The sequence below is a fragment of the Muscardinus avellanarius genome (assembly GCF_963383645.1).
Source record: "Muscardinus avellanarius genome assembly, chromosome: 6".
NCBI lineage: Eukaryota > Metazoa > Chordata > Mammalia > Rodentia > Gliridae > Muscardinus > Muscardinus avellanarius.
Window position 1 is genome coordinate 13,760,315 of NC_137791.1, and position 131,629 is coordinate 13,891,943.

Consider the following 131,629-nt stretch of genomic DNA (forward strand, 5'->3'; position numbering starts at 1 on the left):
GGAGATTATGAAGATCTATAGGCCCACATCTGACCCCTAGGTTGCAAGGTTCCAGGCTCATGGGATTTCAAGGTTAGGAGGACCATGCCACCCAACTCCCAGGACCTGAAATCACTCTCATTAGAAGTGTGGACCTGATGCAGCCACGCATGTCAACTGTGGCATTACATTAGTTTTCATTCTGCTGATATGGACATAGCTAGAAGTAACTATTAGTCCATTTCCATTTTCTGGCTCTTATAACTACTTGTTATCGAAGGTTTGATGTCCAAATGTTTATAGGCCCTGTGACTGGAAGGCTTACACACTGTCATTATCATAATAAAGTTGACATAAAATCCCATCCTAACTTCCTCTAGAGATTTCACATACTTCCACCTCACCATGCAATCAGCTGACATCGGCTTAGGAAATATCAGCTGCACACCAGTAAAAACAAGGCACAGTTAGGAAGCATATCTCCTGTCAAGGAACCATGCAATTAATTTCAAAGTGAAAAATAATTGGATTATCTATGCCCTGGCGTTCTTCATTAGTGCAGATAATTGGGCGATTTTAGTAGTATGTTTCCTTCATTCTTGAAGAAAATACTTACAAGGTAATGATGGGCATCCCTCCTCTTTAGGTTTGGACTGGGTATGAGCTCATGTCTGGTATCTTCAGTTGGTAGGTAAGGGGAAAAGTATTAGAGAAAAGTAATTATAGTTTCCTGGACCAGGAAAATAAATCTCACTAATGCCCCATTGACCACGACCCCAGGCAAACACAACATCTGCCACTCCTGGCCTTCTGGGGAGGTGACCACAAAGAGTCATGCTCCCTAGAAGGAGCCAGTGGTCAACATTGGGCTGGCCAAGTGGAATCTGATGGTGGAGTTACAGAAGAAATCTAGGCACAGGAGGGCAAAGAGCAAGAGTTGGTAAGAATGGCAAGGACAGGAGGGAGACCAGCGATCAGAAGAGAGGTGGCTCGGTCCTCCTGGCTTCCCACCTGCAAACTGTGCAGGGCTGGGAAATTGGTTTCTCATGGCATGGTTCCAGCCTGCATGAAAATCACCTGAGTCGTGAAAATGCAAATTCCTGGGTCCCTGCCACAGATCGATTTCATCAGTATCTTTGGGAAAGTGTCCCTGGAATCTGTAGCTCAACATGTTCCCTGGGTGAATGTTACGAGAATGAAAATTTTGGATGCATCGCTCAAAGCACACTGATGCGAACTCTGGGTACCTTTTTGTGGGGCTGTTCCACACGGCTAGGTGTGAACCGGTATGTGGTTGTGGCAGGTGCATCACAAGGAAGGGGTTCTGTGACCCCCATTGGCACCAATATTCACAAGATCGAGTCCAAAATGGATTTAATGAGCACGTTCTTTTTGAGAAACGCGGTTTGGAAATCCCAAACCAACTCCAGGCAATCTCTTAAGGCAGAAAAGGCTGCAAATAAGCAACAATTCATTTTCTCAGAACCTGTAAGGGCGGAGCGGCTGTCTTTTCTAGCTGGATGTGCTGAATTAAAGCCATGCACAACAAATACCATTGCCCCAGGGCCCTGCACATGATTTATTTCTAGATTTAATGAATGGCCATGTGCCTAGATTAGTGGAAAATAACCCGCACATGGACTCATTTCTGAATGGTGTTGGAAAATCTCTCTCGATGATGCCACAGGAGGACACTGACCCGTTTCCACATCCTACTGTCCCCACAGAGCAGGTGATACGGCGGTAGACAGGGTACACAGGCTGCCTGTTTTGCCTCTAAGGACACAGTTTCTTTACATCCTCTGGAATGTCTATTGATCTGAACATGTGGCCCATCTCAACACTGATTGTCTGAAGGGAAGCTACTCAATATCACAAGGTCACGACGAGAGAGGAAAAAAACCCCTAATAATTCACTATCCTTGTACACAAAGGACGGGACAGTGTTTTCTTCCTTAATAGCATCTTTCTTTGGCTGCCCTCCCTGTCACTACCCTTGCGGTGGGATTTAGGTCTTACACTTGCTTTTTATTTACCTGTTTCTCCCCTGGCTTAACTTTTCAGATTCATGTCACAGCGAACACCTGTTTTTTTTTTTTTTTTTTTTTTTTTTTTTTTTGTTTTTATGTTCCGGCGGTGGCGGCGGCAGCTTCATCTCTCAAAAGGCTGATTTAACTCCCCCAGAGAAAGTCAGCATCTCTCCAGCCCGGGGACTTTTCCAGAAGCATATTTTCTGTCCGTGAGGAGCAGTGTCTCTAGGCTGAAATCATGTTGATCCGTGCTTAATTGATTTAATAGGCACCTGCCTCGCAGGTGTACTGTTGGGGTGTAATGAGTTCATTACTGTTTGAGAGGCTTTTTGTGATTTGCAGAGGTGATGTGTGAGAGCGGGGAGAGGTCCGCCCAGAATTCCTGGGCGCCGTTGTTGGTATCTGTTGTGCTGCCCACAGCACCCTGAGAGATAAGCTGAATAACCTGCAGCCACCCCTACCCCCGGAAGGGCAGCCGCTTCAGGAGAAGCAGAACAACCTTTAATAACACGGGGTTATCTCTACCGGATGGCTGCATCCAGTCAAAGTTAGCAGGTAGGCAGAGTCTGCGTTCATGGGTACCTCTCACCTCTTCCTGTTTGTTTCTCTGTACTGTGATTCATTCATTCTCTCCTGCCCTCCCAGTCCCCTCATTCATCTCCATCCCCCATCCTGCTTCTTTGTCTCTTTTATGTACAAATCATTCCTTGATTATGCTCTACAATAAAAACGCAGGATGAAACAATTCATATCAAGCAATAAGTGGCTAAGAAGGTGAATATCCCTGAATAGCATCTGTATTATAAGGAAAATCTTAAAGGAAAAAGACACATTGTGAGGGGTGAACTTCACAGGAAGGTGCAAAGGTAAGGGAGGGAGTGGGAGAGGGAGGCTTTTTGTCATTCCCGAAATCCCAATGCTAGTTCAGTCCCTCTCCTTCTTGCCTTTTCTTTGATGTTGGTAGAAATCCCTGTCTCCTGGACCACATGTCGCAGGCATCAATCTCATTCCACACGTTCAGATGTGTCGGAAATTTGATTTTTGTTTCTTCTTTTTCTATCTTCGCCAGCCCCTGTTCCTCTGGAGTTGTAGAAATCTAATCGCAATGAATTTGGCCTCTCCCCTCCCCCTTCCCCGGGGATTGCATCCACGTCTTGGAGGCTCGGGCAGTGCCAGGTATTGGGAGGGGACATGTGGCCCTCAGGATCATTCGCCAGCCATGTTGGTGTCCCCACAGGCGTCCACCTTGCCATCTGGCCTTATGTTATTGGTTCACTAAGTGGCTCCTGAGTCAACCTTGCCTCTGACCATGGCTGTGTGTTCGTGCTCTCTGTCTCTGTCTCTGTCTCTCTCTGTCTCTCCTTCTCCCTCTCTCTTACCTACTTTCAGAACCCTCTTGGGCACAAAGCCATTGTCCCTGCCACACAACTCTGGCCTTCAGATCTCCATGAAACCATCCCAAAGCCCTTCCTATGTCTCTACCACTGACTTGAAACATTCTCTCTCTCTTTTTTTTTTGGTGGTACTGGGGTTCCTGGAAACCCTTCTACCTTCAGGCAACACTCCCAGACCTATTTTTATGCTTCTTTTTAAATTTGGAAACAGGGTCTCTTAAGCCAGTGCGGCTGGCTTCGAACCTGCACGATCCTCCTGTCTCTGCCTCCCAAGCGCGGGGATTACAAGTGTGCGCCACCACGCCCCGCCCCACCTGACTTGAAACATTCTAATGCCCCGCACCCTGTCAGTGCCTGAGACCACCATTATTTTGTGGGATCACGTCCCTTCTCTGGGTGCTAGCAGGGAGCCTGTATGCAGAACCAGCTCAGATAGGTTGAGAGGGCCTCTCTTCCTTCCCAGCTCTTTCACCTGAAAGGGGCGTGGACACACTTCTCAGAAACCCAGCAGCCTCCAGGGTCTTGGAGGTATTTTTCTAAACCCTTTTCTCCTCGTGGCAACCAGCAATTCTCTCTTTTTTTTTTCTCTCTAACTTTTTCTTTGTTACCTTATTCTTCAGGTCCAAAATGCAAAGTGACAAAATAAAAGGATAGCCCAGGGATGCAAGAGAAAATGCACCTGCCTCACATATGGATATTGCTTTTGTTTTAAAATACTTAGCAAACTGTAGAGCACTGTGCTAGTATGAGGAGTAGAGAGAAAAGGCCCTGCCCGCAAGAAACTTAAGCACAGAAGTGTGATGCTAAATACCAACTCAAGCTACAGGAATTCCTAAGGAAAAAAAGTCAGTTCAAAATTGTCCCTGCATGTCTTCATATTTTTCTTTTTTCATTTTTAAATTTCCGTCCAAATTTCTTAAAGGTATAAGCTATAAAGAAGACTGGGCAGAGTCTATATCAACAAATATTACTATAGCACAGATCTGTGATTAAATCAGAACATCAAAGCTTTACCATGGGATTTACCTACTTTGAGTGGAACTGAATACAAATGAATTCTAAGATGACTAAAGGATCTGTATACCCCTCAGAACTGCTATGTCATTTGCTTTTTTTATATAAACAATGAGCCTTTATTTCTAATATAAGAAATTTAGAGTATCAGCCCCACAATTCAGGGGCTGATGTGGAAGAAATGGTTGTGTTAGTCAGGGTAAGTAAGGCTAGCTGTTACGACAACCACAAAGTCTTAGTGCCTTAACACATAACACAGGATGGCTATTAGTTTATTTATGGCACTGTGGATTGAACCCAGGGGTGTTCTGTCACTGAGCTACATCCCAGCCCTTTTTATTTTTTGAAACAGGGTCTCACTAAGTTGCTGGGGTGGTTTTGAACCTGTGATATTCCTTGTCTCAGTCTCCCAAGTACTGGGATTACTGGCACACCCAGGTAAGTATGGTTAATTAAATATTGTTATACATTTATATTTTGTGGTGTTGGAGATTGAACCAAAGGTCTCACGCATGCTAGGCAGGTGCTTTACCACTGAGCCCGATACTACATTCCTTTGTTTCTCACAGTCATCTAGGAAACTAGCCTCTACTTTTAACAAACATCTCCCCCTCCCAAGTTCACACTGGGTATCAACACTGAGCCCACTAAAGGTGGTAGAGATCCTGCAGAATCACACACAAAGTCCTATGGGCCTGGCTTAAAGGCAATAACCCTAGCTACTTCTTTCTTTTCTTAAAATATTTTTTATGGTCCTGGGGATTGAACCCAGAGTTGTTCTACCTCTGAGTTATACACCCAGCTCTATTTTATTTTAAATTTAAAACAAGGTCTCACTAGGTTCCTGAGCGTCTAAGTTGCTGAGGCTGGCCTCAAACCTGCGATCCTCCTGTCTCAGCCTCCCAAGCCCTGGGATTACATGGGTGTGCCATCACACCCGGTTTCTTTCATTTTTATGACCCAAATGCCATCACTTACCCTATCTAACTGAAAGGGGCTGGGAAGTGTCATTAGCTCAGAATCCAGGACACAAAGGCGACAGCTGTGATGAGCACATTGCTGCTGCCTGCAGCGTTTGTCTGCAAAATTCTCTAACTACACGGGGCTCCTGGTGACTGATGTTCGGCTAGCAAAGACCCACTATGGCTTCATCTTGTGCAGGGAGTTGGAGCGTCAGAGGGTGCTGAGCACCCTCCGGCCTCTTTCCGTCCTGTCCCTACACACTCTCTGGCAGACTCACAGTATTCTTCCAAAGGTAGAGACAGCGGCAGTCAGAGCTGGGCTTGTCCTCCAGGTGCTCTGGGTGCCTGCAAGCTCAGAAAGCGCAGCTTTTGGTACGGAAGGTCTTTTGGTCTCCCTAGTATTGTTGCAGCCAAGCACAGATCCTGTAAAGCACTCACTTTGTTGATGGAAAGGGAGCTGTCTGAGTTGGGAAATGTCAACAGCGCTAGTGGGAATTCTGCTTTACCTCTTTAGTGTCTACGTGGCTTTAAGAGAATGGATTAACCTGGTAGTTCCAGATGAAATATTCTTCACTTCCAGTCTTCAGATATGTCGCGTGTACGCGTAAGGCAGGCTTCTTTTGGAATGAGCCGCCACCTCAGGACTAGGGCTGGCATCTCCTTGGTGGTGACGACATTTATATCAATGGTTCAAGCCGGGGACCTGGCTGGTGTAGGCAGGCATCTTGTTAGGTTACACATAGCCATAAAGTATGGGCTCTGAGGAAGGGAACTTTACCTTTACAGTGAGCCAGGATTGTAGGACAGCAGGAAGAGTATTTAGGTCCCCGTGCAGGGTCAAAGGCAGTGTTACCTGAGAGCTGGACCTTTGGATAGAAAAGGACAGAGAAAAGCCGGGTGTGGTGGCGCACGCTTGTAATCCCAGCATTTGGGAGGCTGAGACAGGAGGATCGCAGTTTGCGGGCAGTTTGTGGGCAGCCTCAGCTACTTAGTGAGGCCCTTTGCAACTCAGTAAGACCCTGTTTTAAAATAAAGAGTTAGCCGGGCGTGGTGGCGCACGCTTGTAATCCCCGCGCTTGGGAGGCAGAGACAGGAGGATCGCGCAGGTTCGAAGCCAGCTGCGTGCGCTGGCTTAGGAGACCCTGTTTCCAAATAAAAATGTAAAAAATAGGTCTGGGAGTGTAGCCCGGAGGTAGAAGGGCTTCCAGGAACCCCAGTACCACCAAAAATAAATAAGTGAAATAAAATAAAGAGCAAAATAAATAGGGCTGGGGGTGTAGCTCGGAGGTAAAATGCCCCTGGGTTCCATTCCCTAGTACTGCAAAAACAAAAAGAAAGAAACAAAGAAAGAAACAAAGAAAGAAAGAAAGAAAGAGAAAGAGAGAGAAAGAAAGAAACAAAGAAAGAAAGAGAGAGAGAGAGAGAGAGAGAGAGAGAGAAAGATGGAGAATTAACCTAGGGATTCATTGAGGAATGTATAGGAGAAAGAATATTATAGATATAGATATATACACACACTCCTAGTAAGTTTTAAAACAGCAAGGCATTTGGGTTTTCTATCCTAGGGTCTTTCAGCTAAAGAAAAAAAAAAAATCTCACCATCAATTCCACTCTGCGGAGCCAGGAAGATGGAGCATTTGAAATCTGAAGGTCTCTTCTCTCTGACACTTCTGTGCTCATAAGCTTTAGGAATTTTCCATCCAACACACTCTTTCCTGCTACAGAGTCTCGTCTCCCTTTTATTCCCCGCAGAAGGTCGAGTGCCTTATTGTAGTTTTTACCTGGGAGACATCATTGTACTCAGCGCCGGCTGCAGAGAGACTCATGCCGAGGTGCCCCCCAGATCTCTGTCACTGGCCACTTCTGTCGAGCGAGGTTGAGGTCCTAGGAACTTTCTGCTGGCGGGATCCTTGCCTGATTCGGGGCTAACATAGAAAATCAAGTGAAGGACCGGGTCTCAGTTGCGAAGTTACAGTGATCCTTGAACTTTGGTACAAAGAGTGCTTATTTCTGTACACTGTCTCCCCACCATGGAATTATGTTACTTTTCTTTAGGTCTGTTTCTAAGAAATAAGCCTACAGGCCAAAAGCACATGAAACCTGCTTTTGATTTCTCAAGTAACGGTTTGGACCAGGTTTATTTTTTTTTTAATTACAAAACTGTGGGAAAGGTCACTGCATCTTCTAACACAGAAGGTCAAGGGGATCTTTGTTATTTCCCTTTTTTTCATTCTTTCATGACCCCAACAATCAGCTATTATCTTAGACCTATTTTGGACCCAGGGGCACATTATACAGAAATTAAACTATAACTTTGCTTCCAAAGAAAAATCTATCAAGGAAATGTTGCTTTGAGCTTCTTGCCCTCAAAGAAAAGTTGGAGGAAATGGAAGGAAATGACAAAGAATTATGAATTTGATTTTTGGCCTGGGCACAGAGCCAACATAAGGCTGTGTAGAGCCTTACGTTTTACATTTATTAAAATAAGCAAGACTCTCTTGCTAGTCTTGAAGTCATCCTGAACAGTACCTCTAGTATGGAGATGGCTTTCAATAATCATCAAGTGATTTGCTAAGACTAGAAGATAAATAAACCAGCAGAGTGATGCTTATGTCATTCACAGGGGACCAAAGTGAACGGGGAGAATGTCGTCCACGTAGGTGTTCCTATCCATGCAGTGCCAAAAGCCAGGAAGGAACGTAGATGGTAGATGCAGTAATGTGGTTAGCCATTCAATATTCAACTGTGTCCGTATTTGACTGTGCAATCACACACCCAAATATATTCAAGGGCAGTTTCCTTTATAAGAAGAAAGGGAGAGGGGGGAAAGGCAATGAAATGTTCAATGATGACATTAGCTCAATTTTATGTTTGAAAACTTAATGGTACCCAAGTGAGAAAATGCAAAATTAAAGTTCTCACCGCAACAACGATTGAGCCTAGTAACAAGGAGAGATTTGCCATGGGTGTTGGAACTGAATGCTGTGTGGGTTCTGAGACCTCTATTTCTGCCCCTCTCCTGAGTCTTAAGGACAGCTTTTCTTGGAGGTCACGATCAGAGCCTTCATCTGAGTTACACCCAGGAGTGTGTCTGAGATGTCAACCAATGAAGGGTTGACAGAAAGAAATGACTATTTACCGAGTGCCCCACAACTGGCTGGGCGCTTGGAATTTTATCTAAAAATAATTTTGTCTTTCATTGTCCCCTACCCCTTGGTCTGCCAAGACAACCCCATCACTTCAGAAAGATGAGACAAAGCCCAGCTGAGCTTGTGGAGGCGGAGCGTCAGGCCTGTGGCTTCGCTGCCAACCTCGTGTGCCGGCTGACCCCTGTGAGTGACGATCACAGCCCTGACCCATGCACTCAGCCCTTCTCAATGCCGGTCAAAAGGATCCGGCTGTTTTCTTCCTTTCCTGCCTCTGGGGCGTCAAGCTCTCTAGCAGGGCTTTCCCACAGGAGCACCAGCCTTGAAGAACCAAGGTTCTGTTTTCCTTTCTACAGGAATATTCTTGAATTCCACTGGCGCTTCATCAGGAACAATACCAGGAGCTCCTATATATATTTTTTTCAGCACGGGAATGGAACCCAGGGGCGTTCTACCTCCAAGCTACATCCCCGGATCTATTTTATTTTTTATTCTTTATTTGCAAAGAGGGTCTCACTACATTGCAGAGGGCCTCACTAAGTAGCTGAGGCTGGCCATGAACCTGTGATCCTCTTGTCTCAGCCTCCCAAGTACTGGGACTACAAGTGTGCGCGATCACACCTGGCTCTAAGAGCTCCTATTACTTGCGGAAAATCTGCTAAGAATTCAAGAAAAGAAACACGGAGCTCAGACAAGTGAAACCGATTTTGGGACTGTTCATCTCGAGCTGCTCTGATGTGGCCAGGTCCCTTGGCACTTGTTCCTGTTGTACACATCAGGGTGTCTAAGTGACAAACGCAGTGAGCATTGATGGTGTCACTGCCGATGTCTGCACGTAGGTCTATTCATCCAATCGCGTGTTCAACAAACCCTGAGGGCAATCCTCTTGGTGCCGGGCTAGCCTCTTTGGGGCATCTAAAGAGGATTAGTACACACCAGGCAGAGTGGCACATGTCTACACTCCCAGTGCTTGGGAGGCTGAGACAGGAGGGTTGCAGGTTTGAAGATAGCCTCAGCAATACAATGAGACACTCGGCAACTTAGCAAGACTCTATTTCAAGAAAAAGGTATGGGGGTCTAACTTAGAAGGCAGAATGTTCCTGGGTTCAATCCCCAGTACAAAAAAGGATTAAGACATGGTCCATACCCCAAAGGGGCTCATGGTGTCATTTGAGATGATGCATGAAGAATTACCCACACCTCTGGCTAGAAGGTAAAGGGAATAGGGGAAACCCAGGACCTCAGGGCTCAGATTTCAAGGGGAGTAGCATTCCCAGCTTGAGCTTGAAAAGGCAGAGTATGGCAGCTAGGCAGGGATCACCAAAAAATGTTGGTGGCAGAATAACAGATCAAGAGGGGAAGCAGCATTTTAGTTTTTCTGCGGGGTGGAGAGAAGTGTGAGGTGGTGGGTAGGAGGCAGAGGTAGGGAGAAATGTGGAGAGAATGGCGCTGATTCTAGGCATATGGACTTTGAAACTCCTGGTGGGAATCCCAGTGGAGCTTTTAGAAGGCAAAGAGAGCAGAGCCTGAGAAAGTTTAAAGTTGGGACCATGCATCTGCACCATGAGGCCTGTTGAGATATTGGACGTTGCCTAGAAACTGGAGCTAAGCACTACAGCGAAGCAATTAACACTCTAAGCAACAGATACTAATGTCTTCATTACTTGCAGGCTGGCCATACACGAACACATGGAAAATTTCGGCTTTTTCTCTGCAGAGCTTCTGGGGATAGAAACACAGGAGACTGTTAGGTCTGAGCATTAAGGTTGGTCTTCCGTAAGTTGATAGTGTGGGGAAATTTTAGTGCAGCGTTTCTCATGATTTAAAACTGATTTTTCCCCTTAAATTTAAAAAGTAGAAGAACGCTGTATTTTTCTTCCCTCCCCTTGGGCTTTTTTGAGGTTGATATCATGAGCGCCCCATTTTTCCTGGCTATCTGGTAGACCCCATCTTCTTAGAATGACGTAGACACGTGTTCTTGCCCTTCTGTGATCTGTCCACTGCTGGGCTATTATAAGCATTATTGATCACACAGTCCATTAGGACACCATTCACTATAAATAATTTATCTTTTCAGGCATGAGCTGTCTCTGCCACAGATGCCATCAGCAAGAATCTCCTTCAGGAGGTTTGTGCTGGAGGAAAAACAACTGCATTGCAGATGTAGATTAGACACATGAGGCCCAGGGAGGAGCGAAAGTAATGCCTGGACAAATCCTGTGCCTGGAGACTGCATTCTACAGGGGTCTTCTGTCAAACAGAGGACAGGTCTGAGGGCTTTCAGACCAGCACAGTTCCCCTAGCAAGCTCGCTGTCCCAGCAAATAGCTATAAGCTTAGTTTACCCAGATGAGAGAGTTGGTATAGGCAGCATATCAATATTTGCTGAATATACTCGTCTAGATGTTGTAATTTGAGGGGACTGGAGGGACAGAAGGCAGCGAAAGAAACAATATACGCGGAGCCAGTGTATCTTGTGATGCTGTGACACAGGTCTATAATCCCAGTACTTGGGAGGCTGAGGCAGGAGGATAGCAGGTTGCAAGCCAACCTCAGTAACTTAGCAAGACCCTATTAAAAATATGTATATATATATATACACACATACATACACACACATAGGTATTGTGGTACTGGGATTCCTGGAAGCCCTTCTACCTCTGGGCTACACTCCCAGACCTATTTTTATTTGGAAACAGGGTCTCTTAAGCCAGAGTGTTGGCTTTGAACCTGCGCGATCCTCCTGTCTCTGCCTCCCAAGCATGGGGATCACAAGCGTGCGCCACCACGCCCGGCCAAAAAAAAATATTTTTTTTTTTTAAGAAAGGGCTGGGTGCATAGCTTGGAGTTAGTATGACCCTGGTTCAATCCCCAATACCAAAAAGGCAAAGAAATTAAAAAAGAAAAATAGGGCAGAGTCTCATATCTATATATAGACTTTGAAATCCTATTGGCCTAGTAGGAAGGGCCATAAAATTAAAACTACAAGATCTGCAGTAAAACAAACAAACAAACAAACAAACAAACAAACTGAAAACAAAGAAACAAAAGAGTATGGGCAGGGTAGACTGCATCTATCATGTGCAATCACAGGCTTTGGGTCACAGGCTCTAAGAAGGTTGGTAAAGAAGAGAGAGTTGAGAAGGGGAGGCTGTGCTGCAGAGCCGCAGGGTGGGTGTGTGAAAGCCTGCGGTTGGGAGGTCGTGATTCCCGGGTGCCAGCGAACAGATGTCAGCTGGGGCAGAGATTCTGTGGCATAAGGCCAGGGAGAAACAGGTCAGCGTGGACAAGAGGGGCTGTATGGTCATTGCCTTCTCATGCAGACCAGGGTCAGCAGGGCCTTCAACAGGGTAGAGAAAACCTAGGAAAAATTCATCTTCTCTTCCTTTTGAGACCTTCTTGCTTGAGCTTCCTTGTGATTGCAGATCTTTCAGAGAAAAGAACGATTGTTAACACATTATCATCTGTCTCCATGCTAACCCTATGAATAAGTCAGACAAGAAAACAGAGCCCAAGTAAGGGAGTTTAATAAAGGCGCTGAATATGGGTGCAGTGGCACACACTTGTAATCCCAGCATTAGGGAGGCTGAGACAGGAGGATCGTGGTTCGTAGCCAGCCTCAGCTACTTAGTGAGGCCCTTTGCAACTCAATGAGACCCTGTTTTGAAATAAAGAATAGAAAGTGGGGCCGGGGGTGTAGCCTGGAGGTAGAATGCCCTTGGGTTCCATCCCTAGTACTGCAAAAAATTAGATTAAATCTAAAATAAAGGCACTAAATAGAGGAAGCAGCTACAGATAGGCTGAAGAGCCACAGAGCCAACAGGAGATGGTGAGGCATAGATGCGCCACAACTAGAGTGGGAGGTGTAGAGATGAGCCGGGATCACCCAGGGGACACTGGAGCCACAGTGAGACCGTGCGAGACAGGGTATCTCCAGAGACACCACCCACAGCAGAGAGAGGAGTTGGACTTCCCCTACTTTTCCCCTTACCAGCTAGGACTAACCACCTGCTAGGACTTCCCTTAGGCCTGACCCAACTGGAATTCAGTTAGTAAAGGTATCTAGGAAATGCAGTTTGTAGGTCTGAGCAGAGGAAGGAATGTTAACATTTCCTCATACAGTCTTTGCAGAGAATTCCTAAGGGGAGGGTGTAAGCAATCTTGCCTCTAGCAAGTAGATTTATACTGGTGAAATTAAGGCATCAAAGAGGCAGTAGTTTTTGGAGGAAAGATTTTAGTGACTGCTATGGTCTGAATGTTTGCATCCTCTCACCTTTTATAGGTTGAAAGTTAGTCCCCAGTATGATGGTATTAAGAGGTCGTGGAAGGTGGTTAGGTCATGAGGATGCCACCTTGATGAAAAGGATTAGTGCACTTATGAAAGAGGTCTGAGGGAACTTGTTCATCTCCTCTGCCATCTATGAAGCGGGATGCAAGAAATCACCAGACACTCAATCTGCTGGTGCTTTTAGATTGTGGACTTCCAGCCTGTAAAACTGTGAGCAATACATTTCTCTTATTTATTTAGTCCAAGGTATTTTGTTATAGCAGCCCAAACAGTCTAAGACTGACTCTGAAAATGACACTCCTCAGGGTGCTGCAGACCCTCTGGATACACTATTGTAATCTTAAGAGTTATGTAGGTAGGAGCAGTTTCCTGTGTCTTCCTTAAAGAGTCTGAGATTCCTTCCATCCTAGCTACACTCAGGTTGGCCCTGGCGGTGAATTAGTAAGTATCTGGCTTGAACCAGGAAGGTAATAGCTGCAGGGTCGGTGAGAACTGAGCAGGAGTTGATCAAAGCCTGTGGTTTCTGCTTCTCTGATTCAATCCTAACTACAAGTCTGTGGTCCAAGAACACCAACCATTGCTTTCCTTGCAAAGTTCCCCATTGTCTTTTAGAGATTTTTTCTTTTGTCTTTTCTTTTTGGATCTTTTTAGATCTCTTCTTTTTGTCCTGGGGGTCGAACCCAGGACACTGCAATTGCACAGTAAGTGCTTTGCCACTGAGTTACATCCCAGCCCCAGAGACCGTGATTGATCCAGAAGAGCACTCGTGACCTTTCTAAGTCTTGTGGGTTTAACTGAGTCAACCATATACAAGTTCTAAGACGGGGACGCTGTTAAAGCATCCCCAGGGCCTGATAAATACTCATGAAGATACTCTCTCCAGGAATCCTGTTCCCAAGGAGATATTACCTCCTAGTAACCTTTAGGAATTACAGGTCTTTGTCTGAAAGAGTTCAAAATCATTTTAAAGGATGGTGATAGAGAGGGATTAAAATAAGAGGTTAGAGCAATTCTGTTTAGTTGTATCTCAAGAATGTAATGTTGATCTTTCACGTTGGTTTACTATAGTTCACTTAATATAGATTGATCAGCCTAAGGGCAAATGGCCTTCTAGAGATATGATTCCTATCCTCATGCCAATTTAGTCAGGGCCAAAGACGATGTCAGGTATTAGCTGGTGACAAGGGCTGCTAAGTCCAGGACCGTGCAGGCAGAATGGGGTATGATGATTGCACTGTTCATCTGTTTGCTGCTCTTGCTGCAGTCCACTGGTTCTTAAACAGAGCTTGACAAAATAGACTTGTTGTTAAGCCAGGCTGCTAATTGTGCTGGTAATTAAAAATTGGCAGTGCGGAGTTTGGCCCGCATTCCCTGCCTTGAAAGCTTCCAAATCAGCATTTGCCTTTCATGATGAGCAAAATACCTGCTCTGTTTCCCCTACTCTTTTTCTAGGACCTTCAAATGCCACTTAACGGAGGCTTTCACAGAGCTGGGAAGGATTTCTGGTATTTCATTCAGAAAGATGGCGTGTACACTGGAGAAAGCAGGGCTATAGATAGCTCGGGCCAGCTGGAGGGCGACCTCTGAGAAGACTCGCTGAGCCAAGGGCACGACAGTGCTCGCCGCCCCACATCATCCAGCTGCCAGGCTTCTTTGATGACGCCTCGTTCCACTCCGATTTTCTGGCTCGGGGAGCTCGCGTGTCAGTTCCTGGAGGGGGAGAGCCACGTGGTCGACTGCAGCTCCCAGGCTCGGTTGCGCGTACACACACACACACACACACACACACACACACACACACACACACACTGGATGCGTCATCCTCCTATATTTATCCCGTTGCTGTTTCAGTGGCTCTGAGAAGTGTCTGGAGAAAAACAAAGCTGCCTCCTGCTATGCAAGCTGTCTGAGCTCCAGAGACAGGCACTACTGCTCATTCTGCGGGCGTGTGCAAGTGCGCATGCGCGCGATAGGCCGGGGACAGACCCGGGTTCCTGCTAATGAGACGCCCTCCCCCTCCCCCAGCCAGCCGCAGGCTTACAATTCAGGACCAGGCAGCACTAGAGCTCCAGCTATGGCCTCAGTGTCCTCGCTCACTCCCAGGTAGGCCTTGGGAAGGATAGGATGTGGGTAGAAATCCTACCCTTCTGTCTGGGGAACTGGAGCTGGCCAGGCCCCTGGGGCAAGACACAGAGGCAGCAATGGCAGCACTAAGGAAGGAGTACCTGGTAAGGTCTCTTGCATATAAAAGCTGAAAGGGATTGTGCATGTCATCTTCCCAAGGCTGCTGTTGCACAGGTGAGGAGTCAGCCAGGACCCAGGCTGGTCCTGAAGCCATGCGCTTCTGAATCCCAGTATAGGAATTTCACCTGTGCCCAGCAGCTGGTACCCTAAACCACCTAGCTCACCTGCAGGTCACTCGCCATCAGAACACAAGACCCAAAGGCAGTGTGCTGAAGTCTTAGCCAGGTCAGCCCATTGATGGGCGACAGATGTGTTGGTGAAGGATGCAAGTGGGAAGGCAGCTACGCCTGAGGCCTCTGGCTTATTCCAAGGCCCACCTCTAGCATGTCCTCATCACCACTGCATCTCTGAGCCATTGTCACATCCCACAGCGCATTCCAGTCGCCTCCTGATCACCACTTTTTATTTTTCCTTTTCCGATCACCACTTTATATTTTGTGGACAAGCACAGTGCCCACAGGATGAGTTCCTCCAGAAAGAACCGAAGAGACATATTGAAATAAAGGTGGACATCTTTACCATTCCTGAAAAGTCTATCACCTCATGATAAGGACCCCCAAAATAATAAGTACCATTCCCAAATCTTGGTGAAAGATGAAGGTCTCTGCGAAAGCTTCCCTCAAGTGTGGGTCAAGTGGGTGAAGGAGAGTTACTCAGATGTGTGCATGGGAAACTTGCTACGAGGCCCCTTCCCTCCCTTCTCCCCCAAATCCCACAGCTCATGGAAGCCACTCAAATTTCTCTCCTCTCTTTTGAACCCTCTAGCATGGGCGGCCTCCCTCCTAAGTCCCTCTTTCTCTCTTTTGCTATCCTTTTGAATATTTTCTAGATGTTTTCTTTGCTTCCATAGGTGACTCTATCCCCAGTCTTATGTAGATCATATTTCCTTTCTATACTTCACCCCAATTTTCTTTTCTACCCATTTTCTCCGACCAGCACACCAAATACCTCCAACGGTATCGGAACTGAGCAATGAGACAACAGCCTCCTTTAGAAAATGCAAGAAGGAATGTAAGTTGCTGTACATTAATTTTAAAAAATTTTGCTCTGTGAAAAATCAGATCCAATTGATCTCCAATTCGCTGCACTTGGTTGGGTTGTTCCATGATTGGAGTTCTACGGGGCTAGAAGTAACTCGGTATTAATTAAAGGCTCCTAGAATATAATGCTCAGATAGGCTGCTGCTGCCACCGCCATGCAGACATGGGAAACAGACGTGTGATGAAAACTCTCATCCTTTTGAAAGCACTGAGAAATATAGCCCCGGCTCCTCTCCATCCCGATTACTTGCCCCTGAAGGACAAGAAGTGACCTTCCTGTTTGGTGAAGGCCAAGGGCAGAGCAAGAGAAACGTAGCCTTTTCTTCCTCTTTCTCTTTGGGCCCTCCCAGCTAAGGATGGATGTGTTTTGCTTGCCTCCCACCTGTGGGTCGCTATCATGAGGGGTCAGGGCTCAGGCCTGCTCCAAGGCCAGGTCTACAAACATAGCTCTCACTTTGTTCCACTGTAGACACCCAGGCGACAGATGAGGCAGCTATATTCCTCTATCCTGTGTGTATGTTCTCTAGAACAGCCTGTCCTGGGTCATCAGGTGTACCAAGTTTTAGACTTGGGGAAGAACATGAGAGAGTTGAACTGTGGTCACAAAGTTAAGCCCTACATCTCATTCCAGCTTGTTCTTTTTTTTTTTTTTTTTTTTTTTTGAGTGTGTGGGTCTGGGGATGGAACCCAGGGGTATTCAGTCTCCAAGCTACACCCCCTGCCCCATTCTTTATTCTATTTATTTATTTATTTATTTATTTATTTTTTGTGGTACTGGGGTTCCTGGAAACCCTTCTACCTCCGGGCTACACTCCCAGACACCTATTTTTTTATATTTTTATTTTGAAACAGGGTCTCTTAAGCCAGCGAGGTGGGCTTCGAACCTGCGCGATCCTCCTGTCTCTGCCTCCCAAACGCGGGGATTACAAGCGTGCGCCACCACGCCCGGCTATTCTTTATTGTTGAAACAGAGTCTCACTAAGTTGTGAAGGGCCTCACTAAGTAGCTGAAGCTGTCCGCGAACCACAATCCTCCAGTCTCAGCCTCCGGAATACTGGTATTACAAGTGTGCGCCACCATGTCCTCCTTCCAGCTTCATTCTTAATAAAACCGATTTTTAGAAATCTTCATTTGTCTGATTTCAACTCTTTCTCAGTCACATTTGTGGAGCCATAATATCAGCATCAAATTCACTTAAACCAAGAACCAACTACCAATTTGGTAAGTACCCCTATGGAGGGAGCATTTTAACTTACAACCCCTTATAATAAGTGAATCTGTGTCATACAGTGAACACTGCCTGATCACCCACCATGAGCAGGTCTGAAGCAATAATGACGATGATGATGTAGTTAGATACAGAACATCCCTTGAAGAAAATCGCACATTGTAATAGATTTATCCAGTTGGTGGCCTAAGCTGGTAGGGTGTGGCTGGGAAGGTGGGTCCCTGGGAGTACGGCCTTGGGGATTCTATGTGGCTTCTCTTCCCCTCACTCTCTCTCTCTCTTGTTTATGGCCTCCATGATATGAAGAGCAAAGCCTGTGCTTTCCCTTTCTGTTTCCACCACCACCATGCCTGAGATCCATGGCTCCAGGTCTCACATGGACTGAACCCCAATATCTCCAAGGAAAACCATGAGCTTATAAATCTTCCTTCTTCTAAGTTATGTGGTCAGTCTTTTAGATGATAGCTATGGAAATGATAATACAACGATGATTGATGATGATGATGATGGCGATGATGATGGTGGTGGTGATGATGATGGTGGTGGTGATGATGATGGTGGTGGTGATGATGATGGTGGTGGTGGTGGTATTAGGCTCATCCCAGATAAGTTCCTAAGATAATATCAAGGGTGAAGATAGAGACCCCAAACACCACAATCTAACTTACAGTGGATTTTTATTTCAATGCTGGATAGACTAGGAAACCGTTCCTTACCTCCTAGTGTGAACCTCAACGTGTGGGTAGCAGCACAGTGTCATGGCTAAGGGAGGCTTAGGGTCAGACCACTTGAATTTGTCTTTTCTCCACTCCAACCATAAGACCGTGAGACTCCTTTTTCCTTCAGTTTCTTACATGACAAACGATACCTCCTAGGATCATTGAGGGGTATGAAGTGAGAGAATTATGCAAAGATCTTTTGACAATGCCTGGCAGGGGGTGAGAGCTCAATAAATGTTAGTGATTAGTAGGAAGAAAATACTTTTCTGTCACCCGATGTGTCCCATGCGGATGCAACTTTAGAATGTGTGAACAGGAAAGTATATTTTGCTTTTTAAATCATCTCACTTTGCAAACATTGTAAGAAGAATGCTTCTGCATAGCTTTCTAGCTGATATGAATTCATATTTACTTGTTAAAAAACAGAAATACCATTTCTTGCTTTCCCCACTCATACCAGCTCAGGGAACATTTCTTGACTGATTTTTACCAAAACACACATGTCAGACATAAGATCTACTGACAACTGCCTTCTGAAAATCTTGCAGTGGGCCCCAAGTGGGGGCATTTCTAATTTTGAAGCAAACTATGTGGTTCAAAAGCTCCATGCTTTCCAACAAGTACATGATTGATAAGACTTTCTCGTTCACTGATCAAGCTTGGTAAAAAGAAGCAACAGCAACTAAAAATACCCTCTGTTTTTGAACTCGGGGCACTGAAAGTAAAAAGGAACACAGATACATATGTGACTGTGTAATTCCACACTTAACTGGCAGTTCATATTGAAACTTATCCTTAAATCTAAGGAATTTTTTTTTTTGGGGGGAGGCTCATTTCATAAACTTGTGTTAGTATAAAAGAATAGAGAACATTTTTGCTAATTTTTTTTAAAAAGTTCAATATACTGGTCATTATACCAGCTAGGAATTTTGCAACCTGTACAGCTACCAAGAAGAAATTCATTTGAAGGTCACATTGGACTTTACATGAATTTTCTATAAAATTGAGATGACATTTTACATGTTAACTAAGTAAAAGTGACATGATAAATGATAGTCATTAGGTTCTATTCCTACCCTCCAGTTGGAATGCCCAGGCGAGAAGCTCCTCTTGGTATGTCTTCCAGTATCAATTTCTACCTTTTTATTCCAGGGGATTCTCACGCCACTGAATCCATTTGTCATAAACCATTGTATCAAACAACACAGTCACTAACCTGAAGTTTATCCTGCAAAAAAAAAAACAACAACAGTTATTAGACCAAAACTCTAGATTATTTTTAAACTTAGCATAAGAATTTTTTGCATCTTTTTATTGCAAAATAAAAATGCATCTTTTTATTGCAAATCTTCCACCTGCACCTAAAAGATAGGGATCTTAGGCCCAGGAGCATAAGCCAGTGTCCAATTAGAGGCAACCATTAAATTCAGGACTTTCTTGTGAATTTACAAGCCCAAAGGCAGTGCAGTCATCATTTCATGAAAGAACCAGGTCTCATTCTTTATATCCTGTTGAGATTGTAGTGATTTCCATGATTGAGAACCCAGCCCTGTCTCAGAAGCCCTATGTATTAGAAGTTAACAAAATATCCCAGGCAGATCATCTACCTTGTTTCTGAATCTCAAAAAGATGGGGATTTAAGAGCAGCTGATAGAAAATGAGATGAGGTGTTTTTGTGGTGACATTTATTTTTTTTATTTTTTATTTTTTATTTTGCTGGTCTGGGGATGGAATCCAGGGGCATTCGATCTCCAAGCTACACCCCCTGCCCTATATTTTTATTCTTTATTTTGAAACCGGGTCTCACTGAGTTGCAGAGGGCCTCACTAAGAAGCTGAGCCTCTCCACGAACCGCGATCCCCCGGTCTCAGCCTCTCGAATGCATAGATTACAAGTGTGCACCACCATGGCCAGCGCTGACATTTGCTTTTGAAGAGATGAGATTTTTGCTGCAGAGGCCCATGAGAAAACCAGAGTGAAGGGCTTACTGGGTGTGTGGCAGCTGTTTCTCATCTTATTTTCTTACCTTCTTGTGTATTCTGATCATTACTTCTTTTTTTTTTTTTTTTTTTTTTTTGGTGGTACTGTGGGTGGAACCCAGAGGCTTTCTACCTCCGGGCTATGCTCCCAGACCTATTTTATATTTTATTTGGAAACAGGGTCTCACTAAGTTGCTTGAGAGCCTCACTCGGTAGCTGAGGCTGGCTTCAAACCTGTACGATCCTCCTGTCTCAGCCTCCCAAGCGCGGGGATTACAAGCGTGCGCCACCACGCCCGGCTTGATCACTACTTCTTAGCACCAAATGGCTCCAAGTCTCTGGAACTCAAGAGAGTTTTAATACTGGATCACATTTTCTTTCTTTTTTTTTTATTTTTTGGTGGTGGTACTGGGGTTCCTGGAAACCCTTCTACCTCCAGGCTACACTCCCAGACCTATTTTATATTTTTTTTTATTTGGAAATAGGGTCTCTTAAGCCAGCTTGGCTGGCTCTGAACCAGCGTGATCCTCCTGTCTCCGCCTCCCAAGCGAGGGGATTACAAGCCTGCGTCACCACGCCCGGCTGGATCACATTTTCTATAAAAAATCTGGGGGCTAGGTGGTAATTCAGTGTTCCCATCACAAGCTGGGGCTCCCCCTTAGAGATCCTGGTTGATCAGCTCCCAACAAGTACTCTTTCTGAAAGTGGATTTATATCTTCTGTCTTCAGTGAGTGAAATGAAAATACAAATCCTTACTCCCCCTACCCCTGGATGTCGTTCATTTATTTCCAAAGGGGTATCCTCTGAACAGCCCTACAAAGCAGTGGGCCCCACGGATTCAATATTTTTCAAGGGAAGTGCGTGGCTAATTAGAGCTACTATCTTTTGCATTGTTCTGTAGGCTTGGAAGAGAACACACAAGACTTCATCTAATCTTCCCAGGTTCTAATCTTCACAAGAGCCCTTTGCCTAGGAATGACTCTTGATTCTCTTTTTAGATGTGAGCATCTAACTTCAGGTCACACAGCAAGGAAGGGGTTAAAATTGGGGACTCCCACTCAGTTTTAACTCCAGAGCTTGAGCTTCTGACCAGTGTGCGCTATCGGAAGCAAATACCCAAAGACACATTGCATCCAATTTCTGCCTGGGATGCTCTCTGTTCCCAGTAACATCTTCTGTTAGCAAGTTCCGGTGGTCGCCCACACTGACCCTTGGGCAGCTGCCAGGCCATTACAAGGGGTACATTTTCTCTCTCAGCACACTCTTTGCACACCTTGATTTTAATGTTTATTTATTTATTGTGGTACTAGGGATTGAGTCTAGGGCATTCTGCCTCTGGGCTATACTCCCAACTATATTTTAAGTTTAATTTTTATGTTTTTTGGTGGCACTGGGGTTCCTGGAAACCCTTCTACCTCCGGGATACACTCCCAAACCTATTTTTTTATATTTTTATTTGGAAACAGGGTCTCCTAAGCCAGCATGGCTGGCTTCAAACCTGCGCGATCCTCCTGTCTCTGCCTCCCAAGCGCGGGTATTACAAGTGTGCGCCACCACGCCCGGCTTTTAATTTTTATTTTGAAACAGGGTCTCATTATGTTTCTGAGAGCCTTGTTAAATTACTGAGGCTGTCCCTGAACCTGTGATCCTCCTGTCTCAGCCTCCCAAGTACTGGGGCTATAGGCATGTACCACCACATCTGACTGTGACCCAGATTTTTAGACGTCTCTATTTACCTGGTTCTGATTTTCTTGCTTCAATTTCCAAGAGATCCCTGGCTTTGGGCCCCCAGAAGAGAAAGGATGAGCTATAATATGATTTTATTAGATGAGAGCAACACACCTGACGCGCGCAGCAGCTGTAAGACATCTGGCTGCTGTGGCCTTTTGGGGGTGGTGAAACATTTCCAAAAATAAGAGACCAACTCCCATAAGCAGGTCTCTGTGTCTCTCCACAACGGTGTCAGACAGAAGCTCTGGGAAATGCGAGACATAAGGTGCCATCCCCCAAAGTTCCCTGTGTGATGGCAGCATCAATATCCCTTCATCAAGACCCCGGCACCAGGCCTCAGCCAACAGAACTGACTGGGACAAAGGGGGTTCTACTCCCAATTTGTGTTCAGATACTTGATCCTTCCTTACAGCCTTTGCGGGAGGCCGGGTCAGAAGGAGGATACATTCCTCAGTCCATAACCTCTTCCCAAGAAGGAAACTCCAGGTTGTTTTTCCTTTTCTTTTTTTTCTTCCACAGATTCACAAATACACCTACTCTCTAGCTGCCTGTAATGCAAATAGCAGTAATTATTTCAACCTATGTGCGCGGAATGCTTTCACACAGATACGTTCCCTTTACAGACACCTTTGTAAGAACACACCTCCTGCTCACAAGAGTCAAACCGTGTCTTTGTTTTAGCATCCTGATTGAAACAAGCAGGCACACACACCTAGAGAGGAGAAGACGGATTCTCAGGGAATTAAGTCGTGGGAGGAATAGTTTTCCTATCACCTGGGAGAGGTATTTAAAGTGAAATTCTCTTGTTGTCTCTGCCATCTACTTCACCCCAGGAGAAATTATTACAGTAGGGGGCACGCTGCCTCCCCAATTATGTTGGGCTGGAAAAAGTCTTGAGTAACTACAATCTAAAACATTTTCGATGTAATGATGGTAACTAGTCCATAGGAGTGGACGCTTCTGTAACACGTATCTCAGTCCACAATGAAGGAGTGAAACCATCTTAAATCTTTTTATTTTCTAGAAATTGATGCTCTATGAGTTCAAGCCCGGGTTTCTCCTGGATCATGAGAAAAATATAAGGTTGGTCATTGTTGGGAACTGCTGTCCTCACCGGTGTCACGACAGCATCAAGCACACTTTGCAATGTGAGGGTGTCGGTGCAGGCGGAAGACTTGGTATTGTCATCTGTCCCATAGATTTCCACCAAGATGGCCACTGTCCTTGGTCCTGAGGGGTTTTAAGGACTGTTGGCATTTCCATGCTTCTAAGCCATACCCGAGACGGAGGAATCTTTGTAAGGGTGCTTAGGGGACTCCATCTGCATAGAAAGCACCAGCAGCCTTTTCTCTGTAAGTTCGTGTAGCCTCTTTCTTGCTCAATCCATGCCCTCTCTGAACACCAGTCCTGCTGCAGGAACTTTGCTCTGGGGAGGCTGTTTCTTCCCGTTGTCTTTATACACTGTTGGTGGGATCCCACAGTACTACAGCCACTATAGAGGTCAATGTGGAGTTTCCTCAAAACACTGGGAATGGAACCATGCATGACCCCACTATACTACTTCTGGGTATCTTCTGAAAGAAACTAAAGTCTGAATATGATAGGGATACATGAATAACCATGTTTATATCAGCACAATTCATAATAGCCAAACTGTAAAATCAGCTTAGGTGTCCATTGACAAGTGAATGAATTAAGAAACCATGGCCTAGACACACAATGGACTTTTACTCAGCCATAAAGAACAAAATTATGCCATAATGATGGAACGAGAGAATATTAGACCAAGTGAGATGAGCTGGTCTTACAAAGTGAAATGCTGTATGTTTTTGCTCGTATGAAGAAATTTGAGAGAAATTGGGAAACGTAAAGAACTTCAGATAAGCAAGAGGGGATGCTAGTAGGGTCGTGGAGGGGCATGGGAAGAGGGAGGCAGGGAGGCGAAAGGGGAGAGTTGATGAAGAAAGTGTTTAAATAATCCTGGGCTCATATATGATGTTATCAAAGTCAATTAGAATATTATGTATGGAGAAAGGGAGGGACCAGGGTGGGACCTGGAGGGAATCACGCGCGTGCTGTGCGCATGTGCATGTCTGTGGCCCTGACCTCACGCGCGTGCTGTGCGCATGTGCATGTCTGTGGCCCTGACCTCACTCTGACGCACACACGCGATGCACCAACAGAAACCTCAGCAACAACAAAAGCAACAAACCCCCCATGCTTTGGCCTCAGCAGATCCTTTAAGTTCAACCATGGTCTCCGGCATCTAGAAACATAACTCAAGTATTCTTGGAGGCTATTTATTCTTTCTGTCCTACCACCGACCTCCCTTGCGGCACTGAAACACAGACTCAGCTCCAAGTTTGAGTGAAAGAAAAATACAGAAATGAAAAAAAAAAAAAAACCGGTTAGTGAGCCTAAATATTATTTTTCCACATTTTTATACTCTTTTCATTTGTAACTCCTAGTTGCAGTTTCCAAATTTGGTGAGAGAGATGTTTTGGGAATGTTGCAAAAAAAAAAAAAAATCCTCCCAAACTTTCAAAATCAAGTAAATGTTAGTGAAATTTAAACTTTAAAACATAAATAATGGTTTTGGTTAAAGCTTGGAGATAAAAGAGCTGAAAAGAGTATTTTCTCTCACAATAAGAAAAAAGCTAAATAAACTACAAAATTAGCAACCTTTCTTGAACCTATCAGAGAACTGATGTTACACATAACTAACTTAAAACCAAGAGCTAGGCAAAAGCCTGCAGGGAGACTCGGGATTCAAACATTTGCTTACCTACGACAGATGCTGACAAATGCTCAAAGAGCTGGTAAGAAGCTGGTAAGAAGATTAAGCTAGACTTGTTTAAAGAATTGCTAAAGGCCAGGTGTGGGCTAGCAGGAGCCTGTGAAGTCCCAGGGGCTGCAGACCCAGGAGAGCTCAGACCCTCTTACAGCCTTTTTCTCCAAGAATGCCAGGTACGCACCTCCCCATCTCTCCCATCCAGCAAAGCCCTAGTCTGTAGAGGGAAGGCGATCACAATGGACCCTGAGGTGCTGGTGGAAACTGACTGCAACTAGCCAAGGAGGCTAGAGGGGCAGGGAGTTCCACCACTAGGGGAGGGTCAGGGGTTCTTAGGTTTTGTTTCCTGAAGCCCAACACCATGGTAGAATTGAAAGGATCTGCTGAGGCCGAGGCATAGGGGTTTGTTGTTTCTGCTGTTAGCTGCTGTTTCTGTTGGTGCATCTCGTGTGGGTATCGTAGTGAGGTTCAGAGCCACAGAAGCGCACGTGCGCACGGCACGCGCGTGATTCCCTGCAGGGCCCACCCTGGCCCCTCCCTTCCCCATACATAATATTCAAATTGACTTTGGTAACTTCATAGATGAACCAGGATTATTTAAACGCTTTCTTCATCAACTCTCCCCTTGCGCTTCCCCACCTCCCTCCTCAAATGCCCTTCCACTTTTCTCCTAGTATCTCCTCTTATTTCTCTGAAGTCCTTTTTTATTTTCCAATTTCTCTCAAGTTTCTTTTTTTTCATGTGGTGTTGGGGGTGGAACCCAGGGGCATTCTACCTCCGAGCTACACCCCCAGCCCTACTTATTTAGTTATTTTTTGGTGGTACTGGGGTTCCTGGAAGCCCTTCTACCTCCGGGCTACACTCCCAGACCTATTTTTTTAAAAATATTTTTATTTGGAAACAGGGTCTCTTAAGCCAGCATGGCTAGCTTCTAACCGGCGCGATCCTCCTGTCTCCGCCTCCCAAGCGCGGGGATTACAAGCGCACCACCACCTCTGGCTCATCCCCAGCCCTATATTTAATTCTTTATTTGGAAACAAGGACTCACTGTCTTGCAGAGAGTCTCACTAAGTACCTGAGGCTGGCCATGAACCCGGATCCTCGTGTCTCAGCCTCCCGGGTACTAGGATTACAAGTGTACGCCACCACACCCAGCCCAAGTTTCTTCATAGGAGTGAAAACATGTGGCTCTTCACTTTCTGGGAATGGCTAATCTCACTTAGCCTCATGTTCCCTGGTTCCATTCATTTTCTCACAAATAACATGATTTTGTTCTTTATGGCTGAGTACAGTTCTACCATTCTTTGTGGCTGAGTACAATCCTACTGTGTGTATAGACCGCAATTTCTTTATTCATGCAGTGTTGGCCCTACCTACTTTCTGGAGAAGGGCAAGAACTCTTGAGACCCAGGTCCCTCGGTGTCTGCTCAGGATGGAGGCTTCAGATGCACATAAAATGTCACCTAGCTCCCCTCCCCTGCCACCATGTGAGCAGAGTTACAGTGGAATACAATTTGGGCACCTATATGACACAAGCTCTCACTGGGGGTTAGTCCAACAGGGAGACTCCAAACAAAGAGGGAGATAAAAAACATAAATTATTAGACGAATTTGAAGCCTCTGTAGCATTGAGGGTCACCATAGTAACTGCAAAACTCTCGGTCCAACTCTGGACTAGATTTACACAAACATCCACATCAAAGGTCTAACAAAGGGAAAGGTACGCTCATTTACAAGCATTAAAAATACGTAGCATCTACTGCCCTATTTAACATATTTACCTTTCAACAAAAAAATTATATGGTACCCCAAAAGGCAATAAAAAGCAGAGTCTGGAAAGACAAGGGAATCATTACAACCAGCCTCAGACATGTGTTGGGTTTACTAGACAGGAAATTAAAAATACCTATAATTAATATGGTAAGTACTGGTGGCAAAGGCAGACAACCTGCAATAGCAGATAGGTAATTTTAGCAGAGAGACAGTAATAAAGAGTCAAATGAGCCAGGTGTGATGGTGCACTCTTGGAATCCCAGCATTTGGGAGGCTGAGACAAGAGGATCATGGTTCGCGGACAGCCTCAGCTACTTAGTGAGGCCCTTTGGAACTCAGTGAGACCCTGTTTCAAAATAAAGAATGAAAATAGGGCTGGGGATGTAGATCAGAGGTAGAATGTCCCTGGGTTCCATCATCAGTACCATAAAAATTATCTTCTATTCACTCTCTCTTCTCCTTCAGCCTCTGAGCTACACCTGGGAGCCTGAGACAGGAGGATCTAGGTTCACGGCCAGCTTCAGCTATTTAGTGAGACTCTCTGAAACTTAGTGAGACCATGTTTCAAAAGAAAGAATAAAAAATAGGGCTGGAGGTATAGCTCAGAGGTTGTGGAGAAGAAGGAGAAGTTGTGGAGGGCCTCACTATAAATAGCCGAGGCTGGCTGTGGACTGAGATCCTCCTGTCTCAGCCTCCTGAGTACTGGAATTACATGCCTGCACCACCACGCCTGGCTCAGAAGAAATATTTTAGCCAGGCATGGTGGTGCATGCAAAGGCTGAGACAGGCGGATTGTGTAAGTTCGAAGCCAGAGAGAGAGAGAGAGAGAGAGAGAGAGAGAGAGAGAGAGAGAGAGAAGAGATTTTTTAAATAATTGTTGAAATTCTTCCAAATTAGTTACAGCCACTGCCATGGTTTGAGTGTGCCCCACCTCCATTCATGTTTTGGAAACTGGATTCCCAGTGTGACTGTGTTAGGAAATGGGGTCTACCAGAAAGTGTATTAATGCAGCTATAAGAAGAGTTAACACAAGTGAGTTTGTTCCCTTCTACCTTCTGCTTTGCAGAGGGGCAGCTAAGGAAGCTCTCATCAGATGCTAGCAACTTGACCTAAAACTTGCCAGCCTTCCCAACTGCAAGAAACTAACTTCTGTTCTTCATAAGTTACCTAGTCTGTTATTTTGTTTTAGCAGTGAAAATGAACTAGCACAGAAACTGGCATCAGTTCTGCACGACTATATCAAATACCTCAAAACGAGGAAGCAGCTTTGGAACTGGATAGTGGGTGGAGGCTAGAAGCAGACGCTGGCTGAAGCCGGTTTTGCTATAAATACAGGAGCATGAAGGGCGATTTTGGGGGCAGCTTAGAAGAGCTGAAGGGAAAGCCCTGGTCTTTTCAGCAGTCACTTAAGTGGTCGTAATCAGAATGTTACAGCTATACATTCAATGCAATCCCAATAAAAACGTCAGTAAGTCTTTCATAGATGATAACAAACTGGTTTAAAAATTGGCATGGAAAGGCAAAGGAGCTAGCATAGCAAAAACAATTCTGAAAAAGAAAACAAGGAGGGTAGAGGACCACATCGTAGGATTTCAAGGTGAACTGAAAGCTGTAGTGATCAAGGCAGTGCTGTTGGCTAAAGGGTAGATATGTGGCGCAATGGAATGAATGGGATTTTCACAGATCTACAGATATATTGTCAACCCATTTTTGACAAAAATGCAAAGGCAATACAATAGGCATAGAAGAGTGATGATTAAACAATGATGATAGAACTGGACAACTTCACATCCTGGAGACACGTTAACTCAGAACGGACTGTAGACCTACAGGTAAGACGTAAAACTACAGAATGTCTCTAATAAAACAGAAAATTTGCATGACCTTTGGTTTAGCGATGAGTTCTCAAAGATGGTGATGAAAGTAAAAAATGAAAGGAAAAAATTGACAAGAGAAAATTAATGGTGAATTGGACTTTATCAAAACTTAAAAATCTTTCTCTCGCCAAAAATTCAGTTAAGAAAATAAAAAGGAAACGTACAGGCCAGGGAAATAATTGGCAAATCACATATCTGCAAGAATTTTTACCCAGAGCATATAATGCCATCTTAAAACTCATCAAGAAGAAAAGAAGCAACCCAATCTAAAAACTAGGCAAGATGTCTCAACAAACATTTAAATAAAGAATATATTACTTATAAACATATAAAAGATGTTCAATAACATTTATTATCAGGACACTGCAAATGAAAAGCATGTGATAGTACAATTAAAATATAAAATCCTAGTGGTATCAAATTCTGGTAGGCCTGTCAAGCAATAGGAAACAGTATTTATTGCTACTGAGCATGCAGAATTGTACAACCATGTTGAAAAACAATTTGATGATGTCTTATAAAGTTAAAAATATACCTACCACATGACCGAGAAACTGTATTTCACTGCATTTATTCAATGTTTAAAGGTTATACAAAATCCTTATAAGACTATTTATAACAATTTTTTCTTAGTCATCCCGAACTGAAAATAAGCAAGATATCCTTCAACAGAGTAAGAGATGAATGAACTGTGATATATTCATACAACAGGCTATTTATTACTCAGCAATAAAAAGAAATGTGCTATTGATTCACAGAATGGCATAGATCTTAAATGCATTCTGTAAATGAAAGAAACCAGACCCCAAAGGCTACATATTGTGTGATTGCATATTTATTCTATTATGGAAAGGGCACATTAGGACACAAAAAAATAGATCAGTGTCTTGGGTGAAGGGAAAGTTTTTCTAGAAAGGGGCTAAATGGAGTAACTATTTTTAGTATCATTGAACTCTGTGATGTGGTACTGAATGGTGGGCATATGAATCTGTGCATTTACCATACCTCATAGAACTGCGAACTACAAAGGATGAACTTTACCAGATGCACATTGAAGAACACACACACACACACACACACACACACACACACACACACACACACACACACCTACGTTGTTAAGCAGCATCTCATCAGAGAGCACAGAAAAGAATTATTTTCTGGGCAGCAACTTGTAAGGAGTGTCAATGAGTAGAAAAAAATAGTAATAAATGTGATGTCATGGCTTCAAAAAAGTTTGATTGCAATAAATATCTTCACTTTTGTCTACTGCGGTGAATTTTGCGTCAACTTGAGAAGCAAGGCCTGTGTTTGTCTCCCTCTGTAGGCCTGTGGCTACAGTACAGCAAGCATTCCTCAAATGAGCAGACCCTTATAAGCCGAATGCCTTCTCAGGAACACGTAATGCTGCTACCTTTTATCATCTTGTTTTAATAATATGTTTATACAAATATATACATTTTTATGCTTATACAAATTTGTTGTGCACAATTTTATGCTTACTACTTGTGAGCAGCTATGAAAGTATGACAAAATTATAAATCAGACACAAAAACTAATCTCAGCAAAGCTCAATCTAATAACGGAGAATTAGTGAAATTCTGACATTGCTCCCGTGACTGCACCCGATGCATGGGGTCTGGTCTTTGAGGTGGTCAGGAGTGATTACTGTTGACACTGGATGTTCCAGCCATAATTCATTCACCCTTCCATCCACTACAAGAAACTCCTTTTACATTTTACAGTATACCCTAATGTCATATAGGACGACTAGAAGAAGTTGAGGTTCACTTTCCATTTTATAACCACCATAAACTCGAGGCCCAATTATAATGTTTCTATTTCCATCTGAATCAATCCGTGGCAGGCAAAATTTCATTTAAGTGAAGTTTGGTCCTTGTCCTCTGAAGCACCTCAGTGTGACAACATCCCATGATGCAGACGGACATAATTTGTCTTGGCTGGAGGAACGAAGACCCTGTTTATGATTAAGAGGAAAGGCCCTTTCTTCATTCTGAATGTTTGCCTGTTTAGAGAATTCTGACAGGAGAGAGATGCAAAAACCACCCCCAGGTGGGATTTCAAAATCTTGCACCATGACACTGATCTGTTTTGAACTATTTGGAACTCCCTAAGGTTACAGTAATGCTTTCTACTGTGCTTTTAAAACTTAAAAAAAAAAAAAAAGTGACTTCTTAGTGGGCAGTTCAGCGAGCAAATTAAAGAAATTCTCTCTAAGAAGATGCTTCACACCTCATTTTGTGGATGGTGCGATTCGGAGAAATGCATGACCTAGCAATAGTCAAATGCTCACACTGGACTCATCTAACACTTTGCGATATGACTTGCAAAGCGTACCTTTGTATTATTACCATGGTAGAGCTAGCCTTTGCTTGAGTCTGTGGGATGGCAAGTTAGGAGATGGCCCAGGACTGTGCCAGAAGGGGACACTGGCTGGCCCATAGATGTCTGTGGTGTTGAGAGTTGGTGGTCGTTGGGAAACTCAACAGACAAGATCCTCAGAGATCTTTCTGCTCTTTCTGTGTCCCTGCAGGGCCCAGTCACCGTTGAGTAGGGAATACACGTGAGCCAACACCAGTGTTCATATTCACCACCTCTAGACCTTGGGTCCATCACCAGCATCTCTGTATCATCATTTTTTTTTCATCCATAATGTAAAAATAATGGTGATGAATCTCAAATGAGAAGAAGCAGGTACAGGAACTCAGAAAAGGCCACCTCAAAATATGCGGATGCTTTTGAACCGAGGACACTTGGGGACAAGGGTGCAGGTGGAGGCTTCTCCAGAGCTCCCCTCACCTACCTAATGACAGATCCTCCATGAATCCCTTCCCCTGGCATCTTACCAAACCAAGGGAGAGTCACTGGGATCATGGGAGAAGAGACTGGAGGTTGATACCATGCCCAGACTGTCACCTATTCTTCTGAGGGATGCTCCAGACATTAATACCTGAGGGACTTTCTCTGCACTACCAGACAGTCTTGTCACCATAGTCCCCTTCCCTCACCCTATGATAACTCCTGCTACCCTCTCCCTGCCCAGCAGCCCCAAGCCCCTACCTTTCTGAAACTCAGGATGCTATATGAACGTCAATCATCTTACACTTTTTTGGGTCTCAAATTTTGTGGGACTTGGTACGTGTGTACACATGGATCAAGTTAGTTTGTAGCCCAGCCAGAGAACCCAGAAGGGTGGAAAAAAGACCCCCCCCATACAGGTAACGTGTGGAGAGAAAAGATTAGCATGTAGGACATGGTGCATACAGTTCACTCTTGTTACTATCATAGTTAACGCGTGGGGTTAAGTTGCTCGTTTCCTCCTGCTGCTTTTAACTGATGTGTGAGTTTTAGGAAGGCAGGGACCATCACTCACTCTTTTCTGCATTCACAGTCTCGAGCACACAAAGTCCAATCGATGCATTTTGAACTGCCAAGAAGGAACGGAATTGGAAAATCGTTCAGGGGAGAGCAAAGTGTCGAAGGCAACCAAGCACAGGGATAAAAATGAGTAATTTTCACTTTGGAATGGAGGATAGGAGTATCTGTAGAACCTTAGACTCAACCCCTGTACCCGGTATGTTTTCATCTCAATGCATTTAGCAAATGATTCTTCACAGTCCCTTTGGGTAGACTCCTGGCATCAATTCTGTAGCTACAGGTTGTTTGCTTTGCTGCAAAATGAGACAAGAGTGCTCTAAAACAAACCGATTGTTTTTAAGACATCTTACCCTGAGCTGCTAGACATGTTTTTGATCTGGGTGTTGAATGTATATCATGTGTCTGTAATCCTATAATTTGCAAACTTTGATTTACATATGCTATACTTTGATAAAAAAAAATTTTAAAGAACCTTCCCTCATTGGTAGTGATTCCACCTGACGAGTGTGTTCAGTTTTACTTCTACCCTGACATTTCTTTCATAGTACCTCCCAACCCACTGCACCTGAAGGCAGCCCAAACCTCCGTAACATATGATCACAGGAAGCCCCTGGCACTCACTTGGAATGGGCAAAGCCCTCCAGGCTTTGAAACACTGGAGCTTTTTGTTAAATGGACCCCCAAATTAATGTTCACATAATCTATCCACCAGAGGGAGCTAACAAAACCAGAATAAGAGGTAATAGGAGAATACTGAACTTAGTCAGCTTTGAATCAGATTTTCAGACCAGGACTGAAGACACAAACAAGAATCAGTTTCTGGCTTCTAAGGAAGGCATGCGAAATGTTATCAAAGTCAGATTTAATGCATGGCGTTGTTTCTTTCAACAGTAGATATGTTTCAATGGTTTCCAGGGAGTTAACAACACTCATAAATGAAGGTAAAGAAACAGGCATTGAATTAAGGAGGACTCACCCCCTTATTTTATAGATTGTATTTTAGAGATTTTATAGATTACAGAGAATTCTCAATGGGAGAGGGGAGCACCAACAATTTTTTTCTCTCTTAATGCAGGGGTATAATTGATAAATACAGCTCATGACTGTTAGAAATAATCATAAACAAAGTTTCCATTGCATTCCTGCAGGGCATCATTAGCATATGTGTCGATTAGAGAAAGGTCTGGGTACTGCTTGGTGAGCAAAGCACAGGATGGATCTCACATCCCACTTTGCAGCTCTATGCAAGGACAGCACCCCTGGGCAGCCGCCCTGGCTTGGCTTGGGTTGCTAGGGAATGCATCCTTTGGGAAGGATGGTACCTTTTCTTAATCTCACATGGAATGTTTCAAGACAAGTTGTCTAATAGTCCTCTTCCAGTCAGATTGCTGATCTCAAATTCTTCCTAGAGAGAAATTTTGGATCCATCCCCGAGCTATGGATGTGAACACTTACCATCCTTGTTCTCTGCTTCCAAACTGCCCTGCTGGAAAGGTGTTGATCATTAACACCTTTTTCATGATCATTTCCAGTTTCTGATAATTTCTCAGTTCTTTATTATTATTATTATTATTATTATTATTATTATTATTAGGCAATTACTATCTTCATCAACTTTTCTCACTGGTTAGAGATTTTTCTGGGAGGAAACCAGAGCCGGACATTCATTTAAACCTCTTCCGTGCGATGGTTTCTCATTCTTTACCTTATTTGATCTGACAACAGCACTTGACACCGCTCATCACTCTGTTTACTTTTGGCTTTTTGCACTTCCTTTCCTGCTGGCTGCTGCTCTCAGTCTCTGCCATTGATTCCTCCTCAGCTTACTAAGAGGGAACCGTCAGGGGCCTCCCTCTGATCCCTCCAGACAGACTCATCTAGTCTATGGCTTTGTACACCATCTAGCAAAGACCGCTCCTGCCAGCCTCTGCCTTGAACTCCAGATCTATATTCAACTGCCTACATCCGAATGTTTAAAGAGATCTCAAACTTCACATGTGTAAAACCAAACTTGTGGACTCCCCTCCTATGAGTCCTTCTCACCTGAGCCCATGATGCCCCCTTTTCACTTATGCTCAAAATGTTGGAAGCATTCTTGGCCCGTCTCTTCCTCATCCTTTACATCAGCAAATGCTCCTGGTTCCAGAAATATGTCCAAAATTTGAGTATTTCATATCACAGCCACAGCCACCAACCAGGTCTCAACCACAGCACCATCACTTGCCTGCTTTGTTGCAAGAGTCTCGCAGTTAATATCTCCGATTCTGCCCTCCGCTACCTTCTAGCCCTCGACTAGAGGTGAGTTTCTTCATCCCTGTTACAAGTCAGACCACATCTCTCCTCTCTAGAACGTGTCTCTGCTCACAGAGTGAAGCCCAAGAAACTCGAAAGTGTTGGAGGGTAGCTGAGGCTCCGCACGGTCACTCTGCTGCTCTGGTTCTGGATATCTCCTGGGCTTTCCTGTCTTTCTCCTTCTTTGGGCGTGCCAAGCCTGCTCCGACCTCAGGGTGTCTGCACCTGCAGATCTCTCTGCCTGAAGTTGTCCTTGGGCTTTCTCTTGAAACTCCTTTATCTCTTCCTGTCCTGCCAGGCGTTCCTTGAGGTGGTATACTAAATAACGCTCACACTCTTTTCCCTCTCTGCCTATCTTGCCCTCCTCTAATGTTCTTGATAGCATTTCTTTCCATTGTATGTGAGTGTATTAGGGATATGCACATGAATAGACCTATCTATGTCTACTGTCTATCTCTATCTACTATCTATCTACCATCTGTCTATCTATCATCTATCACTATCATCTATCTGTCTTTCTGTGTATTTATTTGCTCATCTACCTTCTCACCAAGGATGTAAGTTCTGTGATGGAACGCGTTTTATTTCATTCATGCTATATCCCCAGTGTCTAGAACAATGCCTGGCACATAGAAGACATTTGAGAAACATTTGTCAAGTGAATCCCAACCATTTATATACTGACTACAAGTTACATGTTACATAGAATGTGTAGAGTACAACATGTTAAACTTTGCCTTAAAGTTTCCCCTGTTGCCCAAGCAGAATTGGACATCTTGGAAAGCATTTAAAGAAATACAGTGTTTACCCTTGGAGCACAGCGGATGCCACATGCATATTTGATGAGTGGTGGAATGCAATCTGCCATCTTCCTGCCGAGTAGATTGCCGCAAGGTAACTGGGCCAGAGAGGAAGCTACAAATCAGCTTTCTTTAACCCCTTGTCATTGTGTTGAATCACAAAACAGTCCATCTACTGCATTTGGCCCTTACTAATTGCTACCAATTTTTATTGTTAAGCTGGATTTGCATACATGTTATATGCCCATATAAATGGGAATGGGTGTCATTTTTAAAAAAAAATTGCTGATGCCAAAGAATTCAGCCTGATATTGTATAAGGGAATTTCTATCAATGAAGTCAGAAATTGTGTTTCTTTTTCTTTTTCTTTCCTTTTTTTTTTTTTTTCAGCACTGGGGATGGAACCTACATCCTCAGCCTTATTTATTTATTTAGTGGGACTGGGAATGGAACTTAGGGGCATTCTACCTCTGAGTTGCACCCCCAGCCCTATTTTTTATTATTTTGTTTTGAAAAAGGGTCTTACTGAGTTACAAAGGGCCTCACTAAGTAGCTGAGGCTGGCTGGGAACCGCGATCCTCCGGTCTCAGCCTCCCAAATGCTGTGATTATAAGCGTTATGCACCACCACGCCCGGCTTGATCTTTATTTTAAAGAACATGTAAAAGTAAAAAATACAATATGCCTGTAGTTAACAAGCCTATATTGTCACTTAAAGATACTGAACTTATGCAGGTTGTTTATGTATGTATGTATGGTACTAGGGATGGAACCCAGGGGCATTCTATCTCTGAGCTACACCCCCAGCACTATTTTATTTTATTCTTTATTTTAAAACAGGGTCTCACTGAGTTGCAAAGGACCTCACTAAGTAGCTGAGGCTGTCCTCGAATCGTGATCCTCCTATTTTCCCTCCTAAAGGCTGGAATTATGTAAACCTGGCTCAGGTTGTATATTTTAATGATAGTGCATGATAGAGACCATGCACCCAGCTGGTCCCCTTGCACTTCAGCTCTGGCCAGCCTGAGTAGAAATTCAGCTCACCATCTCCTGGCTGTGGGTCTTGAGCAAACCATTTCACCCTGGTGTCTGTATCCTTATCGGCTTGTTGAGAGGAATAACAAGGGGGTAGAGATACAGCCCTATAAACAGTGCTGGGCCAAGAGTAATCACTCAGTAAATACTAGTTCTTGTTACTCGCTGCAAATAATGAAAATAAAGTTTCACCATCACAGTCTCTCTTTGGAGCTAATGGGCTGAATTAATCCAATTTGCACTAATTTGTCAAAAATATCCAAATAGTTTCATATGAAATTACTCCTAAAGAAAGAGGAGCTTTTATAGTAAAGCAGAGTGCTTAGCACCATCTTTCGAGATGCCAGTGTCTCTCCAGGAGTCTGCTGATTGCCTGTACTTCAGATGTCATAATTGGTACTCAGCACTCTTAGAGATACCGCCCGAGTTACCGCTCAGAAACAGATCTGAGAAAGCCTGTAGCAAACACTGGCTTCCAGTGTGCTTTGCTATCAATATTGGTGTTTAAGATCACTACAAAGGGAGCGTTTGAAAGCTGATTCATTTACTAATTCTCCTCATTTTAGGCTTTCTTCATTTTCAACACTCATTAACAGGCAAACACCCATGCAATGTGCAAATCTACATCTCACACTCCCAGACTTTTATTTATTTGTATTTTTTATTTATCTATTTATTGTGGTACTAGGGATTGAACTCAGGGATGCTGCCTCTGAGCTACATCCCCAGCCCCATATTTTTTTTCTTTATTTTGAAACAGGGTCTCACTATGTTATGGAGGGCCTTATTAAGTACCTGAGGTTGCCCACAAACCTGTAATCTTCCTGTCTTAGCCTCCCAAGTACTGGGATTACAAGCTTGTGCCATCATACCTGTCTTCCCCACTTTTAAAATGAGAGAAGATGGTCGGGCGTGGTGGCGCACGCTTGTAATCCCCGCGCTTGGGAGGTGGAGACAGGGACCCAGGGACTCAGTGTTGTAGCAATGCCACGGGAGGCCATTTCTGGGGACGAGGGGCTTATCTTATGCTTGACAGCCTTTGTTAAGTTTCTTGACTCTTAATGGCTGGATCCTCCATTGCACTTTGTTTTCATTGTAGGTCAAACTTACACCTTGGTTTAATGGCTCTCCAACCTTCTCCCCTACCCTTTGTATTTTCTCTCTCTCTCCCTTTTAATCCGATCCTTATAGGATTTGAACTCAGGACAATCTAACATTCAAAGCTTTCTTAGATATAAGCTTATTCTATTTTCCCTTATCTCCTGCCTCTTAGACCTTTCACTCTTAGTTTCCAAAGGTAATGATGCTTTCCTGTCTCTGAGCTCTTGCCCGGGCCCCTTTCACTGAGAAAGTTCTTACTACCTCGTCCTTCCTGCCTTTTGTGTTTCGTTTCTCCATGATTGTTCCTCTCATGTCCTCCTCTCTCAGCTTTTCAAGATCCTATTGGCCAGATAAACTCCTCTAAATCCCCAGAACTCCTGTTTTTGAATTCTTTTACAGAGTTAGTAATAGCAATAAATAAATCTCTGGCTATGAACTCTCCAAAGAACCTAGCTTGTATAGAATAGGCACTCGATATTTGTAGAATATAATTGAAAAATTAGGGGGAATTCTAGTGAATTTAATTTTGAACAGTCAGAATTTCCAACAGCTCGCATTCATTCAGCTTGATATAGCAACAATGTACTTAAGTGAATAGAAAAATTCCATGTATCAAGGCATTTGGGGCAGGGCTGGTGGCAGACAGTAACTCACTTTTAATATCTGCTTAAAATGCTTCATTCAATTTGGCTGATTTTTTCCCTAAAGGAGTGATGATTTGATATTCTAAAGAAGTTTTGGACTTTTTTATGAATGTGGACAGAGGATGGGGGGCAAGAAAAAAATAGTTGTAAAGGAATGCTTCATCCTCCGTCAAAGGGTCCCTGGCTGGCCCTTTGACTGGCAAGGACAATGTGCCTCTCTTTAGGCTTAACTCCAGAGATGAAGAAGGGGTGATTCTGTCATTTTAATAAATGTTTATAGGTGAGGTGGGTACTGATGAGCTCAACATGCAGAAAATCTACTTTAGTCCTGTACGCCTGATCACGTGTGATCACTATACCAGTTGATATTTATCAATTTCATGTTATATACCAGGAACTAACTTCCTTCCTTCCTTCCTTCCTTCCTTCCTTCCTTCCTTCCTTCCCTCTGAAGAAGACTTAGGCAGAACAGAACAAAATCCTTTTCTTTTCTCTGTCTCTAAAGCTATCAGCCAGGATTGACCTTGGTCAGCTAAGAATTGGTTGTTAGCCCAGCTGAATACTGACTGTTAAAACCCAAAATCCTGCTCTTGCTTAAAAAGCTTAAGCTGATGTGGTCAGTATGAACCAATCCCCTTGCGCCAGACCAACCTTGCTCAGATGTAGCTAGTTCCTCCACCCCTACCCTAACCACCATAAAAGCTTCGTCTCAACTGCTAAAGGGACTCTCAGTACGGATCTGCTGTGTGGGTAAAGTCTGAGAGTCCGAGCATAAGCCTGAATAAAGGCTCTTTGGTTTTGCATAAGGTGTCGGTCTCCTGGTGGTCTTTGGGGACTTCTCGAACTGTGCATAACACTTCCTTCCTTCCTTTCCTCCTCCTCCTCTTCCTCCTTTTCCTCCTTCTCTGTTTTGTTTTTGAGTGGTTTTTTTTTCTTCTTGGTGCTAGAGACTGAACCCAGAAGCATCCTATCTCCAAGCAACTCTTCTTATCTTTTTAAATTTTGAAACAAAGTCTCACTAAGTTTCTCAGGCTAGTCTTGAACCTACAGTCCTCCTGTCTCAACCTCCCAAGTACTGAGACTACAGATACCTGGTACATGTTCCAGGTCCTTACAATAGACTTATCTTCATATAACACTTCAGTGAGGTGACCTGTCCCCAGGTTGTGCTATGCCCTTGAACAAATACTTGAAAAGCTTATTGCAGGTCTCCACAAGCCATATTTATCATATAAAATTGATTTCTTCTCTCCAACCACATCCTAATGCTTTTTGGGCAATTTCCTCAGGCAACCCAGCTCAAGGAAACTATCACTGCCACATTGGAGGTGAGGTTTGGCGTAGAGCCAGGGCACCGCAGCCCTGCCAGCCTGGCCCCAAGGAAAGGTCTGTAACTTTTTAACTCAAATCTCTAATCATTTCCAGTTGAGAGTACAGCTCTCAGGTAGGCCTCTCAGGTGGACAGCAGGAAGAGGGTGACTAGCACAGGGATCAGGTAGCACCTGCTTGGACTCCGACTTATTAATGATTTAACAAGGGTGATCACATGGGACAACGGCTGCTCTTCTCAGCCCTGGCTTTGCCCAGTCACAGGTCTGCAGATTGAACAAGATGGACGGGTCCAGCCAGGAGGAGGACGACGACGGCTCCTTCACCAACATTTCCTTAGCAGATGATACAGGTAAGAAAATAATAAATGCATGGATTCTCCAATGCACAATCCAGAAACTGTGAGGCAGCTTTAGGAAAAAAAAATATAACCTTTATTATGTTTATTACAGTAGCAAAAACATACTCATTGCAGACAACTTTGAAAGATAGATCCACCAAAGCAGCTTTTAATCAAGAGCTTTTTTTCTCTCCTTTTAAATTAAGTGATAATGTTTAAGGTTCCTGTGGTTATGTTACACGGGCTTTTAAAAAATAAACCAACAAATAAATATAAAATATTCGCTTTCTAAAAGTTCAGGAAACATGATCTCTAAGTTGTTACTAGACTTATCTATTTTGACCATGCTTTTGTTCACTTAAGAGACGGTTCCTCCTCTCCTTGATCCGGTCATTTTCTCATGTCTGATAAATGACCTAAAATATGCTAAAGTTACATTTAAGAATAATTTCAGAAGATGTCTGGGTTTTAAGCAAGGACAAAGTTTGCTGGATTTAACATGAGAGGAAATTAAGGTGGCAGAGGAGCAGCTCTAAAATGCTGACTGTGACTCATTCTACATCTTGGAGAAAATAGACAGTGCTGAATTGCACGATGTTAACCAGAAACACACTCGCAGTCCTGGTGCGCGTGTGTCTGGGTGTGTGTTGTGTATTGCTGGTGGTGGTGGTTTTCTACACAACTGATTTTAGCACAATCTTCAGAAGCCAGCAAGACTGCAGCTAAGCCATGGGGGTGACTGATTTTGATTAACAGAGAGCATAGCATGAATATTTAACATCAATTGTGCTTTCAAGCCGCCACGCTTCCCCACTTTCTCCCTAAATACTCAGATTCAAAAAGCGTCTTTCTAAAGTGCAGCCAGACAATGAACACAAACCGCCAGCCGGGGCTAAGCTTCCCTCCCGGCACTGCAGAAGGTGCCGGAGCCTTTGAAAATCAAAGAGGAACATTTTCAGTCTTTACAAGGGGAGGAAAGGTACGAGGCATCGGGCTGCTAAAGAAACGGGATACTGCTGTCTTTAACCGGCTCCCACCAGGATGTTTTAGAAAACAACGCGCTGCAGAAGGCAGGGAAGGAAACAAAGAGAGGGAAACCTTAAGTTTCTTAGCTGCTGGGAGGCAGGGCCAGCCGGGATCCTGTGCTGGGGTATCCTATATGCTGTGGGTGGTGGCAGTTCATACAGAGTACTTACTTGCTGGGAATGCAGCTCGGTGCACTTTTTTATTATTATTATTTTTTATGCTTGCCTGGGCTGAGCCTGGAAGCAGGGCCCTCTGGTAGTGTGGAGCCTTTTGGAAATTACTCTCTTATCCACCCCATTCACATCCCCTCATCCTCTTCTGTGTTTTGTTTGGAGGGCAGGGAATTTAAACTCAGGTGCTCAGGTGTTTAGTCCACTGTCAACAATGGTTCCCCCCTCCTCGGTACTGGGGATGGAACCCAGGGCCATTTACCTCTGAGCTTTACACCTCCAGCCCTATTTTTAATTCTTTAATTTGAAACAGGGTCTCACTGAGTTGCAAAGGGCCTAAGTAGTAGCTGCGGCTGTCCTCGAACCACGATCCTCCTGTCTCAGCCTCCCAAATGCTGGGATTACAAGCGTGCGCCACCACGCCCAGCCTCAACAATGACTTCGAGAAGGGGTTCGTTGGAGCTGTTTGCTAACTGAGTTGGAATAAACTGGGAAAGGGTAATCCTGTGCCTACACCATAGTGAGGGTAATCTCAGCCAGGGGAGAGGCTCAGAGTCTTCATGCTCTGAACAGAAGCCTCCTCTTTCTTGGTTAGACCAATCATAGCATCTTACGGTACACAGGGCCTCCGGGCCTGGTTCAGGACCGCCACCAGGGGCAGGCTCCGGAAGTCGTTTGTGCTATTTCAAAATGGTGAATGGAAATTGTTCATAGGTTTGTGACAAAAATGCTCCAGTTCACTAGAGCACTGTGCTGCTTTGGCTTTGGGGGTCTGCCTTATCCATCTGATGTGGTAGCACTGGCTCGTTCCTGTTAATAAGAGGATCTGGGCCTTTGATAAATACACACTGGGAAGCGAATCAGGAAATAGATGGCACTCATCCCGCAGACCTCATTCAATTTGTGAAGTCCACGCTAAAGTAAAAGAGATAGCTTATATCTTTAAACAAAAACTTTAGTCCAACTTTTTACCTTTCTTTCTATAATACGCACACTGTGTGTATAATGTATATCTATTTCATTATATATTGCATACATTATATAAATCTCATATATATGTATATATTTTTCATAAGTATATGAAAAAGAAGCCCAAATAGGGGACATGCCTCACCCAAGATCTCAGTGCCAATTAGAGGCAAGTCCAAACTGGACTGGAAGGTGCGGCATTTATTAAGCTCCTAAGCTCTGTAAGTTTGCTGGATTCCAGATACAACGTGAAGTTCTTTTTGCATTTTCTTTTTTTCTTTTTGTAGTGCTGGTGATTGAACCCAGGGGCATTCTACCTCTGGGCTACATCCCAGCCCAATTTTATTTTTTTTGTCTGGAAATAGAGCTTCACTAAACTGCTGTGAGCGGCCTCAAACCTGCGATCCTCCTATCTCAGGCTCCCAAGTACTGGGATCGCAGGCGTGCACCGCCGTGTCTATCTTTTATATCTTCTTCGAACTTTACAGCATCATTGTAAAGTTGTTTGACAAATGATAAAACTTCGGCTACAAAAAACTAGAGTGACTTGAGGGGTCACTCCCAGGAACAGTGACGCTCAGCCTGAATCCTGCATGGCTGTAGATACTTACTTCGACTGGCCCGTCTCACTGTACTTTTTCTATGTGGACATTGAGTACGACTGGTTGTGCTGATTCAGTCTTAGCTCTTTCATAGTTTGTGGTGGCTGGGTACCAGAGAAAGCCTTGCCTCCTTTATTAAACACTACAGACTGTGACCAGAGGCCTAATTGGACTGCGCCAATGATTGCCCATAAAGAACACAGGTCCAGATACTAGCCAAGTGTGCTCTACAAAGCTTCCAGCTATGGAGACTGACGTAGGAGGCTATGTCTGGACCGTCACTGCCTCCCTTGCACCCTCACCTGTACACCATCCCTGTTCTTACTGGGAGAATGATAGCAAGGTGTGGTGGTGCACGACTAGAATCCCAGTCCTTGGGAGGCCGATACCAGAGGATCAGTGGTTTGAGGTCAGCCTCAGCAATATTTTATTTTTTAAATTTTTTATTGGTGCACTGTAGTCATACATCTTAATGGGGTACAAGACGGTGGAGGCATACATGCACACATCACCCAATTTGGCCTTACCCGATTCCTACCCCATTCCCTCCCCCTCCCTCCTTCTCATGTTTGGCTCAGTGATTGACTTTGATATGTCTGTTAATGGACATCATGTGCATTAGAGCGTCTCCCTCGGAAATTTAAACAAGACTAACCTCAGCAACTTAGTGAGACCCTGTTTCAAAATAAAAATAAATAGATAAATAAAAAGGACTGGTGGTGTAGCCTAGAGGTAGAATGCTCCCGCCTTCAGTCTTCAGGAGAGAAGAGAGAATGAGAATATGACCATTGCTTCCTTTCTCGGGGAAGGAACTTTTTGCTAACTCTGGGAAAAGGATTGTTTGGGAAGAGAGCTGAAGGCATTCATTAACTGTGTTTCATGGTTGGCGTTCTCTTAAGTAACCCTTATTCTCATCAGTGTGGAGCCATGAGAACTGGCTATAACTACGGTTATTTAAGTCACAAACCAGTCATGCTCTATAAATTTATGTGTAGATTAGTTGTGTGGATTTTAGGGGGAAAATGCCATGTCGAAACATGGTTCTAAATGATAGAATTCCAGATCAGCCTACGCTGTCTAACCTCTGGGTCCCCAAACTGGAAGACAAAGTCCCAGAGTCCCGCAGTAAGCTTCCGGCACTCCAGGGGGCGCCACCATCTCTGTCAGACACTGACTGCTATTGACCTCCTAGGACTTCACCTTAGACCGAGCTACGGTTTTTTCAATGGCGTCATCTCCTTCAGTGCTGGGCTCTTTGCAGTCACTGTAATTAAAAGCAACTCCTGTGTGAAAATCAGTGTACAACAGGTAGTGAGTGTAGCAGCTTGAGAAGGTCGGAGACGCTACGAATGCCCAACAGGTACACAGATCCCATAAGCATAGACGCTCCGTGACTCATGATGGGGGTCCATCCTCATAAACCCAGCAGAAGTTGAAAATGTCATGAGTAAAAAATGCATTTAATATACCTAATCTACCAAGCATCCAAGCCTAGCCACACAGCACTCTGTGGAGTGTCTGTTATCTCTCCCCATGATGACGTGGCTGGTTGCTGCCGCCCCGTATCACTACAGGGAATATTACCCAGCCAAGTCCAAATCCAGTGGCCCGTGCCTGTAATTCCAGTACTTTGGAGGCTGAGACAGGAAGACTGTGGGTTTAAGGCTAAGCCTAAGTTTTTGTTTCAAAATAAAAAATAAAAAAGGTTGGGTACTGTTCAGAGGTAGTGCCTCTGGGGGGGGGGGAGAGAGAATAGAGAATATGAATATTATTGCATATCGCCAACCCAGGAAAAGATCAAAATTCAAAGTTCAATTTCTACTGAACACATAGTTTTGACACGATAGTCAAGTTATAAAAACATAAGTCAAACTCTTGTAATTCAGGACTTGACTGTAATTGTGTTGATTTAAGAATGACCCCCCCCCCCAAAATGATTTCTTTCAACTGAGGAGTAGATTTTTTTTATTATCCTTAATGGCTACTAAGTTTTAGGACATAAAGATGTTATTAAGCTGCTTGGACCACACAGCACGTGGGACTGCGTGGCGTTTCTCTTGTCCTTGGAGCACTGTGGTAGAATTACTGAGACACTAAAAGCAACATAAACCAAAGAGTTTGGGAGTCCCTGCTCTGGGCTACCCCAGAGCTGAGCCGGCCGCACCCCTGAGATGTCCAGCAGTACAGGACAGAAGACACTGGACAGTGCTGCTCTTTCTTCCCTCTGGCTGTGATGCCACCGTCTTTCTTGGGTTCCCCTTTAATCTTTCTCATCCTTCTCTGGCTCCTCCAGTGTTCCCCAAGATTCTATCCTTGGCCACTGTATTTGTCTCTGTAGACACACTCGCTGGACGATCTCGCCTACATTCCTAGTTCCAGTCTCACCACCCATGCCACGTCCCAATGACTCTAAGGCACAGAGCAAATTCAGACATCCTCAGGGCCAGCCAGCGTGTGCGTGCTCAGAGGCAGCGGCGACCATTGCTCTGCGCATGCAAATTCTAAAGCTGACAACGTCAGTGTCAACTCTGCCCTCTCATTGGGTTTCCATCATGGGCCCTTTAAAAACACTAGGCATTGCTCTTACTGTGGTTTATTTCACATGGCATCTCAGGTTTAATTCTTTCTTTCACGGGCATGCTTTGTTTGCATATTAAATATATGGGAGCCGGGCGTGGTGGCGCACGCTTGTAATCCCAGCACTTGGGAGGCTGAGACAGGGGATCATGGTTCGCGAGCAGCCTCAGCTACTTAGTGAAGCCTTTTGAAACTCAGTGAGATCCTGTTTCCAAATAAAGAAGAAAAAAATAGGGCTGGGGGTGTAGCTTGGAGGTAGAATGGCCCTGTGTTCCATCCCCAATACCTCAAAAAAATTATATATATATATATATATATATATATATATCTCCATTCTTCATTTCAAACCCCCATTTTCCTTAAAACACACAGTCCTCCTGGGCAAGATTTAATTTTCTATATTTTTCTTATTTACTTATTCATTTGTTTGCTTTTTAAGTTAACAAATAAAAATTACATATATCGCTGGTATACAGCATGTTTTGATATATGTGTACATTGTGGAGTAGCTAAATCAAGCTAATTGGCATGTGTAAATATATAATATAAAATGTATATAAAACCTTAACATACTATTTTTATGAGAACACTTAAAAGTCTATCATCATCAATTTTAAGTAGAGAATATATTATTACTAACTACAGTCATCATGGTATCTGATAGAGTTCTTGAGCTTACTCCTTCTAATTGAATTTTGTATCTTTTAAGCAACATTTGCCCAGTCTCTGAATCTCTGAAGTTCCTAAATTCTGTCAATCCCCATTTTATTGTTTCTTTTTCTTTTTTTTCTTTTCTTTTCTTTTTTTTTCTTCTTTTCCTTTTTCTTTTTCTTTTTCTTTCTTTTTTTTTTTTTGGTGGTACTGGGGTTCCTGGAAGCCCTTCTACCTCCGGGCTACACTCCCAGACCTATTTTTTTAAAATATATTTTTATTTGGGAACAGGGTCTCTTAAGCCAGCACAGCTGGCTTCGAACCTGCGCGATCCTCCTGTCTCCGCCTCCCAAGCGCGGGGATTGCAAGCGTGTGCCACCACGCCTGGCCCCATTTTATTGTTTCTAAATTTGGCTTTTTGAGAGTCTGCCTATAGATGAGATCATGTAGTTTTTATCTTTTCATGCCAGGCTTATCTTATGTAAATGTAATGACCTTCAGGTTCATTCATATTGTTGCAACTGACAGAATTCCCTTCCTTTTTACTAACACATACCACATTTAGCTGTCAACAGGCATGTAGGTCGCTACTGTTGCAGTGGACATGGGTGTGCAGATGTCAAATGACATTCTGATCTGAATCCCTTTGGATGGAGAGTGGTAGTGGGATGGCCTGAATTTCTGAAGAACCTTCACACTATTTTCCCTGCACGTTGTACACTCTCCATCCCTACCCACGGTGTGCAAGGCTTCCGTTTCCTCCACAACTTCACCAACGCTTGTTTTGGTCATCTCTTGGTAACAGACATTTTAGTAGGTGAGATGTGGTACCGCTTTGTGGTTTAAATTTGCACTGTTGCGGTGATTGGAGATGTCGAACATTTGTATATCTGCTTTTGGGAATTGCCTAGGTCCTTTGCCCATTTGTAGGTGGGATTATTTGTTTTCTTGGATTTTCCGCTTTTGATTGAGGTAAGAGAATATAAATAATTTGCTTTCCTTTTAATTCTACTGTAAGAAAAAAACAGGGTAACAACAAATTTTTGATAGGCTTTAAATGTGATTTTTTTGTGCTATTTCCTGGTTTTTCTATGAAAAAGAAGTCATTTTTGCATGATTATCTGTGACCTTCCTGTTTATCACTTAATCTTAAATTGTTTGTTTTTGTGGGACTGGGGATGGAACCCTGGGGCGTTATACCTCTGAACTACTCCCCCAACCCTACTTTTTATTCTTTGTTTTGAAACGGGGTCTCACTTTATTTCAAAATAAAGTTGTGGAGGGTCTCACTAAGTAGCTGAGGCTGGCTGTGAACTTGTGATCCTCCTATCTCAGCCTCCCAAGTACTGGGATTACAAGCATGAACCACCATGCCCGGCACTAAGTCACATTTAAAAACAACCAGACAGAGGTCCCAACAAAATACACCTGCAGCACAGATGTGACTGCAGAAGGAACCGTCCTCAGATTTCTGTTCTTCGATCCTTGTCACCTGTCTTTATGTCCACCCTGAACTTCTGATTTATAATTCAATTGCTTGTAGGATTCCTAGATATTACCCAGGTTTCAAAGGAACTTCCTTCCTGCCTTCCAAAAAGCTCTTCCCGTCCTCCACTCGTAGCTCTAACAAATGACCCACCAGCCACCCGGTTATGTAAGCTAGAAACCCACTGCTGACTCCTATTGACCCCAAAACACTTCCCAGGTAACTTTGGCTTCTTTTTTATACCTACCACCACTCCTTTCCGCAGGCCCCATTGTCTCCCAGTAAACCACAGTACCACCCTCTCAGTGGCCCTACTTCAATTCTTACCCACCCTCCTCATTGACCACGCACTTCCTCTCCCTGCACAAAACAATCAAGGCCTCTGACCCTGCTGGATGAAGTCAGGAGCCTCGGCGTGGCCCTGCAGGCCTCCCGCCTCCTGCTCTGCCATCTCCTTAGTGTCACCCGCTGCCCCCCAGTGCGGCTTCAGTAGGAGACAGTGTTCCATGAGCTCACAGCCTACCTCAGGCCTCTGGGCTTGGCATGCTACTTTTGTGTGTGTGTGTGTATGTGTGTGGGGGGGGTGGGCGGGGGTACTGGGGATGGAACCCAGGGGCATTCTACCACCTAGCTACACCTCCAGCCCTATTTTTTTTTTTTTTTTTAGTCTTTTTAATTTTGAAACAGGCCTCACTGAGTTGTGAAGGCCCATTTTCCCATCCCCCTCAGGCAGGTCACCTTATTAGCTCATCTATACTTTCTCCTTCTTGTTCTGGAGTTCCTCCTATGACCCATTTTCTCCCTAGTTTCCACATATTAGGAAGAACATTTGATTTCCTGTTTTTTTGTGACTGACTAATCTCACCTGGCATAATGTTCTCCAGGACCTGGTTATTTAAAGAGTTGGTAGAAGAATCGAGAGTGGTGGCACATGCTTATAATCCCAGTACCGAGGAGGCCAAGAGAGGGTCACAGGTTCAAAGCCAGCCTCAGCTTTAACAAGACTCTCAGAAACGTAGCAAGACCCTGTTTCAAAATTAAAAAATAGCCGGGTGTGGTGGTGCACGCTTGTAATCCTCGCACTTGGGAGGCGGAGACAGGAGGATCGCGCTGGTTTGGAGACAGCTTCGCTGGCTTAAGAGACCCTGTTTCCACATAAAAAAGTAAATAATAGGTCTGGGAGTGTAGCCCATGGGAGTGTAGCCCGGAGGTAGAAGGGCTTCCAGGAACCCCAGTACCACCAAAATAAATAAATAAATAAATAAAATTGGGCTGACTGTGTATCTTAGAGGTAGAATGCCTCTGGTTCAATCCCTAGTTCACCCCAAACACCCACACAGTAGCGTGGAGCTGGGTTGGACGGCACTTGTCTGTAATCCCAGCAAGTCAGAAGGCAGAGGCAGGTGGATTGCAATTTCAGGTCAACCTGGGAAATTTAGCAAGACCCTGTCTCAGTGGTAGAACTCTCCCGGGGTTCAATCCCCAGTACCCACACCTCACACAGGAAATAAAAATAACTAACTAAATAAAAGAGTCGGCCCTCAGTAGTGTGACTTGAAGGGCTTGGACTTTGGAGTCAGAAATGCCAGGATTTGAATCTTTTAGTCTTTGGGCAAGTTATCTGAAGACCCTGAACCTTGCTCCTCTCAGCTGCAAAATGATCACAAGAATACGTCTCAGAATCCTTTTGAAGACTAAAATCATGGAGGAGGCTTCTGGAAGTAGCCTGGCGTCGGGTGTGTACTCAGTTCATCTGAGTCCCTGCACGGCCCTCTCTGAGGTGCTCACACAAAAGTTGCTTAAAAGGCTTCAAGATCTGTCCACAGCGTTTCTTGTGGCAACATCAGTGTCCTGCAGACATTGTCCTGTGAGCCTGGGCTGGCTGTTGCCCTCCTCTTGATAAGGAGCTTGGGGGAGCCTGGGGAGGATGCGAGCAAACTCTTCACACAAGAGCACGTTCTTTTCTGGTAAATATAATAAAGCCGCTCTCTCCCTGCCGGCCTCCCCGCCTCCCCATCGATGTCCTTCCCGCCGCCCTCCTTTGTGCCCAGCCTGCTGCCTGACTTTGCTTTCTGAAACCGCTCCTGAATAATATTCAAAGCTGCGGCTGCTTTTGCCATCAGCCAATTAGCTCCCATTGTCAGGTTGTACTATGCTTCCCAGGCAAGTGGGACAATTGTTATACGCTTTCATCCAGGGCCGCTTTCTGCCACTCCACGGAAAATGTAGCAATCTCCCCTCGCGCCCGCTGAAAGCAGCTCGGGCTTGAATAGCTTTCAGAGGGCCATCTGCCATCGCTGGTGCCACGCGGAGGATCACAGCGAGGCCCTACATTAGTTAGCACTCCGAGGAAAAGGTTCCAAGGGCCTACGCTCCTTCTGATCTCATCTGCCATTCGAATATGGGCTCAAGGAGGAAAGAGACACGGGGCTCCCCAGCCGAGAGAAACCCCCGAGCTATGGCAGGAGTCTGTCCGTGAAGAAAGCAGGTCTTTCTTGTCTTGGAGGTGAATGAAGCCAGTGTTTGCAGCCAGCACCACGCTTCCAAGTGTCTGCTGTGGGCCTGTTAACCGTTTTGCTGGGTTAGTGGACATCTTGGGAGACAGCTGTATGGGATGGGCATCCCAGAGTGGGTGCATCACTGAACAAGTGTACAAGGATGCAGTGAGTGTGACGTGTGTGTGCGCGCACACACCTGAGCACTGGGATCAGAAAAAACTGCACCCCCATCACTTCTATTTACACCCCAATGAATTTGGCCATTAGTATTATTAGTACTGGGGATTAACCCAGAGGCATTCTACCTCCATGCTCCACCTCCAGCCCTTTAAATTTTTTTTTTATTTTGAATAAAGCTCTTGCTAAATTGCTAAGTGGCTGAGGCTGGCCTCTAACCTGTAATCCTCCTGTCTCAATTCTCAAGTACTGGGATTATGGGTGTGTGCTACCCCACCTGGCTGTGAATATTTATTTAAAAGAGTATTCAGACATCTTTAAGGGTATCCAAGAAAAGATCATCTCTGGCGGGGAGCAATGCGTATCTGTAGTGGAATCCAACAAGCACATCCGTTGCACCAGTAATGGCAGAAAGTCTCAGCAAATCTTAATTGGCGTTTGGGATCCATCTGAGCATAGATAATGATATCCGCAGAGTGAAATATCTATCCCTGTAAGCTGAAGATAATATGGACGGTGGCATTAGGAATACCTCCCCTGACCCAGCAAAATGCCTTAGAGACTTAGCATAAGAGATTCAGTAAGATGAAGGAGATTAAGTCTGCTGCTTAGTAGCTACTGAGAGTTCTATGGTTCTGAGGTCACTAAAGTATTGCTGAAAATTATAAGTGCTCTTTCTGCGGGAAAAATCTCTTCAGTTGGAAGAAATCCACTTAACTGAAATAAATGATTCTATGAGCATAATGAAAAAAATTAGTTTTAATAAACAAGCTTAAGAAATGAAGTGTTTGGGCCATATCTAAATGTTTTCAGTAATCTAGAGTGGCCTCTAATTTTCTCATCAAAGGAAAAGTGTTAATATTTTGACTCTTCCTTTAAAAGATAAAATATCCATCAATCGCCTCACATCGGCAATTTGCTTTTTTGCTTCATTAGATTGGTAATAAACAAAAATGAAAGTTAGATTTTTTTTAGGTTAAATTTATGCAAAACCCTTCACAAGCGTGCTCCCTTTTTCTCCCTAGAGAAGACCCTTCAAATCAGGGATGAATTTCCTTTACCTGAATTCACAGTATAAGGGAGGTGCTGACCTTTCTCAGGTTTGCTTCCTGTGGAACCTGAGGCCTGGTGGCTGCTTTCTGACCTGCTTCACAAAAGCCCCAGTTGGACAGGATCTTTGCACACACTTGCCCTCGCAGGCTCCTGTCTCCCTGACTTGTCCAGGATTTGAGGGTTGGAGACTAGTTTCCTTAGAAACCCTTCACGTAGTCTGAGATGCAGAGAGGAAGAGGACATCAGCCCCTTAAGAACAGGACAATGAAGATGTACCAACTTCTGCTGGGCTCCCCAGTCCTAGAAATAAAAGTTTTGTTTTGTTTTGTTCTTTTTGAGATACTGGGGTTGGAACCCATGGGAATTCTACCTCCGAGCTACACCCCCAGCCCTATTTGTTATTCTCTATTTTGAAAAAGGGTCTCACTAAGTTGCAAAGGGCCTCACTAAGGAGCTGAGGATGTCCTAGAACCACGATCCTCCTGTCCCAGCCTCCCAAATGCTGGGATTATAAGCACTCACCACCATGCCCATCAAAATAGGAATTTCGAAAGATTCAAAAACTCTACGTGATTCTACTGGAAATATGATGTATCACAGAACCAAAATGATGGCAAAAACAGTTACGGAGAGACACGTATTGCGTGCCTGAATAGATTTTAGCATCCATTTTGAATTCTCAATATTAGAAACATAGAGGGCCCAGGGGCAGCCTATCTGAATAGCCCCGGAAGTGGTGAACTTGCTTTTTTAATTTTTTTAATTGGTGCATTGTAGTCATACATCTTAATGGGATGCAAGATGGTGGAGGCGTACATGCACACATCATTCATGTAGCCCTCCCCCAATTCCCACCTCATTCCCTCCCCTCCCTCCTCATGTTTGGCTTACTAATAGACTTTGATATGTTTGTGAATGTACATCATGTATATTAGGAAATTTCCCTCTTCTCCCCCCATGCCCCTCGGGTCACCTTATTTGCTCATCTGTGTTTTCTCCTTCTTCCTCTAGAGTTCTTCCCATGACCTTTTTTCTCCCTTGCTTCCTCATATTAGGGAGAGCATGTGATTTTTTACTTTTTGTGACTGACGAGTCTCAGCACAATGTTCTCCAGTTCCCTTCATTTCCCTGTAAAGGTCAAAATCTTGTTCGTTTTTTTATGGCTGAGTAAAATTCCACTGTGTACATATCCCCTAGTTTTGTGATCCATTCATCTGTTGATGGACATCTTGGCTGGTTCCATAGTTTGGCAATTGTGAATTGTGGGGCCATGAACATAGGTACACATGCATTAGTTTGAATAGATACCCAGAAGTGCTTTTGCTGGATCATATGGTAAATTCACTCCCATTCTTCTGAGGAGCCCGCATACTGTTTTGCAAAGTGGTTGCAGTAATTTGCATTCTCACCAGCAACGTATTAGAGTTCTCACTTCTCCAGATCCTCACCAGCATTTGTTGTTGTGTCTGTAATGATTGCCATTTTAACCGGAGTTAGGTAAACTCTCAGGGTAGTTTTGGTTTGTATCTCTTTGATGGCTAATGATGTTGACCACTTGTTCATCCATTTACTGGCCATTTGAATTTCTATAAACCTGCTTTTTGAGGCCCGAGTAACCTCGGTCTTCCCTCTGCCCTTCTTGTGGGGTCGCACGCCGTCCACAGCAGGCACTTTCCAGCCCTCCCCCACTGTCTGCCCTGTTTAATCACTGTTCCCTTGTTTCTAGGCACACAGCTCGTTGTCAGCCTAATGACTTGGTGTGCGCATGCGTGGTTCCCATTCCTGGAAGCACAACAGCAGTGAGAGCTGTGAAAAGCTCATATTGTAAAGCACCTTCTTCTTTTCTTATCCCTCCTGAGGATCAGGACCGGCACTACCTTTTCCCAACAGACAAAGGGCTCCGCGTTGTTTGTTCTTCCATGTGAATATCTTGCTTTCATTTTCATTCTTGTTTGCAAGGTTGGTGGGTTTTTCTCGGGTCACAAGAACTACTTAGAAAGCTCTGATTGTAAAAATATTTAGAAGGATTATTTTCAACCATGTTTCTTATCATCCTTTTTATTTTGAAATTCTAAAGGACCCGAGCTTCCGGCTCTCGCGTTTGTCCTCAATTTACACAGTGGATTTATGTCCCCTCTGCTTTGAGCCCTTTAACGTACTATAAAAATGGGATTTCTGTCAATAAAATGTCATTGATGTACAATTTTGAGAGGCTCTTCAGTTGGCAGTGACTGTTGACCCCCAACACTGAATGTCTCAGCCAGCATATCTCTGTGAAATACTTAGTGGCATCCAGCACACAATTGCCCAGGGAGAGTCTATATTTCAAGGAATTTCTCAAAGACCACCTTTTTGCAGAATGTTCTATTGACACAAATATTTAAAGTTTCCAACTGTCCATTTTTGTATGATTGGACATTATCTTTTTTCCACAGTGTGTAATCATTTGACTGTGAGATCAATTAGACAAATTCATAACTAATGATGCCCTGCTCCGATGATTACTTCTTTATGGTCTTTTCTTTTCTTTTCTTTTTTGGTGGTACTGGGGTTCCTGGAAGCGCTTCTACCTCCGGGCTACACTCCCAGACCTCTTTTATACTTTTTTTTGTATTTGGAAACAGGGTCTCTTAAATCAGCACAGCTGGCTTTGAACCTGTGCGATCCTCCTGTCTCCGCCTCCTAAGCACGGGGATTACAAGCGTGCACCACCACGCCCGGCTTCTTTATGGTTTTTCTAAAAAATCTTTTTGGAGGGCAGCAAAACCAAAGCAGGCGCTAGCAAAAGGTTAATCCAATGTCCTAGTTTTCCTGAAGTTTCCCAATTCTAGTGATGATTAGAAAATCTGTTGGTTTCCTTGAAATTTTAAATAACTCTTTGGGTACTGATTACCATTTATAAAAATAACAACAACTAATCACAAGTAGACCTAAAAGAGTCACAAAAATAAATATTTAGAATAAACCCATATTTTATTAATAAATTCATCACATATCTTGGATGAATAATGATAATAAATATTTACTAAGACCTTAGTACATGCCAGGCACTGTGCTAAGAGTTTCACATTCACGATCTCATTAGATCCACACAAATATCATGGTGCAGGTATTATAATATTTTTGTCTCAGATTGAAAGCTGGGGCTCAGAGAGGGCTAGTGACTTCTATGGAGCAGAGCTATGATTCTAGTCCAGGTCCAAGGGAGCCTTTGTCAAATGACAAATCATCGAAATAGGAAAGAGTAGAGATGGAGTGTAACTGCACCTCCTGACTGAGTAGAAGCAATGAGGTGCCCGAATCACGGGTATTGAATAATGAAATATGGCCCTGTAGTTACGTTATGAGGTCAGTGTTTCAAAAATGCAATCATAGCATCAGAGGGCGAGGAGAGCCCCTGAGGCTCTCTAGCTATATGGAGACATGCTCAGACAAGAAAAGTAGAATGTAAAATCCTATCTGTGTTATGATTACATCCATGTAAAAGTAATTTATGTACATGGACTAGAATAGGAAGGGAACCCAGAAAATATATTTATTAGTGCAAAGGGTTGATAGGATTTTAGATTCTCCTGGTGTTATATTAATGCAATAATTTTAAAAATAAAGTTAACACTAGAGTTTTTCTGATATATGGAAGAAAAGTATTAATCCTAACACACGTGCTGATTTTGAGATGCATTTGACACTGCCAATACTTAGATTATGGGCATCCATCAACACATCTTTTGCATTTTTAGTGATGCATGCAAGAAGTTGGTCTCGGAAAAATTAAATATAGAAAGCAAGGGATTCAGTCACAGGATATGTAAGGAGAGAGATAAGATACAAACTGGAAATTCCACCCTTCAGCAGAGTCCTCGCTTACTCATTTTAATCTTTTAGTTGAGACAGTCTTACCAATGGAACTACTACCATCGACTCTGTGCACATATGCGAGTCTACCAATGTGGATCTCAGTACTCTGTATCGAGAAGGGGGGGAGATGGGGAGGTGGTGAGAGGGGGCACCAAGTGCTGTGTGCACGCATGTCACTGTCGACATGATTTACATTATGATGTGAGGCTATAACTCGCCAATAAAAGCACATTATAAAAATAAAGACTATACTAATTAAATATTGAAAAGGTTAGAAAATAGAACAATCTCATACTATAGAAAATTTGCAAGTACCTTAAAAGGGTTTCTTTTTTTTCCTTGAATTAGTTGAGAGCACTTTAGTATTTAGTACTTTAGTTGAGGTACTTTAGTATTTCCCAGAAACAAGGACTTTCACCACTACAACCTCAACACAATTAACAAAGTCAGGGCATAATAATCATACATTATGCTTACCTAATCTCCAAAGCCCACTTAAGCTCCCCCCGCAGTCGTGACAATATACTTTACACGCACAACACTCAGATCAGCATCCTGCACCGCATTTAGTGACCTCGTCACTTTTGTCTCCAAGAATTCCTCAGTCTGCACCTGACTTTCATACCTTTGATGGTTTTGAAACTTAGAGGGCTGTCTTGTAAAATGTTCTTCAACCTGTTTGTGTCTAATGTTTCTTTATGACCCATGAGGATGGTGAGACTATTAGAGAAGGGATACTGTGTTTTCCCATTGCATTCTATTTAGTGGTACATGATTTCTCTTCCCCCCTTCACTGGGGAGGTCAACTTTGACCCTTTGGCTATCAGTGGCCGCCTTACTCACTTCCTCCTTCAGTAATTAGCAAGTATTTTGGGGAGGGGGGGTATTTTGAGGCTATATAAATGTTCCATCTCACATCAAAATTTTTATTTATCTGTATTAGAATATACTCATGCTTTTCTAATTTATTATGATCCTAAGTATGCGTATGTCCTTTGAGAAGAGCTCCATAATATATTAAAATCTTTTGAGTGCATTCTAACTTACAAAATAGTATTTTATGATTTTAAAATAGTATTTTAATCAATGTGCATAGAGCCTTGAACTATTCAGACTGTCACTCCCTCCATTTCTCCTCCTGTAATCGGTCTCCAAATTTATCTCCAATAGCAATATGGCGGAGGGACTAGCAAGGAAAGCGGAATGTTCCTTTATTCATTCATCCACTCTGCAGATATTTAAAGAGTCTGCTGCGTGCCAGGTCCTCAGTACAGGCTGCCTGGTTTGACTATGTGCTGCTATAGGCAGCATGTTCTTTCTGTCATGAGGCTGGGCTCCCAAAGCATTGACTTTGTTTACTCAGGAGAGAGGATGTTTACAATCCAAATGCCGGAATTTTCATCAGATTTCAAATCCAGGACTCACGTTAGGATTAAGACCCTAACTCCTTCATATCAGGTATAGAACCTTGACAAAAAACCGATATAGAGCTGAGCTGCTGTCATTCGGCAGTGCTACTTTTCCTAACCCTCCCTCTACGGTTAAGAAAAGCGTTTGATCATACTTGGCTTCATGTTCATTATTCTCTTTCTTTCTTTCTTTTTGTGGTACTGAGGATCGAACCCAGGGACATTCTGCCTCCGAGCTACACCTCCAGTCCTATTTTTTTATTCTTTATTTTTTGAAACAGGGTCTCACTGAGTTGCAAAGGGCCTCACTAAGTAGCTGACGCTGTCCACGAACTGTGATCCTCCTGTCTTGGCCTCCCGAATGCTGGGATTACAAGTGTGCACCAACACACCTGGCTCCTTACCTGTCTTGATGGCTCTCTGTGACCCTCCCGTAGCGGGTTGCTGCTGATGTTGTTAGAAGTGCTCCTGCATGAATGACACAGAGTCAGAATAATTGGAGAAGCAGGGCAGCTTGGGGGGGGGGGAGATCTCCTTAACCTCATCCAAGCAGCGCTTTCTTTTTATTGGTAGTTTTTAGCCAAACCATTACAGAGAACAATTAATCACAGGAGTTGGTAAATTAATCATAGGGTGAATGAAGAATAAACAATAAGATAATCAGGATGATTCAGGAAAAGACAGTAAGATAATCATAGCTGAGTCATGGAACAAAAGGACAAACAATATTGAAAAGAGGCGATAGCTGGGGTCCCTTCTTATGGGCCAGGGTCTTAGTTTATCAGGCCCATTCACTCCTTGGAAACTTGCTTGCATGCAAACAGTCTCCACTTGGGTAGGCAGTTTGTGCCCCTCCCAAGCCAGACTGAGGTGACCTTAAGCTGATGACTAAGAAGGCCTCCAACACCCTCCTCTCCCTTCTCCTTGTCCTGCCCACCTGTCCTCGGTCTCTCTCTGTCCCTCCCGACTCCTTCCTGACCTTTGCACCTCTTGCTGCTTGGGCCCAACCACACCCAATGATATTGCTGGCTTATGGGCTTGGGGATAAAGCAACACATCACTGACTTGAATAAATTTCTAAAAAGTTCTAGCTTTATTATTTTAAATACTGGTTACAAGCATTGCTGCTGGGCCCATTAACTATTCCAACACAAACATGGATGCTCAGGCTAATAGCTGCTTCATTTATTATCACATATAAAGCATTCATTTCCCTTGGGAAGCCTTGAGTAATGGTTACGTTTCCAAGCTCTGAGGACAAAGTCCCTGGAATCAAATCCTGGCTCCGCTGGCTTTGATAACACTGGGCATATCGGTAACACTGACTGTCTAAACTTGCTTTTCTTTGTCTGGTGGGTAACTCTACTCCATGGCTGGGATCGCCTGTTGTGCCTCCAGCCTCCTCAGCCTGGGTTCTGGCTCCCAAGGCATCTGTTCTATGCAATGAATTAAACTCTCTCCTTGCATCTAGAAGGGTACCAATTATACGGCATCCTCAGAAAATGTGAAAGTCGTCACTCAAGTCCTTTTCTGCATTCCATGGTTCATTTGTAGAGACCAGGTTGAAAAAGGAGATGATTGCTAAGCAGAAAATTACCTTTAGAAAATTGCAAAAGTCTATTCAGAAAATGATCCCATTTTAAGAAAGAGGAAGGATAGTTTTTAATATTTCTGCCATTTAGAATATTTATTCATTTGGACCAAGAGCTCCTTGATTTCTTGCAGCCTACAATATTGATGGATTAACAAATGCCACTAGTATTTGAGACATGTATATTATTTTGTATTTTTCCTTTGGTGTTTTTGCAGAATGAGATGATTTTTTATTATTGCTGTAACAAACTTATTATTGCTCCAACAAACTTACTCCCAAACATAGTGTGTGAAGTAACAACCCTTTTACTTTGCTTACTGTTTTGTAACTCAGCGATTCAGGCGGGGATAGCCAGGCAGTTCTCCCTCCAAGGTGTCTCACGAAGTTGAATCCAATGCCAGTTTGGGTGTAGTTGTCTGAAGTTTGAGGGGCTGGACGTCCAAGCAGGCTTACCCATAGGGTGACCAGTGGACACTGAAGAATTAACTACACCTTTCCAAGTTCACATCTTTCCAACTGCAAGACATATTCGCTCTTCCCTAGACCTCCCTGCCAAAGTCTCCTCTAGTGTGATACCAGACATCAGATGCAGGCTCAAATGTGGGGTCTCAGGATGCGGAGACGGATACAGAAGGGGCTCCTTGGGTTCAGTTCTTCAGAATGCTTTCCTGCCGACTGGAGCATGTGAAGTAGAGAGAGGAAGGCTCTGTTTCACACACAAGAATGTACAGGAGAAGGGTGACTTCAATTCAATACTCTTCCACAATGTAGAACCCCAAGAAAGATCCTCTAGGATTTATATAAGCTGGCGAATAGCATCAAATGCAGAAGACTTCCAGTCCTGTTCAAGGACTGGATGTTAGGCTGGTTATTTTCTCCTCTGGGTCTTATTTTCTACAGTTCATCAAATAAGACCCATACATCCCTTTGAGAGCTCTATCAGCTCAAAACTCTGCAATTCTGTGAGATAACAACAACAACAACAACAAAAATCATACAAGCCGGGCACGGTGGCATACACTTGTAATTCCCGCATTTGGGAGGCTGTGACAGAAGGATCAAGGTTCATGGCTAGCCCTAGCCTCGGCTACTTAGTGAGGCCCTTTGAAACTCAGTGGGATTCTGTTTCAAAATAAAGAATAAAACATAGGGCTGGGGGTGTAGCTTAGAGGTCGAATGCCCCTGGGTTCCGTCCCCAGTACCGTAAAAAAAATCATACAATATGGATATAGACAGAAATAAATAACCGTGCATGTTTAAGGTTGTCCTACAAGTAGAATATGTTCCTAAATAAATACATTATGAAGTAATTTTAAAAAGCAACAATTTTTTGTGAACTGGAAACTGAGTTTGAATCCGTTCCGCCACTAGAGGTCGCGAGTGTACCATCGCATAAAGAACAGATTGGCCCAAGTCCCTCGCTCTGGCGGACTAGGGCATCCAAGGTGTCTGTTTGCTAAGAATATCTCCTGGCAGTTCTGTTTTGAAGGGGTGATACCCACCGTCAGCCTAGGTGACATTCCGTGTGCGCCCAACGTGCCATAAGTGTGGAAATCCACAAGCTGAACAAAAAAGAAGACGGCTTCTTAGGCTCTTCTCCCTGGGGTGTGAGAAGGGATGGTGAAGTCGTTTGATAGAATGTATTGCGGGCTCCGAGGTAAACCGTCACTATGGAAACTCAGGTCGCCCTCTAAAACACCACAATCCTGCCTGGTTTGTTTTTTTTATGACCCAGAGAATGTAAAGGCGCAGAGCAGAACATTCATTCAATCAGTATTTATGGATGCACGTTCAGAGGCAGCACTTGGCAATGCGGCTACATTGATGGATGAGGCAGGGCTGCTGCTCTCAAGGGATTAGGAAATCAAGTACAGGGGTTTTCTATTCAGACCCTATTAGTACTTCTGCCCTTAGAACGTTCCCGCGGATTTTCTCCGTTCATCTTCTCAACGTACCTCAAGGGCAGGACTGTAGCTTTCGTTTCTGTGCGTGGTCGCTCACAGCCTGGCAAAGGCCAGTGGATTTTAAAGCCCATCACTTATTTAAGGCGATGCTAAGGAGAACATGATCGGCCTTTCACACCAAATCTAAATCAGAGCCACAGAGGTGTGTGCATGAAAATGGTAAAATGCCGAGCTGGGTCAGGGTCTTTTACATTTGTTAGACAAGAAATCTATTTAAAATTATCACAGAATTCTTTGGATGGGGAAGACAATGTTTCAGTGGGAGATCCACAGAGATCTCTGAAGGAACTTCTGTAGCCTTTAGTATGTCTTGGAAGGCTGTATCAATTTTCTCCCCAGATAAAGCTACATGCTATTTGCTTAAAATTTTCTTCATGGGATATGCAAAGAAAACCTAGTTGTAACCCCAGAGCTCATAATTCTATCCTCAGGATGAATCAGAGGAGTTCTGGCTCTTTCTGTAACTTCTATAAGGAGCTGTTTCTTCCACAGTTGAAAGGGATTTGAACTGATTGAAAGTTGTCAATCTGCACTTAAACCAGACACCCGGGCCCACTGAGCAGGACACAGCAAAGCCCTCTTCCATTAGCAAGGTGTTCTCTGTTTTTGTTTGTTTTGTTTTGTTTTTCTTGCACTAGGGGAGGAGGAGGAGAGCCTGGCCACATCCCTGCTTCGAGTTGGGGTAACTTATTCTGCTGTGATGAGTGTTACCAACTATCCCAGCGATTACTAATTTCAGCCAGTTGCTTTACAACTAACGACACACAGGCTTGACCTTACTTCTGATGATTGCAGAGTACAAAGAGTGAAAAAGAAAGGTTAGGGCAGAGCTGCTGGACTGACTTTAAAAACATTACCCTTCACATGTCTTTGCCTTCGGTTGATACTCCTTCAGTCTGCAGCTAGTGTGGCCCTCTTCCTTTTTGAATTTTAGGCATTCCACAAATGCATTCTGGGGCTTTTGTAGAATTCACCTTGCGATATTGTCTAAGGAAAGAAGCAAGGAGAATAAGAGGAATTTATCATAGAGCTGAAGACCGCTGCAGGCAGAGGTTTATGGGTGAGGAGCGTCACTGCATTCTCTGCTGGTCAGCTGTGAGCACAGATTTGGGTTAGATGAAGTGTCTGCAGAGAGTCGCTTGAAGAGCGGAGGTAATGCCTCCCTCCAGTTAGAGAGCAAGCCACAGATCCCAGAGCTCAGAGTTCCCCTCCTGGGCCACAACCCACTGGATTTGCAGGCATCCGCAGGGTACCTCCATCTCACCAGGGAACAGAAGCCAGTCAGCAGGAAGCTCCTGCTGCTGCTGAGCTGGAGTAAGAGTCCTCGGGCTCTGGCACAGGCGCCCACACCTTCTGCCAGCACTCTTCAAATGGGAACTGGTTAGCTCTTAAAGAGCATAGAAACCCAGATCCTTCCAAAAGCCAATGGCAGAAGAACACTCCCAGGCCAATTCTTTTTATTGTAGATGGTTACCAGGGAAACGGAAACGATGAGGATTATGTTCTTATATTGAAATTAGGAAAAGCCATTAGCAGCCTAGCATTTTGGAGCCTTGCTAGCAACTCGGGAGCTTTCTTTTATTAAATATTAGCTATCGCTGTAGCCCTGACTTCTATGCCTTCCACATCATCAAGATCACTTTATGCTTATTAAAAACTTAACTCTCTTAATGCTTCTAGACCCAAGATAAGTCTTGTTTGAAAGCCAGAATATTTTTATATTTTAGGGGGGCACATATCCAGATGAAATGAATGAAACTGCAGGTTAATGTAAAGAATCAGAGATTCACAAAATTATGAAAGCCGGAATGGGCAGTTCAAAGAGTATTCACTGAGGAACTAGGTTCTGAAAAATCTATGGCACCAGGTGTCTGAACGACCAGAGACAAACCCTGCGGGTCAACTCTTAAATACAGGAAACCGTTCTCTGTAACTCCCTGGTAGTGTTATTTGACTTCTCAATGTTATTTCATACCCTAGTCAGGGAGGCCAAATTAAATCAATCTTAATCACACAGTGTACTTAAACATATCAAAGTCAACCACTAAGCCAAGCATGGGAAGGAGGGATGGGGAGGGAATGGGGTGGGAACTGGGTAGGGGATAAATGGAGGATGTGTACATGTGTGTCCACACAAGTGTTTTACCTCATTATGATGTATGAATATCATATGGATATCAAACTAAACTTTTTATTTAGAAAAAATCAAGAATTGAATGAAAAACTCTTTTCTTAGCTGGAATAGGAATCTAGATTTCTTCTTATAACTAGTGCTTCCTACATTATTGATAGATGAGGATTTTCCAAACCAGTTATTCGCATAACACCAAAACTGTCACCACATTAAATTGGCTATTTAACTAAAGCTGGTTTTGAAAACTTAAACAATAAACATGCAAACATAAAATAAAATAATTTCTGAATTTGGCTTTGCTCACAACATCTGCAAATGGAGGGGTAGTTATATTACTCATATTTTCCATTACAATAAAATAAATATGCAGTTAATTTTAAAAGCTCATCTTGGATTCGAGGGGGGGATTCAAAATGGCGACTGAGGGACACAGCACTTCTCAGTAGTTGAAATAAATAAAGTTCAACTAATGAGAAAGCAGTGTCTCAACCAACAAAATAAATATAGCTCAGAAACCAAAACTGACCCAGGAACCTCGCTGAAAGAAAACCAGGAACCTTGAACTGAGGGAGGGGGGAAAAAAAAGCTCGCGTTTCAGATCAGTTGCAGCCATAGCTTGGCCACCGCCGGGCTGCCGCTGCGCAGGCTACCAGCCCAAACCATAGCCCCGGGACCTGACTTACACCAATGTGGCAACAAAATCCAAAAGCTTGTTCGGAGACCCAGGAAGCACCGAGACCCAGGAGTCACCTCTGCGCCGGACCTACAGCCGCCGGTAAGCCGCCCCGGGGCCCCTAGGCTCGGGCTTCGCTCCTTCCAGAGCCCCTTGGGCTGCTACCATCTCCGGCCCAAGCCAGGCCCCAGCCCAGCCAGGGCCCAGCACCAGCCAGCAGCCTCTCAGAGGCTGCAGCACCAGGCTCCAGCACAGCCCCCGCACAGCACCAGCGGAGCTCCAGCCCAAACCATAGCCCCAGGACCTGACTAACACCAACGTGGCAACAAAATCCAAAAGCTCCTTCAGAGTCCCAGGAAGCACCGAGACCCAGGAGTCACCTCTGCGCCGGACCTAAAGCCTCTGGAGAACCAGATACAGAAGAACTACCAGCTCGTCAGAGCTTCTGATTGGGCTTCCAGCTACTCCACCATCACCCAATCCATACCACTTCAATGGGAAGACAACAGAAGAACAGGCCTGAGAACGGTGAAAATATGAGAACCAGGAATAGTAGAGAAACGACAGAAGTCACAAATACTGACCTTCAAGAAATGCAAGAAGGGGAGTTCCAAATCTTGATCTACAATATGATGAAAGGATTTAAAACAAGTCTAGCAGAGATGAAAGATGAGATAGAAACACTAAGAAAGAATCAGAAAGAGGTCTGGAATGAAATGAAAGAGTCAATAAGTGAAATGAAGACAGCAATAGAAAGAAATTCTGGAAGATTAGATGACATGGAAAACAGAATATCACTGTTAGAAGACAGTACATCCAAAACCGAAAACACAGTCAGCGATATACAGAAATCTTTACAGCAACAAAACCTAAACATCCAGCAAATATGGGATAATATGAAGTGCCCTAACTTACGGATAATAGGCATTGAAGAAGGGATAGAGGTACAGACCAAGGGCATCCGTAATCTCTTCAAAGAAATAATCTCAGAGAATTTTCCAAACATGGAAAGAGACTTGGATCTTCATGTCCAGGAGGCATACAGAACTCCATTGAGACAGGACCAAAGAAGGACCACGCCACGCCACATAATAACCAAAATGACCAACATAGAGGCCAAGGGAGGAATCTTAAAAGCAGTGAGAACAAAAGGACGGGTGACATATAGAGGCAAAACAATAAGAATCACCCCAGACTATACAACCCAGGTCCTGAATGCTAGGAGAGACTGGTACGACGTGATTCAGACCCTGGAAGAAAATAACTTCCAACCAAAATTAATCTATTTGGCAAAACTACTATTCAAAATCAATGGGGAAACAAAAGTGTTTCAGGATAAACAGAATCTTAAAAAATTCATGAATTCAAAGCCTACACTAGAGAAAATTCTTAAAGAAATAAACCATAAAGAAGAAAAAAGAAGCAGACTCCAGAACCAGATGAGAGAGGAAGTCAATAAGTGGGCCATTTAAGTAAAGGAGAAAGACCAATCCATCCAATAGTAGAAAACATAAAATGACAGAAAACAAAAATCATATTCAATAATATCTCTTAACGTCAAAGAACTTAACTCACCAATCAAAAGACATAGACTGGCAATGTGGCTCAAGAAACATAATCCAAATATATGTTGTCTGCAAGAAACTCACCTTACAGCCAAAGACATTCACAGACTGAAAGTGAAAGGATGGAAAAAGATATATCATGCTACTGGAGACCAAAAAAGAGCAGGGGAAGCAACCCTGATATCCAACAAAATAGACTTTAAACTAAAACACATCAGAGGAGACAAATCAGGGCACCTCCTTTTACTAAAAGGAACAATACACCAAGAAGATATAATGATAGTAAATATTTATGCCCCAAACATGGATGCAACCACATTTGTAAAACAAACCCTTCTGGACATCAGATCCCAAATAGACCCAAATACAATAATTCTGGGAGACTTTAATATACCTCTCACACCACTGGATCGATCTTCAAGGCAAAAGATGAGTAAAGACGCTTTAGAACTAAAGAAAACCATAAACCAAATGGACCTAATAGACATTTATAGAATATTTTAGCCAGGAATTACAGAATACACATTTTTCTCAGCAGCCCATAGAACCTTCTCGAAAATAGACCACATACTGGGACACAAAGAAAGTGCCAGCAAATTCAAAAGATGTAATATAATTCCTTGCATCTTTTCAGACCATAATGGAATAAAAGTAGAAATCAACAACAGGATACTCAAAAGAAATTATTCAAATACATGGAGATTGAATGATACACTATTGAATGATGAATGGGTAAGAACAGAAATTAGGGAAGAAATAAAAAAAATTATGGAAACAAATTAAAACAGAGACACAACCTACCAAAATCTATGGGACACTGTGAAGGCAGTACTAAGAGGAAAGTTTATTGCATTGAGTGCCCACATAAGAAGGGCAGAGAACCGCCAAGTAAAGAACCTAATGACACAACTCAAGGACCTAGAAAGTCTGCAACAGTCTACTCCCAAAGCCAGCAGAAGGCAAGAAATTATTAAAATTAGAGCAGAAATAAATGAAATAGAGAATAAAAAAACAATTCAAAGAATCAATAAAACAAAAAAGTTGGTTCTTTGAGAAGATCAATAGAACTGATAAACCCCTGGCCAACCTAACCAAAAAAAAAAAAAGAGAATCAACTCCAATTATCAAAATTAGAAATGAAAAAGGAGATATCAACACAGATAGTGAAGAAATTCAAAAGATTATCAGAAACTACTTTAAAAATTTATACTCCAATAGAGTTGAAAATATGGAAGAAATTGATAGATTTCTAAGCACAGTTAACCTTCCTACACTCAGCCAAGAGGATATAGCAAGCCTAAACCAACCAATAACAACCAAAGAAATAGAAACAGCAATAAAATTCTTCCACCAAAGAAAAGCCCAGGCCCAGATGGGGTAACAACTGAATTCTACAAAACCTTCAGCGAACAACTAATACCAATACTTCATAACTTGTTCCGGGAAATTGAAAGAGATGGAACTCTCCCAAATTCCTTCTATGAGGCCAGTATCACATTAATCCCCAAACCAAATAAAGATACTTCAAGAAAGGAAAATTACAGACCAATATCCTTAATGAACATAGATGCAAAAATTCTAAACAAAATACTAGCTATATGCATTCAAAACTATATAAAGAGAATAATACATCATGACCAAGTTGGGTTCATCCCAGAAAAACCAGGCTGGTTCAACATACACAAATTAATACATGTTATCCACAACATAAATAGAACCAAGAACAAAAACCACATCATCATAGCAATACATGCTGAAAAAGCATTCGACAAAATCCAACACCCATTTATGTTAAAAACACTGCAGAAAATTGGGATAGAAGGAACGTACTTCAATATCATTAAGGCAATATACTGTAAACACAAAGCCAACATTATATTGAATGAGGAAAAACTGCAAGAATTTCCTCTAAAGTCAGGAACAAGACAAGGATGCCCACTATCACCACTCCTTTTCAATATAGTCCTTGAGACTCTTGCTGCAGCAATAAGACAAGAGAAGGAAATAAAAGGAATTCACATAGGAAGAGAGGAATTAAAATCATCCTTATTCACAGATGACATGATCCTTTATCTGGAAGACCCAAAGAACTCAACCAACAAACGTCTGGAGCTCATTGACAAATTCAGCAAAGTCGCAGGATACAAAATCAACCTAAAGAAATCAATGGCTTTTCTTTACGCCAACAATGAATCCACAATGAAAGAAACAAAGAAAACAATTCCATTCACTATAACCTCAAAACCAATAAAATACTTAGGAATAAACCTAACCCAAGATGTAAAAGACCTCTACAACAAAAACTATAAAACATTAAAGAAAGAAATTGAAGAAGACCTTGGAAGATGGAAAGATCTCCCATGCTCATGAATAGGCAGAATAAATATCATCAAAATGGCCATTCTGCCAAAACTGATCTATAGATTCAATGCAATTCCCATTAAAATACCAGCAACATTCTTCAGAGACCTAGAAAAATCAATCATGAACTTTATATGGAGAAAGAAGAGACCCAGAATAGCCAAAGCAATTCTCAGCAATAAGAAACATGCAGGAGGCATCACAATCCCAGACTTCAAATTATACTATAGAGCAATAGTTGTAAAAACAGCATGGTACTGGCACAATAACAGATATACTGACCGGTGGATTAGAATAGAAGATACAGAAACAAACCCAGACATCTTTAGTCAATTAATCTTTGACAAAGGGGCCAAATTCATACGCTGGAGAAAAGACAGCCTTTTCAACAAATGGTGCTGGGAGAACTGGCTCTCCATTTGTAAAAAGATGAATCTAAACCCCTATATCTCACCATGCATAGGAATCAACTCAAGATGGATCAAAGACTTAGAAATTAGACCTGAGACTGTGAAGTTAGTAGAGGAAAGCATAGGTTCAACACTACAAAATATTGGCACAAGCAATAACTTTCTCAACAAAACCTCCAAAGCTCAGGAAATTAAAGCAAGAATTAACATGTGGGATAACATCAAACTTAAAAGTTTCTTCTCATCAAAGGAAACCATCAACAACTTAAAGAGGAAGCCTACAGAATGGGAAAAGATCTTTACCAGCCACCACTCTGATAGGGGACTAATATCCAGAATATACAAAGAGCTCAAAAGACTCTACACTAGCAAAGCAAACAACCCAATCAAGAAATGGGCAAATGAACTAAATAGACACTTCACAAAAGAAGAGATACAAAGGGCCAATAGATACATGAAAAGATGTTCTTCATCACTGGCCATCAGGGAGATGCAAATCATAAGTACACTGAGATTCCATCTAACCCCAGTCAGAGTGGCAAGCATAAAGAAATCAAACAACAACAAATGCTGGTGAGGATGTGGTGAAAGAGGAACTCTTTTACACTGTTGGTGGGAATGCAAACTATTTCAGCCACTATGGAGATCTATGTGGAGATTCCTAAGAAAGGTGGGAATAGATCCACCATATGATCCAGCTATACCACTCTTGGGTATTTTTCCAAAGGGGTTGAAAACAGAGAACTATAGCAACATATGCATACCTATGTTCATAGCAGCACAATTTGTAATAGCCAAAATATGGAACCAATCCAGGTTCCCATCAACAGATGAATGGATTGCAAAACTCTTGGAAATACACACAATGGAATTATACTCAGCCATAAAGAAGAACAAAATCATACCTTTTGCAAGAAGATGGAAAGTCCTGGAGAGCATTATGTTAAGTGAGACCAGCCAAGCACAAAAGGAGAAGGTACATATGTTTCCGCTAATATGCCCAAACTAGGGAATCCAGAGGATACCAGTGGTACTCCAGATAATGGAGGGGAAATACCAGCAAAGCTTGAATGGAAAGATAGAGGAGGAAGACTGAACTTGATTAATGAAGGTCCACATCTGAATATATGTAAAATTATGAATATGGCATGGTTACCCGGGACAATCATTGTTTTATTGCTGGGAGGGGGGAAGGGAAAACAGGGACGGGAGGGGGAGAGGGCATCAAGTATAGTTTAAATGTATATCTTTTATGTTCAATAAAAAATTTTAAAAAAAAGCTCATCTTGGCTAGGCATGTTGGCGCATGCTTATAATCCCGCGCTTGGGAGGCTGAGACAGGGGGATCATACAGGTTTGAAGCCAGCCTCAGCTACTTAGTGAGGCTCTCAGCAACTTAATGAGACCTTGTTTCCAAATAAAAATACACAATAGGTCTGGGAGTATAGCCCAGAGGTAGAAAGCCCCTGGGTTCCATCCCTAGTACCACCAAAGGGGAAAAAAAACCTCACCTTGTACAAGTAGAAGGAAATACAAGCAACAATATTTGGGGAAAACCAGTTAGAAACTACTTGGTGTGGCCCAGGCATAATTCTAATACTTGGGAGGCTGAGACAGGAGGATCTCAGGTCTGTGGCTAGCCTCAGCAACTTAGGGCCTCCACAATTTAGTGAGACCTTTTTTTAAAATAAATATTTATTAGTACATTGTGGTCATACATCTTAATGAGATAAAAGTCTTGTGGAGATATACATGCACATATCACTCATTTTGCCCTTGCCCAATCCCCATCCCATCCCTTCCCCCTCCCTCCTTCCCATGCTTGGTTTAGTGATTGACTTTGATATGTCTAAGTACATCCTGTGCTTTAGAGAGTTTCCCTCCCATCCCCTCAGTTAGGTCATCTTATCTGCTCCTCTATAGGACCTCCTTCTTCATCTAGAGTTCCTCCTGTTACCCATTTCTCCCTAGCTTTCACATATTAGGGAAAACATCTGATTTCTTATTTTTTGTGACATTTCCCTCTAAATGCCATAATTTTGCTCTAGTGAGACCTTGTTTTATATTATCATTATTATTATTATTATTATTATTATTATTATTATTATTAGTGGTACTGGGGTTTCTGGAAGCCCTTCTACCTCCGGGCTACACACCCAGACCTATTTTTATATTTTTTATTTGGAAACAGGGCCTCTTAAGCCAGCACGGCTGGCTTCAAACCAGCGAGATCCTCCTGTCTCCGCCTCCCAAGCGCGGGGATGACAAGCGTGCGCCACCACGCGGGGCCTGTGAGACCTTGTTTTAAATAAAAAATTAAAATAGGGCTGGGCATGTTCCTCAGAGGTAGAATGCTTCTGGGCTTAATCCCTAGTCCCACCAACAAAACGAACACAAAAACAAAACCTCCAAAACAACAACAAAAACCCAACTACAACAAACTTTTGTCTCGAGAAAAACAAAGACTACATAGAACAATTTGTCATTATTTTCATTTTTGCCATAGAGTTCAAAGCTTGATTCCACAGAAACTTGGAAGTTGTTCTGAATTTTCACTTAAGAAAGTTTCTAAGAATACTCTGGTTAATTTCTTACATTTCCCCCAAGCTACTGAACAAATGAATGAAAGTGGCTCTGATCAAATTAACTGGATATTGGTTATTATCAGGAAATTATACTCTCAAGGAAAGCATACACGATCAACTTAATTTACCAAATGGCAGTTTGGTACACTACTAAGTATAATATTCTATATTTCAGTATGCCATTATGCCTAGTTTTGAAATGAAGTTTCAACAAGTAGCACATAGCTTTTAATCACCAACTGGAAGACGGCACTCATTTGCCAATGAATTCAATAACCTTTCGAGGGAAAGAAAATAAGTCAAAAAGAAAATGTTAGTTCTTATTTAGGAAAGAGATGAAACGTGTTTTGCAAATTAATGAGCTGAAAGTCTCAGGGAACACACCTGGCTACCCTTGAAATTTATCAAAATGCCTCTATTTAGCATATTTCACCTTAAAATATCCACAGTGTGTTTAGAACCTTCTAATTGCTTAAGACAAGATAGAAGATTTTGTGTGGGTGATGAGAGTCTGTCAGAGTGGAACAAAAAAAAATGATCTTGGAAGTTGTCTCTTTGATTATATATCATTTCTTCCCTCCCATAATGCATTGCAGTATATCAGCTCCAGTCTGGAGTTCCACCATTCTCTATGAAGAGGATCTTACTCTTGTGCTTTTAGATAAACTTTAATACCAATAATCTCACATTCTGGATCACAGGCATGTTACTCTTGTAAGCAAATGTTTCTATGAGATCTCAGTGGTTTTTATTTGTATATGTATATTTTCCTCATTCATTTCCATGCGGAAAACTTATGGCCAAGTAATTTTTAAACCATTTTTAACTGGAAATCATAATGTAAATATGAGACCCTATATGAAATAAATATGTACTTTAATGAATATTCACTTCATGACCACATCCCAAAAATTTCCACCCCCCTTTTATATTCATAGATGTATTATTCTTTTCTGCCACTTTTTTTTTATTGTTCTGACGTTATTTTTTCCCCCATTCGCTGGTATGTTAATCAGGGGCACACATCAAATAGTACCAACACTATTTTAGCAAATTTTACAACTATTGCTTTGTGGCAGTGGCATTTTATTTGTTTTAAAACAGTCTCACTAAGTTGATGAAAGTCTCACTACTTGCTGAGATTTGTCCTGAAACCTGTGATCCTCCTGTCTTAGCTTCCCAAGTACTGGGGTTACAGGTGTGCGCTTCGACACTAATGCCAAAGTAATTCCATGGGAAAAGAGCTTTTTCTTTCCACAAATCGTGCTGGAACAACTGGATATAAATACGGGAGAAAAGTGAACCTCAAGCCCTACCTCACAGCATACACAAACACATGAACTCAAAACAGGTCATATTCTAAAACAAAATCTATACGTCTTCTGGAATTCAGAGAAATCTTCATTATCTTGGTGTTGACAAAACTTTTGAGATGACACAAAATTTAAAAAATTTTTTATTTTTTTTTTCTTTTTGCGGTACCAGCGATGTAACCCAGGGGCATTGTATACCCCCAGCCCTATTTTTTTTAAGTCTTTAAAAAATTATTTATTTATTTGCAGTACTGGATATGGAACCCAGGGGCATTCTACCTCTGATTGACACTCCCAACCCTTTTTAAAAATTATTTCTATTTTTGAAAAAGGGCCTTGCTTAGTAGCTGAGGCTGTCCCCGAACTCAGCCTCCAGAATGTTGGGATTACAAGCATGTGCCACCACGTCCAGCTGACACAAAATTTTTGAATCACACAAAAATTTTTAAAAAATTTATTTTAAAAATAAAATAGGTTTGGGGGTGTAGCTAGGAGGTAGAATGCCCTATATGAGCCGGGTGTGGTGCGCATGCTTGTAATTCCAGCATATGGGAGGCTGAGACTAGAGGATCTCTTTTCAAGGACAGCCTCAGCTACTTAGTAAGGCCCTGTGCAACTTAGTGAGACCCAGTTTCAAAATAAAAAATAAAAATAGGTAGAATGCTCCTGGGTTACATCCCCACTACTGAAAAAAAAAAAAGAAAGAAAGAAAAGAAAAGAAAAGAAAAGAAAAAAAAGAAAAAAAAAGAAAAAAAAGAAAAGGAATGCCCTATATGTATGTGGCTATTTATGTCATTTATTTTTCTTGAGTGAGATTTTGGAGCTCTTCTTTCAAGGAATTATCCGTTTCACCTACATTACCAAATTTATTGTCATGAATCATTCATAAAACCACTTTATTAGTCTTTAATATCCATTGTATCTATAATGATGTCCTCACTTTCATTCTTAATATTGGTAATTTTTCATGTCTCTGTCTCTCTATTTAGAGTTTTAATTTTATTATCACTTGAAAAGAACCATCTTTTTGATTCATTTGATTTTGCTACTGTTTTATGCTTTTCCAATAAGATAAGCTTTTACTACATATTATTTCCTTCTATCTGCTTGCTTTCAATTTAAATTGTTCTTCTTTGCATAATTTCTTAAAATGGAGACTTAGATTCTTACCTACCTTGTTTTCCTTTTAATAGTAAAAAAAAATCTTCCTAAGCATTACATCAGTTGCATCTCACAAATTTTGATATGTTTACAATTTAATGAAAATGTTTTATGATTTGTCTTGTGATTGCCCCTGTGACTCATGATTTTTTTTTAGATGTGCACAGTTTGGTTTCCAACTATTTGAGGACTAACTAATAAATATCTTTCTGTAATTGATTTCAAGTTTGATTCCTTTGTGGTCAGATAGGATAATCTGTATAAGTTCAATGATTTTAAATTTGTTTAGGTCTGTTTTACCAGGAGTTTATTTTGCTGACTGTTCCACATACATTTGATGGAAATGTGCTTTTCCATTACTGGGCTGATGTTCTGTAAGTATGAAGGTCAAGTTGTTTTGATAGGATTGTTCAGTTCTTTTGTATCAAGAGTTACAAAATGCACTGGCCTTTTGTTGAAGTCATCTTTGTAGCTTCCCGAAATGCTAACATGTATCTCGCACTCCTAGAGATTTTAATTTAATTAGCCTGTTCATTGGAATCATTCAAAGATTTCCAGGTGATTCTAATCTATGGACAAATTGGGGGGCTTGTGTTCTGTATCCTTAATGATTTTCTGTATTCTTGTTTTACAAATGAAAGAGCCAAGAGTCATGAGTTGTTCGATTCCAACTGATGCTTAGTTTGTTACTCAGCTCTACCAATTCTGCTTTATTAATTTTGTACCTTCTTGATGAACGTATCCATTTATCTCACTGTTTTAATGAGTTTTCCTAGTAACTCGTGAAGGTAAACATTAAAAACAAAGTAAAACAAACTTTTTGTTTTCAGTGAGTTGTCTACTTATGTCTTGCATTGAATTATATTGAGTTATCTTATTCTTGCTGTCAGAATTTTTTATATTTTCAGGGCTTTATTATATTCCCATCTGTGGCAAATTTTTTAACTTGAATAAAGATGGCTTCCCTTCTGTTTTTAGAAAACATTTAAAATTTCTAATAATCAAAAACGTAAATATTTTTCATTGACTTGTGTTTTGTCTGGATTAACAAATTCTCTCCTGTAGTGATGTCCTAATGACATAGCTTTTTCTTCTAAAAGTTTAGGAGTTTGTTTTCATATTCAGGAATTATTCCTTTGGAATTTAGTTTTAGTTGTGGTGTAAGATCAGGATCTAATTTCATATAGTCAATTTAACTAGAACCACCAGAATTTGTGTTTTCAACAACCAATCAACAATACGTTACTAATTCATACAACCAGCAGTGATGAGTAATAGTTCTTTCTCACTACTTTATCAACACTTACTGCGTACCAGTTAATTTGGAAATACACCAATTCCTAGGCATCATCTCTAATTGTCTATTCATGTCAATACCATAGTTTAAAAAGTTGTTTTGAAAAGAATTACAATATAACCCAGCAATTTCACTTTTGGGTATATATCCAAAAAACTAAAAATAGGACCTTGAATAGATTTCTGCACACCCATGTTCACGGTATTACTCAGAATGTTCAAAAGGTGAAAGCGATCTAAGTGTTGGCAAAGGACTGGATAAGCAAAGTGCGGCATATACACTGTTATTAACCTTAAAAGACATTCTGCACCTTGCTACAACGTGGATGAACATTGAAGACAATGATTCCACTTACATCAGGCACAAGAAGTAGCCAAACTCATAAGGTGGAATGATAGTCACCAGGATCTGTAGGGAGTGGGACTGGGGAATTGCTTAATGGGTAAGCTTCAAGTTGAGAAGATGAAGAGTCTTGGGGGTTGGTTGCACAATAGCGTGAATGTACTTAATACAACAGGACTAACAATAGTTAAGATGGTAAATTTCCTGTTATACATATTTTGCCACAAACAATTTTTAAAAAAATATTCTAGCACTTAAAACTTGCTTTAAATAGTTTTACTTGGTCCTTGGTGCTCTACAAGAGTTCTACTACTGAATGGAATTCTTTATTAATCCTGCTCAAGAAAAAGTAATTCTTGAACCTAATGGTTCAAAAATTTCACAATCTTGGAAAATTCTTAGTTACTTTAATACTTAAATACTTTCTGAAGTATTTAAGGAGTCATAACTAAGAATGCTCCTTTTGGCACTCTAGTAGTTTTACGTTGGATTTTTCCTCTTTCTGCATTGCTTTGTAATAAGTTTCCTCAAATTGTGTATTGTAGCCCCAGCCAAATATTTAGAGTTCTCAAACATCAAATGGAAGATTTTATATATTAGTGTGTGTGTATGTATATGTATGTATATATATAATCTTAAAAGGACTAAGCCGAAGCTGTGCCACAAGTAAAAATCAAGAACAGGGTAGACAAAGGATCATCCCTACAACTCTGGCGATCTTGCCCAAGTCAAAACAAGAATGTATTGCTGTGGTTGCCTACCCTAGGCTCCATCAAAGCCTGGGCGCTGCTTTGATTCAAGTGCTAAATTACTATGAAAGGTGTCATGAAGACCTCTAAGTCTGTCACAGAGCACTTTGTAACGCATGTATGATCTTAAACCAAAAAGAAGTATTTACTTTGAATTCTCACGTTTTTCTGGGGGTTGCTAGGATGTCCAAAATGGGATAAAAGGCGAAAGGGCCTTTCTATTAGTAGGACTACAAAGTACCATTAAGATATTTCCTCAATTCTAAAAATATCGGTAAATGGCAAGGTGCACTATAGATTTAGTCTTTTTTTTTTTTCCGGGGGGGAGGGACGGAGAGAAACTTTTTATTAGCGGTACACTTCATTAACTTTCTGATTCTGGAAATGAAAACATATGTAAAAGCCTGCTTTTAGAATTGAGGGACCACAGTACTGCGCTGGCTTTCTCTGTTCTGCCCACAGACACCTTTTTCTTGAATACGAGTGTCTTCTCTCTCGCCTGGAGTTTGGTTATAGCAAACCTCCTTCCAGACGGCAATCAGGATTTTCCACTTAGATTCCTGATCCCATTTCCCAGACTCCGGGTGAGCTGAGAACTGCTGGGCTGGGATCTGCTTTCTCACGGGTAGCTTCGCTTCTGTACTGTCATTGGCTGTTACTCGTCTAGGACCCGCCCACGAAGACCTCAATCCTGATTGGGCGTCATTCTCCTTTTGTTATGGCCAAGGTGGTTGTCGGCGCACGGAGATTGGCCGGCGGGCGGCTGATGCGCAGGCGTGCCTTCTCGAGTTGTGATTGGCGGGAGGCGGGGCGGGGCGGGGCTCCCCTGGTGGCGCAGGCTCAGTGGGCGCAGAGGGCGGAGCTGCCGGCGTCAGTTGGTCCAGGTTCCCCGGCCGGAGGCGTCCTTCCCATCACACCCCTTCCTGGCGCCTCCATCGCAAGGTGAGGGCGGGCCGGGGCCGCAGAGGGCCTGGCTGGGCACCCTGGGGTGTCGGCCCCGCGCGGCGAGGCCTGGAGGGCGGGGCGGGCTGGACGCGGCCTGCGGAGGAGCGGCCTCGGGCCTGGGCTCGGAGGGGCAGCCGGGGCCTGGCTCCTGCAGAACCCTTGCGCATCCTCTTCTCAGCCCATGGTCACGCCCAGAGGTTTCTCGAGCGGCAGACATCCCGCTGCTCCCTCCCCGCCGCTCTCAGTTCCCCCGTGCATCCTTCTGCTCTGGATTGGAGCTGCAGCAGGGGCCTTGGGTGGTCGGGACCCCACTCGCCTCCTCCTGCCCTGGGCTGCTCTGCCAGACCCGGATGATGGGAGGGGGCGCCGCGGGGGGCGGGAGGCTGGGGAGCCCTGAATGAAGGATGGGGCATCCTCCCAGGAGCCGAAAGCAGCACTTGGGTTGGCATCCTGGTCATCTTCTCTCAAGAGTCCTACCCAATAAGTTTCGGGGGGGGGGTAAGGTTTGAACCGCAGAAAGAACCCATGTTCCTGAAAGGCAGGTTTTCTGTTACACAAGATAATCAATCTCAGGCTGTGGTGTAACAATATTGAAGGTAGATTGCCATTCCAGGTGTTTACAACACCTCATCTAGTTTTGTCTAGGAATCCCAGCACCTGTACTCCTCTTTGACTAAACTCTTAGCTAGCCACTCTGTGGGTATCTAGATTATGTTTAAATCCGCGCTGACCGAACAGTTCCTTGATCTTGAAATCAGAATCAATTTGAAACTGAAATTACCTAACCTGCGAAGAGTCCATCACTAGCAGAACTTGAACAGATTTGAACAGGCCATATTGAAACTGATGCAGAGGGAAGAGAAAGAAATTTACCTTCCGTGGCTTAGTAGAAACAGCAAAGAAGATTGATATCAGAGGTTGAAAATGTTTGGTAAACTTAGACTAGGACCATAATAAAGTTTCTTCCGTTCAGCCCTGGGAAAAAAACAGGGGCTAGATAGATAGATTTGAGTTGAAATTCTTGATACATTGGCTGTGAAACGGGAGGCAAGATACATAGCCTTTCCAAGATTTAGTATCCACATCTGTAAAGTTGCATTTCCTTTTTTTGATTTGGCACACATAAAGTGTTTAGTACATTAATGCACAAAGATTCTGCTAAAATCCTTAGTTCACTAGTAAATAGATGATAAAAATCAGTTTTCAATGCAGAAAGTTGAGTGGTTGAGGTTGGATGGATATTAGGAAAAAGCCATAAAATGTCAAGTCTGAAATAAGAACCATAACTGTGGGGTAGTGCTGGAAAAAAAATAGCCTGGAATGTTGGCTGCAGTCTTGACTTCATCTCATCTTTGTCCTCGATTTCATTATACAGTGAGGCATTTGAACCAAATGGTTTTTCTAAGAAGCTTTTTTGTGGCCCAAACTAGAGCTAAAGGGTAAAGATAATTTTTAATTTGTATTGAATACCTACTAGGTATACAAACACATTATGTCAATCCATTGAATTTGCACAACACATTCATGAGAAGTGTTTCCATTTTACAGGTGAGGAAACTGAGACTGAGATTTTAACTTTGGCCAAGGTTCCAAAGCTTTTAAAAGAGCTCAGATAGAAATGCAAGTAATCTGAACTCGTGTTCTTAGTCACTGTGCTATAATTTCTCTTTAGAAGAGATACTGTGAGGTGTTTGATAATATGATACTCTTTGCTCACAATTTGATATGTGGGCATGGGAAAGATAAATAGATCTTGACCCAATGCTAAATTTCCTGTTTATTTCCCTTTACCTTCTGCTTCCTGAATATATATTATCAAAAATAATTTCAAGGGGCCCGGATAGCTCAGTCGGTAGAGCATCATACTCGCCAGGCATGGTGGCGCATGCTTGTAATCCCCGTGCTTGGGAGGCGGAGACAGGAGGATCGCGTTGGTTTAAGAGACCTCATTTCCAAATAAAAATATAAAATAGGTCTTGGAGTGTAGCCTGGAGGTAGAAGGGCTTCCAGGAACCCCAGTACCACCACCACTAATAATAATAATAATAATACCACTAATAATAATAATAATAATAGTAGTTATTATTATTTAATAATTAAATATTAAATAATTAAATATTATTATTTCAGATTCTCTCCCATTCCCTAAGGGTAAAGATAAGCACCATCGTTTACTATGGCTTTTTAATTGTTGTTATCGTTGTTGTTTAACTTTGAAACAGGATCTTCAATAGGTTGAGTCTCAATAAATTGCAGAGGCTGACCTTGAACCTGCAATCTCTGTCTCAGCTTCCTAAGTACTGGGATCACAGGCATGTCCGGGTAAATTACACCTGGCTTTACTGTGATTTTTGAGAAAAGTTTTAAAATATCTGAACGACAGTCTCAGAACCATGTCCACTTTAGAGCTAAGGCAGGTTTAGGATAGGCAAAGCAGTCTCAGCACCTCAGTTTCATTCCAGTGTTCCCACACTGGAGATGCTCTGGTCTGGATTCTCTTCATTGCCAGAACTGCATTCATCCTGCTCCTAAACAGGAGTTTAAAATGCACTCTTAGGAGCACATTTGGCATGGAATTGGGTTTATGTGTAGCTATAGATAAATATTAAGTACCTATTAGGATATGATGCAGTTTGGGAATTGATCCTGTTTTGAAGGAAACTAAAATCCATGACTCAAATACTGTGACATAAAGAATTCAACAAATCTCTTGATCCTATATAAAAAATAAATGTTTATTACTTCAAACTACTAAAGGACTCACAATAGATACACTAGTATCATTTGCAGGCATTTTCTGTTTAATCACATCTCAAGGAAAATTGCTACTTATCCTTTGGTTGTGGAGTAGCATCTGCTAATACTGGTCTACTCTATTCAAGATAATACCCTTGTCAATAGACATAACAGTTGAGCAGGTTCACATTGTACCTTGGGGTGCAGACTTAAAGAATACTATGATGGGACCAGTGCCCCCAGGGTTATGCGGTATATCCCAGAGTACTGTCTTGTGGCTCTGCTTTTATTCACCTGACCCACCTCAGTCTTAAATGTACTTTTTTTTTTTTTTTTTGGTGGTACTGGGGTTCCTGGAAGCCCTTCTACCTCCGGGCTACACTCCCAGACCTATTTTATAGGTTTTTATGTGGAAACAGTCTCTTAAGCCAGCGCGGCTGACTTCGAACCTGTGCGATCCTCCTGTCTCTGCCTCCCAAGCACGGGGATTATAAGCGTGCGCCACCACGCGCGGCTTAAATGTACTTTTTAAGAGCAGTTTTCTCTCCAATAAGCCTTCTTGACCCAATTTTTTTTATTCTTTCTTTCTTTTTTTGGGGGGGTGGTACTGGGGTTCCTGGAAGCCCTTCTACCTCTGGGCTACACTCCCAGACCTATTTTTTTTTAAATATATTTTTATTTGGAAACAGGGTCTCTTAAGCGAGTGCAACTGGCTTCAAACCTGCGCGATCCTCCTGTCTCTGCTCCCAAGCGCGGGGATTCCAAGCGTGCACCACCAGCCCGGCAGAAACTCCTTTCTTTACCTCTTAAAATTGGCTGACACTGAACACTTGTGCTTTTGTGAGAATCTTTTTGCTTCAATTTTAATATCTGAAACATAAGCAAAGAAGAATACTCTATTCCCTTTCTGTATTCGATCTTAATATCATATGTAATGATTTCATGATTATCTGTTGCTTTGACTTGTGTATTTTATAGCTCTTCTCAGCTTTCATAAAAATCCTGTTTTTATTGTATTCTTAAAACACTGAACAGTACAGATGTGAAGCACTCTGTACTTCTTGTTTAGCAAGGTCGGTAGCTGGGGCAGTCTGCTGTTGCTGAGCCTTCCCAGGACCACTCCCTTTCCTTAGCGGTTGGCCCTGCCCTCTCCCCGAGACCTCCTCAGCCAAGTCAGTGGTTGAAACGGTGTGAAAAGTCAAGGTGACTGGTGCTCTCTTGGAAGTGTGCTGTTCTCTCAGGAAAGCGTGGAGTCAAGTTTTTATTGTAAGAGTGGATGTTAAGTGTTCCAACCACAAAAAAGATGACTACTTGGGGTAATGCATATGTAAATTAACATAGTCATTCCACAATTGTAAATGCTTCAAAATATGTTGTACACAATCAGTGCATCCAATTTCATATCAGTTAAAAATAACCAGAAGTTCCCTGGAGAGGAATAATTTTTGAAGTATTGAATGCTACAATAGGTTGAATAAACTTAAACACAGAATTTTTGAAAAAATTTTAGTAATCTATCTGGATTTGTATAGCTATACTAATATATATTCTTTGAAGTACAGAGAATCTGAATTAAAACCATGTGAAAAACAGGTGGGAGACAAAGTACCTTTAAGTGCTGCCTGAATAAGTAGAAAGATGCATGAAGACTTGTAGGTTTATTAAGTGTCACTGAGCTAATTGTGTAACAATTGTAGTTAGGTCTATAATAATGTGTTAAGGATGTTTAATAGCTTTCTCATGTGGACTAAGTGAGCTCGTAAGTAGTTTATATATTTGTACAGTGGAAATTCTGATCATTATTTTACCTTTGAAATTTTTAATAAGTACACAGTATGCAATTTTACATATTTTCTTGATTACTAAAAACCCAACATTTTCTCTCCTTAATACTTTCTTTGTAATCTGTATTCTTTATTTGCCCATGGGTATTTTTAAAATATGTGAAAAAAAATTCTTCCAGGTCACAGAATTTGACTAAGTGATTTTCTTTTGCAAAATAAGCTTACATTATTTTCTTATGTGGCTCTTTTTCTTTTTCTCATTGCAGACCATTCATCAAGGACTTTGTATCTAAGGCCTCCTAAAAGTTTGTTATCCAAGATGATGAATGCTGACATGGATGGTATGTTCTTTGTTTTTTGTATGGTTACTGTTTTGTGGATGTATTCACTTTATTAAACAGTGGAGAGAGCAGAGAGACGGTGATAGAAAGTTTGGATCTTGGTTCATGTATTATTTCTATCCCATCTAGTTATAGAAAAGAGCTAAGGCTCCGTCCTTAACTGTGGGATGTTGGGAGGCCATCTTTTATTTTTATGTTGGTGTCCCCAGTTGCATTGTGAAGATACAACTTTTTTTTTTTTTTTTTTTTTGGTGGTACTGGGGATGGAACCCTTCTACCTCTGGGCTACACTCCCAGATCTATTTCATATTTTATTTGGAAATAGGGTCTCTTAAGCCAGGGAGGCTAGCTTCAAACCTGCGCAATCCTCTTGTCTCCACCTCCCTAGTGCGGGGATTGCAAGCGTGCGCCACCACGCCCGGCAGAGATACAATTTTTTATTTCTTGGGACTCTTGCATGAGCTAGTTAAAATAAGAAATATAAAATGTTTTATAGCTGGATGTAGTGATGCACACCAGTAATCCCAGTATTTGGGAGGCTAAGATAGGATAGAGGGTTTGAGGCCAGCGAGGAACTTTAGTGAGATACTGTTGCAAAATCAAAAGGGCTGAGGGTGTAGCTCAGAGGCAGATGTTCCTCTGTTCAATCTCCCAGTACCACAAACACAAAAGTTTTGTAGATTTATAAGTGCTATACTACACAAATGGTATCTGATGTTAATTAATAGTAAATTTGAACCTTTTTATTACAGCAGTTGATGCTGAAAATCAGGTGGAACTGGAGGAAAAAACACGACTTATCAATCAGGTGTTGGAACTGCAACACACACTTGAAGGTTAGCTTGCATTGTGTAGCTTTTGTGAATGATATCTAGTTAGTTGAAATTGTAAGCATTTATGTTATATTTTGTGTGCATAACTTTAAAAAGCATAAACATCAAAGTCCATTTTAATAGTGTTTTTTTCTTCCTCTATAACTTTAGTTTTAAAGAACATATACTTCAGTAAGAAAGTCAAACATTGTTCTTATACTTTCTTCTAAATGGCTCACATGATGCTGATTAGTACCTTTTCAAGGTCTGGCAATGTTTAACTAAATCCACTTTAATAAAGCATATACTAAACTGAGAACAACGTATTATCCTTAGAAATTAAAAGGAAGATGGTCTGAATTTTTTTATTTTCTAAAGACCTTGCATAAGATTAATACTACTACTGAGCCAAGCATAGTAATACATGGCTGTGATTCCAGTATTTGAGAGGCCAAGACAGGAAGATTGCAAGTTCAAGAACGGCATGCTGTAATGTTAGGACCTGTTTCAAAATAAAAAATAAGCTGAGTGTGATAGCGCACACTTATAATCCCAGCATTTGGGAGGCTGAAACAGGAGGATTGTGGTTTGTGGACAGCCTTAGCCACTTAGCGAAGCCCTTTGCAACTCAGTGAGACCCTGTTTCAAAATAAAGAATAAGTAAAAAATAGGGTTAGGGGTGTAGCTCAGAGGTATAATGCCCCTGGGTTCCATTCCCAGTACTGCCAAAAAAAAAATAAATAAGTAAATCATGAAGGCCAGTTTTTGATCACCAGGACCTGCATCTCTGCATGTCCTTGCTTGGAAATTGGCTTCTTATATCCAGCATATGAATTCATTTGTGCTAATCTACTACATACCTTAAACATTTCTAGTAAGGACATCATAGTTTCATGTTGATAAAATATTTACATCTTTAAAACAAAGTCTATTTTCTTCAACCATTTTAAGTGTTAACATAAATGCTGTAAAGAATAACATTGAGTCTAACTTAAAATCTGTTTCTAGGAATTAGTGTCTACTCATTTTCCAAGTTTACATTGTTTACCTTAACTTCCAAAGTAATTGTAACTTAAAAATGGAAAATTTAAAGACTGTGATCTTTTTTTCCCTCCACAGTGGTAGGGATTGAGCCCAAGGCCTAGTGCATGCCAAGCAAGCACTCTACCATCATGGAACTACACCACACCTTCATCCTAGTCTTTTGTTTTAAAATGGGTGTGGTGACACCTACCTGTAATCCCAGCTATCCAGGACAAGTGAGGCCAGCCTGGGCAAGTTAGTGACATCCTCTGTCAACACAGGAAGGGCTGGCAATACAGCTCGGTGGCAGAGGGCCCCTGGAGTCAGTACCAAATCTCGCTGAAAATGAAAGCATCCTAAGCACTTTGTAATTGAGTCACTGCGGTCATTTTGTTGACAGTAGGCATTTTGTTTTTTTTATATAGATCTCTCTGCAAGAGTAGATGCAGTTAAAGAAGAAAATCTGAAGTTAAAATCAGAAAACCAAGTTCTGGGACAGTATATAGAAAACCTCATGTCTGCTTCTAGTGTTTTTCAGACGACTGACACAAAAAGCAAAAGAAAGTAAAGGGATTAATGTCCCTTCTGTTTCATGGAATTGCTGCTGATCTTTTTGTTTTTCTTTAAAACTTGGATAATTCTAAAAGGTACAGAACTTCTGTTTGTGGCTTCACTGACTATTTAAGAAGATAATGTCAAATCTAGGCAAAAGTAACTGCATAACAAGTTTGTGTATTATGTTAGTCTATGAAGATGTGTAAATGTATTGTAGAGCCTTTATAATTAGAATTGCATATATTTATGAGACTTGAAGATGAATGTTTTATCAAATTTGCTTTGATATATAGATTTAGCACTGTCTTTTATTATAGGCTTGGTAAGATATTTAAAAAAAAAAATAACCACCATGTTGTGAAAAAGTGACCAAAATCATGTCCTGAGTGTGCAGCTTCAGGTGCCCCGTCCACCGTCTTGTGCCTCTCCTCCATCTGCCTCTCCTTTGCATTGCCCTCCCCCAAGGAAAAAAGATGGTTTCACGTTTGTAAAAGTAATTTTAATAGTTAATCACCTATAAGAGTAACCTGCACTCTTAATTGTTGATACTTAACCAAAATAAGATACTTTCTGGGCTAGAGCTTGTTGTTTGTGATACTTAATAAGGTAAGATTGTTGATTTCTCTTTAATTGAAAACAAATTGAGGCTATAAATTGAAGATTTTTCTTTGAAATGAAATTTCGTATTGGGAAGAATTGTTAAAATCTTCCTTTACACACAATAACTCATTTGATATCTGAAAAGAGAGGAGTTCCGGTCATGTGTTGTTTCAAACATAGAAAATCTTAGAAATAAGGTAGAAAGAAGTTGCTAAGTAATAATAACCAACTCCAGATGTTTTCTCTCCAGATTTGTGTCATCTCTGGCTTAGAGTAGATCTTCTAGGGGATATATATGAGAGAGGATTGAGTTTGAATGACCACATGTTAGACATGTTACAGAGTTTGGCAAGGTTTATATGTGGGACCCAACAGATCAACTTTTGCAAAATTCCTTCAGAGAGTACATTAGTATCAGAATCATAAATAAATGGGAGAATTTAACATGTATGAGAATCAGTAATCTTCCTCAGTATTTCAGCATTTTATCTTCTCCCAGAATTTTCTGTATGAAACAACTTGGTTTGTAAGAGTTTTAGTCTTATTTAACAATATTTAAAAATTTAGTTTGTAGATTCCATTTGGTAAGGGAATCAGTATCAGAAGTAATATTAAAATGTTATAAAAGAGATTCACTAATATAGCTTATGATTATTAGATTTGGACTACTTTTAATCATGAAATGATCTTACGTACTAGTGTAAAATTCGATGACTTTAGCTATATGAATATATAATAGACTGCAAATGTTTTGCATCCTTTTGTGACCTAATTTACAAATATTTAAAAATGTGTTCTAGTTCTGCTTTGCTGTTTAATAAAAAGTTGTTTCAGAGATTGTGTGTTTTGATATGGCTACCTAAGTAACTGGAGTATATAAATGTATCTAATGTTACTCTGTGCCTCGGGCCAAATAGCAGATCATATTTAAGTATGTTGTTGCTGAGTGTTTAGGGAAGAAGTTTTATTATGTTATAGAAAATTTTACACTAGTGTAAAAGTAAAAGCAAAGTATTGAAAGAAAAAGATCTAAGAATTTTAGTGGAAAGGAGGTTCTATTTCTTAGGTTAAACTAACATGAGATCGATGAAAATTTCTTGCCAGAGATTGGTGATAATCCCTTGCCCAACAATTAGAGTAATTGGGTTGGGATAGCCGTGACATTTTCAGCCATGGCAGTGCACATGTGCAAGGTTTTATGGGCTACACCTGGAAGTGCTCATGCGTGTCCTTGCGTTCCAGTGGTGTGGAGGCTTAGTTGCATCTAGATAGCAGCTGAGAAGTGGAGTTCTTTGGCTACAGCTTCATCACTGTGAAGACAGATGAAGGATTTTGGTGGCCACTAGGAGCCTCAGCCACAGTCGTCTTCTCTTCACATCTGCATAACCTTCCACACATAGAACACACTCAAACCTTTTTCCATCCAGTTACTGGTGGAATTCAAAGTCCAGGATGTCTATTAAGGGCCATCAGTTTAGATGTAACTTCTAATAGTCTCAACCTCTAAGCTGATGGGAATTATTTCCTGTCACCCTTGCTGTTGACTGATAGTGTAGCCAGGAAGGGTAGCCAAAAAAACAAAAAAACTCCTACTTGAACAAATTGAAAAAAGATGTTAGATGTTAAAAGATCATTTTTTCTGTTGTATTGCCCATTTTCTCCAAAATTGCCTTTACTTTCATGTACATTTTAATCTCCAGAGATATGTTTCCAAATATATCTTTTCTCCCACCAACTGGCCCCATTTGGCCTGTTTGTGTAAGAATAGTTCTTTTTTTCCCAAAACTCCTCATAACAGTCATACTATGGAAATGGATAGGTGCTAAATACTTTAGGAAAAAGTCACTGCAATTTATGAAGACGTCCTATTTTGTTTTAATAAATCACTTATATACCAGATTTAGGTAGTTATTTGGGCCAGCCAATAGTTCATCTATAAATTCTGCTGAAGTTAAAACATAGTAGTCCAAACTGGAAGCAGAACTAAAAATGCTATTCATAGATGCCTAGAGTATAATATCGTTGACTTCTGAATAGTTGTCAGTGAATCCAAAACAATTTTTGGAGTAGAATTCTAAATTTTTAGGCTCCATTAAATTCATATCAATTCTGTGCCTCCTTCACATGGGGACTGACTTCAGAAAGACAACTGAGCCTACCAGTGTGTTGACTTCCTAAAGAAATGACCAATGGAAGTCAGCCAATGAAGTATATTTTCAAGAAAAGGGAAGTTACTTTAGCCAGGTAAAGTTTTTTTTTAAAAAAAAAGCCTCTACAAAGGACAACTAAAGTAAAGAAAAGCAAAATATATTTATTTTTCTCCATCAAAGGATAAAGTTTAAGTTATTTTAAACACAGTGAGATGACCGTCATAAAGGGGAAAAGCCAGTTGGTTTTTTTGTTTGTTTGTTTGTTTTGGTGGTACTGGGGTTCCTGGAAGCCCTTCTACCTCCAGGCTACTCCCAGACTTATTTTTATATTTTTATTTGGAAACAGGGTCTCTTAAGCCAGCACAGCTGGCTTCGAACCTGTGCAATCCTCCTGTCTCCGCCTCCCAAGCGCGGGGATTACAAGCGTGCGCCACCACGCCCGACCAGTTGGTTACTAAAATTCGTCTACTGTGTAGATCTTGAGTAGGTTGCAGAGACCCTTGCCAGGACGTGTTAAATTTGTATTTCAGTGCAGTTGAAACCCATCAGCTACGGCACATGCACAAAGGGGAAGATGCATGGGGAATTAGCAGTGGCTTGTCACATTGGCTGCTCACATTCTACCCATGTGAGTTCATGGAGTTGAATCAAATGTTTAAAATGGGCCTGCAACCGAGAGTGTAAAGCAACTTTAACCAATCTTTTTTTTTTGGGGGGGGGATGTCCACATATAGGACAATTGTCAGGCAAGGTTTTAAGATGATCTCCTGATGGCCTCTGAGAAAATTCACATCTAGAATTATTCAATATGTCTAGTTCAAGGTAGTCCTAGATGTATTAAGTTCAGTTTTAAATAAATGCACATTATGGTTAATTGCATATTAACATCTCCACTACCAATTTGAGAGAACACAGCGTTGAAGGAAAGCATTTACTTGCATTTTCAATTCACTTGCTGAAATAGGGAGTGAAGAGCGTTACTTGTGCTCAGCTTCATTTAGTGAAAGAGGAAGCCACAAACTTTACCTATATACGTGCTCTAAGTGTACCTATGGGAACTTGGAGGGGGCTCGTCCAAAGATGGGGAGGTGCATGTCCAGGAGGGAGTCCAGAAGATCACCCAACTAGTTTAAAGTTTTCTAGATACTTAGTATTAAACTAGTTTTGTGGTCTCAAGTATTTAAATCATCTTCCAATGGGTTTACACCTGTTACATGAACATAAAAAGTTGCTCAATAAAATATTTCAGAGGAAAAGCTCAGCTCCTCTAATAAGGAAGTTAAAGGACTTCTGGTAAGTGCTCTAACAAGAGAAGAAATAGTGACAGGCATTCCAGCCACCGCACACGCAGCTTTGAAGCTAGACGACAGGCTTAAAATAGATGTGCACTCATTAGGAAAAAAGGCAAGATAAAAATACAAAGCATGATGAATTGATATCAGCCCTTAGTTTCTCATAATAATAATTTAAATCCTCTCAACAATATATATGTTAAAGAGGGTATAATTTAAGGAAGAAAGTACACATTTTATTTTCAAGAGCAGTAGAGGCATAAGCGGTTTTGCAAATGGGGTAAGACTGGCATCAAACAGCTACAAAAGCTTGAGGAACTTCTGCACACATCTGTCTTGATAAACCCATCACGACTGTATTAAGATGGGAAGCACGCTGCAGTAGTGTCCAGTGATCCTGAGTGACAGACACTTAGACATTGCTTTTGTTGACATGTTTGTCAGCAGAGCACCTCTTCAAAGGAATTTATAATTAAGTGAACTGGCAATACTATAATTTACACAAACTAGTTAAATGTGGGTCACATACAACACTTTAAGTTGCTGGTGGAATCAATCAAGCATCCAGAAACTTTATTGCATTTAGCTCTGCACAACAGAACACTTTTTATTATGAAACTACCAGTTACCTTGTTGAATAGCCATTCAGATGGAAAACCCAGTAACTGATTTCCAGCAGCGGTAAAGTTGCTACGTATTATTTTGCTCTGTGAAAACCAAAACTATCTTTAAATTACTAAAGCTTTAACCTCTAATGATATTAATCTCTTACATCTGATAGATAACTTTGTACTTTTCTTTTATTCTAAATTCAAAGACAAGGTAACTTTAAAGTTACTTCCCCCCACCCCTGAAAAAGAAAGACTTTATTAGTATCTGAAAGGATAACATTGCTAGATATTCTGAACAGCATGTGCCTATTGATTCGCAGGCAGTCCTGGCACGCTTATTTTAGAATGCTGACTCTCTCTCCGGGGAATTAGAAATACTTGAAGACTGTTTAATCCTTCCGTACTCTCCTTTTGCGTATTGACTTTATGGGCCCGTCTCCAGATCCTGTGCCCTCATCTGCTTCTTTCATCTAGACAAAAGCATTATGGAAACGGTTATAAAAGTATCAAAGGTAATTAGTACATAGCAGCAAATGATATATGAGTCTCTAAAATACATGTTCCACCAATCAGCGCTGCCTTTGTCCGTGTCCCTTGACTTCGCACAAGTGCTCAGAGTGTGTGCACGAGTTGACCTGTTCTCAGGTCCAGTGTGTGGCAGAGCGACTTAGTGAGGGCGGTGCCCCTGCCGCCCACGGCTCCACCCACCGTTCCATTAAGGACTTAGAACTTGGTCTCAACGTCACGGTCAACAGCGCATTTCCACTGCTTTTTATCCAAAGCACTAACTATTCATCACAGTGTTGCCCGTGATTGATGAGCTACTTTTACAGAGACTTTTTCAGAACTTCTGGCACACAGTACCCCAGAAAAATTAAAATAGAGAAAAAATAGCATATTGAATGATCTAAGCTTTTTAAAAAAAAATCCTGTAATTTTTATCTTTCCAGAATATGTGCTTTATGTGAGTCCATTTTAGAGCAAAATATAATGAAGATATGCGGTGGTTTTACATAAAGCTTTAATTACCTCTCAAGGTTATACCATACAGAAACTGACTGACTTTAGTTTACTGACAAATATGCCTGGGAAGACTAAACACTAGAAGATGGAATGAAGACTTTTTTTTTTTTTTTTTTTTGGTGATCCTGATACTGAACTCAGGGGCATCTACCTCTGAGCTGCACACCCACTCCTATTTCATTGTTTATTTTGGAACTGTCTCACTCAGTTGCTGAAGGCCTTGCTAAATTGCTGAGGCTGGCCTCAAATCTGTGATCCTCTTGTCTCAGTCTCCCAAGTACTGTAATTACAGATGTGTTCCACCACACCTGGCTGGAATTAATATTTTAGGATACAGACACCTGGCTGAAATTAAGAACTCTTAATTTATGCATTTGTGAAGCAAATGTAACTGGAATACATATTTGAATAAGCGGCAACAATTATCTTTATTAAGAACATCAGAACGGAAACAATCGCTTTTAAAAACTCTACTCTGGAAGAAATTGTCTCTATGGAGAGTTCTCTCTAAACCTGGATATTCACACTAGATAACTATCCCCAAAGTCTCTTTAAAAACTCAGGAGAACATTAAGACCAGAAACCAGGTGTGCATATTGAATAAGTGAAAGAAAACGTTTGAACAACAGTAACAACTAGTTGATCTGGGAGAGCTCTTTGGATAGACACAGTGGAAAGCCAAGGGCCAGGCAGAGGCGACTGCGGCGGCCGTGTCAGTAAGAGGGAAGACACCGCCAGCGTCTGGTAGAAGCAGGACTGGCTGGAGGGCCGGCTGAGGACCTGGCTTTTGGTTTACACTGGGTAAAAAGAAAGCTGTGGTGCCTGATTTCTGATTCTATGAAAGCTGGTTGAAGAAAAATAAAAGGCATTGTGGAAGTTCCATTTTACATCAGAATACAAAAAGTTAATAGAAAAAATAAATAATAAAGTTAACGGGGGGAAAAAAAGTAGTTCACTGGAGATTTGAGAAAATCCCTGAATTGGGCAGATAGGACTCAACTACCTAGTAAATGAACTCCTTCCAAATGTGTCAGTATGGAGATAGTAAGAAGGTTTTGGTAACAGCTATATAAAAAAGATTATAATAATAAAGGTTACAAAAAGTTGTTTTAAATATTCAAATGGTCTGTTATAACAATAAAATATTTTAACGACAAGGTGATAATTTCTTACAGATTCAGTTCAGCCTTTACATTTTGTAAAATGCAGGCTCACTCTGCTCTCTTGTTAGCTGTTAAATTATACTATTTTCTTGCTTTTTTTTTTTTAGTATGAGTTGAAAACAATATTGAGTCTCTTATGAAAGCTCAGAGAAGTAGGGAGAAGCAGGGCCAACATCCCCTCACAGACCAGGCTGCCGCTTTTACTGGTGTCATTCCCGTGGACAGCAGCCGTCCACGGGAAGCAGCTTACCTCGTCCTCAGAGCCAGACTTGGTGGACTTGCTGCCCTCTTCCTGCCCTTCTGTGACTTCGATTTCTTCTTCACTCTTTTCCTCGGGTTCGCCTTCCTCTTCTACAACACAGGTTTCGTTAAAAGTCAAGACTTGATAAATAAGAAGTGTGCTATTGAAAAGTATTAACTAAAATTGGGGGGATTCATTTAAATTCCCAAATTTAAAAGCACGTTCTTCTTTTCAAAATTTAAGTATTTACAAGTACTCATTATTTTACAAATAAATCGTCCTAATGGAGGCAGGGGACAAGCTTGTAGAATTCTGTATGTAATGTGAAAACCAAAATATGATTATCTTTTTGTGTCTGCATCCTAGCGATACTTTGCTTAACCTTTGGTGGTCTTGTTATCCTCTGATGCCCTGCTTCTTCACACTGGCACCTTTACGGACACTGGTGTGCATTTGTATAGTGACGGACTTTTAAGTATACCATATGATCTCCAGCCATCTTTCAAAAAAAAAATTAAGCATACTCTAGAAGCTATAATAGAGTAAAAATTTCTACCATACCAAAAATGGGGTTTGAAAAAAGGGAAGTTGGCCGGGCGTGGTGGCGCACGCTTGTAATCCCCGCGCTTGGGAGGCGGAGACAGGAGGATCGCGCAGGTTCAAAGCCAGACGCACTGGCTTAGGAGACCCTGTTTCCAAATAAAAATATAAAAATAGGTCTGGGAATGTAGCCTGGAGGTAGAAGGGCTTCCAGGAACCCCAGTACCACACACACACAAAAAGGGAAGTTGACAAATTATCACTTCTGCCTCCCGTTTATTTCCACAGGTATTGCCTGGGACAACGCATATATGTAAAGAACTTTCTAAAGCGTGACCTTATCGGTACCTAAGTGTTCCAATACAGCCCGGTAATGGACGCAGATCAAAGCATCAATATACAAAACACTAAGACTAGTTATAAAGATAAGGCTCAGAACTTACAACCTAAAGAATTTGTTTTGATTCCCTGATACACAGAGACACACAGATATATACATGCATATATACACATACACATATATAACGTGCAAATATATATATATATATAATATATATGTATATATATATATGTGCATTTTTTAGAGTTTTTTAAGTCAGCTGTTTCATCAACTACTAAGTTAAATTACACATAGGCATTGGAGATACATTTTTTTTTCTAGGATGCTAGAGAATAAACCCAGGGCGTTTAGTCAGAGGTGTTCTGCCTCTGAGCCATACCTCCAGTCCTATTTTTATTTTAAAACAGGTTCTGCCAGGTGTGGTGGCGCATGCTTGTAATCCCCACATTTGGGAGGCAGAGACAGGAGGATCGCGCAGGTTCAAAGTCAGCCGCGCTGGCTTAAGAGACACTGTTTCCAAATAAAAATAGGTCTGGGGGTGCAGTCCGGAGGTAGAAGGGCTTCCAGGAACCCCAGTACCACAAAAAATAAATAAATAAAAAAATAAAAATAAAACAGGTTCTCACTAAGTTGCTGAGGGCCTTGCTAAGCTGCTGAGGCTGGCCTTGAACCCGCAATCCTTCTGTCTCAAGCCTCCCAGGTACTGGGAATATAGGCATGCATCACCACTCTCGGCTTAAAGGTGCAAGTTAAGTTGTAAAAGACTTGATTTGGAATTTGGCTTGGGACACTTGGTAGTTTTATTTCAACCTAAATGTGCTTACGGAAGTCTCATCTGAGGACCCCCAAGCCCCCCATCGCTTCCTCGGTTCGCTAACACCTTCAGGAGTTCAGTGCAGGTGGGAAGGGACCATGGACTCAGCAATACTTGCAGGAAAGCATTTATTCTATATGACAGAGGATCTGCTAAACACAGCCGCTGGAGGAAGATCTGATGTTGGTTTTATTGCTGCGATCACCTGCCTCAGACCTGTTCTTCTACAGGGGCCACAATCTCAAGCTTGCGCTTCACCTTTAGTCCCAACAAAAAGTTAGGACACATGGGATTCATAGCTTTCGAGCTCCCAAGCAACTGAATCCATTGACACGTCTTTTTCTTCCAAAATGTCAAGGATCTACATAGGGCGGCTGCTCCGAGGGAGGCTGTTAAAGCATCTCATGCTGAACTTGAGCCAAAGTTCGGTCAGGGGGCCCACAAGAGCCTAAGCCCCCCATGAAGTATGAATAGCATCGCCTTCTTCAAAAATTACTTTAAGCTTATTTGGATCAATATGTGCAATTGGAATTTTATGTGTAAGCATTATTAACTAAAACAGGTGTGCGATGGCTTGTGAGAGACTCAGTCAGCAAAGAATTTTTTTCCCAAGGACAAAGTCTGGGCCGAAAGATGAAATTCAAGCTGACCTTAGTTTGAGCCAATGTATAAGATTAGGTTCAAGCTGACCTTGTGGTATGAGACAAAGCTGACTTTCTATGATTCATTAAATGTCTGACACCCTGCCCTGAGGTCTGTAAAAGAATCTTTTTAAACTTTCCTGCTTACATAGATATGCTTTTTTCTGTCCTGCATGAAAGAAAGTATAAGGACTGTTAGAAGTTCTGAATAAACAGAGTAGACTGCAGCTGGTCTCTCTCACGACCTCGACTCCTCTCACCAGCACACAAACCCCGACTCTTGCTAGGGCCGGACCCCGGCAGGAGGCCACCCTCGTGCCCCTGGGGGCTCAGACAGACGAGTCTGGTGGTAAGCAAGTGCAACCCCTCATCATTTCAAGATAACGCATCTCCTCTGGAGGACCCCGTCCTGCCTCGTGAGCATCACGGTGTGTCGTACCTTTTTCAGGAACTTCGTCACCTTTTTCGGGAATTTTGCCGTCACTCTGCTTCTTCTCCTCTTCCAGGTCAGCAGGACTTTCCAGAGCCGCCTTCTCTTCCTTCACATCTTGCTCTAGCGCGCCCTTTGTTTGCGGTTTACATGTGTCTGTCTTTTTATACTCTGTCTCTTCATATTTTTTCTATAGCAGTTTAACATATGCTATTTTTACTAAAAGAAAAGCACTATTTACAACTTTTTTTTGCAATAACTGATAACATACACAGTGAGGTGTAAAAAATGTATTGGAGATTCAGTTCATTCTCCTTGCGAATCACTTGCTCAACTCATGGACCTAAAATCTCACAAATCTCAAAAGCTAGAGAAAATTTACTTTCTTTACCTTTACTCTTCTTGGCCAACAAAACGAGGTAATGATTGCGATGGGCAGCCCGGCTGTCAGGAGGTAGACGAGCCACAGCCATGGGCGCTGCGCAGCCGTGGTGATTAGCTGTTTGAACACGCCAGGCTACGGGAGGATAAGCATACACATGCAATTCAGATGTTACAGACCTCTGCCGAGAAACAGAGCTTACAAAACACATTCTACCTAGGCATTTTATATCAGGAAGTAACTTGTTAGCAAAATAACGTGTGTGTGTGTGTGTGTGTGTGTGTGTGTGTGTGTGTGGTGCTGGGGTGGAACCCAGGGGCTTTCTACCTCCGGGCTATACTCCCAGACCTATTTTATACTTTATTTGGAAACAGGGTCTCACTAAGTTGCCGAGAGCCTCACTAAGTAGCTGAGGCTGGCCTTGAACCTGTGCGATCCTCCTGTCTCAGCCTCCCAAGTGCGGGGATTACAAGCGTGCGCCACCATGCCCAACACAAAACAACTGTTTTATTTTCTCACCTTTCAACTGTACTTTGTAAAGTCAAATTTAATCATCAGGAGGCACCACTCAGTGAGACTTTATGCTAACAATTATGTGACTACACGTGTGCAAGGGCAGGATCGCCACCTACCACCCCCCACCGTGGCTCGCCGCCCCCTCCCTCCTTCGCTTTCTTTTGGTAGAACTACTTTTTATGGATATGTTCCTTAAGCATAGAAATCTCTGGTAAAATCATCCTGCACTTTTAAAGAACCTTTTAATAAAATTATGCCTCAGAATTATTGTGTTTTCTCATATAAGCAAATTTTACACGTGACATTCAATAAGGAAATCGTTTCTTATTAAAATAAAGTCGAGCTGGGTGTGAGGATGCATGCTTGTAATCCCAGCATTCGGGAGGCTGAGACAGGATTATCGCAGTTCGCGGACAGCCTCAGCTACTTAGTGATGCCCTCTGCAACTTAGTGAGACCCTGTTTCAAAATAAAGAACAAAAAATAGGGCAAAGGATGTAGCTCGGAGGTCAAATGCCTCTGGGTTCCATCCCCAGGCCACAATCAATCAATCAATCAATCAATCAAGACGGAGGCCATTTATTTAAACATGTTACAAGATGAGAATCCCCCCCCCTTTTTTTTTACTAACTGATTTGATGGTTGCTGCAAGCCTCCAAAGACTAACTGGTTTTAAAGATACATTCTCCAAAATGCAGAAAATGTCAAAACATTTAGCTTAAACTTTTCTAAACAGTCTAAGATACGGATAAACAACCCTGAACACAATATAATGTTAAAATTTGAAATTGTTTGTATTTCTCTGAGTGAAAGTGGTTAAAATGAATACAGATTATATCACCACGTGGGCCTTGAATTGGCAAGGTGACAAGACACTAAGAATACTTATTTCACCCCATGTGAAGGTACGTGCCTGTAATCCCAGACCTTGGGAGGCTGAGACAGAATTACAGGTTCTAAGCCAGCCTCAGCAACTTTGTGAAGCCCTGTTTCAAAATAGAAAATAAATGAGCTGGGCGTGGTGGCGCATGCTTGTAATCCCCGCGCTTGGGAGGCGGAGACAGGAGGATCGCGCAGGTTCGAAGCCAGCCGCGCTGGAGTAAGAGACCCTGTTTCAAAAATATAAAATAGGTCTGGGAGTGTAGCCCAGAGGTAAAAGGGCTTCCAGGAACCCCAGTACCACCAAAAAGAAAAAAAGAAAAAAAGAAAAGAAAAGAAATGAGAGGTAGGGTGTATCTCAGAGGTATGTGTTCAATCCTAATAGCTCGAAGGTAGACTGCCCCGGGTTTAATTCCCCAATACTATACACATACCCCCCAACACACAAAGAAGTCTTATTTCTATAAACAACAAATAGGTCTTAAATCCCATTAAATAATAATAATCAATGGATGAAATGAGAATTTAGACATATGCAGACAAAGCTCACTATGTAGTTCATAATCAGTCTGTATCATCGCATAAAAATGCTAAATAGCCTTCGTAAGTTCTCTCAAGTACGTCTTGGTATTCTGTAATTACTGCATATTTATTTACCACCGAAGGAACCATTTTTAGAACCTGTAACCAGAACAAGTCCTATCAGTACTATCCATAGTTAAGTCACCTCCATGATGGTCACTCCCATACCTCATTAGCATTTGCAACCATTATTTTAAATTTCCAGCCATCTGCAGCCCATTGATCTGCTATTTCCTTTTCTGAACAGATAATAAAATTATCAAAGTAGATGTCAGAGGTCATAGACCAAAGCTCTAAACCAAGGGCACGGAAAGAAGTCAGAAGAAATGGATGATCGTCTTCAAAATAATCTGGATTCGGGATTTTTCGAGGACTCCAGATTCCCTGGAAGAAACAACAGTTGAAGACATTTTCAAATAAAATAATTTTATGGTCAGTGCTGAGTGTTGAAATTAGCAGCAGTAAATGGAGAAAGAAAACCTGTGACATAAGTTTACTACCAACTTATTAGAAGTAAAATACTTCTTTTTATTCTGCTCCTATTGAGTAATAGTGACTTTTAACAGTGGGGGGGGGAAGCAAAGTTGAATGACACAGGCACTTTAAGGGAAAAAAAAACTATACTCAAAAGATGCCTGGCTTCATATTTTTAAAAATCCTGGAGTTTGTTTACTGATGCTAAAATATAATTAAGTGTAGTCATTATTAAAATGTACAAGGTGAGCCATCTTGATCTGAATTCATTTCTTTTATTTAGTTCTGAAGTAGGACATTACCCCAAAGTGAACACTGGCTGGTTATCAAAGCAACAGCGTATGAAGTGATTTCTCTTTGGTTCTTAATTTTATTACCCTAGAAAATTATGTAAAGGATCGTTACTTCTTAAATATAAATTAGTTGCATATTTTCTTTGGCTTCATAAAATAACTGTTGAAAGTTAACATTACTGATAACCAGATGTACAGGAGAAAATAGCACAACATTCGTGACTTCAATAAGGGGTTGAGCTGCTGGGTACTACCTGGTAGTCAGGATTATCGATCATTGGCGGTCTCCATATCCCTCTGTATTTTGGGTTATCGATCATGGGAGGTTTCCACTCTCCACACCCAATCCGGCACGCTGGGTTAGGTATATGCGGTGCCTCCCATTCTCCATCCATGTCTTCGTTCCTTAAGATAGGACAACAGAGCGAATGTAGGAGCCTTAAGACTCTCCTGTCAGCAATAAGCTGGTGATCACACAATGTAAGCAAGAGACACTTGACACTGACACGTGAAGATGAAGAATGCTTACCAGTCGTCGGGCTTGGGGGCATTGGGATTCGGGATGTATCTCGGTTCATCATCAAGCCAGCCATCAGGTTTCGTAGCACTCAAGTCTTCTATATGGGCAGGTTCATTTTCATCCCTGTAAATACATTATTTTATGTTAATGGTTATTTGAAGCCAGGAGTGGTGACACAGATCTGTGATCCCAGTACTTGCAAGGGTGAGACAGAGGTATCTCAGGTTTGTGGCCAGCCTCAGCAAATGAGTGGGACCCTATTTCAAAATAAAAACAAAATAAAATAAGGCTGGGAGTATAGCTTGGAGGTAGAATGCCCCTGGATTCAATCCCTAGCACCACAAGAAAGAAAAAAGGAAAGAGATAGAAAGAAAGAAAGAAAGAAAGAAAGAAAGAAAGAAAGAAAGAAAGAAAGAAGAAAGAGAAAGAAGGAAGAGAAAAAGAAAGGAGAAAGAGAGAAAGAAAGGAGAAAGATTTAATGCCGAGACCAAATAAACTTCAAGATAGAGCATTATCAATTTTATTAAAAAATTTTATAATAAAATCTGTTCTTCAAGAGGTCATAAAATTATGTGAATTAATTTGGTAACAGATCTTCAAAATACACAAAACCCAAACTGACATAAATCAAAATAAATAGAAGTACACAATTTCAGCTGAAGATTTTAATACTCTTTTCTTAATGTGAGACCCACTAAAAAACAGAACATAGGAGCCTCAAACAAAACTACCAACCTGATAACACCGACACTGGCGAAAAAGCCGGAGCTCGTCACAGAAATAGTTCTGACCATAGTGGAATTAAATTAGTCAACATGAAAATTATAACTAAAAATCCATAAATAGTTTATAATAAAGCAATTCACATTAAAAAAACACACCATGAATGAAGAAAGAAATCGCTGGAGGAAGTAGAAAATAGGCGGAGGTGAATGCTACTGTAAACAACGTATTTATGAAATGTGGCTAAGGCAGTCCTTAGAGAAATGTCCAGCTACCTCTACTGGAAAAAAGCTAAGATTTTCCAGCCTAATAAAGAAGAGAAAAGGAAAGCAAATTAAGTCCAAAGTAAGGAGGATGGAAATAATGGTGGAGAAAAGCCCAACAGAGGGAGGTTCTTCAGAAAGATCAACAGAACTCATGTGCCTTTATCTACACAGCCAGGAAAAGAGAAGCAGATTACCAAATCAGAAGGGAAAATGGGGCAGCATCACATACTGTTACAGATACAAATGGATAGAAGATGTCAGAACAATTAGACACCCTTATTTATAAACACTTTCTCTTCATTTACACACTATATTATACATAAAACTCAGGACAGAATTTTGGTGAAAGGAATTGTCTATCAGAAAAAAACTCCGTGACTTTCATTGAGGCAGAGATTTTTTAGGTAAGATACAAAAAGTATGAATAATCAAAAACAATTATCAGCATATTGGAATTCAGCAAAATTTAAAACTTGCTCTCTACTGAGAAAATCAAGATAAGCCCAGACTAAGAACTATATGCATACCACATGTGTATATTAATTGTATAATTATCATTACAAATGATCCTCATGATTTAGGGGCCTAAAATAACATCTTTTATTGCATAACTTCCATAGGTCAGGAATCTGGATGCAACTTGGCTGGGTGCTCTGCTTCGGGGTCTCTGGCAGTACCTTAAAATACATCCCAGAGCTGTTTAGGTACATTATCTTATTTAATCCCAGATCCAGTTACTGAGGTCACAGGCTAGCACTGGGCCGTGCACTTGAAAGCATAAAAAATAAACACATATTGAAAAGTACATCAAAGTAAAAATATGAATTGAAATGAAAATTTAAAATTAAAAGGCAGGGAAATTCAGAAGCCATTTTAGAAAAGTATTTCCCAGAAAATAGTCAACGTTAAGTAGTTCTGCTGTAAAAAGAGTAAGTGTCATCGGTCGGAAAGCCTGCTCATACGTCAGGTATCATTAGTAAAGCATGCCACGTGCTTCACTTTGCCACGGGTCCTTGGCTTACCAGTCGTCTGGCTTGACGGCGGAGGCGTCAGGGATTTTGGCTCTCTCATCCCACTCCTCGGGCTTCACATCCTTGGGATCGTCAATTTCTCTGGGGGGATTGACAGGAGGAACCACATCCTCTAGGAGACTTCCTTTGTTCACAACTATCTGATCAACTAATACTTCAAATGTGTCGTCTGGGTTCATTACTAAAGGACAAGTCAAATATTTTATACTTAGCATCCTGGTTTTAAAGATAAAGATGATTTGTAAAAGAATCTTCTAAATAATAAGACTATCTAAATTTTATGGATAAAATTTTCTCTCAACTACAAATAAAGGAATAACCAATGTGTTAAGTCAAAATATACTGAAATCGTTAGATATAACACTTTTAAAAATAAGGACAAACTTTTTTAAACTGCATTTTTCTTACCAATAAAGTGCTCTAATAGCTCTCAAATAAGAAATACCCAGTAGCCAGCTTTGTTTGGGACTCATGACTAGTCGGTTTCAATCTTTTATTGTTAGAGAATACAACTCAATTTTTCTCGGCATCTAAAAAAATTTTTAAAACAATCTCAAATTCTAAAAGGTGCAAGTATACTAAAAAGAACGTTCATCCTGAAACACTTGAGGTGCATGACCCCTGAATGCTTTAATATGCGTTTCTTAACAAACAAGGACATTTCTCCTATGTAAACCCAATGACAAATTATTCATATCACCCCAAATCAGGAAGTTAACATTACTAGATTATTATCCTTTCAGAAATGTTTAAAGATAAAGTTCACTGGCACTTCAAATTCAATGACCCATAGACTGTGGTATAAAATAGCATAAGGGTGATTTGAAATATTCAAGTTTACACTTAGCAGTACATCTGTTTCCAGGTAAATTCTAGGCCTCTACAAGCTCCCGAGGCAAAAGTTTCATAAAGGATTTTCTCACCCTTTGTAATGACAAAATGAAAGATAGATCTTCTTTCTAGGTAAAATTTAGATCTTTGGAAATAATGATGGCTGAAAATACCTGCCTAATATTTGCTTTCAGTGCCTGAAAAAATAAGGGTGCTAACAAAATCAGGAACGTGCGACTTGACCAGTTAGTTATGTGGGTGAAGAACCAGCTCCCAAGAGTGACAAGTCCTTCATACCAAAACCAAACTAGGCCATTTACATAAAAACCCAAGATCGAAAATCCGCACTCAGTATCTTTTCCCTTCTTTCTCTCCACTATTTCCTCTTCTATTATAGCTTAGATTATAAGACTACATTATTAAAAGGAAGGAAAAAAGATTGGAACGGCACTAAGCATAAGATTTTAAATGCAAAAAAAGTGCTGGGTCCTTCCTAATTCCGAAGAAGTCATTTTTCAAGAAGAAAATCTTAAAAATATATCTTTCTGAGTAAATTTTGGAACTGAAAGATTTTTAAAAATTATAAAGCAAAAAAGCTCACGGTAAACGTGTGTGTGTGTGTGTGTGTGTGTGTGTGTGTGTGTGTGTGTGTGTGCATTACCTCTGTTGAGACTCTTTGGCCAAAAACTTTCCGTTTAGAAAACTGAGTATTTTAAATGACTTTTTATAATAAGAAGCATGGGATTACCTAATATTTGTAAAGGTACTCATGGGGTTAAGAACTATATAGAGCCGGGCGTGGTGGCGCACGCTTGTAATCCCCGCGCTTGGGAGGCGGAGACAGGAGGATCGCGCAGGTTCAAAGCCAGCCGCGCTGGCGTAAGAGACCCTGTTTCAGAAATATAAAATAGGTCTGGGAGTGTAGCCCGGAGGAAGAAGGGCTTCCAGGAACCCCAGTACCACACACACACAAAAAAAGAACTATATAGAATAATGTTATAAAATATAGTAGTATTACAGATTGTTTTTTAAAAAGTTATTTGGTAATGCTAGCGAAAAGGGCCAACCTTTTTGTGTATATTAGTAAGAGAGCAAATGTTTAAAGAGTCAGACTTGAATTTCAATCCCAGCCCTACTAGTTCCTCTCCTTTTCTAAGGCAAAATAGAGAGACCACTGCTCACCTCATCATAACGGTTCCAAACGAAGTACCCAGGCTAGAGCCAATTACATAGTAAGTGAGTAATGAAAATTAGTTATTTTCTAGTCTCTCTGCTTACATAATTTTCCTACTGGCCACCATGATGTGCCTACAGTATGAATCTCACTCTCCGTCCCTATTTTATGATTACAGATTGAGGATCTGTATGCAAAATGCTTGAGATCATAAGTGGTTCTCATTTCAATGTTTTATGGGTTTTTGAATTATAGACTTCAGTGGTGGAGCGACCCTAACTAGGATTTCTGAAACACTCCAGAATCCAAACGTTTTGAGTTTCCTGATGGCACTGAAAAAGTTTCAGATTTTAGAGAATTTTGGATTTCGGATTTTCAACAGAGATAAACTGTGCAAGTATTCTTCCTGTCGCTGAACATGTTCATAGTTTTCATCTTTATAGAAGACTCCTCTAACTATAACATTTCGGTTCATTCAAATATTCAGGATATCTTCACACATAAGTCATTTTCTTTTATTCTGGATATCTTCTTTGGATAAATTGCTGAGTGGAATTTGGGTTTCAAAGGACATAAACCTCTTATGGCCTTTAATATATGCTATTATTTTGCTTTTGATCAGGTTTATACAAAATCAAATTAATTTCACTTGTTCAACACTAGTTATACTTGTGCATTATTTCCAGTTTGTGTTCTACAAAATGTTCATTATTACTTTCCAGTTATTTCAGAAAGGAGTTTTGATTCCAAATCTATTCTTAAACATAAAATTGAACAGAGTTGGCAGATAGAATGTTTCTGCAATTGTAGCCTTCGAAAGGGGAGAAGAATTATTCTCGGATGAAGTTGAAACTTGAGGAAGAAGCTGGTAGAGCCATTTTAAAAGTCCTGTTAAGATTTTGAAATGCTGTGATTTTGGGTAGCCCTGGGCCGACCAGAGCTGTCTAATCATCCTTGGGAACTGGAGGAACAACTATGGCGTCCCTCTGCCCTGCGTCTATGAAAACTCACATTTATTTAAGCAAAGACACAGATGCTCACATGGTTGCTCAGTGGGTCCCAACCACCCTGAGAGGGCAGCTAATCGTGCTCACAGCTGCCCAGGAAGAAACAGACGCCTTAGCCTGACATTCAGGACCTCCCCTTCTCACCTCTATTGCCTGGTTTCCCGTTCCTACAGCACCTCTGTCAGTGCTTCAAGTGACTTTCCCGCCTGTTCTCTACATTCTCTTTATACTTGAACATAAGGTCAAATATAATCAATAAAATCTTGACTCATTTTCCCCAAGTCTCTAAGTTGGAGATAACATTGCTGCTGAACTCTTAACTGAACTACTTTGCATCTCTCTCTTGGAACTCTATTTTCTACTTTTCTGTGTGTGTGTGTGTGTGTGTGTGTGTGTGTGTGTGTGTGTGTAATTTTATATATATGGCTTAATTTGATATATATGATTTAATTTGATATATATATGGTTCTTGAAGGTGAATATATATATATATATATTAATATAGTTATGGGTTTTTTTGTGGTACTGGGAATGGAACCCAGGGGCTTTCTAACTTCAGGCTATACTCCCAGACCTATTTTATATTTTATTTGGAAACAGGGTCTCACTAAGTAGCTGAGGCTGGCTTCGAACCAGTGTGATCCCCCTGTCTCAGCCTCCCAAGCGCAGGGATTACAAGCGTGTGCCACCACGCCGGGGTATATATAGTTCTTGAAGGTAAATGCATCTCCCAAAGCAGTGGCCGTAAATATATCTGTAGTCAGAAAATATTTCTGAAGTAATGAATGAATTAAAAGGATATACCTAGGGTATAAAGATGAGTCTTCCTGTCTGTAAAGAACTTTTTGAGATCTACATATGGAGGTTTGGCACGTTTTTCTTCAAAAACTCCAGTTTTGGGATGTTTATGTCTGAAGATAAAGTGAAGTTTATAATCTTCTCCGCACTTATCTGGTCCAAACATAATGGTATAAGATGTTTTATCATAAAAGTTTTCCTTCAAAGAGAGATGAGTGTTGGGATTAGTCCAAAATTACATAGTATTCAATGATTTTCTCTATTCTACCCTATGGGTAGAGTTTACAAACATATTCAATGCTAAGTGACTAAGAAATTAATGAACACAAGTGACAGTAAAGGATGTAGTAGACTGACAAAATTTTCAAATATATTTTGAGGCAAATATATTTTGAAATATATTTCAAATAGATTTTGAGGGCAAATACTACTTCCTTCCTGAATGTGTAGGAGAGAGCCTGAAATTACCTAAGCAATATCATAAAAAGCTTGAGTTACTTTATTTAAATTGATACAGTAATAATTCGCCAAGAATGAAATGAAATATTAAACTGGAGGAAAACATATTTATGGCCTCAAGACTAAAATGATTACTCATACCAGGAAATGAACCTTCTCAGGACAAAATGGAAAAAAAAAAAGTCAGACATAAAAACAGATGCAGAAACATGCTCCCTGTCTTACCACGAGTGGGTTCTCCGCCTGGCGGGACACGGTGGTTAAGAGCACTGGGTCTGGACTCAGACACTGGGTCTCAGTGCTGCCACCACTACCGCTGACACCCGCCACGTGTGGCTGAGTGTTAGGATGAGTTCAAAATTCCATAGTGTTCAATGGATTTCTCCATCGTTCCCCTCCCCCTCCCCCATCACTTCTGGAGTTTGGAGACAAATCTCCCTTTTCCTTGGGTTGGTTCTCTATACCCACTTTATTTCACTGCTTTGTCTGCTATCACGCTTCTCTCAACCAGTGTACAATTCATATTTTGTAAAGAACTCTGAGATGTTATTACAATGTTATTTTGTAATGTTATTTACAAACCATGTCATTTTTTATTTATACATGTGGTAAAGTTGTATATGATTCTAAAGATGATAAAACTGATGTTTTTAAGTAACACAGCTCTATGTATCTTGAAGGCAAACTGTGAGTAAAAGCTATCTAAATTCTTATCAGAGAGAGAGAACGTTTTTTTCCATTTCAGTTCAAAAGTAACTTTTCAGTTGTATCAATTACTCCTTAAAATACTAACTTTAGAAAGGTTTTCTTACATATTAAAATATCATACCAGAATCAAATCATCAGTGTCTGCTAGGAGTTTAATGTATGCACCTCCACAATCAATACCATCTTGAAAATTTACTTCGTATCTGAATGAGGGGGGAAAGAACCAAACTGCTGATAAGTAAAAATGGCTGACTGTTCTTTAAAATCTAATGCATCGCTCTCAATTCATTTAAACAAATCTTTACACCACTAGAAAGCTCAAATCGAGCATGTAACTGATAGGAAACCGAAGGGCTCTTCTATGGCTGTAATACTATGCCGGGGGAGGAGAGGAAGGTCTGCGACCACGTGTGACATGGAAGGCACCTATCTGCGTGTACACACACACACACACACACACACACACACACACACACATACACACACACATCCTTTTACAGATAACTGTGCTGCCTTTGAATCTTACCAACAAAAATATTTATGGTTCCATTCTGAATATAGTAACACGTTAATATCAAGTAATTTTAGGAAAACAGTTAAATAAAAAATGGTGATTTTACTGTGCAGTATGTCCTATGGCGGCAGGATTATATATATTACAGAATATATTATATATAATTTTATCATTAACCTGCTTTTCACGGGAAATCTCAGCATGTGTTGTGTGCGTACGCCCATTTGTATATTTAACTACATTAAACTAAAAAAGGAAATTGGCTTTTTTTGTGTGTGGGTCTGGGGATGGAATCCAGGGGCATTTGGCCTCCGAGCTACGACCCCTGCCCTGCTTTTTATTCTTTATTTTGAAGCAGGGTCTCACTGAGTTGTGGAGGGCCTCACTAAGTAGCTGAGGCTGTGTGCGAACTGCGATCCTCTGGTCTCAGCGAAATTTGCTTTTTTTATACCCAGCATCAACATCCAAACTCTCCATTCAGATGCCCAGTTATAACAAGCTAATACAAACGCTGAAAAAGTATTCAAAAGCATATAAAACTTACTGAACTATCAAAGGCTTATCCGCAAAAACGAAGGGCTTTGCCAACACGGCGGATATGGCGTGGTGCTTTGCCCTGGATTTCAGCACGAGTCCTCTGTCCCCAGGCACCCAGTTATCCTTCAGCGCTTCTATCTCCCATCTTCCTAAACAGTGAGGCAAAGCAAATTAAACTAAAACAGAAACCCCTGGCTTCCTAATTACTCACCGGAAGTTGTAAACAACAACTTTATCCACGAAGGTGGATTTGACAATAATAAAACGAAATCACAGATCAGGAAATAATATCCATAACTTTATATATGCCTGTTTTTGTTTCTTCATGGTTTTCTTCCCTCTCCCCAGAGAATGGTTTCATTTTCTTAAGTAAAATGTGAAAACTAAACTAATAAGTAACAAACACTAGAGGCACTTCTAAAGCAGGATTATTTTGATTTTCTTCAATGGACTTTTTAAAGAATTATGAAATGTGGTTTGTTTCATAGTCTCTCTCAATACTAATGTGTGGGGGGAATGGAACCCAGGGCATTCTACCTCCAAGCTACAATACCAGCCCGTTCTTTTTATTCTTTGTTTTGAAACAAGGTCTCACTAAGTTGTGGTGGGCCTCGCTAAGTAGCTGAGGCTGGCCAGAAACCCATTATCCTCTTGTCTCAGCCTCCAAAGTACTAGGATTATAAGTGTGAGCCACTACACCCAGATAATACTAATTTTTAAAAATGAGATATTTAGAACTGCATGAAGAGCATCCTTAACACACAACAAGCAGTCTGCCTGCATCCCTTTATGTTTTTTTAAATGGATGGCACCCATCAGTTACGTTTCTGACTGCAGTTATTGGGTATTTAACTCACACAAACACTTCCCAGGCTGTGTCAAGAAGCCTTCAGAACCTTGAGCCAGGGAAGCAGTAAAGGGCTAGCTATCGCAGCAGCCAGCCGCATGGGGCAGAGCTGAGTTAGGGCACCAGGGCAGAATGGTCCATGTTTGAGATCAGAGGCTTCTGAGATCAGATCATGGGGTGTAAGGCCAGAAGCAGTGTATGGGTTTTACTCTTTTATTCTTCTTAGAATAGAAACCAACTTTATTAATTTGTATAAAATCTAGTTTTGAAAATCAGACATATTATCTAATCCAAGTATAACCTCAATTCAGCAAAAACTGGTTATTTTCCAATATTGTGTCAACTCGAAATATTTATTAATGGGCACTTTTGAATCACTAATACTCTTATATTACTTTTAATAAAGAGAAAAAATGCAAGAGCCAGAAGTGTTACAAATCAAAGATTAAAATGATTTTTGGTGTATCTCTGTGTATACTTTATTGGGCTTTGAAAGATGCTTTATAAAAAGTTCTCAGATCCTCACATTCGGTATTACTGTGTTTGTAAAAGATAAATTTATTTGGTTTTATTCTCTCATATTGACAATGAATTATATTATCATTACTAACTGTTCCACTGCAAAAAAAAAAAAAGTCTTGGGGGAGTATAAGGGATTGAATCCAAGAGGATTCTATTTCTAAGCTACATGTCCAGCCTTTTTTATTTTTTGTTTTGAAACAGGGTCTTGCTAGGTTGCTAAGGCTAATCTTGAATCTGCAATTCTTCTATCTCAGCCTCCCAATGTTGGCATTACAGGCATGCAGCACCATGCCTGCCTAAAAGTCTTATATTAAGAAGTAACAACTTGATCTGGACATGGTGGCACATGCTTGTAATCCCAGCATTCGGGAGGCTGAGACAGGAGGGTCACAGTTTGAGGACAGCCTCAGCTACTTAGGCCCTTTGCAACTCAGTGAGACCCTATTTCAAAATTAAAGAAAAAAAAATAGGGCTGGTGGTGTTGCTCGAATGTAGAATGCCAGTGAGTTCCATCCCCAGTACAGGAAAAAAAAAAAGATATTTATAGTAAACAATTTTTAAAACTATGTTGCTTTTCCTGCAATTATGCATATACATTTACCCGCTATGAAAAACTTATTAATTAGCACTTTAATTTTAGAAAACCAGGTCATTTTCTTTCAAAGACAAGTAGTTTTACCTAACTTTAAACAGTAACTTTCTATTAACCAAATCATGTACCTAATTTCTGGACAATATTAGCTAATAAAAATTCTCTTGTGAATAAAATTTCACAAAGAATTTACAGGTTTTTATCTAAAAAATCCTGAAGTTGGTTATTTGAAGAATTTTGAATTTATTAGAACATTACACTTTTAATAACTTAATCTGAACTATTTAAATAATGCTTACCCAAATGCACTGTTTGTAACCCTGCATTTGATGTTCCGTACAGACTTGCTTACCAAAAAACTTGGAATGAACCAGACTCAGGTGCTGCTGGATAGGTGCTAGGACCGACCACCGTGAATCCAAAGTCTTTCAAAGAAATCTAGCATTGGTATCAACTACAACTCACTACCACGTCCAATCCCTGCCATATGGGCACTCCACATACCACTTTCAAAACCTAGAATTTGAATAGATGCCATACTTTTCAAAGTTGCTTTGAATAAATTGAACAAAACCAGAAACCACAGCTAGGTCTAATATATGCTAGAGATGGTTTCTGTGGTCGTCCTTGATTTTTTGACAGTAAAGTAATAAATATTGCAAAATCACAGAAAGAATATACAGAAAATGATGCTGTCGCCCAAATTTCCAGTAGCCTACTCCACAGAGCCCAACAGGGCTGCCTCCCAGGTGACTGTGTGGTACTTACAACTGGGAGAATCTCTGCATGTATTTATTGAAGTGATTTGAAGAGCATTATCCACTCCAATATTTAATATTTAATAATTAACAGATTAAACTTGGTTACTGAGAAAATATTTGTTTTTACTTGCTTCTTTTTAAATTTAAGTTGCAGAGAAAAAAACTTAAGCACCAAAAGACATTTTTGTGTAATAATAGACACTTAAAACTCACCCTTAAAATGGACCATATCTTAATTTTAAGAAAGCTTCAACAATAGATTTTTACAAAATACAAATATAAAGGAAATATTCACCCAATGTTCTTGGGAAAAAATTGTCAAGTATGTAAAGAAAAGTGTTAAGACCAAGCATAACTATTTAATATTGTGTACTGTGTTTCTGAGGATGTATTTTAGGAAGCGTTATATACCTCCTCAGAGTCACGGCTTCGCAGGGCAAATACTTTTTTTCTGTAAATGAATTTAGACTGAATGCAGTGATACTTATTCTGTGTCATTTTGTGGTGTTCTTCTTGGAGCACATAAGCATAAACCAGCAGGAGGGATGTGCTAGGAGGGAGAACACCTTGTGTAAAGATATGCCTAGTCTATACTAAAACAGAGGCCATGAGGAGTAGACAGCTGCCCACCAACACCCACCCTTTCGCTGCTCCTGTTGGGGTCTAGGTGTGAGGTCATGAGCTTAAGGGAACGAGGTCCTCTGAAACAAGAAATCCCACTCCAGTCACCTTGAGAAGAGGCGGATCTTCCCTCAGGATGTTACATAGAAGAGGCTGGTTTTAAACTAGAAGAAATTGTTTTGCCTGTCTGGAGGATGGTCTGGGTCAGGGAGAAAAGACCTCCTAAGGGACAGCTCTCTAGATGGCTAGGCCTGAAGTTATCTACCAGGGACTGTGATAATGACGTAGGCCTGCAGGTGTGGGATCCAGGAGCAGGCTTCTGTCCTGTAGTTCTCATTAATGAGCTTCTGAGCGGCACTGCCTAGGAGAATCTTGCCATAATTATAATTTGATCTATGTGTGTCTAAGCCCAAGGCAAAGTCATGGAGAACAGCAGGAGCCTGCGTAATGCTGCTTTAGGAAAGACCAACTGCAATAGAGAGAAAACTCAACTGCTTAGAGTCAGAAAAAGTGGACAGTGGCTTAAAAGGGGACTTCCAAAAATCCTGAGGAGACCAATATAACGTAATGACAATATAACCTGAAAATCTAGTGGACCTTGGGTCATACTGGTTATATCTAAGACTCAAATTAAGTTTTTTACCATCATAGATAGAAATCTCTTCATCCATACCATCTTTCTTTGCTTTTGATAAGACCCACCTGCAAATAAAATTGAAAACATATTTATCACTAAAATAAAACTAGCAATTTTTTACTAGTTTATACTAGAAATATAAAAGATTATCCAACACCGTCACTCTTCATTCAAAAATAAATGAATACTTAAGAGGTTATGCCTGTATGTAATCCTGCAAGGCTAAGCCATATTTGGATGCTATGATTTACCAGCTTGATGATCACAGCTAATGCACAAGAAGCCTCAGTCTGCTCGCCTGTAGAGTGGGGATAAATACCGTACTGACCTACCTACTCAGGATGGGGTCTGGCACAGGACAATCAATACATTTTAATGTATATTGGTTTTATCATCATTTAGGCTGGAAGAGTAACTCAAATTTGCCATCTGAACTTAGATTATTAATATCTGCTCTAAAGAATGAAGACATTTTTACATTTTTTCTTTACATTAAATTTTATTTTTAACTTCCTTTCTGTAACTATTTAAATTAAACATTTCTATCAATAGCAAAATGTTTAAAATATTCGTTTATGCTATTAAGTAAAGTTCTTTAAATTTTTATAGAGCTGTATTTACAGATAATTCTCGGAGGCTCATTACCAATAACTTCAGAAAAGCTAATCACATCAAGGAAAATATTCCCTTGCATGAATACTCACCCAACCAACTTTCCACTATCAAATGTCTCTGTAAAATACACTTCCCCTGTAGGTTCAGGTGTCTTATATTTGATCTAGAAAAAAAAGTTTTAAAAGTCTAAAGTTACTTATCTTTGCTATTTATTTATTTATTTATTTATTTATTTATTTATTTACTTTTGGCAATAGAGATCGAACCCAGGGACATTCTACTTCTGAGCCACGATCTCATCCTTTTTTTTTTTTTTATTTTGAAATACAGTCTCACTAAGTTGCTGAAATTGACCTTGAACCTGTAATTCTTCTGCCTCAGCCTCCCAAGTACTGGGATTGCAAACATATACCACTACGCCCAGCTTCAAAAGCACCATTATTAACATCTTTTTCTCTTTAAAAAGAAAAAAAAAAGTGATTTACTTCTATTTACTTTTTTTTTTTCAATACTGGGAGTGGTACCTGGGGGTGTGGGGGGGTATTCTACCTCCGAGCTACAACCCAGTTCTATTTTTTTATTCTTTATTTTGAAATAGGGTCTCACTGAGTTGCAAAGTGCTTCACTGAGTAGCTGAGGCTGTCTGCGAAACTGGATCCTCCTGTCTCAGGCTCCAGAATGCTGGGATTACAAGTGTGCGCCACCACGCCTGGCTGAGCTATTTACCTCTTAAACAACTACAAATCACACTACCTTTTATTTTAGGGAAAGACCTGGTAGCGTCAAAAACAAAACTAAAAAGCATACTCTTGGCTAAAGAACTTCATCCTTTTCAACCAGTCATTTACTACTAGATAGTAAAAATCTATTTAACAAAACTGTACTAGGTACGGTTTTGTGTAAATACTCTAAAAAATACAGCAACAACACAGGAAAAAAAAAACCAGTGGTTTTCTGTTTGGCTAATGAAGACTACGAGGACTGAACTGAGTCCTAACCTTACAGTCACTTGTATGTATCTTGTAAGGAGCAATGCATGCGTCAGTTTCAGTGTCTTACCTCTGAGGAGTGTTCACCCTCATTGACGCTGATCTCTTCTGAACTTTTATCGAAGTCTTCCATGTCAACGGCATCATCCATAAATTCTGCGTTAGCTGAGATGAATAGAAGACCCAGACATAGTCCAATGCCTTGGAAGCGCATACTGACTCTTGGTGAAATTAAAAGTAATGAATGAAAATAAGGCAAAGTTGTGAAAAGATATAAGTATTGTAGAAAGGAAGAATTTTCTTTATTACTTTAATAATACCATAAGTTATTAGTGTCTTAAAACCTTCTTGATTCTAGGATGGTGTTTAAAACTAATAAATTAAATTATACCTAAACAAGCAAAAAACAAAGTTCAAATCCTTTAGCAAACAGTTCCTACAGATACAGACCTCTCAAAAAACACAGCCATTGGCACAGATAGCAATTGTTATCAAACAAAAAGAATGTGTAGACCCCTTTAAAAGAAAGCAAAAATGTATGATTCTTAATGTTTATTTTTAATGCTGCTTATGTGTATATGTATACTTAGAAACCAAGTCAAAATACATTTACAGTTAAGCATTAGAAAACAAACAAAACAAAAACAAGATGAAACTAAAGGAATATTTATCAAAAATTTAATAATTTGTGGCAGTTGTTTTTTCTTTTGTGTGCGCCTGTGTTTTGCGGTACTGAGGATGGAACCCAGAGGCATTTGACCTCCAAGCTACACTCCCTGCCCTATTTTTTATTCTTTATTTTGAAACAGGGTCTCACTGAGTTGCAGAGGGCCTCACTAAGTAGCTGAGGCTGTCCACGAATCACGATCCTCCTGTCTCATGCTCCCGAATGCTGGGATTACAAGCGCGTGCCACCACGCCCGGCTGGCAGTGTTTTTTTTGAAAACCAAATCACACCTGAAAGATGAATCAACCATGGGGCACGCTGCCATCACGTCATCACGTCGACTGCTAAGGAAAACGCTCTTTTGCATTTGCCATTGCTGTAAGTCTACAACTACCGAATTAACAGTCACCTATCCAAGTACCGCAATACTATTTCTTATGCTACTAGTTAAGTAAAAGTTAAATGCAATGTGGTTACCTCTTAAGGTAGAAGTAAACACGTTACAGCATTTCATCTTCCTCTACTCCACTAACATACAGAAATTCAAGTGGTGCCCACAGACTTTCAAACTAGTGCACGTCAATACTGAGACAGCGTGGCAATCTTTGGATGTGAGGTGGTGGTCATTCTTCAAGATAATCCCGAATATAATTATATTACTGCTCTTTCAAAGTCACCACCAACATGAAAATGTTTGCACTTTTTTTTATGGGTCTGGAGATGGAACCCAGGGGCATTCTGCCTTTGAGCGACACCCCCAGCCCTATTTTTTATCCTTTATTTTGAAAGAGGGTCTCACTGAGTTGCAGAGGGCCTCACTAAGCAGCAGAGGCTGTCTGTGAACTGTGATCCTCCGGTCACAGCCTCCCAAATGCTGGGATGAGAAGCGTGCGCCACCACGCCCGGCTATTTTTGCACTTTTATTGGTGCATTTTAATTACGCCTGGTGGTGAGGTTCACAGTGATATAGACACACATGCACGAAGGGCGTGGTGTGCTTCCCCCGGGCCTCTCCTGAGGCTACTTAATGCTTCCCATGCATATTAGCGAGGTTGGTAGCCATAGCTGCAGTATGGGCAGAGCATCATTTCAGTGGCTTTCTTCATCAGTCCTCACTTTCCCCTCCCCAACTCCCTCCCGCCAGCCCCTTCCACTATTCTACGGGTCTCTTTCCTTCTTATCTCAGGTCTCTTTTATTTCCTATTTTCTCTCTGGCTTCCACATATGAGAGAAAACACGATCCTTGACTTTCTGAGTCCGACCCGTCTCACTTAGCATGATACCCTCTAGTGCCTTCTATTTTCCTGCAAATGACACTCTTCTTTGTGGCTGAGTAGAACTCCATTGTATACACCACAATTTGTTATCCATCCATCTGCTGACAGACACCACGGTTTGGTCTAGAGTTTGGCTCTTATGAATTATGGTGCTATAAACAAGGACGTGGATATGCATGGATCACTGCAGTATTCTGACTAATCCTTCCGGAAGATACTGACAAGTGGTACAGCTGGGTCATATGGTAGTTCCGTTGCTATTCTTTTGTGAAACCTCCATGATCTTCTCAGTATTTGTGCTAATTTGCAGTCCTACTAATAGCATAGGAGTTCTTATTTTCCCATATCCTCACCAGCATTTATTATTGTTTGTATTTTTTCTTTACTGGAAATTGAACCCAGGAGCATTGTACCTCCAAGTTACACTCCCAGTCCATTTTTATTTTTAATTTTGAAACATGATTATGAAGGTTGATAAGTCCCAAGATCGGAGTTAAACTGAAGACCCAGGAGAGCTAATGGTGTGGGTACAGGCTGTGCCTGAAATTCTGAGACTGAAGACAGCTTTTGGTAAGTTTTAGCCTGAAAGCCAGAAGGCTCAAGACCCCAGAAGAATCACGGTTTCAATTTGAGACCAAAGACAGGAAAAGACAGGTATCCTGCCCAGCTGTCAGATAGGAAGAATGGCCCTTCCAGGAGAGAGGGCCAGCCTTGTCTTTCTCCTCAGGCCTTCTACAACTGGAAGAGAGCCACTCACCTTACGAGGGCAAGCCGCCAACTCCAACATTAATCCCATCCAGAAACTTCCTCCCAAGACACACCAGAATGGTACTAGACCAAATAGCTGGGTATTGGGTGGCCCACTCAAGCTGATAAATGTGGTTAACTACTACAGCCGCCCACTCTTCAGGGACACCAGGAATTGTGTTAAGTCTCTGAGATTTAAACATTTTTCCATTTGAGCTTTCTTTACCTTAACTAATACACATTGTTTACACTTGGTACTTTTTCTAAGTCAATAGGTCCTAGAAACAAAATACCTCAAGAAATACCATAGAAAGTGCAAAACAAACCATAACAGCAGAAATAGCACCAATGGGGTTAGGGTTAGAGAAATATATAAAAAAGAAAAGAAAATAGTGGCTGAAAGCACAGCTCTCTGGAGGTTTAGGCAATGAAGTCTAAAACAATCAAGGGTCTAGAGCTGATAACATAAAACTGAGAAATTACTGGAAATCAGATAGTGATAGCAGAGCTGTGGTCATAGATGTAGGAATATAATTCCATTGTGCTAATTATAGAAAGAATAAACCATGTATTCATTGGGTTTTTAATCAATGCTATGCACTAAAATTAAGCACTAAGTGCACCATTTGCAAAATAATACCTTTCCCAAAGCATTATGATGGTATATTTGCTTATTTCCTTAGGACTTATGCTACCTCTACATAGTCCCAAAGAATATCATGAGACAATGGGCAAAACAGACACAAATAAAAGACCAACAGTACTGGAACACTCTCTTTCCTGTATTCACAGCACAGGCTGGTACAGGATAAATAGGAACAGGTAATTGTTTACAGAACAAATGCCAGGAGGGAAAAGGTTAAAAGGAGGAGAACCTGCTATCAATCAATCAATCAATCAATCAAGGAAGACGAGCCTGAGCCTGGCATTACTGGGGCACCGCAGCAGGAAGGTTAGCACAAGGGTGCTAGGCAAATAGAGGGAAAATCAGAAATAAAAGGCATCTATAAAAGTCCACAAGATCCTTGGGGACAAAGCCCTTTTCTATAGTTTAACTCTCTAGGAAAATGTATGGAAGAAATCCTTACACACATTTGTCTTTATGGTTTTAGTCGAGAGAAATAGTTATGTCAATGCTTCTAACATTGATCCTCTAACATTTCAGGTATATCCTTAAAATTTAGAGTGAACTTATTCGGCAGAGAAAGAGAATAATGGTTCAGAAGGCTTGCAGTTTTATAATCTAATTTAATATAGGAGAATATTCAATTTTTTTTTTTTTTTGTGGAACCCAGGGGCATTCTACCTCTGAGCGACACCCCCAGCCATGTTGTGGGTTTGTTTTTTTTTTTTTTTTTTTTGGTGGTACTGGGGTTCCTGGAAGCCGTTCTACCTCCGGGATACACTCCCAGATCTATTTTATACTTTTTTAATTTTTGGAAACAGGGTCTTTTAAGCCAATGGGGCTGGCTTCTAACCTGCGTGATCCTCCTGTCCCTGCCTCCCAAGTGCAGGGATTACAAGATTGCGCCACCATGCCCAGCTCCCAGCCCTGTTTTTGATTATTTTGAAACAGAGTCTCACTAATTTGCAGAGGGCGTACTAAATAGCTCAAGGCTGGCATGAACTGCGATCCTCCTGTATCAGCCTCCCAAATACTGGGATTATGAGCATGCACCACCATGCCCGGCTAGAATATTCAAATTTTTGAACTACAATTTATATCTATGAAGAAACATCTCAGAATGTGAGTTTTCCAGAGTCTTGCTACAGACATTTTGCATTTTCACAATCCTAACCATAATTTACTTTGATGGGAAGACAATAAACAGAAAAATTTGGTTAAAAGTTTCTGTTACTACATCATGCGAGTAACACTGGATACACTGGATACATATTTACCCAAAACTAAAGGTATTCTTGGAATTATCTAGCTATGTGCCATGCAAAAAATTCACTTGGAAGGATCAAAAATGAAAAGAGGAGATAATGGTTGCATTTTAGACAGACCTCTTCCAAGTAAGCTATAACACTTGATTTGAAATGTAGATGGCTTCGCAGAAGCAACTAGCACAATTAAGAATAAACCACATACCAGACTGACTTTTTTCTTTAAAAAATTTTTTTTTGCGTTACTGGGGATGGAACCCAGGGGCATTCTACCCCCGATCCACACCCCCAGCCCTAATTTTTATTCTTTATCTTGAAACAGGGTCTCACTGAGTTGCAAAGGCCTCACCAAGTAACAGAAGCTGGCCGCAAACCATGATCCTCCTGTCTCAGCCTCCCAAATGCTGGGGTTACAAGTGTCCACCACCATGCCCGGCTTATTTCTTGATGGTTAATATTTCATCCAAGAAATTCGGGGGAGGTTAGCCAGTGGAGAATAAGACCCATCATCCACTCACTCATCCAACAAATACCGATGCTTGCTGATTGTGTTAGCCCTATGTCAGACACTGCAATTGCAGTGCCTAGCAGAACATGCTTGGTCCCTGATCTTTAGGAGTGCAGAGTCCAGGATGGAAGGCAGAAGATGAACAAGGCAGGCATAGTCTGTACTCACAGTAAGCAACAGGAAAGTCAGAAGCTGTGATAGCTGGTAACTGGGGAACTGAATTTATATGGTGGAAAGAGGTCAAGATGAAACCGTTTCGAGACAGTGATATATAAAGTTAGATGCAAAGACAGAAAGATTGATTTCCAAAGGAAGCAGTGTGGATAAAGGAGCTGTCCTATTACTGTGTGTCAGGCATTTGAATTCAAATCTTTATATTAATACTGCATTTTATACATCAGGGAAGCAAGGCTCAAGGAGGTAGGTAGTTTAGTCAAAGCTATGAAGGACCACCAAATAGAAGAGGCAAGACTCAAGAGTTAGGTCCAACTTCAAGCCCTACGTTTCTTTCGCTAAACCAGTTAGTGAAATTAGACGATTAAATTATTTAATCCTAAGTGGCATTAGAATTTTAAACTAGGGCTACCCGGAATGGCATAAAAATGTGAAAACAGGCAAAACATAACAGCAAACTCCAGTTCTGCTGGCTCTTATGCATAAAAAGGTTTACAGGAAGCCCGGCGTGGTAGTGCACTCTTACAATCCCAGTACTTGGGGGTCTGAGACAGGAGGATCACAGGTTCACAGCCAGCCTCAGCTACTTAGTGAGGCCCTCTGCAACTTTGTGAGACCCTGCTTGAAAATGAAAAATAGAAAATAGGGCTGGGGTGTAGTCCGGAGGTAGAATGCCCTAGGTCCCATCCCCAGTCTGTCTGTCTGTCTGTCTGTCTGTCTGTCTGTCTGTCTGTCTCTCTCTCTCTCTCTCTCTCTCTCTCACACACACACACACACACACACACACACACACACACACACACTTTACAGGAAGGAGAGGGAGTGGGGGTGGGCACTGGGGGGAGGGCTTCACATAGGAGGGCTACGTGCATATATGCCTCTATTATCCCAAACTTCATCAAGATGTATGATTGCAACACACCCATAAAAAGTGAGACATGACAATTGTTAATAAAGTTTCCATCTAAATCAACACTCTCTGAATTTGAAACTTCTCTCCCTGGCCCTGTTGCTTGGGCAGATGCTATAAATAAATTCAGCCAAAGTGTCCGATTGATGGTAAACAAGCTTTAGGAGATAATGAGTCTAGTCATTAGGGCTAGTAATTGGATCCAAGCGCCCTCCCCAGTGGCGCTCGCGGGGCTCCACGCCGCGCATCCAGGGAGAGGAGAGGCCGGGGCTCGGGGTTCGCGGGCCAGGGCAGCTGGGAGGGTGGGTCCTTCCCTTTTGCACCGAAGCTGCACTTCAGCTGAGCTGAGGTGGATTCTGCCAGGCGCAGCGGGTGGATGAGGCAGCCCGGGGCGCGCCCGGGCCCCTCCACACCCTTGGAGATGCGCTGGGGCTCGAGCGCGGAGCCGCATCCCGGGGCAACCGCTGGGATAACGGACTCGGCTCCCGCGCCCCCGGGCCTCACCTGGCAGCAGGGTCCCCAGGACCCAACGGACTCCAGGTGGCACCCCGCCCTCGGCCTGGGCCGGCCTTGGTACCCACAGCCCAGCCAGGAGCCTCGCCCGCAGCATCCCTCCACCCCATCACCTGGCCCGACCTGAACAGCCTTTTGAGTCGCAGAAGAAAAAGGGGTGCGGCCCGGGGTCCCCACCCTGGGGGAAGCTGCAGGACTCTGATTCCTCACCCCCAAAGGACGGCGGGAAGGTGGCCCGCTGCTCACACACCTGTCTGGCGGGTCCGTTTTCGGCAGTGGCAGGTCAGGTGTCCGACTCGCTGCCACTTGGTCCCCGCCGCTCCCCAGACCAAGCGCGCCCAAGGCCGCCCACAGCGACTGCTAACCGCGCATGCGCGTGCTCTCCCGCCCAGGGGAGGGGGCGGCCCGGGCGCGAGCGGGGGCTCAACGGCCTCCTCTGCTGCAGAGCCTCCCGGCCGCGCCTCGCGGGGCCCCTCTGCATGCACCATCCTGGAGCCCTGGAGTTCATGCACATCGCTTTTTTATTATTATTATTTTTTTTATTTCGGAACCGAGTCCACTTATGGGTGCAGCAAGATCAGATTAGTACTCTTTGTAAGTTTCTTCTGGAGTTCTGTATTTGGAGAGGGGAGCGCTCGCTCACAGCAGGGAGCTCTACTGTTTCACCGTGAATACGATCAACAGAGATATATAAAATGCTAAACCGGGCGAGGTGGCGCACCCTTGGAATCCCCGCGCTTGGGAGGCGGAGACAGGAGGATCCTGCAGGCAGGGGGATCTTAGAAGTATCGCAGGTTCCAGGCTAGGCTCAGCTGCTGAGTGAGGCCCTCCGCAACCCAGTGAGACCCTTTTTTCAAAATAAAGAATAAAATACGGGACTAGGGTTGTAGCTCAGAGGTAGATTGCTCTTGGGTTCAATCCCCAGTGCATATATATATATATATATATATATATATATATATATATGCATGCCAAATGCTAACATATACATTACACATGCAGCGATATATTCTTTTCAACAGTCATATTAAGGATTTACCTGAGATATATGATATCCACGTGCATCTCTTGAGTGGTGGTAATTTTGAATATTTTTAAAGTGTTGACTGCTTTCCCTTTTGTATAGCTCTAATTCTCCCAGTGCAACACGAGTGTGCATCTCAGTGAGATTCAGGATGGCAGATACAGGCACACATCACGTGGGGTAGTCCCGGCATACCCACCCGCTTCCCTCCTTCCTCTCCACACTGTTAGTGAGGTCGGTAGTGAAATCCTGCATGGACCTAAACTTATTTGAACTGTTCCCTCCTTCCTCAATCCCACTTGCAACGAATAATCCCTGTAAAGAAATGTCGAGGCTACGAAAATATCCTGTTCTTCATCAAATTTTATCTTTGTTCCTTCTACAATGGATTTAGGATCTATCCGTTATTTTTGCCTGAACCAATTTCACTATGATTGCAATATACTGACTTTATAATTCCAGCTTCCTTCTATATGTATTAGGCAGCATTCTATTAAAAAGCTTTTACTTATCCATTCACCCACCTACCCCATAATAGGCCCATACGCATAGCTTCTTTATTCCGTTCAATGAGTTATCATCTATTACTGTCCGTAGTAATTATGGTGCCCACAGGGTCCCAAAATTGATCTATGGGGGTCTTTTCAAGCTAGCTCTGGCATCCTTTTCTAAGATCCCATCTTTTTTAAACAAAAATTTGAAGCATATTTGGCATGAAATTTGATAGCTTTTGACACATATATACACTGAATACACCAACCACCTGCAGAAGTTTCCATTCCCCCCATCTCCAGGCAACCATTTTTATTAGATTGCATTTTGTCTAATTTAATATAAATGGAACCATACTGCATGGGCCGCTTTTTATCTGGCTTCTTTCAGTTAGCATAATTAGAGATCCATCCACGTTTGCATGTATTGATAGTTTGCTTTTTATCGTGAGTCTCCTTCCACTGTATACATATAAAACTGTTAAGTATATCCCCCTCTTAGTGGGCATTTGGATTGTTTTCAGGTTTTGTCTATTACAAATAAACGTGCTCTAAGTATCCATGCACAAGACGTTGCATGGATCTATGCTCTTTCTCAAGTCAGCGGGAGTGGACTAGGTAAGGTGTATGGCGCTGGAGGGAGGGTTACTTTAACTGTTTAAGAAAACGCTGTGCTGTTTCGAAGAGTGACTGTGCTAGTTTATTTCCCACCAACAAGGTGTGAGCATTCGAGTTGCTCCACGTTCTCACTGATGTTTAGAATGTTGCCTTTGATCTCATCCTTTCCAGTGGCAGTTCATTAATATCTCATCATGGTTTAATATGCTACGCTATTTCTTTTAAATTGTCAAATCTCCTCTGTAGAAGTTGGATAATTTTGTATTCCCACAAGTAATGTGTGAGAGTGTTTATTCCTACATGCTAAGGAAATATCCATTCCATTGCAATTTTAATGTTTTTTGTAGGAAATAAATGCATTTTTCCATTTTTCAACCTTTCTGAAAGTAATCATATGATTTTTATCTTTATAATATTAGTATTATGCACTATGATAACAGGTTTCCTAACAGAATCTTAGAAGGTACTTACACTCCTGGTATAAATATCAAGTCATGATGCACTGTTTTCTTAATGTGACTTGGGAACCTATTTCTATTTTGCATTTAGGATTTTTGTACCATCACCATAGAAGATATTGCACTGTAATTTTATATGCTATCATTACTGGGATTAGATTCTAATGTTATATCATTAAAAGAACTTGGCAACTTTCACAATGTGCTATACTTTGTTACAATTTTAAAATATTGGTGCTATTAGGTTTCTAAGAGTTCATTGGATCCTCCTGTGTAAACATCTGGAACTGGCTCCTCTTTGTGCTTTTATGTTATTTCATGACAACAACCTCTATTTCTTCTGTGAAAACTGGTTTGAGCTTTCTGTATCTTTCGGCATCAATTTTGGCAAACCGCACTTCCTAAGAAATGTTACCTTTTATCGCTTATAGGAAAAAAAGCAAACATCAGCAAACCTAAAATCTATCAGCTTATACAAACTCCCATAAATCATTGCCTTAGAGTGGCTACCCAAATCAATACAGTATCTAAAAATAGATGCCAAAGTTATTAAAGATGGAAAGAAGTGTTTCCATGGGCAACACCAGCCCAGATTTACCTTGCTCATCAATAACAGAGCCCACCAATCATGGACCAGAAGCTCTTAAACTGTGAGTCGAACCTTTTTCTCTTTATAGGCTGATTATCTCAGATATTTGCTATAGTTAAAAAAGCTAATACATAGTCAATAATTAAAACTGCTGATGTTGGTGGCTTTGTTATTCTAATACTTGAGAGAAATTTGGGGAGCTGAAAGAATGTCACTTATGTCTTCAGTGTGCAGAGTTTATAATCACTTCAAAAGCTGTGTTAATTTTAAGAAGTTTCAAGGGAATCTGTATTCTACAAACTTAGCTGCTATACAGAGTCAGGGCTTAAAGACGTCTTGTCTTCATGTATATGTTTGAAGAGATGTGATTTAATAAAGATTTTAATAAAGCCAAATCAGTGTGAAGCAGATCCCCAAACCAACCAAAGAAGCATTTTTTGTTCTGTTAAAACCAGACCGGTGTCTGGATTCTCCAAATGTCCCCTTCCTCATGCATGGGGCGAGCGAGACCCTGTAAACACCCACTGTTTGGGAGCAGCAGCGATGGGGATTGCCACAGAGGACATCTCTCCTGTGTACATTAGAGATATTTTTGAGATATGCTTTGTACTGATCACCCACTCTTATTCACAAATCCTTTCTTTAGAGGTGGTGATAAATGCCTCTAAAGAATTCCCCTGGAACTAGGGAACTAAGGAGCATTCTACCTCCAAGCTGTACATCCAGCCCTATTTATTTTATTTATTTTTATTTTTTGCTTTTGAAACAGAGTCTCTTAGATTCTTGCGTCTTGCTATGTTGTTGAGGCTGCCCTTAAACCTGCAATCCTCCTGCCTGGGGTTACAAGCATACACTACCACGCCCAGCTTATTTATTTTGAAACAGGCTCTCACTAAGTTGCAGAGGGCCTCACTAAGTAGCTGAGTCTTCAAGTACTGGGATTACAGGAATGTACCAGCAGGACCAGCCAAAGAGGCTGGTTTTTTTTTTTTTTTTTTTTTTTTCCTGTACTGAGGATGAAACCTAGGGACATTTTACCTCCGAGCTACACCCCCAGTCTGTGTGTGTGTGTGTGTGTGTGTGTGTGTGTGTGTGTGTGTGTTTTACTAGGGATGAAAACCAGGGGCATTCTTCCTCCAAGTTATACCCCAGCCCTACATTTTATTCTTTATTTTGAAACAGGTTCTCACTGAGTTGCAGAGGGCCTCACTAAGTAGCTGAGGCTGGCCGTGAACCACGATCCTCCTGTTTCAGCCTCCGGAATGCTGGGATGACAAGCGTGCGCCGCCACGCCCCGCTAGGGCTGGAGTTTTGTGGCTGTCCTTAACTTCCTTCTCCTTTTTCCCTTTAACCTTCACCACCCTGGTCAGTGTTTAAATGCCTGAGAACCAGAGTGGCATTCCACCGGAATCCCCTCAGCTTTCAGGAGCATTCAGTAGCAGGCTGGGAAGTCTCTTTTAATACCTGCTCCAGTTTATCGTTTCAAACTTTGGGGTATTTTCGCTCTTGTCTTAAAGTGTGGGCTAAGAACTCCAAGTAAGCCCCTTTTCAAGGAATGATGTGTTTTGAGAAAAACTGTAGCTGGTCTTAGTTTTAATTCTTCATATTAATATGAAATACACTCTCGCAGGCTGAATTTTAAAAGTTCAGAATATAGGTCGAATTTAAAATCTTTGTAAACGAGGATGAAATGGACAACACATGTGAACAGTTCATCTTTTATATGTATATATTGTACACAAGTCGGCGTGTGATACAGTTCATACTGAGGTCAATGTGTGAAGAGTTGGTACTCAAGAACAAGATAGCAGGATGAAATTAAGACTCATAATATTTAAAGATAAGAAGTAAGAATTCTCTCTTATAATCCCTAAAATAAAGAGAGCAAAATTCAACAGAATAACAGCAAGACAAAATAGTAGATTTTAAGAGGACCTTGTAAGAAACTGACGGATCAGGCAAACAAAAATTAGTAAAGATTTAGATTTAAATGGCCAAATTAAAGAGCCTAATAGAAAAGAACCCTATACTCAATAAATAGAAATACTTCTTAAAGACATTTTAAAGCATACAACCAACATTTTAATAGCAAACAAACAGAACGTATTTTAAAAGGAGTGCACAGAGACTATATATCATTTTCAAAATCATATGGAACATACGGATTCACAACCATTCTCAATTTTATCATGCAGATGAAGTTCTCTTTGCAAAAATGCAATCAAATTAGGAACCAAGAAAGGAATAAAACCCAGTGCATCTGAAAAAAAAAAACAAACAACCACCACTTCCCCAAATAATCCATCCAACCGCACAATCTTTAAACCTGAATGACTATCGAGGGTATAGATGTATCAAGGTGTTTGATAAGCAGCTCAAAGGGGCAAGTTTACAATCTGAAATGCAATTATTAAAAAACCAGAAGACCCTGGGGCATCACCAAATTTGTGTTTCCTGCTTCTTCCGGGGTCCCAGCAAAATGGATAAGAGCATGTAGGGTCCACATGGAGGCTGTCTGTGCCGACAGCACATTTCTGAGCTTTTAGCTATTTATTGAGATTATGTGATAGCCTTGCTTTGCCATCACATAATACATTAATAAATGTAGTTCTTTAAAAAAAAAAAACTTCTCCTTCTTTGCTATTTTTAAATAGTAAACTGTAATTGTCCGGGTACAAACATCCTAAATAAAGTTCTTTGATGTGTGTGTGTGTGTGTGTGTGTGTGTGTGTGTGTGTGTGTGTGTGTGTCTGGTGCTGGGGTTGGAACCCAGGGCCTTGAACCTGCTCTACCAAGTTCATTCTTGTTGCGAGATCTCGTTTCATGCTCCCAAGTTTACTAGTGTGTGCGCTGGCTTTTCCTCTTCTAGAAAATTTGTATTTTCACCATTAGAATTTCTGAAAGATGCCATTAGAAATCAGGGTTATCTGAGGTTACGGTATCACGGAGTTCCTTCCTATTGTTCTTATTATTTTTAAATTTTCTGAAATAGAAAGAAGCATTTCAAAGCATCTAGAAATAGCATATTATTAATTCATAAAGGTATAATTTTTATGCAATAATTTCTTGACATAATTTCCTTAGTTAGTCCCCTCTTTGATATCATCCTACCACCACTTGTAAGTAGAGATTACTTTGCATTGACAAAAGACACTATGCTTAAGATGTTTATTAAAAATTCTAGTTTCAATATTGTCATGGTAAAAAATTACTGAAAGTGGATTTCCAACTGTAGGATTCCTGGTAAATATGTATATTCAGTTTATTATTATAGCCAAAGAACCATTGTAGATAATGTAGAAATATTTTAAATGCATTTATTTTATTTTTATAATTTAAAATATTGTAGATAAATTAGGATAAGTTACAATGAAGACACATACAATAATCCTTTAAATAATATGATTATTACTAATAATGAAAGTCAGAAATGAAATACAAAATTCAATGGACTGAAGAACTTTTGCTGTCAATATAAACTAATATGAGTATAATGTTACATATGAAAATAGTTTTAAATTTCCCATAAGTGAAAGGGAAAAGAGCCCACAATGAGCCAAAGGAATGAAAACTGATTTTTGCAAAGAACATTTTTTTCTAGCCCCAAATTCAAAGAGAAAATTGTCGCATGTATTTTTACATAAAAGAGAAACATATAACTTTAAAAAACAACTTTGAATAAAATGTAAAGGTGTTGTACAACATTGTTTAACAAAAGCCAACAGGGTATAGTGGTGCACACTTATAATCCCAGTACTCAGGAGGGTGAGACAGGAGACTTGCAGGTTCAAGACCAGCCTCAGCAATTTATCAAGACTCTCAACAAATTAGCAAGAACCTATTTCAAAACAAAAAATAAAAGGGCTGGGAGCGTTTAGCTCAGAGGTAAAATAACCCTGGGTTCAATCCCCAGTACTAAATAATAATGATAATAATGATAAATGAATTAAATTTGTTAAAAGTCAAGGGCAAGCCGGGCGTGGTGGTGCACACTTGTAATCCCAGCATTTGGGAGGCGGGAGACCTGAGGATCACTGTTTGTGGACAGCCTCAGCTACTTAGCAAAGCCCTTCGCAATTCGGTGAGACCCTGTTTCAAAATAAAAAGACTAAAAATTAGGGCTGGGGTGTAGCTCGGAGTAATGCCCCTGGGTTCCATCCCCAGTACCGGGGGAAAAAAATCAAGGGCATATTAAATAATAAATCAGTTAAAGCATTGGATAGGAAGTATTCTTCTATTGCCTTTTCTCCCATAACCCCTACCTAGGCACGACAGACTTAGCAACAACAGAAAAAAAAAAAAAAAAAAGAAAGGGAAGAAACATTTACAAAGTCATCGTCTGACTGAAAATCAAAGTGGATCGGACATTCTGCATTTTATCCAGCAACCTGCCTATACAGTACTTACCTACTTAGCCTTGAGCCCAGTGCATTGTGGTGGGAGGAAAGTGGCTTTTTATAGGATGGAGCATGAGCAACATATAGAAAAACATACTATTTGTGCATCACTATAAAAAGTATTCCCACTGAGTATTTTATTTCAATTTTCAAAAATTACCACTTCACTAATACCAAAACATTTCCGTCATTTCTAAACTAAAATGTTTATGTTTATCATAGCTATAGAGTGTGACATGGTAAAAAAAAACATTTAAAAGAAAGTTCTAGGCAAATTTCAAAGACTTCTTCAATGAAAAGTTCACCAATAAATAAGAAAACATTCCTTTTTTTTTTGCTTTACTAGGTTATTTTTTGAACCACAAGCTAGATAAATAGGCAGCTATTTTCCTATCTAGTAAAACTATAGTATAGAAAGTGATCTCACATTAAAAAGTTTTAAAATATGTATAATAAATAATTTAATTTGTTAAGGAATTAATTTTACATAAAGTTTTTTTTTGTGTGCTGGAGATTGAACTTAGGGGCATTCTACCTCTGAGCTACAACCCTAATTTTATTTTATTTTTTTTAATTTTGAAACAGGCTTTCACTAGGGTACAGAGTGCTTACTAAGTAGCTGAGAACCCAAATCCTCCTGTATCAGCCCCCCCAAGTACTGGGATTACAAATGTGCGCCACCGCACCTGGCTTAAATAAATTTTTAGAAAGACTTAAAGAAATGAATATTAAGGAAATAGGAAGAAAAGTTAAACATATAGAATACAATTACTCAAAATATAGGATAAACAAATATAGTCCTCTATATATTTATAAAAATGTTATACTTACCATTTTATTATTAAAGTCTTTCTTTTAAAATATATAATGTAGTCTCTTATCCACTCCACTCTTAAGAAGGTTGAGAAAGTCTTATTCATATTACGCTAGTCTTTCCAAAGAATGAGTCTGGAGTTTTAAAATCCTAATAATAGATATCCTGCTAGAAACATAAAACATAATTTAAATACAATCACACTTGGCATATTTTTAAATTGGTATTGATTTCGATTTTATGTGGTATGAAGTATAAAAAGGAGAAAGGCCAAGGTTATAACATGGAATCTAAGTAATAATGTGTGCATTCTTCCTAAACTGTCATGGGTTTACAGATGTAACGTTAAAATACCTTATCTTAGCCGGGCGTGGTGGCTCACGCTTGTAATCCCCGCGCTTGGGAGGCTGAGACAGGAGGATCGCGCAGGTTTGAAGCCAGCCTCAGCTACTTAGTGAGACCCTGTTTCTAATAAAATATAAAATAGGTCTGGGAGTATAGCCCGGAGGTAGATAGCCTCTGGGTTCCACCCCTAATACCACCAAAAAAAAAAAAAAAATCTTATCTTGCAAAAATATGTAATATAAGAAAAGAACCTCATTATAATAGAAACAAAAAAGTGATATAGACCAATTTCTTCCTACATCATCTTCTGTTTTGCTTTCTGCATTTTGGTGGTGCTTTTGGCATAAAAATTCACAAGAGTTACACTTGCTTTGGATGCTATTCGAAGCCCTTCTTTGTCCTGTTTTTCCTTGGATGCCACCTGAGGGCTGACAGCTGACCCCCCACCCAGTGAGGGCCACACAACATACCCAGATGGGAAGAGGGCCGGTTGCCAATTCATACATATTCCTCACAACACAGGTCATAGATGAATTATGCCTAAACGACCATATTTCGTGGTCTCCACACCATTGCTCCGTTTCTTAAACAATATTTTATAAGTACTTGAAACGTGTTATAGTACTGGAGCTACATTTCAAAATCTTACTTTATAATACTGTTCTTTTCCAGGTAATGATGAATGTATTCCCACATGTTGGAAAAGAGAAGGTTTATACTGAACAAGTGCTTCCTTTTTTTGTTGTACACAATTTCTCTGAGGAAAAAGGGAACAAGAGCAATCATCTGTGAGAAGCCAGTCATCCTTTCGGTTGCATTTACGGGTGGCAGGATTCTTATTATTTTCTTTTGGCTGGTATTCTATACTATTATTTTAAAACTTAAAACAGTAATTCTTAGCTGTCTATAAGAATAATAGAGCAAAAGAGTTGGAGTAAGAAAAGGTTTAGTTAAAGCATGTATTTTTTTATTAACTCCATCTTAGAAAACCAAGCTATTGAACCAGCTATGTGCGTGCCCTCTCTCCTCTCCTCTCCTCTCCTCTCCTCTCCTCTCCTCCTCCTCCTCCTTCTCCTTCTCCTTCTCCTTCTCCTTCTCCTTCTCCTTCTCCTTCTCCTTCTCCTTCTCCTTCTCCTTCTCCTTCTCCTTCTTCTTCTCTCTCTCTCTCTCTCTCTCTCTCTCTCTCTCTCTCTCTGTTAGTTTAGTTACTGGGGATTGAACACAGGCACATTCTACCTCTCCAGCTCATTTTTTATTTTTTGTTTTGAAACAGGATCTTGCTGGGCTGCTGAGACAGACTCTCACAAGTTGTTGAGGCTGGTCTTGAACCTGCACTCCTCTCGTCTCAGACTCCCAAATACTGAAATTATAGGCGTGCACCAATATGCCCAACTCCTCTCCTTTCTATTCCAATAATGTAAATGAAATTGTTATAGTTTTATATCTGCTTCTGTCAAACTACTTTATTCTCTCTTTTTCTTCCTGTATTCATTAATTTTCTATTACATCCTCCTCAATTTCTTCTTAAATAGTAAAAATACATGATTAAAGTAAAGACTCTATACTGTATTTGATGGGAAAATTTGGATAAGCTCTATTAAAATAAAAATAAAAAATATGGCCAGGCATGATGGCACACATGTAATCCCAGCATTTGGGAGGCTGAGACAAGAGAATTGCACAGGTTCGAAGCCAGCCTCAGCAACTTACTGAGACCCTGTTTCCAAATGAAATAGGTCTGGGAGTATAGCCCAGAGGTAGAAGGCCCTTGGGTTCCATCCCTAGTACCACAAAAAATTTAATTAAACAAATAGAAAAGATGACTTGAACCACTCCTATTAAACATAAAAAAATGTGTGTTTAAGGGCTGTAGCTGGGTGCTAAGAGTACTTTTCTGGCATGTGTAAGGCCCTGAGTTCAATCTCCAGTAGTGCAAAAACAAACAAATCTAAAATGACTATGATCACTATATGAGAATTGTTGCATATACTTTATATAAAGTAAAAAAAAACCCAAATTTGCATAGTAAAATTATTTTAAATAGCAGGCTTACTTAGATGCCTTTCTACCTGACAATGAATCAAAGGGAACTGTTATATTAAGGAATCATTTTTATCACTGTAATGCAATATGATGATCTACAATTAATTTAATTTGAAACTAAATTAACATCAGGTAAAATTTGGTCAAGGAGTTAAAATTTAACAAATATGACAATATTTGGTAAGCTATTAGTTAAAGTAAGCTATTAGTTAAAGGGACAGTACTGTCAATGCTCACTCCTTGAAGGTACTCCCGAAAGCAAAACTGAGTTATATACATATGACAGAAAGAGAAGTAACCTGTTGATGGGGTCTTGGTAGTATTTGTTCAAGTCTTTCTGCTCATTTATGAATTGGAATGTTTATTTATCTACTGCTGGGTTTTGAGAGTTTTATGTAAATTCTGAACATAAGCCCTTCATTGGATATAGAAATTACAAATATTTTCTACTAGTCTGTGATATCTTGTCATCTTCTTAAAAGTATCTTTGCAACATAAAATAATTTTATTTTACTAAGTCCAAGTTCCTTTCCATTCCTAGCTGGCTGGGGGCATTTATCATAAAGAGGTGTTGGGTTTTGTCAAATGATATTTTTGGCCTTAATTTATATTAAATTAACTTGTGGGATTTCTTCCTTAAAATCCTAAATTGAAGCCAGGCATGGTGGCACTTGCTTATAATTTCAGCATTTGGGAGGCTGAGATTGCCTCAGCTACTTAGTGAGGTCCTTTGCAACTCAGTGAGACCCTGTTTCATAATAAAGAATAAAGAGCTGGGCGTGGTGGCGCATGCTTGTAATCCCAGCATCCTGGAAGCAGAGACAGGAGGATCAAGGTTTGCAGACAGCCTCAGCTATTAAGCGAGGCCCTTCCCAACTCAGTGAGGCACTGTTTCAAAATTAGAAAGAATAATAAAATAGAGCTGGGGGTATCACTCGGAGGTAGAATGCCCCTGGGTTCCAATTCACTATTATTTGGTTGAGATGTTTCTACCTATATTCACGGGAGCATATTTGTCCTTGATTTTGTTTTTATGCCCTGTCTTTGCTAGGGGTTTTTATGTCAGGGTAATTCTGGTCTCATAAAATGGGTTGGAATATGCTGATTCTGTTCTATATTATAAAAGATATTATAAATATATATAAATGATATTTTTTCTTCTGTAAATGTTTAGATAGATTTGATGTGGTAAACAAATTTTAGGTAATTATATGGAGTTTTTTAAAAAATTGTTATTTAAAAAGTAAATAAATACTCACAAAATTCTCTGCTGGGTTACATATCTTTATCCGTAAAATGTCATACAAAAGCCAATCTATGGGTTTTTCTTTGTAGAACATTAAAAAAAACTGTACAAAGTTAGATAAGTCTTCAGTTCTAAAAAGCTTTCCTATAGAGAAAAAGTTAATATATGTAATAATTCATAAGTAGTTATTCATTCTATTAATGTAAAAAGAACAAAAATTGTAAAATTTAAAAATATTCTATTTTCTAGAAATAAAATTTAAGGAATTAATGAAGTTGGATGTTGATAATTAAAACATGGTATCTGCTTGAGTATTTACTAAGAGTACCATTTCTCAAGGGAAAATAATGATAAGTTGTTTGATTAACAGATACCCTCAGGAAATCAATTTCGATGTCTAGTGCAAATTGGCTATTTAAATTAAGTAAAAGATAAGTAGCCAAAATGGAAAGCATAAGAGCTGTAATCTCTTACTTAATTGATGTTCATGTTTATAACATATATACAAAGTGTGATCGTTTCACCTGACCTTTGTAGCACTTGATCCATCTACTACCTAGTCATTTTTACTACTTAATTTTCACTAAAATGCTGTATTATTTCAATATTTGAGCATTGTTTCTCTCATTTTTATTGGTACATTATAATTGTCCATGATCGTAAGATTCACAGTGATACATGCTTATATGCACATACCACTAATTGGTCAGTTTCCTTTCTTATGTTTCCCCTTTCCCTCCTCTCCTTCCTCTCCATATATCATAGAGAAATTCATAATGATACCTTCATATATGCACATGACACCATACGGTCTGTTTTCTTCCCCCTTCCCCGTACGTCCCCTTTCTCTACTCTCCTCCCTCCCTTGGTGCCCTTCCTCTTCTCTACTGGTCTCTCTCTCACTTTCATGAGAGTTCTTTTCTTTCTGTTTTTTTTTTATTATCTGTCTTCCACATAGGAAAGAGAACACGTGCCCCTTGATTTTCCGAGTCTGGCTGATCTCATTTAGTATGATGGTCTCCTTTTCCACTCATTTTCCTACAAATGACCTAATATATATATATATATATATATATATATATATATATATTTTTTTTTTTTTTTTTTTGGTGGTACTGGGGTTCCTGGAAGCCCTTTACCTCTGGGCTACACTCCCAGACCTATTTTATTTTTGGAAACAGGGTCTCCTAAGCCAGCGCGCACAGCTGGCTTCGAACCTGCGCAATCCTCCTGTCTCTGCCTCCCAAGCGCGGGGATTACAAGTGTGCGCCACCACGCCCGGCCCTGTTTTTTTTGTTGGTGTTTTTTTTAATTGTTGAGTAAAACTCCAATTTGTCTATGTATGTATCCCACATTTTCTTTATCCGTTCATCTATTGATGGACATCTAGATTGATCCCACAACTTAGCTATTATGAATTGTGCTGCTATTAACATGAACATCAGCCAGGCGTGGTGGTGCACGCTTGTAATCCCAGCATCGGGAGGCTGAGACCAGAGGATTGCGGTTCGCGGACAGTCTACTTAGTGAGGTCTTCCGCAACTTAGTGAGACCCTGTTTCAAAATAAAGAATAAAAAATAGGGAAGGGGGTGTAGCTTGGAGGTAGAATGTCCCTGGGTGCCATCTCCAGACCTGCAAAAACAAAAAAACAAAAACAAAACATGAACTTGCTTGAACTTTTTTTGTGTGTGGTGGTGGTACTAGGGATACAACCCAGAAACATTCTACCTCCAAGCTACACCCGCAGCCCTACTTTTTATTCTTGATTTTGAAAAAGAATCTCACTGAGTTTTGCAAAGGGCCTCACTAAGTAGCTGAGGCTGTCCACGAGACTACATCCTCCTCTTAGCCTCCCAAATGCTGGGATTACAAACATGCGTCACCACACCTGGCTTGAGCATTGTTTTATCAGAGTGTTATTTTTCTTTTATATTATGATTCTTAAAGATTTACTATATTTTGAAACCATCAGGTGTCTAAAGAGAAAACCTATTGAATGGGAGAAAATCTTTGCCAGATAGTTCTCTGACAGAGGGTTAATATCTAGAATATACAAAGGACACAAAAAATTTAAGACTAAAAAACAATCCAATCAAAAATGGGCAACTAACAGAGTAGTCACCTTCTCAAAAGAAAAAATACAAATGGCCAATAAATATACAAAAAATTTCAACATCATTAGCAATAAGGGAATTGTAAATTAAAACTATACTGAAATCCCATCTAACGCCAGTTAGAATTGCAGTGATCAAGAATACAAACAACAATAAATGCTGGTGAAGACATGGGGATATAGGAAACTTTATACGCTATTAATGGGATGGAAAATTAGTATATCCAATATGGAGGTCAGGGCAGTTTTTAAGAAACTGGGAATGTGGTAATGCACACTTGTAACCCTAGCATTTGGGAGGCTGAGACAGGAGGATCCAGGTTCTCAAACAGACTCAGCTACTACTTAGTGAGGTCCTTTGCAACTCAGTAAGACACTATTTCAAAAATAAAAAATAAAAAAATAGGGCTAGAGGTGTAGCTCAGAGGTAGAATGCCTCTGGGTTTCATACTCAGTACCATAAAAAAAAAAAAAGAAAACAACTGGGAATGGAAACACCATATGATCCAGTTGTACCACTCTTGGGGATCTCTCTAGAGAAACTGAAGTCAGAATAGTATAGTGATCTACCTTTAGAGTATGCATAACTACACATGGTTATAACGGCACAATGTTTATAACACTATATATATATATATACATGTTTACGGTAGAACAATTTATACATGTTTATAGGAGCAAATGTTTATAATAGCACAATTCACAATAGCCAAATTATGGAACCAGCCTAGATGTCTGTCAACAGATGACTAGATTATGAAACTATGGGATAGATGCACAATGGAATTTTACTCAGCCACAAAGAAAAACAAACATGTCATTTTCAGGAAAATGGATGGGGCTAGAGAATATTGTGCTAAGTGAGTCTAGCCAGTCCCAGAAAGTGAAGGGCGATATGTTTGCACTCATATATAGAAGCTAGAGAGAAAATGGGAAACCAAAAGGACTTCAGATAAATGAGGCGAGATACTAGGAGAGTGGCAGGGCATCTGGAGAGGGAGGGGAGGGGGTGAAGGAGACAGTAAAGGAAACAGGTCAAACGATGCCACATTCATTGTGAAGTTATCAACATCGATTTCAATATTACGTACAGGGAGGGAGACCTGTGCACGTGTGCTTCTATCGCACCGAGCCACATGATGATGTATGATATCAATGCACCAATACACAAAATGCAAAAACAAACAGAATATAATTGCATCAGTGCTTTTTTCTAATATGATGCATCTTTAATTTCAACATAAAGTTGAAAGGATGACATTCAGTTAAATGCTCCCTTTAGTGTAAGTAATGAAAATAACTCCTAACCAAAATGTAAGTATGTTTCATTTTTCCTGACACTTGCATCTCTGGGGTCACTTACAATTGTGTAGTTGCATTTTGACGTTTGGCACTCATTTCCACACTCGTCAAAGCAAGTGATTCAGTGATGGAAATAGTTGACTTACTTCCTAATCGGCCCTTAGCATGCTGTAAAATTCTATTTATCTAGCTCATACTTTTGGTAAATAATGGATATTATTTACTATTAATTATGGCAAAAAAACAGTGTAAAGTTGAGCTTAAACAAGACTTCGGCATTCCATACCTAAAGTGGTCCTTGTTCATCCTGTTCCTGTTAATTAGAATGGAAATGCTTTCCATGCTTCTCATATGTGAATTTGCTGAGGCAAACATCCTTTGAGACTTTTAAATTCTCAAAGTATAGCAACGAGATTATTTCCTCTC

General features: G+C 41.1%; 2 protein-coding genes across 5 annotated transcripts; one reads left to right on the plus strand and one right to left on the minus strand.

Annotated features, from left to right (window-relative positions):
* Positions 1 to 39,076: 39,076 nt before the first annotated feature.
* SCOC (short coiled-coil protein) lies at positions 39,077 to 81,967 on the plus strand (the record flags this gene model as incomplete). 3 transcript variants are annotated; one of them, XM_080697879.1, is made up of 4 exons in its annotated part: positions 39,077 to 39,146; positions 79,490 to 79,564; positions 80,317 to 80,400; positions 81,825 to 81,967. In XM_080697879.1, 4 exons carry the CDS (start codon positions 39,077 to 39,079, stop codon positions 81,965 to 81,967), a joined length of 372 nt encoding a protein of 123 aa, XP_080554005.1. The 3 variants fall into 3 exon arrangements, with proteins under 3 accessions (XP_080554005.1, XP_080554006.1, XP_080554007.1); XM_080697880.1 differs by having other exon boundaries at positions 80,320 to 80,400; XM_080697881.1 differs by lacking the exon at positions 80,317 to 80,400.
* Positions 81,968 to 86,996: 5,029 nt separating this feature from the next.
* On the minus strand, positions 86,997 to 109,290 carry CLGN (calmegin; the record flags this gene model as incomplete). Of its 2 annotated transcripts, none has more annotated exons than XM_080697993.1 (14): positions 86,997 to 87,077; positions 89,044 to 89,141; positions 91,830 to 91,989; positions 92,191 to 92,316; positions 94,326 to 94,541; positions 95,179 to 95,329; positions 95,454 to 95,567; positions 97,456 to 97,645; positions 101,281 to 101,473; positions 102,563 to 102,644; positions 103,500 to 103,641; positions 107,479 to 107,537; positions 108,177 to 108,250; positions 109,147 to 109,290. In XM_080697993.1, the coding sequence occupies 14 exons, from the start codon at positions 109,288 to 109,290 to the stop codon at positions 86,997 to 86,999; spliced, it is 1,830 nt and encodes a 609-aa protein (XP_080554119.1). The 2 variants fall into 2 exon arrangements, with proteins under 2 accessions (XP_080554119.1, XP_080554118.1); XM_080697992.1 differs by having other exon boundaries at positions 89,044 to 89,144.
* Between the last annotated feature and the right edge of the window lie 22,339 nt (positions 109,291 to 131,629).